Source organism: Lotus japonicus, chromosome 6 (genome assembly GCF_012489685.1).
Source record: "Lotus japonicus ecotype B-129 chromosome 6, LjGifu_v1.2".
NCBI classification, from domain to species: Eukaryota; Viridiplantae; Streptophyta; class Magnoliopsida; order Fabales; family Fabaceae; genus Lotus; species Lotus japonicus.
Window position 1 is genome coordinate 59,541,344 of NC_080046.1, and position 139,105 is coordinate 59,680,448.

Consider the following 139,105-nt stretch of genomic DNA (forward strand, 5'->3'; position numbering starts at 1 on the left):
AATTATTATAATATCATTAAAAACCATTAAATGTCAAAATAATGTAGTAGTTATTTTTAAAAAGTGTCACAATTGACTTTTGTTAATTATTCTAATTTCATTAATAACTATTAAATGTAATATTAATGCATTAATTATTTTCAAAAATATGAAATTATTTAATATTTAAATTACTAGTGTTTTTTTACCCGTGCGATGCACGGGGAATACGTATGTCGTATGTCGTAGATAATTAAAAAATATTAATATGTGTATCTTAGGTTAAACTAATATTCTGACCACTATACGTTTACTATATTATTAATTAAAAGCATATTTAAGCCCAAAGTTATCTTTCCAATGTAAAAAAAAAAAGCCCAAAGTTATTTTTGTTTTTCTATCTTTTGAAATTCCCTGCTCGGGTCATATATAACAACATCAACCAGCAAATCTATTTTCGCAAATAATATGATTGAAATTTTCAAAAAAAAAAAATATGATTGAAATTAGTTTACTTGGGCCTTCAGAGACTCTAAGGCGTCCATTTTCTCCTGTCCTATTAATTTTTTTTTCTACCATTGATGTTACATGCATTTGATGATGATCTAGTATGTAGTGTTACTAGTAGTGCATCAATTGGTTTACCCATTATTTAATTAATATAAACTTTTTATTTTGTCACAAGAGAAAAATTAACAGGAAAAATAAACTAGCTAATTACATCTAAATACAACGATGCATAAACAAAAACTCTCGTATTTCTCCAACGCCACGTCCACCACATAGCTGCAACACCCAAATTAAGTGCTATTTCTGTGAGAAAGGACATCTACAAACCAGGTTTTAAAATCAATTTGCACAGCAGGGGATGGCAGGACAGCTCTAAAAGTGCTCCATATAGCAGCAATTTCACTAATAATATCTGGAGGTAAAACCGTGTAGAGACCCTCAAAATTCCATGCTCCCCCTCGCCATAAACTGGCCACTTGTAGCTGTGTATCCGAAATGTGGACGAAGGGCACACGCTCACATAATCGTCACGTCCCTAACCAATCTGCATACCAAAGAGATGAACTTCCATTACCTAACTTAGAACTGAGGTTTAAAACCAACTGCAATATGATCTTTGGCCCGAATAATGCTTTGCCAGACATAAGAATTCCCTCTCTTATATGTCCCATGCAATATCCCCTGTGAGTTTAGGTACTTTTGAGACAAAGCTTTAGGTGCATATAATTTCAAACTTGGAATTTTTAATCAATAGTAGGCCCTGCCCATGTTTGATAATCAAATGATGTGTGTATTAATTAATCAATACTCAATAGTAGGTCCTGCCCATCTCCAGTAATGGTTACAATTGTCCGAGCCTCTAACTCAGTCTCCAACAAATTGCACTCTAGGAGCTTTAGTTCTGACTAGTCCTCAAAACTGGCTATTGACTTTTGAGGCTGCCAATTCTGAAACTGTGGAGAGGTTGGAGCTATCACCAAGACTAAGCAGTGATAACAAAAACAGGTCCAAAAGTTTGCATTATTTTCCTGAACATATTGTGATTCCAAGTCATAAAACAAGAATGCTTGCTGCTGAAGGGGTAAGAAGCAACATTGAAAAGGGATAAATAAGAGAAAGGCTTTGGCAAAGAGGCTAGAATCCCATCAAACATTGCTAGTCTTAGAGAATGGCTCCCTCCAGATGGAATAAATTCTCTTGGATCCTATGTCACCCCAAAATTTGGAAGCTATTCTGTAAGGACCATTAGGAATTCAAATGAATCCAATGAGGACTCTACATTTAGTCCAGAGCTGGAATCTGCCTTTGAACAGTGCATGCAAAACCTTGACTCTATAGTTGATAAGCATGAATTGAATAAGTAACTATATTTAGTAAAATTATGTTAAAACACTAATCATTTATAATCTAAGCATAAATGGACAAATTATTATATAAGGATGGAAAGCTAAGAGAAAAAGCTACAATTCTTATGTTGCACTTGAGTCATGTTGTGTTCGGCCTCTAGCTTGAGTTGAAGTGGATCTTGCGCTGCTGTCTGATACTGCAATGAGCTCTTGAACAATGCTGCTTTTGAAGGGGATAGCTTGAGTTGTAGCCTCCAAATTGGATGAGGTTTGAATGAATGAAAAATTAACTTAACGGGCTACAACTTTCATGAAGAACTCAAGTGAAGGTCCTCACGGTCTCGTGTGCTAGTCCGAAGCTAATTGTCGTTATTGCACAATAATTCCTCACATAACTGAATGTAACTTTGTTATTTTAACTCAGAATCGAGTCTAGTCAAAAGCCACTTACTTCTATTGGGAACTCGGCCCTTGAAAGTTGAAACATAGAATAAGGACAAAGGAAACTTGGAGGACAAGCTGACCTTCTATTATAAATACTAGTGTGATAGCTTAGGACTTCGCAGCTTCTACCTCAACTTCTATTACTACTTCATCTTATTTTATTTTTCTTTGTTTTCACATGAGTTACTAAACTCCTTAGTGAATCTTAGTTTAATTTTCTTTTGTATGCATACATGAGGTTTTGTTCTTAATGCTATATTTTACCTTGTTAATGAATTTGATTTATGTTTCCTTACTCTGAGCTTTTGTGTGCTTTTGAGTTCTTACTAGTTGGGTTTGAATCATACTTTGTTCACATGAGAGACGTTTATCTCTAGCACTGATTGGCTGCTAGCTAGTTTTGGAGATTCTATGAAATACGATTGTCTAGTATTGTGTAGTAGAGAATCACAAACTTCCAGCTCACAATTGTGGTTGTGCGCAAGGAAGATTTGCTGCAATTGAATGATTAATACCGAAAGATTGACTATATTCAATTGATTTCTAAATCCTTTTTACATACCGCAATTGTCAACCAATTAACCCCCTTTGTTAATTGTTTTCATTGTTACTCTGTTATATTTTCAGTTTTTGTTTACACTTAACCTGCAATTGCATTAGATTAAGGGAAACTTTTACTTTGAAAGTTAATATTTGCACAGGGGAATGCATAACTGCCCTGCCTGCATATTAAGTATTGGGATAACCATTATCACACTATGCTCATGTCCTAATCCTTTTGAACTGATCTAGTTATGATATTCTACTGTTAATTTTCTTAATTGCCACCGTTGTTCAGCATCTTTCTACCTTTAAGTAAGGGTAGATAAATTATTTTGTAATCTCAATCACACCTTGTTATTTAAATTTTGTTTAATTTTAATTAAAAATTCTTTTATGTAAAGAAATAATTATACTTTGATAAGCATGAATTGAATATCTAACTATATTTAGTTTTCAAATTATGTGATAAAACTCATCAATTTTAATCTAAGTATTAATGGACATATTATTATAACTAGACACCTTAATATGTGAAGTTTGTTAGGCATAACCCTTTCAAGCACCAAAGAAGCTTAATGAATTAGCAACCGACAATAGAGTCACCAACAAATTAGTGAAGCTAAAGAACCACCAATATTAATCAACACTTGCATAATTAATCATAAATTCAGAAGTACATATTGCCAATGGAGGAGCTTAATCTTAACATGGTGACACTAGACTTTGTACATAACCAATGACATCCGACCAAATTTTGTTGTCAGGAAGTTGAACATATTTCACACTGTTATCTCTTACAGTGTACATGATAACATCAAGATTTTCCTTTTGTATGAGCAACAGGATGTCACCGTCTTCACTCAAGCACATCAGTGGACGACACCTAAAGCCAACACATCTGAGATGTTCATAATTGACACTCACCAATCGAGTCCAAGACTCTTGAACTCCATACTCTCTCATTTTCCACACAACAAAATGAGTTCCCTTTTGGTCATTAAAAAGACACAAACAATTGTCCAGAACCCCAAGGCATGCCCTAAGGTTAGGAAGCTGACTAGTACTCTCATTAGTACCGTCAGGCAACGACAAAGAACTATATGCCTCCTTACACATGTCAAATGAAACAATCACAAACTTCTGGTGACATTTCAGCTCGTTAAGTGCTAACCAATTTATACAGCCACCCACAAAATGTCCATTAAGTTCCTTTAACGAAAAGGGGAAACCAGGGTCGTTCAAAATCTTTCTCCAACAACTATCAGTACCTATGCAATGAACCATTGTCTCCAATTTTGGCTCTCTACGGTTGTAATAATAATTTGAAAGCACCACCACCTTGCAAAGAGGAAATAATAAAATTAAACCAAAAGGATCATGTATCTGTGTTGGGTAATGAAAATTATGTAATCTTTAAACTTTCATTTCATTACTCAAATTAAATTCACTTATCTTGTACCCTAATTTCCTCTCTATGATCAAAATAGTCTTCAATTCAAGGTAATTTGAAGTGGGAATTGACTTGACCGAAAGAAACATCATATTCATATTAAAGACTAAACTTGTATTTCAAAGATTGGATTTGACATTGAATTTTAACTCACCTTGTAAGTGTCACGTGAGTCATCATACCCGAACCCAAAGTTCACGCTGTCGGCATCGTTACAAAAGGTTGGTGACTTGTTGGACCTTAAGCGCGTGGTCGGGTTCCAAAGTCGGACCCAGAACTCACCCATGATGTCAAGATCACAAAAGCCCTGCAAACAGACCAAACCATTACATGAGCCAGCGACGAGGTAATTTTCCTTCAAGGTGTAACGCCCATCTTCATCGATCGCGGGTGATGACTCTTTAAGCAAATGACGCACAGGGCACGAAATGGCGTAAGGTTCATCATATTCCAAGTAGGGAAAGGAAGACTCTAGTAAGGTGAGCAGAATGTGTTGGTGCTTGTTTTTTGGCGATCTCTTCAAGTGTAGTGTCATGAAGTCTCTGTCTTCGGAGATGAGTGATTTCCATGACTTTGAAACACGCCTTAATTGCATGAGGGTCTCCACGGGAAGCCATGACAAGATTTCTATCAGGAGTTCGAAAGGAAGAACAGGTACAAGGTCAACAATTGCCATGGTTGTGAGAAGAAAATTTATTGAATCAAAGAGACTCACAAATTATGTGCCCAATGAATTTGAATTTTTCGATATACGAAACCCTAATATTTACGTTCCACTTTGGATACCCAACCTTCTTGATTTTATAGTATCCTCAGTTTCCTTTTCTTATTCATTAAACTATATCTATGTATATAAGTAAAATTGACTTGACATATTCATTAGTAACAAAATTAATTAGTTATTAATAAATTTTTATATATGATTCATTATATTACATAATAATTGTAAAAAAATTAATTTGTAATATATATAATTTTAATTCTTAATCACAAATTGGGAAAAAAAATAATAACAATAATAACAGATATAGTAAAATTGACTTGACATTTGAATTAATAAAATAATATTTAGTTATTAATAATCTTCAATATTATTCATTCAATTAACTACTAATTGTAAAAAAATTCAATTTCTCATATTTAGAATTAAATAATAATTCTATTTTATTATTAATCATTAATCACTACTTGAGGAAAACTTTCAAAAAATAATAATACCACTACTTGAATATTTTTTACATTAATAACAATATGAATTAGGTAATAATAACATTTTTATATTAATTACTAATTGTGAGAATTTTCAATTCTCATATATAAAATAAATATAAATATTATTTAATTTTAATTATTAATCACATTTTAAGGAACTTTTAAAGAATAAAATAAAACAAATTATTATTTTGTACATATAAAATATACTAAGTATTAAAATTGACTTCACCTATACATTAATAACAATATTAATTAGTCATTATAATAACTACTAATTCTATAAGTGTCAATTTCTGAACATATTTAAAAGTAACTATGATTAAGATTTGAAAGAATATTAATATTATTTTAATTATTAATGACAACTTGAGAAAAAATTTAAGAATAATAATAAGTAAAGTCAAATTGAATTCAAATTTAAACTAATAAAAATATTATTTAGATAATAATAATATTCTATATTTTTCATTCAATTAATTAATAATTGTAAAAAAATTCAATTTCTCATATTTAGAATTAAATAATAATAATATTTTAATTTTTTTCATTAATCACTATTTGAGATTTTTTAAATAATAATAATAAAAATAAGTTAAATTGAATTGACTTTAAAATTAATAACAATATGAATTAGATGTTAATAATACTTTATCTTAATTACTAATTTTGTCAATTTTCAATTCTCATAATAAAAATAAATATTAATATTATTTAAATTTAATTATTACTCACATTTTCAGGAATTTAAGTTGACATGACCTCCACATTAATGAAAATATTAATAATCTTTTATATTAATTTTGAATGTAAGACTTTTAAATTTCTCATATTTAAAGTTAAGTATTAACATTATTTAATTTATTATTGTTAATCATCATATCTTGAAGAATTTATTGTTTTAATAATAATAATAATAAGTGAAATTGACTTGACCTTTACATTTATAACAAATATTGATTAGTTATTAATAATCTTTTTTAGTAATTACTCATTGTAAAACTTTTCAATTTCAAATAGATTATGCATAAACAAAATTCAGATATTTTAATATTAAGATTATATGTATGAGGAGGGATCCGCAAGGGGTGGCACAAGTGGTGAATGCGCATTTTTTTAAAGGATTTCACCTAGGCTTCTGGCCTGGGTTCGATCCCCTCTGAGGTAAAAAATAATACCTTTGTGGCCAGGGACATCACTACTGTATGCCGAGCCAGATTAGTCACGTGGGGCCCCTTTCCCCCGTGGAGACTGGTGGCCAAAGAACAAAAAAAAAAAATGGAGTACTAATTAAAATTACTCCAAATCCTCGCCCTTTAATGCATTAAAAAAGCTTTAGGGGGGCGTTTGTTAGAAAGGTATCTTGAAACTAGGGTTGTCCATAGGTCGGATTCGGTCGGCCTTTGGTTTTTGTCGGTTGAAAATCACCAAATCACCGGAACCGCCACCGTCTGATCACACCCTTCGGTAGCTTGGGTTATGGTTTGACGGATCACAGATTCATCGGTCGGACCTGTCGGTTAACACAACAGAAGGAAATAAAAAAAACAAGAGATGAAGAAGAAAGAAAGTAGAAGAAACCAAAGATAAATCTTTAACAGAATTTTTTTCATTACAAAGCTTTGATTCAAATATATAATAACAACCAAATAATATTACATATGAAAAAATTTCAACAAAATTTAAAAAACTTCAGCATAAGCCATGGAGGTTGACGAAAACACGTTAATGAGGTGAGGAGTGTCGCTGTCAACGAGTTCAAAGGCGAAGAACAACATATCGGAACATGCGACAATAGTTTCCTTCGGTTTGAGACAAGAGATGAGGCGGCATCGACGGCGGCGAATTGAAAGGATGCGATGATGGTGGGGTGCGGAGATGGAAAGGAAGAGATAATGGTGAGAAAGGATAGGACTTAGACAGAGTAGTGAGAAGAGAAGAGGAGACTCTGGTACGGTTAAGGTTTGTTGGAAGAGAGGAGAGATAGTGTCTGTCCACACTGATCCAGTTTCGGATCGAGCCGGATAAGTGTGGGCATGCCTACTTGAAACATTCCCTGGAATGTGAGGTTGGAAATGTAACATTTCCATATTTGGTACAAATTTTTGTGCAAAACAACATCAACTGGCAAATCAATTTTTGCGGATCATGTGAACTGGAGTTAGATCACTTGGGCCTTGAAGGGCTCTAGGGGTCCATTCTCTGCTGTCTTATTAATTCATTTTTTTCTACCATTGATGTAACATGCATTTGATGATGATGTAGTATGCAATTTTACTAGTAGAGCATCTATTGGGTTGCCCATTATTTAATACAAACTCTAGGTACATATAATTTCAAACTTGGAATATTTAATCAATAGTGGGACCTTCCCATGTTTGATAAAAGTCTAAACCATCTCCAAAAGTCTAAACCTCCATATTCAAAAAAAAGAAGACCAAGACAAGACACAGTCAGAACTAGAACTGAAGATCAGCAAGTTGTACATTTAATTCCAGTTAAGCCAAGTAAGTTGAGATATATAACACATGAGCACATTCTTGTATCTTTTTTTCATACCACTTGATTTTTTGGTGCATATGATTAATTTATTCTTAGCCTTTTTGTACGAATTGAACATTTTGAGCAAAAACTGGATAGAAAATGAGATTGTTTATGCAGCTAACTTTGAGCACCGTGCTGCTAACATAAGTTTATAAATGGAAAAGGTAGAAAGTAGGTAGCATCAGAGCACTTTTTAGACCTTAACTAAAGAATGATCATAACTGATTCTCTTTCTTTGTGTATGTGATTCCAAATTCACAAACCACTCCAAGATTTCAAATTATCAATTTGAGATCCGGCTCCACTTGAGTTAGTAAACTATCAAGTAACAAAGATGTACCATGGTGTAAGGCTGGATTTTGCTTCTAAACTCTAAAGTATAGCTGAAAAGTGAAAACTCATGCTGGATTCTGTTTTCAACTCAAGTTTCTTGTTCAGGTTCATAGCCAAAGGCCAAAAGCCTTTAAGTATTCTGCTTTAGAGTAAAACCACTCTGTGACCCCAGTTCTGTATGGTTTGCAGGAGTGGACTTAAAGAATGGTCACCAACTACAGGTAAAAATTTGCCATTAATCCTCTAGACTAAAGTTTACTTATTTTCTGCTTGTATACTTATATTCATTATCTAAATATATGTCATCAAAACAAATCAGATGCCATGTTTCCTAGCAATTTATTTCCAATTTGTGAATCCCAGATTTCTAAGTGCATGTTTGGAAACTCTATAATTAATTCTAAAGTCAAAATCAATTCCAGGGATAAGCTTTTCTGAGTAGCTTGTAGGTGACATAATTGATTTTATAGAAAAATAAGTTGATCCAAACATGTTATACGTCAACATCCATATCTTACTAGTGTTCTGCGAGGCTTGATGCTTATATCCCATCTCATCATTGACATGTGTGCAGTGTGCATTAGCTAATTACCATGGGGTGCATTTCTTCAAAGGAAATAATTGCCAGATCAATCAGTTTCCATGAAGAGAGAAAGCATAGATCACATAGAACTGTAAACGGCATTCCATTGCTAGAAGATTTTATCATCTCCGCAATCGGCAGTGGCAAGTACCTAACACTTGTCCGCGCTGCTAACTCAGTCTCCAACAAGCTGAACTCTAGGAGCTATAGTGCAAACAAGTCCTCAAAACCTGCTATTGAGTCTGCCAGTTCTGAAACTGTGGAGAAGTTGGAGCTATCAGCAAAACTAGGCCAAGTAAAAGGGAAACAATTTGAAAGTGATAACAGAAACAGGTCCAAAAGTTGGCATTATTTTCTTGAGCATATTGAGCACTCTCTTGCTCAGGAGAATTTATCTGGTTTTGAAGATAACATGACTTGAGCTCCAAGGGTGCTGTAGGTAGCAGGAGTTTCCACACAGTGGAGGAATATGATGGTATAGTTAATAAAATTTGGTTGAACAAGTCCAATAGAGTTCAGCAACGTGGGTTTAATGAAGAAGATGATTCGGGAGGCAACATGGACATTCAGGTATCTAAATTTATATCTAATACAAAATCATCATACTGAGGAAAAGGAATTTTTTTTTAAACCACGAGTGTCCTGCTCGGGAGCCAACATGGACATTCAGGTATCTAAATTTATATCGAATAGAAACTCATCGTATTGAGCATAAGGATTTTTCTTTTTTAACCATGAGTATACTGCACTGAGGCAACCATGTTCAAGTTGGATAGTAACCACTGTTTAACGTAGTTTTATTCACATGTACTCGAGTATTCACATGTCCTCAAATCTGACATATCTGTATTCAAGGAAATGCAACCAGAAAGCAATGAAGTTACTCCAAGTCCTAAAAGGCACATTCCAAGTTCAGGTATAAAAAATGAGGAAGTGATTGCAAGTCATAAAACAAGAGTGCTTGCTGCTCAAGGCGTAAGAAGCACCATTGAGAAGGGAAATAAGAGAAAGGCTTTAGCAAAGAGGCTAGAATCACTTAAAATCCCATCCACCATTGAATCTCCAGCCATTGCTAGTCTAAGAGAATGGCTCCCTGCAGATGGAATATATTCTTCGGGATCCTATGTCACCCCAAAATTTGGCAGCTATTCTCTAATGAACACTAGGATTGCAAATGAATCCAGTCAGGAATCTATATTTAGCCCAGAGCTGGTATCTGCCTTTGAACAGTGCATGCAAAATCTTGATGCAGAGGAAGAAAAGATTCTGAAACAAATTTTAGAGAATGTGGAGGAAGAAAGTGATGAAAGAATTCAACCACAAGAAAGAACTCATGTCCTCAACCAGGCAGGCATAACAGGTTAAATCCATACTTGAAGTTGAAGGTTAGTGTTGCTAGTATACTATTTAAGTTCTTAATGTGGATTCATTTTATTTATAAGAAAAGAGGAATAGAAAATGAAAAATGTTCTATAAAGTTGAAGGAGCAGCTTAGTTATCAGTGGCAGAACACTGAAGAGACCCAATATATTAATGAATAGTTCAAAACAATGATCAAAAGCAAAGAGTTAGAGTGCAACTTGCTGGTGTGTATAACCCTTTTATATGAGTTCGCAAGCTTGCCAGAATATACTGTTATACTGAGTTTGTTTATTGCACAACCTTTACTCAATTTTTAAGTTCTTAGCAAACTTTTCATGCTTGCCTTTCGTTCAGATTTGAGCTCCGGAATATGCCAATTCTGTCTTATCTGTCATGTAAGTTTCAATTATCTTAGAGAATTGATAGTTTGCAAAATCAGCACAGACAAAACAGCAAAAGAATAATGCAATACCAGAGTGAAACATGAAAGTAAAATTACTTGGAATGGGACCGATTGAAAATACCAAAAATAACAGTCACTTTCAGCAATTGTGGTTGACAGCTACATGAAAATAAAAGAAAATGCATGAGGTAAGTCATAAGTGAGCTGCCTGGGTCAGTCAAGGAGGAAACAATAACCTTAATATTTTATTTTTGAGAACAAAAGATAGCTATTATTAATAGAAGAATCTATGAGAACAACCCTCTCATAGTGGGCAAGATAGGTAATAAAGGGCTTACAAATGTAAATAAAAACCCTACATGGCCAGCCTCATTAAAACCTCTCAAGGGAAAACCCAGTGGGAAAAAAACCCAAGAGAGGAAAAAGAGTGCTGGACCAAAAGCTAACAGCAGCAAGAGCCTAAACCAACAGACAAAACCAGCAAAACAGATAAAGTATAGTACATGAGATACGGGTTCTAGCACACTTATAAGGATTCTCTAAAATAGATAAGGTCTCTTGTAAATTCAGCTCCCCTTTTGGCCAATCTGTCTGCTTCAGAATTTGCTTCCCTATAAATATGATTTACCTTCAGACATTTCACTTCTGCCAACCATAGGTCAATTTGATTTAAGGCGTTAATCAGTTTCCACGGTCTATTGCTTCTGTTGTTTACCCAACCTTAATCTTAATAAGGCGAAACTAGACTTTGTACATAACCATGGGCACACAACCAATGTTTGTTGTCTGGAAGTTGAACATATTTCACACTATTATCTCTCAGATTATACATGGTAACATCCCAATTCTTTTTTCTGAAGAGCAATAGGATGTCACCATCTTCACCTAGGAAAATCAGCGGCCACAAGTGATGAAGCATATCATCAGCATGAAGATGTTCATAGCTGACACTCATTACTCGAGTCCAAGACTCACGAACTCCGTACTCTCTCATTTGCCACACATCAAAATGAGTTCCTTTACGGTCTTGAAAAAGGCACAGACAATTTCCCAAAACACTAAGATTTGTGTTAACATCACTAATATCCTTAGGCAATGACAATGCTCTATATGTCTCTTTACACATGTCAAATGAAAGAATCACCAACGCCATCCGCTCGATATACGGAAGGTGTTGATCAGGCTGATTCAACTCGTCAACTGCTAACCAATTAAGACAGCCACCCGCAAACTGTCCATAGTTTCCCTTTAGCGAAAGTTCCAAACCAGGTTTGCTCGATATCGTTCTCCAACCGCTATCACCCATACAATAAACCATTGTCTCCCCCCATTGATGCTCTCCGGAAGACTCTGCAATCCCCACCACCTTACAAAGAGGAAATAAATAATAAAACTAATCAAAAGGATAAAAATCATAAAATCATGTTATTATAGGATTAAAATGAATATTTCATATAACAGATTAAAATAAAATAATTTTGAACTCACCTTGTAAGTGTCACGTGAATGATCATAGCCAAATCCAAAACTCACGGTTCTGAAATTGTAGATGGTAATGGTTGGTGACTTGTTGGACCACAAGTGCGTGGCCGGGTTCCAAAGCCGGACCCAGAACGTGTCACTGAGACAAGCAATATAACACGGAATGTTGTGAAAACAGACCAAGCCATTACATGAGCCAGCTACGAAGTATTTACCCTTCAAACTGCACCACCCGTCTTCTTCGTCGATAATGGACGATGGATCCTCGACCAAACGACGCAAGGGGCACGGAATGTGGCAGTGGTCCTGTTCTTCCTCATAGTGGACGGGAGGACCGCTAGTGTCCCGTAGGGTGAGGAGTACGTGCTTGTTTCTGGCCGATCTGTGCAGGTGCAATTTTTCGAACGATTTGTCATCAGAGATGAGTGATTTCCATGATTTGCAAACGCACTTGAATTGCATCAGGGTTTTCACCGGAAGCCATGATAAGATTTCTACCTGAATTTCCCATGGGAGAATGGGATCAAACTCACCAGGTTTCATGGTTAGAGAAACCCTAATTTGGATTCACGTTCCCCTTTGGATTCACGATTTTATAGATCACGCTGTCTCCTTTTTTTTTTTGGTATGATCTTCTCTGTTGAAAAAAAATTGGAGTGTGTTAAATTGGTCCATTTAATATTGATTTTATTTATTAATGTGTATTTGATAATTAAAGAAGTAAGATAAAACTAAATTAATTGTTTGACTTGACCAACTTGACACTTTTGATAAGATCCATCCGCTTTTCTTATCCATTAAGATATTAATTTAATTAAAATACATAACTTGTGTTTTATTTTACAATAATTAAAATACATAATTAGTATAATTAAAAAGACTTTATTTTAATGGTAGAAAAGTCATAATTGTTTTTTATTAATTATTATAATATCATTAAAAACCATTAAATGTCAAAATAATGTAGTAGTTATTTTTAAAAAGTGTCACAATTGACTTTTGTTAATTATTCTAATTTCATTAATAACTATTAAATGTAATATTAATGCATTAATTATTTTCAAAAATATGAAATTATTTAATATTTAAATTACTAGTGTTTTTTTACCCGTGCGATGCACGGGGAATACGTATGTCGTATGTCGTAGATAATTAAAAAATATTAATATGTGTATCTTAGGTTAAACTAATTTCTGACCACTATACGTTTATTATATTATTAATTAAAAGCATATTTAAGCCCAAAGTTATCTTTCCAATGTAAAAAAAAAAAGCCCAAAGTTATTTTTGTTTTTCTATCTTTTGAAATTCCCTGCTCGGGTCATATATAACAACATCAACCAGCAAATCTATTTTCGCAAATAATATGATTGAAATTTTCAAAAAAAAAAATATGATTGAAATTAGTTTACTTGGGCCTTCAGAGACTCTAAGGCGTCCATTTTCTCCTGTCCTATTAATTTTTTTTTCTACCATTGATGTTACATGCATTTGATGATGATCTAGTATGTAGTGTTACTAGTAGTGCATCAATTGGTTTACCCATTATTTAATTAATATAAACTTTTTATTTTGTCACAAGAGAAAAATTAACAGGAAAAATAAACTAGCTAATTACATCTAAATACAACGATGCATAAACAAAAACTCTCGTATTTCTCCAACGCCACGTCCACCACATAGCTGCAACACCCAAATTAAGTGCTATTTCTGTGAGAAAGGACATCTACAAACCAGGTTTTAAAATCAATTTGCACAGCAGGGGATGGCAGGACAGCTCTAAAAGTGCTCCATATAGCAGCAATTTCACTAATAATATCTGGAGGTAAAACCGTGTAGAGACCCTCAAAATTCCATGCTCCCCCTCGCCATAAACTGGCCACTTGTAGCTGTGTATCCGAAATGTGGACGAAGGGCACACGCTCACATAATCGTCACGTCCCTAACCAATCTGCATACCAAAGAGATGAACTTCCATTACCTAACTTAGAACTGAGGTTTAAAACCAACTGCAATATGATCTTTGGCCCGAATAATGCTTTGCCAGACATAAGAATTCCCTCTCTTATATGTCCCATGCAATATCCCCTGTGAGTTTAGGTACTTTTGAGACAAAGCTTTAGGTGCATATAATTTCAAACTTGGAATTTTTAATCAATAGTAGGTCCTGCCCATGTTTGATAATCAAATGATGTGTGTATTAATTAATCAATACTCAATAGTAGGTCCTGCCCATCTCCAGTAATGGTTACAATTGTCCGAGCCTCTAACTCAGTCTCCAACAAATTGCACTCTAGGAGCTTTAGTTCTGACTAGTCCTCAAAACTGGCTATTGACTTTTGAGGCTGCCAATTCTGAAACTGTGGAGAGGTTGGAGCTATCACCAAGACTAAGCGTGATAACAAAAACAGGTCCAAAAGTTTGCATTATTTTCCTGAACATATTGTGATTCCAAGTCATAAAACAAGAATGCTTGCTGCTGAAGGGGTAAGAAGCAACATTGAAAAGGGATAAATAAGAGAAAGGCTTTGGCAAAGAGGCTAGAATCCCATCAAACATTGCTAGTCTTAGAGAATGGCTCCCTCCAGATGGAATAAATTCTCTTGGATCCTATGTCACCCCAAAATTTGGAAGCTATTCTGTAAGGACCATTAGGAATTCAAATGAATCCAATGAGGACTCTACATTTAGTCCAGAGCTGGAATCTGCCTTTGAACAGTGCATGCAAAACCTTGACTCTATAGTTGATAAGCATGAATTGAATAAGTAACTATATTTAGTAAAATTATGTTAAAACACTAATCATTTATAATCTAAGCATAAATGGACAAATTATTATATAAGGATGGAAAGCTAAGAGAAAAAGCTACAATTCTTATGTTGCACTTGAGTCATGTTGTGTTCGGCCTCTAGCTTGAGTTGAAGTGGATCTTGCGCTGTGTCTGATACTGCAATGAGCTCTTGAACAATGCTGCTTTTGAAGGGGATAGCTTGAGTTGTAGCCTCCAAATTGGATGAGGTTTGAATGAATGAAAAATTAACTTAACGGGCTACAACTTTCATGAAGAACTCAAGTGAAGGTCCTCACGGTCTCGTGTGCTAGTCCGAAGCTAATTGTCGTTATTGCACAATAATTCCTCACATAACTGAATGTAACTTTGTTATTTTAACTCAGAATCGAGTCTAGTCAAAAGCCACTTACTTCTATTGGGAACTCGGCCCTTGAAAGTTGAAACATAGAATAAGGACAAAGGAAACTTGGAGGACAAGCTGACCTTCTATTATAAATACTAGTGTGATAGCTTAGGACTTCGCAGCTTCTACCTCAACTTCTATTACTACTTCATCTTATTTTATTTTTCTTTGTTTTCACATGAGTTACTAAACTCCTTAGTGAATCTTAGTTTAATTTTCTTTTGTATGCATACATGAGGTTTTGTTCTTAATGCTATATTTTACCTTGTTAATGAATTTGATTTATGTTTCCTTACTCTGAGCTTTTGTGTGCTTTTGAGTTCTTACTAGTTGGGTTTGAATCATACTTTGTTCACATGAGAGACGTTTATCTCTAGCACTGATTGGCTGCTAGCTAGTTTTGGAGATTCTATGAAATACGATTGTCTAGTATTGTGTAGTAGAGAATCACAAACTTCCAGCTCACAATTGTGGTTGTGCGCAAGGAAGATTTGCTGCAATTGAATGATTAATACCGAAAGATTGACTATATTCAATTGATTTCTAAATCCTTTTTACATACCGCAATTGTCAACCAATTAACCCCCTTTGTTAATTGTTTTCATTGTTACTCTGTTATATTTTCAGTTTTTGTTTACACTTAACCTGCAATTGCATTAGATTAAGGGAAACTTTTACTTTGAAAGTTAATATTTGCACAGGGGAATGCATAACTGCCCTGCCTGCATATTAAGTATTGGGATAACCATTATCACACTATGCTCATGTCCTAATCCTTTTGAACTGATCTAGTTATGATATTCTACTGTTAATTTTCTTAATTGCCACCGTTGTTCAGCATCTTTCTACCTTTAAGTAAGGGTAGATAAATTATTTTGTAATCTCAATCACACCTTGTTATTTAAATTTTGTTTAATTTTAATTAAAAATTCTTTTATGTAAAGAAATAATTATACTTTGATAAGCATGAATTGAATATCTAACTATATTTAGTTTTCAAATTATGTGATAAAACTCATCAATTTTAATCTAAGTATTAATGGACATATTATTATAACTAGACACCTTAATCTGTGAAGTTTGTTAGGCATAACCCTTTCAAGCACCAAAGAAGCTTAATGAATTAGCAACCGACAATAGAGTCACCAACAAATTAGTGAAGCTAAAGAACCACCAATATTAATCAACACTTGCATAATTAATCATAAATTCAGAAGTACATATTGCCAATGGAGGAGCTTAATCTTAACATGGTGACACTAGACTTTGTACATAACCAATGACATCCGACCAAATTTTGTTGTCAGGAAGTTGAACATATTTCACACTGTTATCTCTTACAGTGTACATGATAACATCAAGATTTTCCTTTTGTATGAGCAACAGGATGTCACCGTCTTCACTCAAGCACATCAGTGGACGACACCTAAAGCCAACACATCTGAGATGTTCATAATTGACACTCACCAATCGAGTCCAAGACTCTTGAACTCCATACTCTCTCATTTTCCACACAACAAAATGAGTTCCCTTTTGGTCATTAAAAAGACACAAACAATTGTCCAGAACCCCAAGGCATGCCCTAAGGTTAGGAAGCTGACTAGTACTCTCATTAGTACCGTCAGGCAACGACAAAGAACTATATGCCTCCTTACACATGTCAAATGAAACAATCACAAACTTCTGGTGACATTTCAGCTCGTTAAGTGCTAACCAATTTATACAGCCACCCACAAAATGTCCATTAAGTTCCTTTAACGAAAAGGGGAAACCAGGGTCGTTCAAAATCTTTCTCCAACAACTATCAGTACCTATGCAATGAACCATTGTCTCCAATTTTGGCTCTCTACGGTTGTAATAATAATTTGAAAGCACCACCACCTTGCAAAGAGGAAATAATAAAATTAAACCAAAAGGATCATGTATCTGTGTTGGGTAATGAAAATTATGTAATCTTTAAACTTTCATTTCATTACTCAAATTAAATTCACTTATCTTGTACCCTAATTTCCTCTCTATGATCAAAATAGTCTTCAATTCAAGGTAATTTGAAGTGGGAATTGACTTGACCGAAAGAAACATCATATTCATATTAAAGACTAAACTTGTATTTCAAAGATTGGATTTGACATTGAATTTTAACTCACCTTGTAAGTGTCACGTGAGTCATCATACCCGAACCCAAAGTTCACGCTGTCGGCATCGTTACAAAAGGTTGGTGACTTGTTGGACCTTAAGCGCGTGGTCGGGTTCCAAAGTCGGACCCAGAACTCACCCATGATGTCAAGATCACAAAAGCCCTGCAAACAGACCAAACCATTACATGAGCCAGCGACGAGGTAATTTTCCTTCAAGGTGTAACGCCCATCTTCATCGATCGCGGGTGATGACTCTTTAAGCAAATGACGCACAGGGCACGAAATGGCGTAAGGTTCATCATATTCCAAGTAGGGAAAGGAAGACTCTAGTAAGGTGAGCAGAATGTGTTGGTGCTTGTTTTTTGGCGATCTCTTCAAGTGTAGTGTCATGAAGTCTCTGTCTTCGGAGATGAGTGATTTCCATGACTTTGAAACACGCCTTAATTGCATGAGGGTCTCCACGGGAAGCCATGACAAGATTTCTATCAGGAGTTCGAAAGGAAGAACAGGTACAAGGTCAACAATTGCCATGGTTGTGAGAAGAAAATTTATTGAATCAAAGAGACTCACAAATTATGTGCCCAATGAATTTGAATTTTTCGATATACGAAACCCTAATATTTACGTTCCACTTTGGATACCCAACCTTCTTGATTTTATAGTATCCTCAGTTTCCTTTTCTTATTCATTAAACTATATCTATGTATATAAGTAAAATTGACTTGACATATTCATTAGTAACAAAATTAATTAGTTATTAATAAATTTTTATATATGATTCATTATATTACATAATAATTGTAAAAAAATTAATTTGTAATATATATAATTTTAATTCTTAATCACAAATTGGGAAAAAAAATAATAACAATAATAACAGATATAGTAAAATTGACTTGACATTTGAATTAATAAAATAATATTTAGTTATTAATAATCTTCAATATTATTCATTCAATTAACTACTAATTGTAAAAAAATTCAATTTCTCATATTTAGAATTAAATAATAATTCTATTTTATTATTAATCATTAATCACTACTTGAGGAAAACTTTCAAAAAATAATAATACCACTACTTGAATATTTTTTACATTAATAACAATATGAATTAGGTAATAATAACATTTTTATATTAATTACTAATTGTGAGAATTTTCAATTCTCATATATAAAATAAATATAAATATTATTTAATTTTAATTATTAATCACATTTTAAGGAACTTTTAAAGAATAAAATAAAACAAATTATTATTTTGTACATATAAAATATACTAAGTATTAAAATTGACTTCACCTATACATTAATAACAATATTAATTAGTCATTATAATAACTACTAATTCTATAAGTGTCAATTTCTGAACATATTTAAAAGTAACTATGATTAAGATTTGAAAGAATATTAATATTATTTTAATTATTAATGACAACTTGAGAAAAAATTTAAGAATAATAATAAGTAAAGTCAAATTGAATTCAAATTTAAACTAATAAAAATATTATTTAGATAATAATAATATTCTATATTTTTCATTCAATTAATTAATAATTGTAAAAAAATTCAATTTCTCATATTTAGAATTAAATAATAATAATATTTTAATTTTTTTCATTAATCACTATTTGAGATTTTTTAAATAATAATAATAAAAATAAGTTAAATTGAATTGACTTTAAAATTAATAACAATATGAATTAGATGTTAATAATACTTTATCTTAATTACTAATTTTGTCAATTTTCAATTCTCATAATAAAAATAAATATTAATATTATTTAAATTTAATTATTACTCACATTTTCAGGAATTTAAGTTGACATGACCTCCACATTAATGAAAATATTAATAATCTTTTATATTAATTTTGAATGTAAGACTTTTAAATTTCTCATATTTAAAGTTAAGTATTAACATTATTTAATTTATTATTGTTAATCATCATATCTTGAAGAATTTATTGTTTTAATAATAATAATAATAAGTGAAATTGACTTGACCTTTACATTTATAACAAATATTGATTAGTTATTAATAATCTTTTTTAGTAATTACTCATTGTAAAACTTTTCAATTTCAAATAGATTATGCATAAACAAAATTCAGATATTTTAATATTAAGATTATATGTATGAGGAGGGATCCGCAAGGGGTGGCACAAGTGGTGAATGCGCATTTTCTTAAAGGATTTCACCTAGGCTTCTGGCCTGGGTTCGATCCCCTCTGAGGTAAAAAATAATACCTTTGTGGCCAGGGACATCACTACTGTATGCCGAGCCAGATTAGTCACGTGGGGCCCCTTTCCCCCGTGGAGACTGGTGGCCAAAGAACAAAAAAAAAAAAATGGAGTACTAATTAAAATTACTCCAAATCCTCGCCCTTTAATGCATTAAAAAAGCTTTAGGGGGGCGTTTGTTAGAAAGGTATCTTGAAACTAGGGTTGTCCATAGGTCGGATTCGGTCGGCCTTTGGTTTTTGTCGGTTGAAAATCACCAAATCACCGGAACCGCCACCGTCTGATCACACCCTTCGGTAGCTTGGGTTATGGTTTGACGGATCACAGATTCATCGGTCGGACCTGTCGGTTAACACAACAGAAGGAAATAAAAAAAACAAGAGATGAAGAAGAAAGAAAGTAGAAGAAACCAAAGATAAATCTTTAACAGAATTTTTTTCATTACAAAGCTTTGATTCAAATATATAATAACAACCAAATAATATTACATATGAAAAAATTTCAACAAAATTTAAAAAACTTCAGCATAAGCCATGGAGGTTGACGAAAACACGTTAATGAGGTGAGGAGTGTCGCTGTCAACGAGTTCAAAGGCGAAGAACAACATATCGGAACATGCGACAATAGTTTCCTTCGGTTTGAGACAAGAGATGAGGCGGCATCGACGGCGGCGAATTGAAAGGATGCGATGATGGTGGGGTGCGGAGATGGAAAGGAAGAGATAATGGTGAGAAAGGATAGGACTTAGACAGAGTAGTGAGAAGAGAAGAGGAGACTCTGGTACGGTTAAGGTTTGTTGGAAGAGAGGAGAGATAGTGTCTGTCCACACTGATCCAGTTTCGGATCGAGCCGGATAAGTGTGGGCATGCCTACTTGAAACATTCCCTGGAATGTGAGGTTGGAAATGTAACATTTCCATATTTGGTACAAATTTTTGTGCAAAACAACATCAACTGGCAAATCAATTTTTGCGGATCATGTGAACTGGAGTTAGATCACTTGGGCCTTGAAGGGCTCTAGGGGTCCATTCTCTGCTGTCTTATTAATTCATTTTTTTCTACCATTGATGTAACATGCATTTGATGATGATGTAGTATGCAATTTTACTAGTAGAGCATCTATTGGGTTGCCCATTATTTAATACAAACTCTAGGTACATATAATTTCAAACTTGGAATATTTAATCAATAGTGGGACCTTCCCATGTTTGATAAAAGTCTAAACCATCTCCAAAAGTCTAAACCTCCATATTCAAAAAAAAGAAGACCAAGACAAGACACAGTCAGAACTAGAACTGAAGATCAGCAAGTTGTACATTTAATTCCAGTTAAGCCAAGTAAGTTGAGATATATAACACATGAGCACATTCTTGTATCTTTTTTTCATACCACTTGATTTTTTGGTGCATATGATTAATTTATTCTTAGCCTTTTTGTACGAATTGAACATTTTGAGCAAAAACTGGATAGAAAATGAGATTGTTTATGCAGCTAACTTTGAGCACCGTGCTGCTAACATAAGTTTATAAATGGAAAAGGTAGAAAGTAGGTAGCATCAGAGCACTTTTTAGACCTTAACTAAAGAATGATCATAACTGATTCTCTTTCTTTGTGTATGTGATTCCAAATTCACAAACCACTCCAAGATTTCAAATTATCAATTTGAGATCCGGCTCCACTTGAGTTAGTAAACTATCAAGTAACAAAGATGTACCATGGTGTAAGGCTGGATTTTGCTTCTAAACTCTAAAGTATAGCTGAAAAGTGAAAACTCATGCTGGATTCTGTTTTCAACTCAAGTTTCTTGTTCAGGTTCATAGCCAAAGGCCAAAAGCCTTTAAGTATTCTGCTTTAGAGTAAAACCACTCTGTGACCCCAGTTCTGTATGGTTTGCAGGAGTGGACTTAAAGAATGGTCACCAACTACAGGTAAAAATTTGCCATTAATCCTCTAGACTAAAGTTTACTTATTTTCTGCTTGTATACTTATATTCATTATCTAAATATATGTCATCAAAACAAATCAGATGCCATGTTTCCTAGCAATTTATTTCCAATTTGTGAATCCCAGATTTCTAAGTGCATGTTTGGAAACTCTATAATTAATTCTAAAGTCAAAATCAATTCCAGGGATAAGCTTTTCTGAGTAGCTTGTAGGTGACATAATTGATTTTATAGAAAAATAAGTTGATCCAAACATGTTATACGTCAACATCCATATCTTACTAGTGTTCTGCGAGGCTTGATGCTTATATCCCATCTCATCATTGACATGTGTGCAGTGTGCATTAGCTAATTACCATGGGGTGCATTTCTTCAAAGGAAATAATTGCCAGATCAATCAGTTTCCATGAAGAGAGAAAGCATAGATCACATAGAACTGTAAACGGCATTCCATTGCTAGAAGATTTTATCATCTCCGCAATCGGCAGTGGCAAGTACCTAACACTTGTCCGCGCTGCTAACTCAGTCTCCAACAAGCTGAACTCTAGGAGCTATAGTGCAAACAAGTCCTCAAAACCTGCTATTGAGTCTGCCAGTTCTGAAACTGTGGAGAAGTTGGAGCTATCAGCAAAACTAGGCCAAGTAAAAGGGAAACAATTTGAAAGTGATAACAGAAACAGGTCCAAAAGTTGGCATTATTTTCTTGAGCATATTGAGCACTCTCTTGCTCAGGAGAATTTATCTGGTTTTGAAGATAACATGACTTGAGCTCCAAGGGTGCTGTAGGTAGCAGGAGTTTCCACACAGTGGAGGAATATGATGGTATAGTTAATAAAATTTGGTTGAACAAGTCCAATAGAGTTCAGCAACGTGGGTTTAATGAAGAAGATGATTCGGGAGGCAACATGGACATTCAGGTATCTAAATTTATATCTAATACAAAATCATCATACTGAGGAAAAGGAATTTTTTTTTAAACCACGAGTGTCCTGCTCGGGAGCCAACATGGACATTCAGGTATCTAAATTTATATCGAATAGAAACTCATCGTATTGAGCATAAGGATTTTTCTTTTTTAACCATGAGTATACTGCACTGAGGCAACCATGTTCAAGTTGGATAGTAACCACTGTTTAACGTAGTTTTATTCACATGTACTCGAGTATTCACATGTCCTCAAATCTGACATATCTGTATTCAAGGAAATGCAACCAGAAAGCAATGAAGTTACTCCAAGTCCTAAAAGGCACATTCCAAGTTCAGGTATAAAAAATGAGGAAGTGATTGCAAGTCATAAAACAAGAGTGCTTGCTGCTCAAGGCGTAAGAAGCACCATTGAGAAGGGAAATAAGAGAAAGGCTTTAGCAAAGAGGCTAGAATCACTTAAAATCCCATCCACCATTGAATCTCCAGCCATTGCTAGTCTAAGAGAATGGCTCCCTGCAGATGGAATATATTCTTCGGGATCCTATGTCACCCCAAAATTTGGCAGCTATTCTCTAATGAACACTAGGATTGCAAATGAATCCAGTCAGGAATCTATATTTAGCCCAGAGCTGGTATCTGCCTTTGAACAGTGCATGCAAAATCTTGATGCAGAGGAAGAAAAGATTCTGAAACAAATTTTAGAGAATGTGGAGGAAGAAAGTGATGAAAGAATTCAACCACAAGAAAGAACTCATGTCCTCAACCAGGCAGGCATAACAGGTTAAATCCATACTTGAAGTTGAAGGTTAGTGTTGCTAGTATACTATTTAAGTTCTTAATGTGGATTCATTTTATTTATAAGAAAAGAGGAATAGAAAATGAAAAATGTTCTATAAAGTTGAAGGAGCAGCTTAGTTATCAGTGGCAGAACACTGAAGAGACCCAATATATTAATGAATAGTTCAAAACAATGATCAAAAGCAAAGAGTTAGAGTGCAACTTGCTGGTGTGTATAACCCTTTTATATGAGTTCGCAAGCTTGCCAGAATATACTGTTATACTGAGTTTGTTTATTGCACAACCTTTACTCAATTTTTAAGTTCTTAGCAAACTTTTCATGCTTGCCTTTCGTTCAGATTTGAGCTCCGGAATATGCCAATTCTGTCTTATCTGTCATGTAAGTTTCAATTATCTTAGAGAATTGATAGTTTGCAAAATCAGCACAGACAAAACAGCAAAAGAATAATGCAATACCAGAGTGAAACATGAAAGTAAAATTACTTGGAATGGGACCGATTGAAAATACCAAAAATAACAGTCACTTTCAGCAATTGTGGTTGACAGCTACATGAAAATAAAAGAAAATGCATGAGGTAAGTCATAAGTGAGCTGCCTGGGTCAGTCAAGGAGGAAACAATAACCTTAATATTTTATTTTTGAGAACAAAAGATAGCTATTATTAATAGAAGAATCTATGAGAACAACCCTCTCATAGTGGGCAAGATAGGTAATAAAGGGCTTACAAATGTAAATAAAAACCCTACATGGCCAGCCTCATTAAAACCTCTCAAGGGAAAACCCAGTGGGAAAAAAACCCAAGAGAGGAAAAAGAGTGCTGGACCAAAAGCTAACAGCAGCAAGAGCCTAAACCAACAGACAAAACCAGCAAAACAGATAAAGTATAGTACATGAGATACGGGTTCTAGCACACTTATAAGGATTCTCTAAAATAGATAAGGTCTCTTGTAAATTCAGCTCCCCTTTTGGCCAATCTGTCTGCTTCAGAATTTGCTTCCCTATAAATATGATTTACCTTCAGACATTTCACTTCTGCCAACCATAGGTCAATTTGATTTAAGGCGTTAATCAGTTTCCACGGTCTATTGCTTCTGTTGTTTACCCAACCTTAATCTTAATAAGGCGAAACTAGACTTTGTACATAACCATGGGCACACAACCAATGTTTGTTGTCTGGAAGTTGAACATATTTCACACTATTATCTCTCAGATTATACATGGTAACATCCCAATTCTTTTTTCTGAAGAGCAATAGGATGTCACCATCTTCACCTAGGAAAATCAGCGGCCACAAGTGATGAAGCATATCATCAGCATGAAGATGTTCATAGCTGACACTCATTACTCGAGTCCAAGACTCACGAACTCCGTACTCTCTCATTTGCCACACATCAAAATGAGTTCCTTTACGGTCTTGAAAAAGGCACAGACAATTTCCCAAAACACTAAGATTTGTGTTAACATCACTAATATCCTTAGGCAATGACAATGCTCTATATGTCTCTTTACACATGTCAAATGAAAGAATCACCAACGCCATCCGCTCGATATACGGAAGGTGTTGATCAGGCTGATTCAACTCGTCAACTGCTAACCAATTAAGACAGCCACCCGCAAACTGTCCATAGTTTCCCCCCCGTAGGTAAAGTCTGAGACTAGGTTTACTTGAAATCTCTCTCAAACATCTATCACCCATACAATAAACCACTGTCGCCCATTTCCCCTCTCCGAACCAATAATCCAAAATTCCCACCACCTTATAAGTGTCACGTGAATCATCATAGCCGAATCCAAAGCACATGCGATCGTCCATTGTAAAGGTTGGTGACTTTTTAGACCACAAGCGCGTGGCCGGGTTCCAGAAACGGAACCGGCACCTTCCTGGGAAGTTATCATAATCCCAAGTGTAGCGAAAACAGACCAAGCTGTTACATGAGTCAAGGACGTAGTACTTGCCCTTCAAATTGCACCACCGGTCTTCATTGATCATGGATGACGGATCCTCAACCAAACGACGCACCGGGCACGGAACGAGGCAAAGGTCCTGGTCTTCTTCTTCGTAGGAGGGAGGGCTGCTAGTGTCCAGTAGGGTGAGGAGTACGTGCTTGTTTCTGGCCGATCTGTGCAGGTGCAGTTTTTCGAACGATTTGTCATCAGAGATGAGTGATTTCCATGATTTGCAAACGCACCTGAATTGCATCAGGGTTTTCACCGGAAGCCACGACAAGATTTCTACTTGAATTTCCCATAGGAGAATGGGTTCAAACTCACCAGGTTCTGTACCTGCTTTCATGGTTAGAGAAACCCTAATTTTCACGTCCCCCTTTGGATTCTCAAGCTTCCCCACCCCGCGATTTTATAGTACACTCTGTTTCCTCTTCTTTTTTTTTTGTTGGTATGATCTTCTCTTTATATTAGAATAAAAATGGAGTGTGTTAAATTGGGCCGTTAAATTGCTCCATTGATATTTTTTAAGTTAAATTTTTTTTTTTGATTATTTTGGTACATCATTTAACATTGATTTATGTGTATTTAATAATTAAAAAATGAGAGAAAATTAAATTAATGTTTTTGTTTTTGTTTTTTATAGGATTCATTCCCGCTTTTCTTATATCCATTAAGATATTAATTTAATTAAAATACATAATTAGTATAAATTTACACAAACCAACTAAATCTATCTTGAATCAATTATTATTTTTTTAAACGAAAATGTAAGATTATCATTAATCAGATTCAATTACTCTTAATTATTTTTTGTTATTTCAATTTTGATGTTAAAATTTTCAAACAAGGTGAACACTAGGAGTAGGAGTGGGAATAGGCTGGGCGAGCCTAGGTAGACTTTGCGTAAATAGGCCTAACCTGTTTAAAAATCTTAAGGCTTGAGCCTGACTTGTGACCTGTCAAAGGCTTTTTTTCGAGTCTAGCCTGGCCTTCTCGAAAGTCTGGCTTGACCTGGTAGCCTATTTAAATGCTTGTTTCACAACAAGAGTTTTACGTTTGATAACAAACTTATTTGTACATAAGCAATCAAACTTATAAGCTAATAAGTTAAATTATACTAAAATAATTTTTTCAACAATCAGACTCATAATTATAAGCTACTATATAGAGATGAAACTAAACGAGAGATTATGTTGGTTTTTTAGAGTTGGAGAGTCAGTTTAAAATCACACTTCATATTAAGGTACTTAAATACGTTATATATATATATTTCTAAATAGACTTGTAACTTTGAGTCATCATATAGGTCAATTTGCTTAAATATATAAAAATGTCAATAAATATATAATATCAAGATATTATGATAAATTTCTAATATATAGACATCATCAATGGTAAAACATATTTATTTATACTAATCATATTTACAATATACCAGAAAATACTAATTATTTTTACTTAAATAGGCTAAATATTGTATTATTGGGGGCATAAGGGATGCCCCAACCCATAATACAAAGATAGAGACACTAAAACAAAAAATTATTTCAGCCAGTAAATGTTACAATGCTAGCTATCTCAGAAACAATTTCGGTCCCTTCTAAATAATATAACATATATGAGGCTACTGGAGCTCCAACTAAACGAAAGAGAATGCACCATCAAATACTAATAAATGAAAGGACAAAATTTGCTTCTGCATAGCCAACACGCACTGGACCTTCAATTATCTTTCAAATAACAGGTCACAAGACTCCAACAAAATTGCCAGGGGAGCAAATTCTCACAAGCTCCACACCACCAAGCATCTAGCAATGCGTAATAGAGCAGAGGGCGAAACAGAGCTTCACGGTAACAAGCAAAAGCAGGGTCGTAACCAAGTGGCATCTACAAGCAAACTAATGCCTTCTAAACATATTATAAAGATTCCAGGCATACCAATGGATTTGAGGTCCATTCAAAGAAAGAGAATAGGAAGCCTTTCACCTTTGAATTTAGCCACATCCATGACTTGTATTGGATCCTTTCCAAGGCGTTTGACAGTACCAGCTCCTCACCTTTAAAGATCAAACTGTTTATGATACAGTAGCCAACCAAATGAAACCCAACCCTTCCATCTTATCCTTTCCACAGTGAATTCCCAAACATTGCAGAAAATGCATGTTACCTTCCTGCGGCAATTTTGAAGATAAACATGACTTGAGCTCCAAGGGTGCTGTAGGTAGCAGGAATTTTCACAGTGGAGGAGTACGAGGGTATAGTTAATAAAATTGCGGCTAGCCCAGGTTACTTCTGTTACTTATTATTTATGGGATCCCTGTTGGCCCCCTTTGGTCTGAAATAGCCATACGCACTCCGGAGGTAGAGCCCCATAATCCTATCTTTGGTTGAACAGCAACGTGGGTTTAATGATGAAGATGATTCGGGAGCCAACATGGACATGCAGGTATCTAATACAAACTCATCATACTGAGGACAAGGTTTTTTTTTAAACCACTAGTATCCAGCACTAAGGCAACCATGTTCGAGTCGGGTAGTATTAGAAATTAGGAGGCCTATACTCAACCACAAAAGCTAGCTCAAGAGTTGAGGTTTGCACTACCCTTATAAAGCTTATCTTGGCTCTATCTCTAGCCAATGTGGGACTTCTAACACACCCCCTCACGTCCAGGATTGAACAGACTGGAACGTGGAATTAACAACGGGTGGCCCAATAATGGGAGGTCTCCACAACAAATGGGTCTAGGATAGGCTCTGATACCATATTAGAAATTAGGAGGCCTATACTCAACCACAAAAGCTAGCTCAAGAGTTGAGGTTTGCACTACCCTTATAAAGCTTATCTTGGCTCTATCTCTAGCTAATGTGGGACTTCTAACAGGTAGTAACCATTGTTTAACGTAGTTGTAGTCCCAGGTACTCGAATCTGCCATATCATTAATCAAGGAAATCCAAGTCCTAAAAGCCACATTCCAAGTTCAGTTATAAAAAACATGAGGAATTGATTGCAGGTCATAAAATAAGAGTGCTTGCTGCTCATGGGGTAAGAAGCACCATTGAGAAAGGAAATAAGAGAAAGGCTTTAGCAAAAGAGGCTAGAATCACTTAAAATCCCATCCAACATTGACTCTCCAGCAATTGCTAGTCTAAGAGAATGGCTCCCTGCAGATGGAATGAACACTAGGATTGCAATTGAATCCAGTGAGGACTCTATATTTAGCCCAGAGCTGCTATCTACCTTTGAACATTGCATGCAAAATCTGGATGCTGAGGAAGAAAAGATTCTGAAACAAATTTTAGAGAATGTAGAGGAAGAAAGTTTTTCTTTTTTATCAGCTAAATAATAATATTAATATAAAGGACGTACTAGGTGTACTACAAAACCTTATATGTACAAAGGTGAAAGAAATAAGAGAGAGGGATAAACAAGAGCTTAGCAAACTTTTCATGCTTGCCTTTCGTTCAGATTTGAGCTCCGAAATATGCCAATTCTGTCTTATCTGTCATGTAAGTTTCAATTATCTTAGAGAATTGATGGTTTGCAAAATCAGCACAGACAAAACAGCAAAAGAATAATGCAATACCAGAGTGAAACATGAAAGTAAAATTACTTGGAATGGGACCGATTGAAAATACCAAAAATAACAGTCACTTTCAGCAATTGTGGTTGACAGCTACATGAAAATAAAAGAAAATGCATGAGGTAAGTCATAAGTGAGCTGCCTGGGTCAGTCAAGGAGGAAACAATAACCTTAATATTTTATTTTTGAGAACAAAAGATAGCTATTATTAATAGAAGAATCTATGAGAACAACCCTCTCATAGTGGGCAAGATAGGTAATAAAGGGCTTACATATGTAAATAAAAACCCTACATGGCCAGCCTCATTAAAACCTCTCAAGGGAAAACCCAGTGGGAAAAAAACCCAAGAGAGGAAAAAGAGTGCTGGACCAAAAGCTAACAGCAGCAAGAGCCTAAACCAACAGACAAAACCAGCAAAACAGATAAAGTATAGTACATGAGATACGGGTTCTAGCACACTTATAAGGATTCTCTAAAATAGATAAGGCCTCTTGTAAATTCAGCTCCCCTTTTGGCCAATCTGTCTGCTTCAGAATTTGCTTCCCTATAAATATGATTTACCTTCAGACATTTCACTTCTGCCAACCATAGGTCAATTTGATTTAAGGCGTTAATCAGTTTCCACGGTCTATTGCTTCTGTTGTTTACCCAACCTTAATCTTAATAAGGCGAAACTAGACTTTGTACATAACCATGGGCACACAACCAATGTTTGTTGTCTGGAAGTTGAACATATTTCACACTATTATCTCTCATATTATACATGGTAACATCCCAATTCTTTTTTCTGAAGAGCAATAGGATGTCACCATCTTCACCTAGGAAAATCAGCGGCCACAAGTGATGAAGCATAAGCATATCATCAGCATGAAGATGTTCATAGCTGACACTCATTACTCGAGTCCAAGACTCTCAAACTCCGTACTCTCTCATTTGCCACACATCAAAATGGGTTCTTTTACTGTCTTGAGAAAGGCACAGACAATTTCCCAAAACACTAAGGTTTGTATTAACAACACTAGTATCCTCAGGCAATGACAAAGATCTATACGTCTCTTTACGCATGTCAAATGAAAGAATCACCAATGCCTGCCGCTCAATATACGGAAGGTTTTGATTAGGCTGATTCAACTCGTCAACTGCTAACCAATTAAGACAGCCACCCGCAAACTGTCCCCATTTTCCCCGTATCCAAAGTCTGAAACTAGGTTTACTTGAAATCTCTCTCAAACATCTATCACCCATACAATAAACCATTGTCGCCCATTTGCCCCCTCCGAACCAATAATCCAAAATTCCCACCACCTTATAAGTGTCACGTGAATCATCATAGCCGAATCCATAGCTCATGTAATCGGTCATGTTAAGGGTTGGTGTCTTTTTAGACCACAAGCGCATGGCCGGGTTCCAGAACCGGAACCGGCCCCTGCGCGCGAAATCATGATCATGATAACCCCAAGTGTAGCGATAACAGACCAAGCCGTTACATGAACCAAGTACGTAGTACTTGCCCTTCAAGTTGCAGCACCCATCTTCATCGATCATGAATGATCGATCCTCAACCAAACGACGCACCGGGCACGGAACGAGGCAGAGGTCCTCATTATCATCGTAGCAAGGAGGGCCGCCAGTTTTGAGTAGGGTGTGGAGTACGTGCTTGTTTTTTGCTGATCTGTGCATGTGCAATTTTTCGAACGATTTGTCATCAGAGATGAGTGATTTCCATGATTTGCAAACGCATCTAAATTGCATCAGGGTCTTCACCGGAACCCACGACAAGATTTCTATCTGAATTTCCCATGGGAGAATGGAATCAAACTCACCAGGTTCGATACTGGGTTTCATGGTTAGAGAAACCCTAATTTTCACGTTCCCCTTGGTTGAGATTCTCAAGCTTCCCCCGATTTTATAGTACAACCTGTTTCCTTTTTTTTCCGGATGATCTTTTTCTTTTTTTGAAAGAATTGGAGTGAGTTAAATTGGTCATTTAATATTGATTTGTTTTTTATTTGTATTTGATAATTAAAGAAATAAGAGGGTCCAAAAAAAAAAATTTAATGACACTCTCAAATTTTTTTTGATAGTGTCCATACCCGCTTTTCTTATCTATTGAGATATTAATTTAATTAAAATACATTATTAGTATAAATGCACACAACCTCAATTATTATTTTTTCATTTGTAAAAAAAAAAACTCAATTATTTTTTGTTAAGTTCAATTTTGATGTTAAAATTTTGAATTTGATATTTATGTAAAACTTATTTACACATAAATGAAATGTGATTTTTTTTTTGAAACTGGATAATATATTAAGAAAAATCAAGTTGTCATAGAGGGTATTACATATGCATGAATTAAAGACTCCAACTCCGACGGAACCTCCTCAATCCAAACTGAGTTATGAAATTTTGAGGAATCTTAGCCAAGTGATCGGCTACAGAATTGTCGGTACGACGTACAAAAGAAAAACTAAAGTGCAAAAACGATGAGACCAAGTCTCTACAATCACTAATGACAAAAAATAAATAGGAATCACCACCCTTTGCCTTCATCCAAGTATCAAAAAGCTGTAACAATCCGTTTCATGGCACACTGTTTGGAATCCAAGATCCTTGGCCAAAGAGAGCGACCAACGTAAAGTTAAAGCCTCTGCAATAATTAGTGAGTCGTGTCCTCTAGCATTGCGCGAAAGATACTAGTTTGAACTTTGGCCTCATACCACAAATTATTATTTTTGTACATTTTTCAGTTGCCTCATTGGTAGGGAAAAGTGTCTGGTTTCTACTGTACCATATATCTGCTGAGTTAAGAGTAAGAAACTGGCCCATAATCAATTTTGCAGGTGCTGCAAAATGAAGAAGTGCCATTTTTGCAAAAATAAAATTAAGAAATAAGAGAAAATAAAATTAACCTTTTGACCAAAAATAAAAAAATTAATTGTTTGACCAACTTTGACACTCTCAAATTTTTTTTGATAGGGTCCATACCCGCTTTTCTTATCCATTAGTTCTTAATTTTTAGTACTATTCATTCGGTCTCACAATATCATTATATTAATATTTTTATTTTCATATAACTCTGATTTAAATTTAAATGTTAATTCAATACTTAAATTAAATGAATGTGAGAAAAAAATTAACTTTTTATGCTAAGAATTTAAAAAGTAAAACTTCTTATATAAGAACATAGTTTTTATTTATTTTTAAGAAATAAAAACTTCATGTCATCCCCTGTAGTGGTTAAGAACTCAGTTTTTAGTTCTTAACTAAAAAATAAGAACTAATAATCTTGCATTGGAGATGCTCTAAGAACTAGCATTGAAGATGCTCTTAGTGAATCTTAGTTTAATTTTCTTTTGTACGCATACACGAGGTTTTGTTTTTAATGCTATATTTCACCTTGTTAATGAATTTGATTTATGTTTCTTTACGCTGAGCTTTTGTGTGCTTTTGAGTTCTTACTAGTTGGGTTTGAATCATACTTTGTTCTTAAAAATTTATTAAAGAGGGTTCTAAATCAGTGTAAGAGACGTTTAATAGCACTGATTGGCTGCTAGTTTTGGAGATTCTATGAACTACGATTGTCTAGTATTGTGTAGTAGAGAATCACAAACTTCCGGCTCACGATTGTGGAAGTTGAATATATCTTGTGCGCAAGGAAGATTTGCTGCAATTGAATGATTAATACCGAAAGATTTACTTTATCTGTTACTCTGTTATGTTTTCCGTTTCGGTTTACTCTTAAGTTTTACTCCCCCGTTCCAGAAAGTTTTTTTGTTTTTTACCTTCTTTCAATATTCCAAAATGTTTGTTGTTTTAGAAAGTCAATGCATTTTTTGCTAATTTTTTCCACCTATATACACCCTCATTTAATACAACTAGTGATTATACCCGTGCGATGCACGGGCTCTAAATCATTAATTTCGTTGAAACAATTGCGATTAATTTAATCCAACAACGGTTCATTATTTATTATCATTTTGCCTAATTGAATGTTCGATTTTATCAATAATTTGTATGGATAAAATATAATGAAAACATTTGTGTATATGTTAATATATATATATATATATGTGTGTGTGTGTGTTGTGATATAATTAAACCATTAAAATTCATAGTAAAATTCGTATGATAATTAAGGTAGACACTTCTCGTTTACATGGGTAAGAGGAGCAAATATTAAGGAATACACATTGTGTATTTCACACAAAACTACGGCCTCTATCCTATTAATAATGAAGTTGTTACATCTTTGTAGATAATACCAGTTTAATATAGGTGCTATATGAAAATGACAAAAACACCAAAGATTGTGAGGCTTACAAAAGTTTAAATGCATTAAAATGAAATCACGTAATTTGAATTAGATTATATGGTATGTGTGTCTTGAATTGAATAGGTTTGCAGTGCCTTTTGGAGGGTTTTTTAGAGGTGCTCCTGGATAGATTCACCATTATTCATGAACATTAAAAAGTGCACAAATTTTCTAAACTTCAAGCATTCACTGCATTTCAACCTATAGCATAATCTCACTCTAAATCTGATACATTCAATAAACGGGTTAGCCTTTCTGCAATCTTTTCTGTCTCTAGAGAAGAAACAAAATAATGAAGAAACAATTCTGCAAAGAATCTGCAAACAATGAAGAAACAAAATAAGAATTCTTTATAAAGAAGTTTGAAATATGTGTTTTGAAGTTGAAGATAGGTTCACTGACCTTTATGTTTTTCAAGGAAAGAGTTGTTTGCCTCAAACAGAGTTTTCTCATGCAGCTGACTGAAATAAAAGAAATAAACAAATGAAGTTAAAATTCTACCATAACCATAAAATGAATAAAAGAATCCTAGATACCTAAAAATATAGAGAAAGGGTAAAAACAACAGCATTAGGTACCTAATAGTTGAGCGCTCAGCTTCTAAAACACTCCATATCAGTTTCTCGCTTTCAGACATAGGAGTACTCATGGATCTCACTTGATGAAAAAAATTTATCTGCAACATATGAACTGAAATAAATACCTGCAGAAAGAGGGTTTTCCCTCCATGTTTGTGTGATGCCACAAGAATAAAGAGGAAAATATGTCCTCAAAGTAACAATAAATGAATAACAGAGCAGGAGCACATAGTGCCAAATCCAAGTGTATGCTAAAATGAAACGACATCAAATACTGAAAAGTGAAAAGGCTTAATAAGATAATAAACAATATGTTTATATTATACCTTGAATTGTAATCTTGTTTGCCAAAGAGAATATCTGCATAATTCTTAGCAGAAACATAGAAGTTGGGTCCATTGACTCTGAGGCTCCCAAAAATAGATATGTTATATAAGAGTGAAACTGGTGTTCTAGCTCCAGTTATACCTACACATAGAGGAGAACATCAAGGATACAAATGATAAGTAACCTAAGTAGACATACAACATACATTTCAAGAATGAAACTGAAATAATTTAAACATAAGAATTTACTTATAGAATTCTGTCTTTTTTGTTCTATTAACATGCTAAATATTACCTAGATACTTTCATTAAAAAAAGTTAAGTGACAGTTGATATTTACACCAACAAATTCTCATCAAGAGCAATTGTGTCCCAAAACAAACCTTCCCGGAAGCTCACAGCCAATTTAACACCACATACAGTGACATATAGGATGAAATCTATTAAGACTAAGTAAAATCCCATAGATGGAAGTGAGTATAGGAAACATTCCTTAAAAAGAGAACACAATATGTATATATTAAAAGTAAAAAAGAATCACTCACCAATGTATAGGAAGCCAAATAGTAACATAACTCACAACTGTTTCAAAATGTATCCTATATCCCATAACCTATATAGAATCACCCTTGAAAATAATTTCATGTACATTACTTACACATTTATAATGTAGAAGCTTCTGATCTTGAACATTTTAGGAATATTTAAATCCACAGTCAACCATCTTAGATATGTGGTTCCTCTTTCATTTAGATGCTCATTCATGGCTTATAAAAAAAAATGCTCATTCATGACTTCTATATAGGTTACAGGATTTGCACAAACAAATACCACTTAGTCAGTTACTCAAAAACAATGCTTGCACAATGGCTTTTAAGATAAGAAAGGAAGGACTTCCAGATGTGTTAGTATAAAAGCCACTTTGAGATCAAGTAGAAGGAACAACAGAGAGTTCCAAGCAACCTTTCCATTCTTCTCCTGGCTTTAAGGTGATTGGTTTTCAAACTGCAGCACCATTCACACATAGCAGCTGCTTCTACTCTTCATCCCCTAAATTTACCACTGACTTGGATTTTTTCTCCTGCGGATTCCAAACAACTATGAAACACCAAAGTTAATTTGGATGGTTAGTTTTACTAATTATAGTACTTGATTTGAGTTGCAAGTGTTGCCTATAGAGAACTTACCAAGAAGTCCTTCCTTTCTTATCATAAATGTTCGCTTCCTTTCATGATCTAAGACAGCTACCACATTGTATGAACCAAGATATACCCGATCCACCTTAAATTAATATGAGAAAGATAAGGTTTTAGCTTTATGACTCAGTCCATAAGATTTTACCTTTCCGAGTTATGTGTTTCGATACTAATTAAGTGCAGCATGAATGAACTTCCAGTCCAGTTTTTTTCTTGAAGTAGGTGTGAATGTTCAATTACATTGATGCAAATGGATTAAACACACCTTAGACCTTGACTGAGTAACTGAACTCAGGTAGCACCAGAAAGAAAAAAAGTATATGAACTTATTAAGGGTACGCATATAACTTGAGTGAAAACATCACCAATTGCCTTACTTACCTCTGATTGAAATGTCAAAGAATCCCCTTGTTCTGTGAAGCGTTCCTTCTGGAAAACAGAACCTTTTGTGCATTTCTAAATCCTATCACTTTTAAAGACCCATATTCTCTATCTCTAACTCAAATATGACACTCTTTGATTATCTTAAATATTTAGAGTTTTCTACCAAGATCTAAAATGTCAATATGCATGGTGATTGGTGAAAATGACCATAATGGTAACCGGTAGTAAGAATCAAGGAGAAAACTTCTATTTTATCCATTAAATTATAAAATATAAAACACAGGCAAAAGAGAATAACAATGGTTACTGAAGTTGAAGGCACTAAAATTTAACCTGCAATAACTTCTCCCCATGTGGATCAGGATTCACAGGTTTTACATGCCGTTTTCTAGACTTGGATACCTCACTGGCACTTAACTCTTCATTCTTTTCCTATGCCCCCTGAAAACAAAATAAAACAATAGGATGAATGAATGCCCTTCCTGCACCAAGTTCAAACGAAGCTATAGAAATGAGTACAATACTTTCTTAGCTCTTGCTTCTGCCTTTCTTTGTTTTTGTCTCATTTTCTTTTTTTGAGAAGGAAGTAACTTTGACATCTCCTCATCTACTTTGACACCATCACCACTCACCAGCAAAGAGAAGCACATGATAGGAAGCAGTAAGCTTTCCAAACCAGCACACTCTAGCCATCCTTTTTTTTAAAGAGTATAAATATCATTAGATTTATTTGAGATTAAGCCTTTGCCAAAGTAATAATAAATACAAAAAAATTACTCATTAAGAGTTTATGATGTGTAAAGCATGCATCTGTATATGATAGAAATCAATTTGCATGGCCAATGCACACAACGTTTCCAGCAAAAACCCAAACATGACATTATCACTCTTGATGAGTAATTATAGTAGCATGAACAAAAAAGCCCAACTGTGAAACAATAGATTGAGGATATCAAACAGCCAGCTAACATAGTTCAAGGCAGCATACCTTATATTTCCATATGTTTCAGAAAAGAACACAACCAATCTAGCGAGTTTTCCATTGAGCTGCTCATTTTGAGTGAAGAGTGGTGAATGAAAACACGATCTGATCCTGAAAGGAAAAAAAAGAAACACAGTTGACAAATTGAATTTCAGTAAAGCAAACTATCGAACATGTTGTGTGCACAATCTTAATTAGAATGAAACATTGTGAGAACTAATTGTAACCTGTGAAAGAGACAGAGAATCAGCCACATAACATTGAAGAAAAACGGCTGAGGTGCTTTAACCACTCAACTTCGTTCCTCTTCTCGCCGCCGCCGCCAGGTTAATCAAAAGCATCAGGGCCTACGATGATCCGGAATAAAATCAGGAAGCGGTTTTGGTTAGTCATCTTCCTGATTCCCTCTCTGAAGCTTGAATCGGGAAGATGATTTGGTAGAGAGAGAAAAATCTAAGGCTATGCATCTATGCAATTTGGAGAAATTTTGGATGCGTTTGAGAAAAGGTTGAGCGGAGATTCTTTGGTCATGGTGGTGGTGGTGGTGGTGGTGGTGGTGTTGTAAGCAAAGGGAATTAGATACATACTCATATGAGTATCTATTACTATTGGAGCACATATTCAATTTCAACATGACAAAGATGAGTATGTGAGAATAGATACTCTACACTAGACTTAAAAAATCAGCTTGTATTTATTACAAGCACTTAAAATTAATTAAAATAAAAATAAATAATAAAATATACAAATGTGATGTTGATGATGGGATCCACTATAGAAAATTTTAAGAGTTGTTGGGTTGGAGTAAAAAGTTAGTAAAATGGTGTAGATGATGTGTCATTATAGGAAATTGTAAAAAATGAAGTGTAGATATTTTAGTGAGTATGATGGATGTAGATGCTCTATGTATAATTTAATAATTGCACATTATACTAGTAAAATTAAATAAGGGCAATCTAATTAAATTATACTATTAATAATTGATTTCTTACTCTTTCTTTATGTGTCACAATCTTAAACTACAAACTTTCTGAAACGGAGCGAGTAACGCAATTAATCTTTCACCAAGTCCTTATGAGTTCAAAGTTGGTGTCTTGAGTCTTGACATCTTGTACTATATTTATTCACCCGCACTTGCAACAATGTGATTGTCAAAAACCCCACTGCTGGAATCTCTGAAAATAACCCCATTGACATTATAGGGAAGGGAATTATGAATAACAACGTTTAAGGTGGCTTATGACTAAATTAGTTTCAACTCACAATTTATCAAATGTTCTTTGGAATTGCTAATTAATATATATATATATATTAAAAAATATTAAAGACTTCCTGCAAAACCTTGTGCCTTTTTCTTTTTGATTAATCTGTTTTGTATACTAGTTGTGCAAATAAGAAAAAGAGTAATGATGCATTCACACCTCACTTTCTTTTCTATCTCATTTTTTTTTTCCTTTGCATTTTTTATCACACATCACATATCATATCACATATTTCTCTAATTTCTCTTCACATTTAAACAAGGTGAAGGTAAAAATGGTATGTAAACTCAACATTATTATAAGAAAAAGAGTAAAAAAAATGACTATTGAATACTCAGATGAAACCTGCAGTTGCATTAGATTAATGGAAACTTGTACTTTGAAAGTTGATATTTGCACAGGGGAATGCATAGCTGCCTGCATATTATGTATTGGGATAACCATTATCACACTATGCTCATGTCCTAATCCTTTTGAACTGATCTAGTTATGATTTTTCACTGCTAATTTTCTTAATTGCCACCGTTGTTCAGCCTCTTTCTTTTTTTTTTAGAAAGTGAGAATATATATTAATAAATCAAGGTCTGATAGCATGCCTCTCGAAACGAAAAGCCAAACACGACTGATCTACTACAGAAAAAAGAGAAAATCATCAAAAAGACCTAGACAAAAAGCCCTAGACAAAAAGACCCCAACAGACAAAAGAAAACAATCCTAACGGCCCGGCAAAAACCGCTATACAACAACAAAGGCCAAATAGGAATCAAAACCCTAGGCCAAAACCCCAAAACCATAAGCAAGATCTAACCAAAGAACCAAACACCAATACAAAGAACCAAACCCACTAAGAACCTCCATATAATCTCGGATGGTTAGCTTTTAGATGATCAGCGTAGCTCCGAATGACTTCTTCATCAGTCCCTTTAAAAACAACACCAACCTGTTTGGCAATTATCAAATCTCTTTTGGCTCTCGTCATAACACCAACTGACCTTGACGCCTCAGGAAGAATTAGCGATGACTCCAAAGCAAGAATCTCAGGCACAGATGTCCCCGAGTTCAAATCAGCAAAAGCTCGAGCAACCTTCTTCTGCTTACCTCTTGAGAGAAGTTTCTTAGGTCGGCCTCTTCCCCGACACACCACCCCCTCAGCAACTCTCGAAGGCCCTTCCTCCACACCCACATCATCTGAAGGACCTTGGGAAAGAACATAAATAGGCAGCGTCTCCTGGAAAAGAGGATTATGATGCGAGAGTATCATCCCATCGGGAAACTCACCAGAAAAAGGAATGATCCCTGAGCTGATAGCATCACCAATAACAGAATCTCTAGAGGCATTAAGGGGTTGTAAAAAGAAGTTCTCGTCGTCAACCGAAGAAACCCCACCCCTAACACCTACTTCCGTAAAACCCCCACGACCACAGCTTGATGACAAGATTTCCGGAAACAAATCAACAACAAGGGTAAATAAATTATTTTGTAATCTCAATCACACCTTGTTTTCTTTTAGAAAGCAGAATTTTATTCCATAAGGAAAAAGGATTACAAACAAGCACAGGACTTGGTAGTTCAAGAAGACCAAGGCCAAGAAACAAAAGAGCAAATAAAGCTAATAACAATAGCTAAGAAGAAAGAAAACAGCTACAGAAATAAAAGTGAAATTATTTAATTTTTGTATTTTAATTAAAATTTATTTTATGCAAAGAAATAATTATACTTTTATAAGCATGAATTGAATATCTAACTATATTTAGTTTTAAAATTATGTGATAAAACTAATCAATTTTAATCTAAGTATTAATGGACGTATTATTATAACTAGACACCTTAATTTGTGAAGTTTGTTAGGCATGACCCTTTCAAGTACCAAAGAAGCTTAATGAATTAGCAACCAACAATGTCATCAACAAATTAGTGAAGCTAAAGAACCACCAATATTAATCACCACTTGCATAATTAATCATAAATTCAGAAGAACATATTGCCATGGGGGAGCATAATGTTAACATGGTGAAACTAGACTTTGTACATAACCAATGGCATCCGACCAAATTGTGTTGTCAGGAAGTTGAACATATTTCACACTGTTATCTCTTAAATTGTACATGATAACATCAAGATTTCCCTTTTGTATGAGCAACAGGATGTCACCGTCTTCACTCAAGCACATCAGTGGTCGATAGTGCATAAAGCCAACACATCCGAGATGCTCATAACTGACACTCACCAATCGAGTCCAGGACTCTTGAACTCCATACACTCTCATTTGCCACACAACAAAATGGGTTCTCTTTTGATCATGAAAAAGACACAGACAATTGTCTAGAACCCCAAGGTATGCCCCAAGGTTAGGCAGCCGACTAGTACCCTCATTAGTACCATCAGGCAACGACAAAGAACTATATGCCTCCTTACCCATGTCAAATGAAACAATCACAAACTTCTTGGTACATTTCAGCTCGTTAAGTGCTAACCAATTTATACAGCCACCCACAAAATGTCCATCAAGTTGCTTTAATGAAAATGGGAAACCAGGGTCATTCAAAACCTTTCTCCAACAACTATCAGTACCTATGGAATGAACCATTGTCTCAAATTTCCGCTCTCTACGATTGCAATAATAATCTGAAAGCACCACCACCTTGCAAAGAGGAAATAATAAAATTAATCCCAAATGATTATGTATCCGTGTTGAGTAATGAAAATTATGTAATCTTAAAATTTTGATTTCATTGCTCAAATTAAATTTTCTTATCTTGTACACTAATTTCCTCTCTATGATCAAATTAGTCTTCAAGGTAGTCTTCAAAGGTAATTTAAGTGGAAATTGACTTGACCGGAAGAAACATCATATTCATATTGAAGACTAAACTTGTATTCTTAAAGATTGGATTGGACATTGAATTTTAACTCACCTTATAAGTGTCACGTAAATCATCATACCCGAACCCAAAGTGCAGGCTGTCAGCATCGTTACAAAAGGTTGGTGACTTGTTGGACCTCAAGCGCATGGACGGGTTCCAAAGTCGGACCCAAAACTCACCCATGATGTCAAGATCACAAAAGCCCCGCAAACATACCAAACCATTACATGAGCCAATGACGAGGTACTTTTCCTTCAAGGTGTAACGCCCATCTTCATCAATCGTGGGTGACGACTCGTGAAGCAAATGACGCACGGGGCACGAAATGGCGTAAGGTTCAGCATATTCCAAGTAGGGAGGGGCGGGTTCTTGTAAGGTGAGGAGAAGGTGCTTGTGCTTGTTTTCGGGCGATCTCTTCAGGTGAAGTTTCATGAAGTCTTTGTCTTCGGAGATCAGTGATTTCCATGACTTTGAAACACACCTTAATTGCATGAGGGTCTCCACAGGAAGCCATGATAAGATTTCTATGAGGAGTTCTAAAGGAAGAATGGGAACAAGGTCAACGGTTTCCATGGTTGTGAGAAGAAAACTCACTAAATTAAAGAGACTCACAAATTATGCTCTCAATGAATTTGATTTTTTTGATATACAAAACTCTAATATTCATGTTCCACTTTGGATACCTAACCTTCCCGATTTTTATAGTACCCTCAGTTTCATTTTCTTATTCATTAATCTATATCTATGTATATAAATAAAATTAACTTGACATATCCAATAGTAACAATAATAATTAGTTATTAATGAAATTTGTATATGATTAGTTATATTACATAATAATTACCAAAAATTTAATTTATCATATTTAAAAATAATAACAAATAAGGTAAAATTGAATTAACATTTAAATTAATAAAAATATTATTTAATTATTAATAATATTCTATATTATTCATTCAATTAATTACTAATTGTGAAAATTTCCAATTTCTCATATTTAGAACTAAATAATATTATTTTAATTGTTATCATTAATCACAACTTGATGAATTGTTTTAATAATAATAATAATAAAAGTAAAATGGAGTTGACTTTTACATTAATAACAATATGAATTAGACATTAATTATATTTTATCTTAATTACTAATTGTGACAATTTCCAATTCTCATATATTATTAAAATTTATTTATTAATCACATTTTAAGGAATTTTTAAAATATTAAATAAAACTGATTACTATTTTTTACATATAAAATATACTAAGTATTAAAATTGACTTGACCTAAACATTAATATTTTTTAGAAAGCAAAATGATGTATTATTCACAGCTTTGAGAACAATATTAATTAGTCATTATAGTAATTACTAATTCTATAAGGTAAATTTCAAAAATAATAATAAATAAGGTAAAATTGAATTATTATTTAAATTTATAAAAATAATATTTAATTATTAATAATATTCTATATTATTCATTCAATTAATTAGTAATTGTTAAAATTTTCAATTTCTCATATTTAGAATTAAATAATATTATTTTAAATGTAATCATTAATCACAACGTGATGAATTTTTTTAATAACAATAATAATAATAATAAATTTAATATTGAGATGACTTTTACATTAATAACAATATGAATTAGACATTAATGATATTTTATCTTAATTACTAATTGTGACAATTTCCAATTCTCATATATTATTAAAATTTAATTATGAATCATATTTTAAGGAACTTTTAAAATATTAAAAAAAATTACAATTTTTTACATATAAAATATACAAAGTATTAAAATTGACTTGACCTAAACATTAATTAATAACAATATTAGTTAGTCATTATAGTAATTGCTAAATCTATAAGTTTCAATTTCTGAAAATATTTAATAGTAAATATTATTACTATTTTAAAATAGATATTAATATTATTTTAGTTATAATTATTAATCAAAACTTGAGAAAAAAATTTAAAATAACTATAAGTAAAGTAAAATTGAATTGACATTTAAATTAATAAATATATTATTTAATTTTTTTTTACAACATAAAACTTTATTGAATTAAAAACCAGCATGAGAACAACCCTCTCATGACAATGGGAAAATTGTAACATACCAAAACAAAAAACCCCCTTAGAAGAACACCTTAGAGATTATGCCTCATTAAAACCTTACTAGAAAAAACTCAATTGGGATAAAAACCTAGTGAGGAAAAAGAGTACATAAATCATATTATTCATTTAATTAATTACTAATTGTAAAACTTTTCAATTTCTCATATTCAAAATTAAATAATAATATTATTTTAATGGTAATCATCTCAAAGAGGGAGAAACTTATATTGCCATGGGAACGAAAGTTATTTCCCACGAACCCTTCCTTCCGCAATATATTTATATATTTTTATTTTTCACTTAAATAATTTTAAAAAACATACATAAGAATGATATATAGAAACCAAACATATTTTTTATTTTACCCAAAAATATTTTTGTTTGTAATGAGATTCCTTGGAACTTCATTCGTGGGAATATTTTTGTATAATTGTGTTATATTATACAGGTCTTGACTTCTCTCTAAAATCCACATCACCAACTTTATGCAAAGAAATGACTCTATAGTTGATAAGCATGAATTGAATAAGTAACTATATTTAGTTTTAAAGTTATGTTAAAACACTAATCATTTATAATCTAAGCATTAATGGACAAATTATTATAACTAGACTTTAATATGTGAAGTTTGTTAGGCAGAACCCTTTCAAGCACCAAAGAAGCTTAATGAATTAGCAACCTCCAAGGTAAAGACCCACTCACAGTAATCACCAATTGCATAATTCAACATAAGTTTAAAAGAACAAATTGTAAGGAGCAGCTTAATCTTAATAAGGTGAAACTAGACTTTCTACATAACCATAGATATTCAACCAACGTCGTTTGTTGTTGGGAAGTTGAACATGTTTCACACTATTATCTCTTGCATTATACATGATAGCATCAAAACCCCTATATTTTAAGAGCATTAGGATGTCATCATCTTCACACAAGCACATAAATGACACATGACGCACATAGCCATCACATTGAAGATGTTCATAACTGACACTCAACAATCGAGTCCAAGACTCTCTAACTCCATACTCTCTCATTTGCCACACAACAAAATCGGTTTTCTTATAGTTTTGAAAAAGGCACAGGCAATTCCCCAAAATCCCAAGGTCTGTCGGTGTCTCATCTTGAGACATCGCACTAGTACCCTCAGGCAATGAAAAAGACTTATATGCCTCCTTACTCATGTCAAATGAAACAATCACCAACTACTTGAGCCTATCATGGTTGTGGTTGGGATAATTTGACAAATCAACTGCTAACCAATAAACACAGGCACCAAAAAACTGTCTGTTGCTTTGCATTATTGAAAATCGGAAACCAGGGTTACTTGAAATCTTTCTCCCATAACTATCACCCGTGCAATAAATCGTTATCTCCAAATTATTATAAAAATTTGATAACCCCACCACCTTACATAAAGAAAATAATAAAATTAACCGAAAAGGATCATATTTGCGTATTGAATAATGAAAATTGTGTGCCCTTTGAAATTAAAACTGACTTATTTGTAGGCTAATTTCTTGTTTATTTTTTATGATTAAATTGAATTTTTAACTTACCTTATAAGTGTCACTTGAATCATCATAGCCAAATCCAAAGCCCGCGATGATGGCGTGGATACCAACTATTGGTGAGCTCTCCGACCACAAGCCTGTGGCTGGATTCCAGAGCTGGAACACGGTGGTACAAACACGATGGCTGAGAAAACAGACCAAGCCATTACATAGGCCAACGACCACAGACATGGCCTCCGAACTGAGGCACCCCCCATCATCAATCATGGACGACGGGTCCTCGAACAAAGGACGCATTGGGCGCGAAATGAAAATGATGTCAGCGGGGCCATAGGCAGAGACGGCGGCAATGAAGTCAGCGAAGCGGTGGGCAGAGGTGGCTTTTCTTAAGATGAAGAGTACGTGCTTGTTTTTGGGCGATCTCTTCAGGTGTAGTTTCACGAAGTCTTTGTCTTTAGTTAGTGATTTCCATAACTTGCAAACGCATTTAAATCGCATGAGGGTCTTCACCGGAAGCCACATTAAGATTTCTATCACGAGTTCCGAAGGAACGTGAACAAGGTCAGCAGGTTTGGTAAGGGTTTTCATGGTTGTGAGTGAGAAGAAACCCGACTGAAGCAACGAGACTCAACCCTATTCCTAATATTCACACACACCTTAGGATACTCAACCTTCCCGGTTTTATAGTACACTCTGATTCCTTTTCTTATCCATTGATATATAAATTGAATTAAGAATAAATGCACACATTCAATTAAATCTATTTGTACCAAAAAAAATTAAATCTATTTTTTGAAATGATAACCGGTATCTCACTGCTAATAATCGTGAGACTAATCTTTCATTCGTTGTAGCGCATTAAGCGGTAATTATTTTTATTATAATTTAAAAATGATGTGATAAATTATGAAATTTAATTTTTTTAGCCTAGAGTATCCACTGTTAATAGCAATGACTACTTATTTCACGCGGGTATTGACACTAAGTAGAAAATAGCTAGGCACGAAATGCGCTTCATTCCTTGAGGGGATGATCAAACTACAACTTCATGATTAAAGGACGAGATGAGCTAACCACCACGCCACATGTGGTTTAATTTTATATTTATGTTAAACTTAATTACACCCATGAATATCGTATATAATTAGTAAGATCAATAATTATTTACTAAAGAAACTATACTTATGATAAAGATTTTATATTTAAAGTACAACATCTTGATATAATCTTGTTTAAGTCAGGTAGAACTACTATAAGCGGCAAAATTCTCTCTACTAAATATTCAACTGTATTCATAGAAACTTGAACTTGAAACCTTTGCCATCAAGCAAATGCAACCAAAAAGCAATGAAGTTACTCCAAGTCCTAAAAGCCACATTCCTAGTTCAGGTAGTAAAAATGAGGAAGTGGTTCCATTTCATAAAACCAGAGTACTTGCTGCTCAAGGGGGAAGCACCATTGAGAAGGAAAATAAGAGAAAGGCTTTAGCAAAGAGGCAAGAATCACTTAGAATCCCATCCAACATTGCCATTGCTAGTCTTACAGAATTGCTCCGTGCAGATGGATTATACTCTCCTGGATCCTATGTCACCCCAAAATTTGGAAACTATTCTCTAAACATTAGAAATGCAAATGAATCCAGTGAGGCACCACAAAAAAAAAACAGCAGTTAGTGACGGTTTTGGGAGCAATTTGCGGCAGTTTAAACTACCGTAAAATCTATGTTGAGTGGCTAGAGCGCCGAGTACGAGCGTCGGAGGGCGTCTGCTGCGGTTTTGGCCAACCATTAGAATAAATGTCGTCGAGTGTATACTTCATTTTGCCTCTATTCTACTGCGGTTCCAACCGTCATGAGATGCTAAAATGTATTTTTCACCCCTTTTACGGCTACAAAATTCGCTAATAAAATACATTGAATTCCAAAATAAAAATTCATCAAAATTTTTGATAAATAATAATTTATGTCAAATGAAATTAATTGCTTAACTAAAAACTTAGTTTAGCTTAATTTTAATGCAACTAAATTTATACTAGTCTTGGAATAAATAGGTTAGTGATGACTATTCACTAAAAATATGTTAATAATATTGTATCATCACCATTGATTCTTTCCGCCTCTAGTTAAAAATCGGTTGCCTTTGATTGCACGCAATCTGCGGTGGAAAGAAAAAGCGCCGCAATAACCGCCTCGATGTTACATTTTGCGGCGGTACTGCCACAAAATGTCCACCTCCAAGTGCCATTTTCCTTAGTGAGGATTGTCTATTTAGCCCAAAGATGATATCTTCCTTTGAACAGTGTATGCAAAACCTTGAAGCAATGAAGAAAAGATTCTGAAACGAACTTTAGAGACTGTGGAGGAAGAAAGCGATGAAGGAATTCAGCCCCAAGAAAGAACTCGTGTACTCAACCAGGCATAAAAGGCAATATCCACAATTGAAGGTTAGTGTTGTTAATATATGGTCGTAAACTCGTAATGTGGATTCATAAAAGAAGGGGAATAGAAAAAGAGAAATGTTTTATAAAGTTGAAGGAGCAGTTCAGTTATCAGTGACATGAGACTCAAGAGATCCAGTATGTTAATTAGTAGTTCAAACAATGATGTTAGGAGGCAACTTGCAGAAGATAAAGAGATATGTATGTTAATTAATATATAGTTCAAACAATGTTTTAGTGCTTTGTTTGGAAACTTTTCATGCTTGCCTTGCTTTCAGATATGAGCTCCAGAATATGCCAATTCTGGCTTGTCTGTCATTTGTAAGTTTCAATTATCTTTGAGAATTAATGGTATGCAAAATCAATACAGACAAAACTGCAAAAAAAATAATACAATACCAGAGTGAAACATGAAAGTAAAATTACTTGGAATAGGACCGACTGAAAATACCAAAAATAAAAGTCACTTTCAGCAATTGTCATTAATAGCTAAACGAAAATAAGAGATGATTCATGAGGTAGGTAGGTTATAACTGAGCAGCTTGTGTCACTGTCAGTCAAGGAGGAAACAATAACCTTGATCTTAATATGGTTAAACTAGACTTTGTACATAACTATTGGCATTCAACCAACGTTTGTTGTCGGGAAGTTGAATATGTTTCTCACTATTATCTCTTAGATTATATAAAATAACATCTCGATTTTGATTTTCGAAGAGCATTAAGATGTCACCATCTTCAGACAAGCACATCAGCGGCAGCGGATAAAACATATAGACATCACATTGAAGATGTTCATAACTGAGAGTGACCAATCGAGTCCAAGACTCACGAACTCCGTACTCTCTCATTTGCCACACATCAAAATGGATTCTTTTACAGTCTTGAAAAAGGCACAGACAATTCTCAAAAACACTAAGTTCTATCTCAATGTTAGACACCTCACTAATAACCTCAGGCAATGACAAAGAGCTATAGGTCTCTTTACGCATGTCAAATGAAACAATCACAAACCGCTCAAGATCGGTATGATGGTTCTGATGATTACAGTGATGATTCGAGTCGTCATATGCTAACCAATTAAGACAGCCACCCACAAACTGCCCATAATTTTGCTTTAGCGAAAGTCGAAAACCAGGGTCGCCCTGGATATTTCTCCAACAACTATCACCCATGCAATAAACCATTGTCACCAATTTCCACCCTCTCCAACAAAAATAATCCGAAAGCCCCACCACCTTGCAACGAGGAAATTATAAACTTAACTCAAAAGGACAAAATTATGTTTTTTGTGTTCTCTATTTTTTATGCTTAAAATGAATTTGTGTTTGATAACATATTAAAATGAACTTTTTTAACTCACCTTATAAGTATCACGCAAATCATCATAGTCGAATCCAAAGCTCACGCGGTTGTCGATATCAAAGGTTGGTGACTTGTTGGACCACAAGCGTGTGATCGGATTCCAGAGCCGGACCCAGAACTCACCTGTGCGAAAATTACTGTCAATGAGGTGAAAACAGACTAAGTCGTTACATGAGCCAACGATGTTGTACTCGCCCTTCAAAGTGCAGCTCCCTTCTTCGTCGATCATGAAGGACGGATCCTCGACAAATCGACGCACGGGGCACATAATGAGGTAGTGGTCCTCGTCTTCCACATCGTAGTCGGGCTCTCGTAGGGTGACGAGTACGTGCTTGTTTTTTGCCGATATGTGCAGGTGTAATTTTTCAAACGCTTTGTCATTAGAGATGAGTGATTTCCATGATTTACAAACACACCTAAATTGCATGAGAGTCTTAACCAGAAGCCATGACAAGATTTCTACCAGGAGTTCCCATAGGAGGACGGGGACAAACTCAGCCGTTTTCATGGTTATGAGAAGAAGAAAAGGACTGAATCAAATACTCACAAAAAAAAAACATTATATAACCCAATGTTTTTTGATGTACAAAATCCGAAACCCTAATATTCACGCTAGATACTCAACCTTCCAATTTTACAGTACTTAGATTTCCTTGACCATTAAGAGCTAGATCAAATGTTTTTTTTTTATCCTGTCAAAAAAAAAGTTTTTTTTATCTAATTCAATTATAATGTGATAAAATTACTTTCAAAAAAAATTATAATGTGATAAAATTATGAAATTCAATTTAATCTTTGCAAATAATTATCATATAATTAATAAGATTTGTAAAACGCATCTTACATTTTTAATCTTTTTAAATTAATTTAATCATGACAAATGGAATGATGGTAAAACATAATTAGATGTGTGATCAGTAAAATTTATATATAAATCTTTTTTTTAGTAAAAGTGGTAGCATTCAGAGAGACACTATAAAGTGATGGAGTGTTAATGACCTATTAGGGATTTTCGGGTAGGGAGGATTGTCTCCTCATGATTACCTCTGTGGAAATTAACCAACAGAGACATACTCTAATGGTATGTTGGAGCGCCGAAGGATCTTGAGTATGTATGTCCACCACCAACTTGAGATTTTTGTCCGCCCAAGTATTCGAATCTACAACCTTAATATTGTGAAATAGATAGTGGATCGGAGGTGACAACGCTATATAGGTTGGAACCGGCGGAGCTTGACATACTGAACATGACATACATCTCCTTGAACATTACTTTTTAGTTCTGTGAAAAATTGTGGAACCGATGAAAATATAACGGAACGAAGGCAAAAATTAATAACTATAATTTATATTTGAAATATTTTAGTTATATAATAATAATAAAATACTAAAACTAAATTATACACGTACATATTATTATAAGTTAATATTAATTAATTACACAATTCTCATTTGTTTAACTATATTGACAATTTAAAACATAACAGTATGACATTACTAACATTACTCTAAAGAAGACTAATTTACTAACATTACTAAGAATAACATATTCCTATAAAAAATATTAAAAAAAAAATTGACATTTTAAAATCTTATACTACATGGCAAAGGCAGAAAGTAAGGCATCAGAGCACTACTTTTTAGACCTTGACTAAAGAATAATCATAACTGATTCTTTTTCTGTGTATGTAAGTTACAAACCACTTCCAGATTTTTTTAACAACAAAAGCAATTTATAAGAAAGATAGCGATGAGAACAAAATCTCTCTCTGCTATGACCTATGATACTTCCAATACAAGTATACAACCCATCATAACAACCAGTATAGATAAGCCAAAACAGGACCCTAGCTGTGAAGCTACTTCCACTGATACAATAGAACTAATCCAACAATGTAAAATGACAAAGGGGTCTCTCACCACCAACATTCGACCAGGCCAGTGTATAATTTTAGTTTTATAAGTGTATGTTTGAAAGCTCTTTTACAGTTAATTTTAAAGTCAAAATCAATTTTGAGAATGAGCTTTTGCGAGTAGTTTTTGAGTGACAGAATTGATTCTGAAAGAAAAATAACTTGATCCAAACTTTGCTAGAAGTCAACATCCAATATCTTTAGTGTCCTGCAAGGCTAGTTGCTTCTATCTCTCTCTTCTCACCACTATCATGTGTGCAGCAGTGTGCATTAGTTAATTGCCATGGGATGCATTTCTTCAATCAGTTTTCATGAAGAGAGAAAGCAGAGAACAGAAACAATTTGATAGTGATGACAAAAACAGGTCCAAAAGTGCATTTGGTGCTTGTGTCTACAAAGCAAGCTATGGTGATACTTCTATCTCAATTGGTTATTTGAGTCAAGATGTTCACCAAACATGACCAACTCTTCCAATGAAGGTTTCTTGGAACCTCATCATTGACATCAAACATCATCACCAGACAACTTCACTCCCTTGGAAATTTATCAACAACAGGCCTTTAAGGTGGCTTATGATGTTTTACAAAATGGTGGCTGCCAGCCAGCAACCACTGATACTTGTTCCCTGACTAAATTAGTCTCAACTCACGAATCTGGGGCTGGATACAATTTATCAAATGTTGTTTGCAATAGCAAATATATATGTACAGTGTATATATGCTGTAATAAATATTAAAGACCATATCACTTGCATAATTCAACACAAATTTAAAAGAACACATTGTCAAGAGGAGTTTAATCTTAAAAAGGTGAAACTAGACTTTCTACATAAACAATGACATCCCCCCACATTTTTTTGGGGGGAAGTTGAACAAATTTGACACTATTATCTTTTAGATTATACATGACACCATCAAATTCGAAATCTTTTACAAGCATTAGGATGCCACCATCTTCCCACAAGCACATCAGCGGCTTAAGGGCATTATTATATACATTGAAGATGGTTATAACTTACACTCACCAATCGAGTTCAAGACTCTCCAACTCCATACTTTCTCATTTGCCACACAACTAAATTGGTTGTCTGTTCTTGAAAAAGGCACAAGCAATTCCCCAAAACCCCAATGTATTCAACCTCAATGTATTCAACCTCACTAAGGCCTTCAGGCACAGAGAAAGACCTATATATCTCCTTATGCATGTCAAAGGAAAGAATCACCATCTGCTGGATAGAAACCAAGTTCTGGTTATGGTTGGGAGACTTCGACTTGAATGCTAACCAATTAACACAGTCACCCACAAATTGTGCATCAGTGTTCTTTAGCGATAGTGGAAAATCAGGGTAGCTAAAAATCTTTCTCCAACAACTATCACCTATACAATAAACATTTGTCTCCAATTTACTAGTACAATCATAATTCGAAAGCGCCACCACCTTGCATAGAGGAAGTTAAAGGGTCAAATAATGTGTGCGTTGAATAATGAAAATTATGTAGCCTTTAAATTAATTTGCATTTCATTTCTCAAATTAAACTGACTTATTCGTACCATCATAAACACAACGGTGGCTAAAACAGACCAAGCCGTTACATGAGCCAACCATGCGGTACTTGACCTCCAATGGGATGCACCTGTGTTCAGCCATGAACGACGGATCCTCGAGCAAACGATCCATTCCACTGACGTCGCCGAATAAAAAGGAGATGAGTACGTACGTGATTGTTTTTGGACGATCTCTCCAGGTGCAGTTTTGAGAATGCTTTGTTGTTAGAGATTAGCGATTTCCATGACTTAAATTTCATGAGGGTCTTCACAGGAAGCCGCCACAAGATTTCCATCAGGAGTTCCCATGAGAGAATGGGAACAAACTCACCAGGTACAGCTAGGGTACTGGTTTTCATGGTTATGCTCACAAAATAAACAAATTCATGATCACAAATCTTATGTTATCAATCGATATATACACGAAAAAGTCCTCATATTCACGTTCCACTTTCTACGCTCCACACCTTCCCGATTTTATAGTAAAACACTGTTTCCTTTGTTTTTTGAGGTCCTTTACTATAAATGTACAATATCAAGTATCAACTACCCACTCTGTCAAAAAAAAAAAAAGTATCAACTACCCACCAGTGGTAGAAAGCTTGAAATTTTCATAAAATCGAATCTTGAAAAATTCATTTGTAGAGACGATCGCAAAACATTTGTATTTTGAATAAGTTAAAACCGGTTTAAAGACAAAAGAAAAATTATAAATACATACATGTCGAGATAAATCTATTTATGGGGGTTCTTTCAAAAAACAAATCTATCTATGTGGGTTTAAAAAAAATCTATGTGAATTTATTTTTATCTGAATTTAATTATAACTAGTATTGCACTCATGTACGGATGGAATAAGGGCACGAATAAATAAATAAAACCATAAATTAAACACAAATATAAATTAGTGAATTACCAAGTGTTATCAAATGTTGGCAAAAAAAAAAACACAATCATTGTTGTTAAACACACTTTCGTCATCATCAATCATAAGAAACTTTTTTTTTTTGAAAGAATCAATCATAAGAATTTTGAAATCTTGTGTTTATAACTCTTGCAAGTGCCACATATAATTGACCATGGTCTCATAATAAAAGTAGCTCCAATTGTATAAAATAGGTTAATACAATTAAATTAAGACTGATTTTGATTAGGAAAAGTATTAAGCATAAATACAAGTAGCTCCAATTGTATAAAATAGGTTAATACAATTAAATTAAGACTGGTTTCGATTAGGAAAAGTATTAAGCATAAATAATTTATTTTGCTTATTTTCAAATGAAATTTTTTACCTTGATACTTATCTTTGACAATTAAATTTTCATAAGGTAACCCATATACTACTACAATCATAAATTATATCTCTAGTGGTAAGGCAAGTTTAAAAATAATCAAGGAAGACCTTTCCGAACCAGTTTGCCTTTTATTTTCCAGTTTCCATTCTCAATGGCAATGCAAACAAGGTCATGGTGGTTTCTACTATCCACCCAATTGGCAATCATCGTTAGATAGAAAAGAGGGTATTGAGAACCAGATTGAAAATTCCATTACACTGAACCAGCTTAACAAGTTGATCTTCTAGCATATTGAATCATTACTTTTTTATCATTAACATCCAAAGGATAAGATTCATGATTCACAGGTAAACCATGTATTACGATCATTCACTCTGCCCTTTAGAACCCACAAAATGGAATACTAATATAAAGATTTGAATCAGTCAAGAGTGCAACTTAGAAAATAAGGTGTAGAATCATAACCTATGATAAAAAAAATTGTCAAAGATTGTAACTTTAATATCTTTACAATTTATTATATACATGCACATATTTTACCACAATGATAATGGATTTTTTCTTCAAGAATTATCCTTGTACTCATCTTCTAAAGTGCATACCCTTACTTTAGAGCACCCAAGAAGAAGAAGAAACCTTCCTCTCACTCCTTCTCTGTTTCATTCTTCAATATAATACAGGGATGCCCAAGGTAAATGCATTTATTCATTCCCGGTATCATCCAACCAAAGAGAAGACACAGAGATATCCAGCAGGAGTCTCTCTACCTACAGCATAAAGCACAAGTTACAAAAAGGTAGATGAACAAAATGCATGCATAGGTCAGCTACAAAAAAATTCTTCACTTTCTTCCATTACTAGCATTAGAAGATTATTAAAAAAATATTGGCAGAATGTAACTTAAGATGAAGATGCAGAACAAACAATTGTAACACCCTCATGCCATGTTATACACTGTATGATGAGTCCTAAAAACTAGAAAAGGACATTAGCTGTAGGTACTTACAAGCTGTAGGTTACCGATTTACAAGTAGTCGAGATACATATTGTTTCTGCGCCGATTGAGCTGAAGAAGGCTTCCATAGGTGCGATCCCAAACACCAATAAAAAGTGATTCTGTGTCAGGGCTAAAAGATACACCAGAGATCTCCCCAAAAAAATCAATCTCCTGCTCCTTCTCAAACCCATGCTTTGCATCATATACATGCACAAAGTCAGCTGGCTCAGCCATTGCCATGAACTGTCCATCAGATGAGAACCGTATCGAGCGTATAGCTCCAAGGTTTCCCTTAAGAACAGCAACAGACTTCGACAAGTTTCGAACATCCCAAACGCGACATGTTTTGTCTTGGTTCCCAGTGGCAAAAATACGGCCCTCAGGATGCCATGCAGATGCAAATGAATAATCCAAGTGTCCGCATAAAAATCCCATAGTCTACAAAGACAGCAAAAATTATAATTAGATATTCATAGCTCTTAACAACTTGGCACTTTCACCTGCACCCTCATCTCATTCTAAACTGCCCTCTTTAAAGAAATATACAAGCAGGAATTTGTAACACAGACAGAATGACCATGCCAACCTTTCCAGTTTGAGAATCCACCAGTATCGATTCTGGGTTGTCTCCAACAATTGCAATTAGTTTCCCATCAGGGCTCAATGAAGTATGCTGCAGAAAGAAAGGGCACAAATTCAGATATCAATGCGATTCACAAGTAGATATTCATATCATATCATCCAATACTAGTAGTGGGCACCCGCAATGCAAATGCAGAGAGAAAATAAGGAATATATATATATAGACATTGATCGGGACTGGAATTATACACTAGATAAGATAAATTTGAAGGAGAATTTCTAATTTACAAATGAAAACTATTCTGTCCAGTAACAGATGAATTGAGCAGAAAAGATAGGAAAATGTAGTAAAGGAGAGACATTAAGAGCTGAATTCACAGACTCTGCCCTCTGTGGCCTAGGCCGCCAAAACACTCTCCAAAATTCCTTCTTTACTCACTCACATCATTGCATAATTTCCCTCTTCAATTTCATGTGGGCGCTGTTACACTCTCCCTCCTTCATTCCCACCTAACTCATACAACATTCGTCCCTCTCCACTCATACACATGTACTCCCTTGGTCCACCCTTCTCCAGTCCATTCATTTTTCATTATTCCCTCTTACATAAATGTTCAAGGCTCGGCAGACGCACTTATTCTCAACTTTCTACTTTTTAAACTTTAACCATAAGCTGTAACCTACACATTATGCTCCTATTTTGTATTTGTAAGGAGTTTCTAAAATATAGATGTGTGTGAAAGTTATTAAGGGCCTATTTGGTTTGAGAAAATTATTTCTATTTTCAATTTTAATTACAAAAATACGACAATGATTATACATTACGTGAAAACAGGAAAAATGAAAGATGGTATTTTGCAATTAATAGTGAAAAATGAAAATAAAAATAAAAATAATCTCAAACTAATTAGACCCTCAAATTTCCTCCTTTTATACTTTAAAGATAACAGCACTAAGGTTTTAAGAAAGATGATTGACAGAAAGTGAAGGATTCTCATTTCAATAGTCATTATATGATTCTTTAGTTGGCTATCTAATTCAGAACTTCACCCTTCCAAGTTTTCAACACATACAGGGAGTTCTGCCCCAATTAATCGAGAAAGGATATTCAAAATTAAACAGTTGGCCAGCCAGTCAGTACGTAAAAGAAGTACATAGTCAAAATCATCAAAAAAATAATGCAAATATAGAACACTAAATTTCTGTAAAATCTTCAGAGACAAACTCAACCTCAAGTGAGTCAAGTTCACATAAAGCCAACTCTTTTATAAAAAAATATTAAAGTCAGCTTTAAAAATTTCAATTCCCAAAAAATCAATAAAGCCCAGCAACTAAAATGCTTTAGTCACAAAATGATAAACTAAATCTTAGCAAGAACCAAAACGAAAATGCAGGTAAAATGTATCTACTAAGCATAATTAAAATCACATTGGAATCAAGAATTTGTTCTTTGCAACCTGGATTTTATTCTTCACCTTCAATCTCCCTCTACTCATTCCACTGTAATCCTAAAGTAGTCTAAACTAGCAAAGCATGCTAACATGCTAATTCTAGATTTGCCAAAAATCTTGGATTCAGTACTAGCAATAATGCTAATGTATTTTTCAGACATGGAAAACCAAGTAGAGGTACTTACATTTACTGGCCAAGGAAAGCTGAAATGCTTTGAAAGCTGAAATCTCTCCATATCAAAGTCTCTAACAACACAGTCATTGTTTGAAGCCATGAAATGAACAGCTCCACTGACAGATCAATTGATTGTTAGTAAGCAGCCACACTAAAGCATTGCGACCAATGATTGAAACCATCATTTCAACAATTCGAGACCAGAAAAAAAATCAATTAAAGGAAGAGAACAATAGAGAAAAAGAGAAGAAAGACCTGGGATTGTCATAAATCTCAACAGCATTAGTAATTGCATTGTCCTCATAAGTAGTTCGGGAACAAAAGCTAACCCCGGGTCTATCTAAGTACTGCAAGACATCACATATATCATCAATCAACAGAAAAATATTGAACCAATACCTTAATTTAGAAGATCAAAGATAAATAAACAAAATAAAGATAGGCAGATTGTTCCCATTTTTAATCATATATCAATTAATCATATCAAAAAATAAGCTGCATACACTAATTTGTGCAACAAAAGCAGGAAAAATGGTAATATTATATATGATGTATCTCAATGTCCATGATACATGGAAAAGTGAAGCTGTAGCTTAAGTGCATTATAAGTAACAAATAAAAAAAAATAAGAAAACTAGAAGTAAAAATGACGTACCTTGCAAATAAGTTCCCCTTGAAAGCCTCCAGCAATTAACAAGTTATCTCGTACAGCCAGTGTACTTATTTGTGTCTGTGTGAAACCCTCCAAGAGGCTTCCTGGGTGTTTCTGTAAGCAACATACATTTGGTAACTCAGATGTGTTTTCTATTTGATACTTTCAAATCCAAAACAGTGCAAAAATTATTACCTCACACGGAGTTACATGCCCTGATACATTCAAGACTTCAGATCTTTTAGAATTTAATGAAGACCAGTGAACAATTGAGTAATGTGAAACAAGATATACATCATGCTTTGATGTCGACCAAACCAAGTTCCTCAACTGAAAATGATAAATTAAAGGCTTCACATTAATGTTACTTAAATTATTGGCAATAATCGTATAATTGAAATTCAGAAGGAAATTGAAAAACATAAACACATATCCCCACATAACCAAAAAAAAAACATTATCAGATATCACAAGGTATACATGCAGGCACAAGGCTTTCCAAAAAAGACAAGATAATATGAGTGTAGACCAAGCAAATCTTTATCACATCCTCGCATGATTCAAAGAAAACAATTACTAAAACAACATACTTGGAAATGAAGTATTGTTGACTTCACAGATCTAGTGTTCTGCCAAAAATCATAATACATTCCACCCTTATCTGTGGGTGTGCATTCCTGTAGACAAGTAGAAAAAAAGTATAGGGTCAAAAGATATCCTCAGAATCATTACTAAAGTGCCTCCAAACTTTAAGCAAGACAAAGTTACCTTCTCTGACAGTTCCCCTGATTGGGGTATATTTTCATAATTCTTGTACTGCTCTAGTCTAGTTTGTCTATATTTTTCACGACTAATACTCAGTCTATCCCAAGGTATACCTTGAATATCCTTTCCCCTCCTAGCTTCAGCAGCAGTGGTATCTGTTATTCTGTTTTCCTGTAACAAGGAGCACAAAGCCCCCACCCCAAGAAAAAGTGTGAACAGATGGAAATATCATGTCAATGGTTGTAAGGTAGTAAATATTAATCATGCGAACTTAAGTCAATCTATGAATATGGAGACAAACCGTAACACAGAAACAATACATATGCAACAAAAAATACACACACACACACACAAGTGGCATAACACGTTCAAAAAGGGCTTCACAGTGAGAATGAACAACATCACACCAAAATGAAATTCTCAAATTCATATGATAACCAACGCTTTGCTTATGACTCGAAAACAAACCAGAGGGTCATATTCATCATCTTCATCATCATCTGAATCCGATTCACCATATCCTCTGCCACGGAAATACACATCATCTTCTACTTCCGCCATTTCATTTTCATCTGCAGCATACTCCATTTCATCCCCATTGAACTGAGACATGTTTCCTGGTGCCACTCAGCTGCCAATCCTCAATATCTAGTTCATCAAGGAATGGACTTATATTAGCTTCTTAAATCCATTGATTGAATGAAAATAAACATCAAAAAACCCATGATCTAGAAATTCAGTGTAAAGAATACCAAATTCATAAACATCAAATTCTGTATGACCTATAAATTATTGATACTAATGTTTCAACTTTCAATTTCACATGAATGGCACTTGTAGAAATTTAGCACTAAATAGAATTTTAACCTAACCCTAAAATCAAAAAAAATCCTTTATTTTATTAAATTAATTATTAATTTAAAATTCCCATCTCCTCTAATTTAGGTTTTACACCTAAACGACAATGGCTAAGCCTAAACCAGCAAAGCTTGAGAGCAAGCAACATGGCATCAAATAGGGCAATTCCCAATTGCCCCAAAAAATGAATTCGAACATCGACATACATTAACAGCAAAAATTCACAGCTTGTTACACTAGAATCTGAAATCAAAACGATGATTGATGAAAAGGGATAATTGAATTGAATTAAGAAATTGGAATTGATTGCAGGAAATGATGAAAAGGGGTTAATGGGTTTCAGAAAAACCTAACCTTTTTTTTTGGGGGGGTTCGCGAAGCTGCTGCAACTTGTGGTTGAGGGTTTGTTGGATCTTGCTGATAAAGACCCCAATATAATCTTCTATTTATACAAATGAGCCACCTTTGCCAATATATATATAAAAAAAAAATTAATGAGATTTATATAAAAGTGATTTTTTTAATACAATTTTGTTGTCCAAGAAATTGAATTCAATTTTGGAACAATTTTAGCTATTTTTGAAAAAAAATACATTAGCTTTTAACTTAAGAAATGTGTTAACATTTGTATATTTTCGTTTTCGTTAATCTCATGTTTTCATTGTTGTTACCGCCAACGTTGTCCAACATTTTCAATTGTTCTCGTGTCGACTGGTACCCTTTACCACTATTGTCATCATTGCTCACTATTCACTATTGTTGGACTCCTTTTACCATTATAATCTCAACCAACACCTTGCACCCCGACCTACCATCCTACACTATTGTTGTCGTGTGAATGTGATGCCCTCGTCTATTGAGCACCCGCCATTATGACCATTGTTGATAATTTCTTTCACTGCCCTAGCGTGACACCATCTATCACAATAATCACTTCCTCCTTCTATCGCCGCCATCACCAGATGTCATCCATAATCATTGTTGCTACCTAACTCTCCATCACTACCCTAACGACCACCTTATATCGCCATCACTCCCTTCGACATCTCTAGCACCACTGTTGCAACACAAGTGCCACTCAGCCACCCTAAAGTCACCATTGCGCGTTTGTTTCATACATTATCTTCGTTGTTGCCACCGTCAAACGTCGTCGACCACATCAACATGCACCATTCACTCTAACCATTGCCACTTGCAGCTACTTGACACCCTTATAAAATAGATATACTATTTTAACATCTACACATTTATTTCCAAAACAATTACATCCCTGAAACTTTGAAAAATTAATTCTAAGACAAATCATTTTATCTAAACTTGTGCAATAACGATTACACACTTACTAGCAAGATAAACCACTTTATCCATACTTATACAAGTATTGCCTCACATGTTGAATTCATTTTACAGTAAATTGAGTGAGTTCGGTTTTGGTCACTACCACATTTGAGACCACAAGTCGCTTATAAAGATACTTATAGATCACTCACTAACACAATCCTCTAGCGAGAGTTGAGGAGACACAAATTTCTAAAGAAAAGTGATTCGTTCATACCAAATCAACTCAACAAACCTCATTTATCAAAGTTAGATTTCTCTTGATTTGAGTATATTGTGTGGTTTAAAAGGGGATGAAAGAAAGAAAGAAAAAGAACAGAGCACAATGGAAGGGTATATATACATAAAACACACACAACACTGAAGACAAGAACAGTATCTGAAATTGTTGTGAGCCTTAACATGAATGTGTGTATGTCTGACATGCACTCTGCTATCTGCACCACCTCCATTTCACCTCACCATCATCTTCGCCGGAGCACCGTTCGGAACCCTAGCCAATTTCGCGCCAAATCTTCCCTGCTAATTCAGAAACAGGACACCCAAGTCGCAGATCCCTTCTCAGATTCCGTCTCTCGCCGCCTCATTCTGCTTCGCCATGCTCAGAGTTCATGGGGAAACCCTTCTCTCCGCGGTAAGCCTTCAATTTGGGAATTTCTGCATTTACCCTTTTGAACGTTTTCATGTAAAGTCTCGAACTTTACTGTGTTTGGAACGTTCCCATTTGAGGAATTGGAATGGAAACTGTGGATTTTTGCTTTGTGTGATTTTTAAGGTTTAAGTGGAAAATGGTTTTTTTTTTTGTGTGCAGACCATGACAGGCCTCTGAGTAAGTCAGGGAAAGAGGATGCTATGAAAGTTTCTAGTAAGCTTCAACAATTGGGTTGGATTCCTGAGCTTATCTTGTGTAGGTTAGGACTTGGGAATTCTGTGTTTATTGTTTGTTCTGTGAATCTGTGATATTGAATTGGGTTAACTGTTTTTGATGACTCATTCTTTGAGGTTATGTGTTTGGTTTCTGTTGTTGTAGTGATGCGACGCGGACTAAGGAGACACTCAAGATAATGCAGGAGGAAGTTCAGGAACTGTTAGAAGCTGAGGTTCATTTTGTTTCTAGTTTCTATTCAATTGCAGCCATGGATGGTCAAACAGCAGATCACCTTCAAAAGATTATTTGTAAATATTCAAGGGATGACATACTTACTATCATGTGAGTATCTATCAATTCTAGTCTTTTAAGTTGGTTTCTAATTTTTTTCCTTTTGTCTCTGTGTGAAGGTGGGAGGTCGAACTTGAATGTGTCTTTTAGTTCTTCCGTGCTAGTACACAAGAAACCTATGGAAACAAAAATAATGTAGCTAGTGCTATATTTGCAGATTGATTTTGCTGCAATTGATAAAAAAGATGTTCTGGTCAAATATGGAAAACCAGTGAAGTCACATTTCGTAGTTCCAGTTTTTCGCACCCTATTTGTTTTGAACTTTTTGAGATATTGTTTGAGCTTTCTCAACACCTTGAATTGAAATTCATATTTTTTAACTTAATTGTTAGTTGAATCTTGCCTGAAGATCACCCTATAAGGCAAGTATTTGAATCTTAATCATGTGGGTGGTATACAGGTGCATGGGACATAATAGGGGGTGGGAAGAGGCAGCCTCAATGTTTTCTGGGGCCTCTGTGGAACTGAAGACATGCAATGCCGCACTGCTTGAGACTGCTGGGAAATCTTGGGATGAGGTTTCATTTTATTTCCTTGCACTACTGCATGAAGTGATATTCTCTTTCAAGTCAATTCACTGTCTCTCATTGTATACTGTGTGCTGTATGTTAATGATCACCTCTGTTTATACTTGTATCAGTTGTATGAGATTCAATTATTCTGCTACCATAGTCACCAGGGATCACACTGAAATTTTTGGACTTAAGCATGTTTGGAAGAGATTATTTATACATAAATAATTGTTTTTTTCTTTTCTTTTCAAAAGCTCTAAGAGAAAGTTGTAAAAAAAGAAAAGCTTTTTTGACTGCAAAGTTAATCCAAATATGCCCTTATCCAAATATGATGAAAGACATTTTTTTGTTTGATTCTTTTAATCTTTTCTCTTCTAGAATAGATTGTTCATATTAGAGCAGTAATAAAGCCATTTTTTACCTTCACCTAATTCCTTAAGCCTTGTGGAGAGTTAGCCTTGACGCTTGAAATGCTAATGTCCATTAAGTCTAGCTTTTATGTTTTATATGATTAAGCATCCTTTATTGTTCATAAAATCTGTTTTGAATATTTAGTGGGGGAAACATGTAATTTTTTTATCATCTTTTTGACAGCTTATATTTTCTTTTCAGTATTATGTGACTCTCTTGATGATTAGTAGTTTGGAAAATAAGTAACAAAATTATATTAGCAACATTAATGCTATAAAGGTCTGGGAATCACCTTATGGTAGTAGTAGTTTCCTACTCATTACACACTAGTACTGGCATGTGGTTTGGTGGAACTGTATTGCAACTTCCTTGTAAAACGGTTAGTTCTGGTAACGGAAGGCATGGCAGGGAATACATTTTGCTCATGTTCATCATTCTATCACCCTCTATCTGATAAAACTGCAAGCCTAGATGTTTTATGTTTAAAACCTTTAGTTCCAGTAACGGAAGGCATGGCTGGGAATACATTTTGCTCATGGTCATCATTCTATTGCCCTCTATCTGATAAAACTGCAAGCCTAGATGTATTATGTTTTAAACCCTATAAGAGTAACCCTAGACAGTTTGCCATTGCTTCCATGAAGTTGCTTCTTAAACTAGTAGCTTACTTGACACTTACCCCAAAAAAGGGAATTCATAAGACTTAACTGACAAACAATATTTTTATGACTAAATTATGTTCACATCATGCTTACCTTTTAAATTGAGCTCTTAAAAGGAAACTAACACGGAAAAATATCACATTGTGTCATTATCTTGACAAAAAATTTGATGTTAAAATGTTCCAACAATACATTATACGCTAGTCTTAACCCTAATATCTAGGTCTACTGGAATTTTCTTCTTTTTTTTTTGGTCAACACTGGGATTTTCTATCTTCTGCATGATTATCCACAAAAGCATTACTTTTAAATGCTAGAGCAGTGGCTTTGAATAATTTGCACGATTGTTTGGAAGTTTGTGTCATCATTATACACTCTTTCCCTCTCCCTCCCACCACATAAAAGTTCTCCAAAATGGACTAGGAAACACTCGCCTAGATAGGTTTAACCTTTCAGTTTTTACTTTTACTCAGAATATAAATTGAAAAAGATTTATCTGAGAAGATGTGTATCTAACACAATATCTTACAGGCATTTGCTGCAGCAGGATTTGGTGGGTGGAAGCTTCAGGGCATAGTAAAACCACGTAGCTAGTTAGTTGAAATTTTCCGTGCTGGGTGTACTTACAAATAGATGGTTAAAAGAGAATGTTGGAAGCATCATTGCTTTGTTTAGTGATTCAAAACGCCTCAGTTAGGTGGTTAAGGCTACCGAGCTGATGATTTTGGAAAGTATACTACAGGGAAGACAGAAAATGATTCAAAAGGCCTTTTAGTTAGATTTGTTTAATTTGGCAGCTATGAATTGTTTCCATGGAGATTCAAGATGAAGCATTGCTGAGTTTAATGTACAGGATCTCAACCCTTCACTTCCAGCTTAGTGTAGAGCATAGATGTTCATTGAAGTGAACTCATGCTGCTGAGTGGTTGCTGATTGGTACAGATCTTCAGGTTTCCAAAGAAAAAAAAGATACATGCTTCTGTAAATCATGTGGATAAGTATTACATGTTGCTTTTACTCCCCTTACCTTCCTCCTCCTTGGTCATAAAGACTGAAATTCTATTTCAAAATCCCACAATGGTATTGATTAAGGGTTATGAGCAATCTACAAAAGTGCAAAATATTACATTTTGCTTCCAAAATCAATTCATAATGAGAAATTTATTATTTGAAAACTGGCCTCGTGTTTCAACAATTCAACTAATTGGATAGCTTCATTTCCCATATCAACGCTTTATGTGGTTGAGCGTATTGGTGGTGGTGGTGGAATGTTTTAGGTAGTATGGTGATAATATAGGGTGATGAGCTGTTGCAGAGGTGGAGCTAAAAGTTACGGTAGCAATGGAAGGTCCCATGGAGGGCGGTGGAGGTAGAGGATGTGCGGAGGGCGCCATGCAAGCGAACATGATGAAGAAGGAGAAGTGACGTAGGAGAATTAGGACTAAGTTCCAGAAGGGGCAAAGGAACAGCCGAACAAAGGAACGTGAGGGAGGTTTCAAAACGTGCAAGGGAACATTAGGAAAGGCACGTGAGTGATTTAATCTGATTCATTTATTTAAATCTAATAACTGAAAATCATTCTTACAATTCTCACATAAAATTGATTTTTCTCATATGAAACGTCCCCTATATATATTAAATTTTATTTTGGTAATTACACCTTTTAAATAAAAGATATCTATGTAATCTTATTTTAGAAAAAATACTTTCTCATAAACAATAAACATGTCCAAAAAATATTATTTCACATTCAACTCACTTAATCATAATTAATTTTACAAAAATCAATGTAATTCAAAATTAATTTTTGGCAGCTATGTACGCACTTACAATTTTTAAATTATGTACACTATATCTCAAATTAAATATTGAATTGGTTACTTACTTTAAGTTATGCCTCTACAAACCTTTACGCAGTTAAAGCTTAATACAGCAAATATTGATTGGATAGAAAAACATCTCTATGCAAAGTTGTTAACTTTGAGTCGAATCAATGGTACAGAATCTCATATACAAAAATGGGTATAGACTATGGAATCTGAAATGAATGTAACTAAAAAAAACAGAATAACAGGAACAGCACATGTTCATAAATTCTTAGGAACAAACAAAAACAGAAAGAAAGATCCAGTCTGGTGTTGTGTGTGTCTGTCCTGGATCTTCTCCTTCCTTTGCTTGTTTCCTGTCTCCTATGATTTCTCCGACTCAGTAGAATCCAAAGGACAAACAACCAACAATAACAAACTCTCTTCATTCAATTCCTTTTCAGCTTTGCCTACTCTTCTTCAGACAAGCATTTTGTTTCTGCTTCTGGGGTCGTATTCCTCATACCCTTTTCTCCATTCGGGTAAAGTTGGTTTCTTTTCATTATTCTTTTTCTATTTCCATGGTTTCTTCCTCCTCTTGTTGCCAAAATCATATTCAGAGGGCATGCACATTGTCATTCATGAAAGATGTCAATGTGGCACCTAACAAGGAATTATTGTCCCTTTTTTTTCTTGCCTGCCCCACATTGTTGTTTTTATTAGTTTTGCCATTTCCTACATTTTTTTTTTCCTTTATTGTTTCTCATTTGGAACTATTTCATGGGATATATGTGTTCTATGTAACCCAAGCTTGAAATTGTTTTACCTTGAATGAAGTTGCTACAACATTGTTTCCCTGCCTTTACTTTAACTTTTCTTAAAATTTGCTACAATATTGTTTCTCTTTTCTTACTTTAACTTTGCTACAATATTGTTTTGGCAAAATTTTGGGGGCATTTGGATCTGGAAATGCTTTTACTTTATTGTTCTGTGTATGTGTGTGATTTGGAACCAGCTAGCTCTAGCTTCCTTTTACATGCGAAAAGCTCTTGGTATCTTGGATTGACACTGTAATTGATTCAAAATGTCACCTTCTTAGTAGCCAGGTGTTGTTGTTTCTTTCAGGAATAGGGCATTAAAAGATTGTGTTGGAAATGGTTGCCCTTAATTAATATCTTCCTATCCTGGGAAGATTTGAGATTAAGGTGCTGCTCGAGGGGTTTCATTTGTTTTGAGAGATGAGGGAGAAAAGACTTTGAGCTTCTCAGGGACTTTGCTCGACTTGTAATCACATGAGGCGGAACTCATATGAGCTTCATCTAGAAGCAAGATGATTGAGCAATTCGTCAATTTCATTATTCGGCCTCCCAGGTATTACATTTTTCTGTACTGGCTGGGGGTTTGGCCCTAGTTTATTTGCATTCCCAACTTGAAAATTAAGTAGCTTTTGAGCGGTATTATATTCTTCATTTGATTTTATTGAAATTCACTTTACCTTGTATTGTGTTCAACTGAACATGCCTCAATCATCTTAGAAGAACTAACCATGGACTTAAAGTACTTCTGTTTCTGAAAATTGTTTTCCTGTACTCAACTAAGCTAATAACTAAGTGCCCCTATATCCATTGCTCAATCTTGGTTATCCTTTGTATGTTAATTGAGTTACAGTTTCCGGTTACCTACTTTATCATATACACAGGGCTGAGTATAATCCAGATCAGTATCTATGGGAACGAGAATTCACCCTTGCAGGAAGAAAATACCAAAGGCAGGATTTGGAGGCAAGTATGGACATTTTTTTTAGATGCAATTATACTGTCCAATTGTAGAAGTTATTTCATGATTACAATTTACAGCAGTTTGCTGAAAAGTGGATTGTCTTCCTTTTTGTAAAACCTTGCAGCTCAAGAATGCAAGAGGCTATACCTTGCAGTGTAGTCATTATCTCCCTTCACCTTTCCCTGGAGATGTTCCTCTTCCATGTGTTGTATATTGCCATGGAAATAGGTATGTCAATTTTAATGGACGCTTCTATTGCTGTTCAGTAGAGCTTCTGTATGATTCGAGTTACAATCATAAATATCAGTTTTTAAGATTCTAGATTTTCAGAATGACACCTCCATTCTGTTATTCTCTCTTTTGATACGTGTGTATATGAACAATGATGCAGTGGATGTAGGGCGGATGCCAATGAAGCAGCTGCTATTCTTCTTCCATTGAATATTACTGTTTTTACTCTTGACTTCTCGGGTTCAGGCTTATCTGATGGAGACCATGTTAGCCTTGGTTGGCATGAAGTAAATATCCTCTTATGCATATACTTATTTCTTTAATTAATTTCTGGCATTGAATCTTTTGTGCATCTAAGTAAGTTTCCTCTTCAGTTTCTGCATAGTATATCTTGTATGAACTAACAATGTAACACATTTATAAACTTGCATGCTTATTTGTTTAATTTTCTCAAGTTTAATATTTCCTCTTTCTTTTGCACATGTACTTATGTATGAGAAACTCCTTTGTGTGGCAGAAAGATGATCTCAAGATGGTGGTGTCGTATTTAAGAAGCAACAAACAAGTAACACGTATAAGTCTCTGGGGACGATCAATGGGTGCTGTTACTAGGTATTAATCCTTCCAACCAACTAGTTTGATTGTTATTGCTTTTAGTACGAGTTTATGTTCTAGTTTTATATACTTATTATATGCTGTTGCTAATTGTACATAAACAAAAAAGGGTGAAAAAGGCTCCTCAATGAAAGGAGATAACTTTTCCTTTTTAATTTGAGACTTTTGAAGAGAAGAGAAAAATAACTCGCACACATGTATACTTTTGAATAGATGAGATAGAATTTAAAAATTTATATGGCCCCAAATATGCCTCTAAACCTAAGTATTCAACTCTGGGTGTTTAAGTATCCCTCATCTGTTCCATATACATGTAATAATAAGCCACCTGTATATGAGACTCTCTTGGTTTAATTGACTTCTCAATCTGCTTTTGAATACTGTAGCCTTCTTTATGGAGCTGAAGACCCTTCTATTGCTGGAATGGTGTTGGATAGTGCCTTTTCAAACTTATATGATTTGATGATGGAGCTCGTAGATGTCTATGAAATTCGACTTCCAAAGTTCACAGTATTCTCTCTCTCTCTCTCTCTCTCTCTCTATATATATATATATATATATATATATATATATGTATATGTAGGACTTTTCCACCCTCCCCTTTGTAATAAATGCGGAATTTAAAAAGAAAGTAGGATCTCTGATTCTTGCTATGGTTCCCTCACTACTTTCTTGTAGTTTATAAGAACCTGTGTTGCACCATATCTTCTGCAGGTGGTGCTTAATCAATCTGAAAATTTTCAGGTTGTAAAAGATTTAGTTATTGCATTGCTATAAATACGTCATGTTGGATGCTGTTTAGTTGTGTTACTGGTAGTGGTTAAGTGGTTCTAATTTTTTGTTTACTTTACTAACATTTTACATATGTGTTCATTCATTCATTGCCAATCTAGGATAGCTGACACATGATTTTGCTTTTACACTGTTCTAGCTTTGTACTAGCCACTAGGTAGTTCTTCTTGCAGGCCAGGCAGAAATATTTTTTTCATTTCGGGTGAAAAATCCTTGTCTACTTGCATTGACGTTGAAAATTGATTACCCTGTTCAATAGGCTTTAGCGAGGTTCTTTTGATTTATAGATATATTTTATTGGGTAATCTGAGCATTGGACACCATAGTTCATCTTATTTATTTATTTTTTTGTTAAAATGGGAAAAGGAATCCCGGAGAATGAAGAATCAGTTATTCTTCATCATTAAGGTTAGATTTAAATAAGATCTTACTCATGTTTTAGGGTTCTTACCTTTTAGGATCCCTTTTTTATTTGGGAATTTTTAATTATGAAAGTTAGAGATTTATTATCGTTTTTTGGCACTAATCAGTAATTAATATTCTTGAGAATAAGGGGAGGTGAGGGGAGGGAGGGATTAACTGGTTACATTAATTAATAATGCTGGTTGATGGAGTTATTGACAGGGACAAAAGCAATAGGATGGGGAAAATATGGAGGGTGTACACTAGACGAAACAAACAGGACAGTTAGTAGTTAGGAGGGAAGTTCGACAGTTAGAATGGTGGTTAGGGGAAGCTATTAAATAGTCAAATTGTAGAAGGAAGATGCATCCTCTGGGAGAATTTGTTTGTACCTAGCTACTGCTTGGTGTAAAGGGGAAACCCTTTAGATGAGTTCTACTCCTTGAACAATACTCATCAATTAAAGAAATCATTCTTCCTTTCTAATTATTTGGATATTTCAAACTTTGGTTAATAAATCTGAGATTTTGCTGTATTTGGTCTACAATTAGGTTAAAATGGCCGTACAATACATGCGCCGGGTTATTCTGAAGAAGGCGAAGTTTGATATTATGAACCTGAACTGTTTGCTGGTATGGATTTATTGATTTCATTATGCAGTTTGTTTTTCTTTTAATTTGTGATAGAAAAATGCCGCTCAAGCTTAACGTAAAAGTTACTCTTATTGCACCTTGAAATCTTATTGCACATTTGGATTTAGTTAATTATAGGATAATTTCTTCTTTTTTTTTCGAAATATTCTCATAGGAAGAATTTGATGAGAGATTCTGAAAAAAATGAGGTTAATCCAAACACAAACTTAGTATGATAACATTGTTAGTAATATAATATAAAAACACTCATGTATCTCCACCCACCAGCTAAACTTTTTGGATTGTTGTTTCATGATACGGTATCAGAGCTCTATGACTAATTGGTCTAGAGTTCGACCCTAACGAAGTATTCCTGTTATTTGCTAAACAATATTGCTAACTGGGTTATTTCCTTTCCATGATTTTCTTAGATTAATAACTTAAAAACTTACAGGTTGCACCGAAGACATCCATTCCTGTTTTATTTGGACATGGTAATGATGACGAATTCGTTCAGCCTCACCACTCTGATCTCATATCTGAATCATATGCGGTATACTTTCAAACCTTTAAGCAAATGCAGTTTTAGTAATTTGCAGTTTTGCACATTCTTGACATAAGCAAAACATCTAACCAAGTCTCTAAATTTGTGTAGGGAGATAAAAGTATCATAAAATTTAATGGTGATCACAACTCCTCTCGACCACAGTTCTTTTTTGATTCTGTTTCCATTTTCTTCTACAATGTCCTCCGACCTCCTAAGGTTCCTAGAGCTTTTAAGCTTGAGAATTATTACAACTTGGGGAGTTTAAAAGTTGGTTCTGCTGGGAACAAGGTAATTAGCATTTAGAATTCTGTCTTGATTTCCTATTTGAGTAAGTACAGTCTAAGTAACTTGGGGAGTATACTTATCCCAATGACCACTGCCACTGTTCAATATTGATGATTCATATGATTCCACTAAAATGCCATCTTCGCTTTAAGAGAAGCTGGATCTACAAGAGATAGACCTGAATTTATACTTTATACCCAGATTGTAGTTTCTGAACTCAAAGAATAGCGCATCAGCAAGCTTTAAGTGACAATAATATATCAACATAATGGAAAAAAAGCAACTGCCTGAAACCTGTAAAACAAATTTAAGATGTTACCTTCCATTTCACTTTTATTAATGCAATATATTTATGTAGATGTGCATATGTTCATTTGATTCAGCTTTTATTATGTGGGTGTTATTTTAAATTCTTAATAACAGACACTAATTTTCTCTTGCTTTCATGGCAGAATGTATTATATAAGGTACTCTCTAGTCTACAGTCTGCAACTTCTGATGCTTCAAGTTCATCTTCTGCTCATCCTAGCAGTTCAAATTTGACCACTGCATCAGTTACTGAACTCCTTTCAAAAGTTGCTCCTGTGACTGCTGCAGTATGATGGCTCTTCCATCTCTCAATGTTATTTTCTTCTAAAACCTTGGTTCTGTTTAATTCATTAGTTGCTTGTAATGCAGGAGCCGAATAGAGTAGAAGTAACACGTGGCAATGACGATGAGCCTGCAGATGTAAAGGTGATTTTATCAAGTACCGTCTCTGAATTTAAAAGATTGTTCATGACTTTTAAAATCTCTAGATTGCGCACTTGGAGATAAGTTAAATTACCTACTCTTACAAAACTTTTACGCATGTCAGTCATTTTTATTAAGTTTTGGGCCATTTATGATGTCTTGGCTGGCACAAAGTCTTGAACTGGACAAAACCAGCATTGTTGTCATTTGGAGTCTGATAGGTACCTGAAAGAACAGAGGAAATGAAGAAGAAACCTATGTAGTATTAGCTGTATAGTTTTGAATAATCTGGTCACAGGTCCAGGGTATAGTACTATAGTTAACTAACAACTTCAATATATTCACACCCTTCTCTCTCTCTCTCTCTTCCATCCCATTTTCACCCACTTCCTCTACCTATCTCTCTCTTCTTTTCACATGACATCACTCATCATATCTCTCACTTCTCTCTCTTTCTCTCTTCTATTCATATCGCTGTCTAAAGGTGGAGTGGTTTTTGGTGTGAATAAAACATTTTCCATTAACTAAATACATAAACAGCAAGAAAATGAGCAATTCAAGAGGCTCCTTTCTCCCAAGTCCAATCCAAATTCCGCCACACCTCACTCCTTGCTTATACTCTCACTCTCGTTATCCCCGACCCACTTGCTTTCCCTACTACCTTTGCCAGCTAGGAAGTTAATTAGTCCTCTCCTCCTTCTCCCTCTCTCTATCTGTTTCTATCTATCTATCTCTATCTATCTCAGCTATGATCAGGTGCATCGCACCTTATAGGCTGATCCGGTGCATCAAGTGTATCATGCTTCTTAACCTCTTTTCATTAACCTTAGTGATTCTGGGTTTGGTCTAGGGGCCTGTTGAGATTAGAATGAGATCATATGTGATTTGATTTTAGGAAATTAGGATCATACATCAGTCATGAGACTAATGCCTCATGATCACACCATCTAGATGTGTTTTATAAAATGTTAATACTGTATTATAGAAATTCAATACTTAAATAAGCATTATTATTTGTTGAGCACACAGTATGCATCTTCATTTACAAGGACCATAAACCTAAGTTGAGGAAAACAATTTCAGTCTATTCTGTACAAGTGGTGTTTAACTTTTTGACTGAGTAATTTTTGTACTACAACAAAGCTTTTTTCCACTATGTAGGGTTGGCTACATCGATCGAGCAGCTCTTTGTGTAATTGTTATATTTCATAAAAAAAATCGAAATGGTAAAGCCTATAAAATGTCTTATGCTGACCTGCTTCAGCGTATACATGCAGCTGCGTTTTTTTGTTTCTTAAGATTTTTGTTTACTAGAAGTAGTTTTTGCATAGTAATTGTTTGCTATCAGCTGCATAACTGCATTAGTGATTTAAACATGTCCTGAAAATGACTTTTAATGATTCTACAGGATGAGCAAAATTGTGTAACTGAAGATTATTTCTCATTTAGTGGCTCAACTAGAGAAAGCTGGGGCAGATGTTCTTCTTTAGGTCTCTGTGATGAAGAATCTTATCCAGATTTCAGGGATGATGATAATGGTTCTGAGGTCTCTCTCTCTCTCTCTCTCTCTCTCTCTCTCTCTCTCTCTCCACATGCACACACTGCCCATAATCTTTTATCTATTGCTTTGTTGAAGATACTAAGACCTAACATGAAGTACTGCTAATGTGATAATAAGTTGATATATATGCTTTCTGTGTTTCTCATGCTTAACCCTAAACCCTAAACCATGATATTTTCCGTTAATTTTCATAAACTGACATAGATGTTTAATGCTTCATGTGCATATGATATCAAACTACTGTCAAGGTATTTGTGACACCTCGGGGAAGTATGAAAGAATCATCGTCAGACCCAAAAGAAGATGGAAAGAATCAAAAGAAGAAGAAAGCTGAAAAAGTTTTAAAGAAGCTTAAATCCGAAAGATTCGAGAAGTTCGAGTCCCTCAGTCGACGCCTGCGGCTTTGCATTTTGAAAGGATCTGCTCATAGAAGAAACCAGTCCTCTTGATTTCTATTGTCACTGTGATATAGTTTATCGATCTAACTGCATTTGTTCTTATAACATCAATGTAATTATACTACATTACTGCTTTTAGCCAGTTCAATTATGCTTGTTTGTAGGAAATTTCCAATATACTCATGTGCAAAATATTAGTTTCTCTGTCAGGCTCAGCATTCACCAGTGCCACGAATGTGACTCATCACTCACCTTGCTGCCTGGTGTTGCTATATCCACACTGGGGACTTATTGTGCTTTGTTATGTTGTGTGGCTGGATAGAGTTACTTGATACCAAACACTAAGCATTTGAGACATCGGGTAATGTTAAAGGTCCCAGATATAGGCAAACAAATTTTTGTGAAGGAAAGGACAATCATTAGAGTTAGGTGAAAGCCCGACTTAAGTTGATATTAAAATTTATCCTAGATTTGGTGTGTTATTGGACCACCCATAATGGGTCACTTGCAGAAATTTTGAAGTTCAAGAATGAGTCTACTCAGTAGTTATCCTATTAAAAAAAAGACAATCTAGCCTGTGGCAATTTCTAGAGAAATTGGCCAAATTAATCCAGTTTTGCAGACATTTCATCATTGGCATGAGTTTCTATAACATCAAGTTTGGAATCTTCATATTCTAGATGTCCGATTCTGAGCGTCAGATGTGTTAAATAAATACCCATATCTCTTGTCTCAAACAAAATCTTATAAAAGGTAGAAAAATCGTCATCAAATTCCAAAGAGACTCAATTAATTCCTTTTTCTTTTCTCGAATTTCAAACCCATTGTAATGGATGATGTGACAAACTCAAATTGAAGCAAGTGGCATAAATGCTTGTATTCACATTGCCATTGTAATTTATGCAAATATTTCACCTTTGATATAGTCTGAAGGAAATGTTATGTTACTAGAGTCCAAGAACATGTGATTCCTAATAACTTACACAATCCCATTCCACAGGTGGCACCATCACCACAAAACTCAGCTCAGAAAACGAACAGATGAAAAGATGCTTTCTATTAACCCAATTAAAATAAGTTCTCTAAAAGTAATAAGAAGCTCAATGTTTAAGTCAAGTATTGAACTGAAAACTAAAAACCTTGGGAATAATCTATGAAGAGCAGGTTCCTTCATCTACTAAGAAATACATATAGCACAAACTAAAAGGAAGATAGAATCAGTCCTAGTGCATAACCTACACATCACACCAAATCACAGATTGCTACCACCAATCTTCTCCAATTCCTCACTTCTGGTAGATATACCCAAAGAAGAATCAAAGTGCTCTTGAGTAAGGAAAACAGTGGTTGGTTGCTGGTATGATGGCATGCTTGACTCGAGTATCTGATGTGGAAGCACAATGTCTGGTTTAGAATATGCTCCATCCATGCTTACTCGTTGCTTCTTCGCTGATCTCTCCTCTTTCGGGCTGTCAGCAGGGGAACCGACATGGCAAGCGGAATCTGGTGTCATTGGTTCATGGTGAGATGAAAAAGATTCAATTGAAAGACTCTTCGCCGGAGCATGTTGTTTGGCAGCTTTTTCTGGGTCTGGGGTTGCAGGGTCAGTCTTGTTATCAGGCTCTCGGCACACATCTGCAGGTGCCTCTGAAAAAACCCCGCTGAGCCGCTGTTGCTCTTCAATTATCTTTTTCAAGTATTTACCCTGGGCTTCTATCCTTAATTGTAGCTGCCTCTGCACCTGTTCCACATTGAAAAGTAATTACAAGAGAGAAACTACAAAGGAGGATACATGTTCTATTAACACAATAGAAATTACAATTCACAATTCTGTCGATTCTGACTTTTCTTGATTCAAAATTGAGAAACTATAAAAGATGATGCATGTTTTATTTGTATTTATAAACAAGATAGGAATTCTTTTGGAATGCCATAAGTCAAAGGAATTTAGATAGGTCATGAATATTCCTCTACAGTCATGGTTCTGTGACAAGAGTATACAACTTTCAGAAATTGGAAAACAATTGCTTAGTGACCAGTGTGCTCATCATCTTGTTAAAACAAAGTTTCTTTCTACCACGTAACTTATGTAAGAATTAGTTTAATTTACTACTCTTCAGATACACATCATGTTGACATGGCCCTGCAAATGCATTCATGCAAATCTATATTCTTCCCCCTTTATTTAAAAGCTTGCATTTGAAAATCTTTGAAGTATACAACGTATATTCAAGTGAAATTCCAAAGCAACAAAGGTTTGGGCTATTAAAGCAGAGGTTATTACTGAGACTTTCAATTGGTATCAACATTACCCATTTAAGTCTCATCATAAGATATACATCTTTGGATGATGAAACCTAGACTTTAGCATTGATTTTATGATAATACCAATTTACTGAATTTAGATTAATATCATCGTTTCATCTCAAAATCTCACATGATTAAATGTAATAGAAATCAGAAACAGTACAATCGGCTAGTACAATATAGTCATTGGATCAGTTCAACAAGGAAAATGTACCTCCAATTGTTCATGTAGTCGCTTCTGGACCTCCATTTGAAGCTTTAGTGCTTCTGTAATCTGCATCCCACTGAAGACAGACAAGCCGACAAGTAACTTAAACTATTCATATCCAGAACTCATCAAACAATCTTTGGATACAAAAAACTTTTTTTTCTCAATAACAGTTTTGATGCATTGAGCGCATCAAAAAAATCTATATTGTTAACACTAGGGTAAATATGACTCGAGGATGTTAAAAGCATATGAGAAGGTTGAAGCCTAGAGAACTATAAAATATTTTGATCATAAGTTTCCATCAACTTGTATAAAAATAAAAACCAGCATGCAAGAAGGGAAGCTATACTCACGATGAACCATCTAGATTGGAAAGCATATCCCCTGTTTCTTTCTTATCAGCTTTTTTTCCTTCTATGAACAATTAAAAAGTTATCAACAAACAGATCAAATCAAAGTGAATTGAATAAGTTTATTGGAAATCAATAAACCCTAAATATTATATAAACATTTCAAAAAATGAAAACCAGATAGACATACCATCAGAAGAGGAGTCAGGCAGATATTTTGCTAGTCGGTATTTCTGGATGAAACAGAAAAGTAGAATGAATAAATACTAATGAATGAGAGAATAATGGACTTCAAGTTAAGAGGCCCTAAATTTCAGATTACCTGTAAGTGACTTTTGACATGATAAATGGTTAAGCCTTGTACACCCATAACTCTGAGGACACCTTTGGGTGTGGCACCTAGGCAAAAGGATAGAGATTGAAAGTTGAAACACTTTTATGCTAAGTCTTGGAATCATGTGTAAAAGCTTGATAATTTCTTCATACAACATCACATATAGTCGAGACATAAGTATTAGCTAACGTGCAACTGATACAATTTTGCATGAAAATAAGGACCCATGCACATACACTGAAGAGAGAGAGAGAGAGAGAGAGATTGCAAATAATTAAAATTTTCCAAGTGATTTAAAATTTATAAGCTGACAAATCTGTAAGAAATGTACAATTGATGAGAACAGGGCACGCTCTTCTTTTCTTTTATCTTCTAAACAACCTAGCATTCTCATTTTACTGAATAATTAGTTGGGGTGAGAGAAGAAGAAGAAATATTTGCAGTTAACAAAAGTAAGGGGGAAGAAATACTCACGATCAGGCCCACCAAGTTGAGCCACAGCATCGACAAAGCGTTCATGTAGTTCATGTGTCCACCGCAAACGTTGTTTTGAAGTGAGATTAGAGTTGTTGCTAAGACTGTTTCCACCATTGCCAGGATCCATTGTGCTGTCACCACAATCTATGTGCTGACCATGAACTAATGAATTGCTTCCAATTAAAGTTGAACTAGGAACATTTTGAATTTTTGGATGATACATTTGTCATTATCTGACAGAAAACGAAATAAAAGTGAACATCATATATTATGGAAATTATTACTAACATCTCGAACCTAACTGCATATTAGAAGAGGTTGATGAAGAAATGCGGGAATAACCATACACAAGGACAATACACATGAACATATAGGTTCGTTGAGATAAGAATACATTTAAGGGCAATTTCCTTGAACTTTCCTAGTTCCAAAACTGCTACAGTTATTTAAGAATTAGAAAATTAGCATATTTTGATTCCAACTCCTAATCCACGTTGGTTCAACTCAAATTTTGATCAAACATGTACACTATACAGGTCTCCCTTGATCAACTTTCCAGATTACCATTAACAACATTTCCATTTGGTACTCTCAATACAAACCTCAACAAACTTTTTTTACATTTTTGTTTAATAATCGCAATATTTGGGAGCACTCGGGTACAGAAACTTTACGGAATGGCATTTAGCTTCCAAAGACCTAAGACCTAAGGCCTATTACAATAAGGTCCTTTTGAAGTACTTTACAATTTTCTGCAAATAGGACTCGACGAAGACATAACTTAACTTTAATGCAGTGCCATAGAAAGTTGAATTGAATTTCATATCCAAACACATGATCAAGGACTAGCAAGTACCAGCAAGAATTTTGGACTCGAATATTTCCCTACACAGTAGCAAAGAATCTATAACAGCCCCCCGCAAATACTATTCAACTTCTGCAATGACTAAATAACCATTTGTACTATTGCAGAATACATACTAATATTGCTAGAAATGGAGAATACACGAAAAAAGAAGCCGAAACAATTTACGCAAATCACCCTTTCCCTAGCAAAGTAGCCCCAAATTTGGTTGATTTTCCCTTGTACTTAGTAATCACAATTTCACAAAGACTCATTCGCCTGATGGAACAAGTGACATGGTCAAATTAAGAAACAGTGTTAGAAGTTGAATTTTTTTTCATAACATTAATGCCTAACATCAGGTAACACCCTCAATTTATGCTTCAATCCTTCAAACAATGAAATAATTGTAATAAACCAACCACTTAACATAAAAAAGAAAAAAAATAAACTAGTAGTAGCACTTGGGGTTCTAGACCCACAACACAAAAACCCTCCAGTGACCACAGAATTTAAAAACTTTACATCTTTCAGAATAATGCCCCATGTTCCAGAACAAAGCATGAAACTTTCTATATGGGGTAAGCAGAAAAGTTGAAGTAAAATCCTAAAAACACAAACTTGAGGCTAAGGCAGAGTTAAAAGCATCATTGAGCTGAAGATGAAATGAAAGAAACCAAAAGGGTCGCCAAAAATTCAAAAGAAGAAGGGAAAGGGAAAGAAAACAAAACAAAAGCACAAGCTAGAGAGGGAGGGAGAAAGAGAGAAGCAGAGGAATAGAGAGAGTGCTTGAAAACTGAAAATTGAGAAGAAGAAGAAAGGAGAAGAGAAACACGTACCCAGATCTACGACATCCAACGAACACATACAAATTTTCGGCCCCTCCTATTTCGGAGCTGTGCACTGCTCTGCTCTCTCTCTCTCTCTCTCTCTCTCTCTCTCTCTCTCTCCCTATACAGTGATGCCCTCAAATAAAATTAATATTCTTTTTTTAATTTTTGTGTTGCTACATTTTTTTAACCAATATATAACTATATAACCAAAAGTTATAAGACTAATCATGGGTCCAAAACATAGAACTAGGGTATGATAATAAATCATCTACCAATTTTAACTTCTAAAAATGATGTATGGTTGGTGTATGAAAAGGAATAAAATCTATCAAGTTTGTTTTGGGGATCTTTCATGATTCTGGGTGTGTAGAGAGGGGCTTATTGCCTCTCCTTCCTTTGCCGTGAAAACCTCTAGAACTAGATGTAAGCCCAAAATAGCTGTTAAAGGTGGAAATTAAAAAAAAGGCCATGAAGCGAGACTAGAGAGTTGAGACAATGGTAGTCGGTGATGCGAAGCCAGCCGGGAGAGAGTTGATGTTGTTGCCGGTGGAGTTGTCGGAGTTGTGTGGTGTTCTAGCTATAGGGCAAGAAGTGTTATCCTGATGGGGAAACATTTAGGCATGGTTTACGACTACACCGATGATGTTGCCCTCTTTCAGGTTGCTGATCAGATCAATGCACGCAGTTCTCCTTAGGAAAGTTTGGGGTTTGGGTGTTCCTTTGGTTTTTCGGGGTCTTAGAGGGTGGTTGGTTTTTGCCTCGGGGTTTTGTCTATAAGCTTTGGGCGTTTTTGGCTTTTTTCTCGATCCTTTTTTGGTTTGTTGTTCTTTCTTCTTAGGTTGGGTTGTTTCCGACGTTGCTAGTTTTTGGACCCCTTATCAGGAGGGTTGTACATCATGACATTCACCTCATTTGTATAATTATGCTTTAGAAAAAGAAAAAAAAACCCTTTAAATTTTAAAATTAATTTGACAAATAAAAACACATTTTTTTTACATCAGAAAGATAAATTACTTTCTTCAATGATTGATTCCCTGGACTTCCCCAACCTCAACCCATACGTCCACTAGTTCTTACTACTTGAGCTATCACTCGGAACAATAAAAACACATTTTAAAAGCATTGATAAATTAAAAACTTTCAAACCTAATTAATTATATAAAGATAATTATATTTTTTATGGAGTAATTTAGCTATGAGTCTTGGTAGTTAGTGACTTAAAGACATTGATTAATTAATAAAAATATCAAACTTTTGACAAGTTTTTAAAAAAAACTTTTGACAAGTAATAACAGCATTTTAATGTATTAATAATTTCAAAAGCTATACTTTGAAAAACTCTTTTTTAGTTTTTGACTACACTACTAGTTAACATTAATTACCTTGGTATTTATTGGAATAAAAAGTAGTAGTCCCTGGAGAGTGGAGACTATTCTTCCCATCAAGTTCAACCGATCTATCGTCTTTCATTCATCATTCAAGTATTCAACAAATTTAAAGTGTTTGTTTACACTGAATTTCTGGTTCATGCCCACTATTGACTTATTTTCCTTTTCTCTGCTACAATAATTAAGTATGAGTTTTCTAAAACAACAAATTTTTTACAAAAATTAAAGAGTGACTAAAACAATAGTTTTTGTGGAACGGAGAGTATTATCTTATCTCTTACAATACCCTAATGCAAAGATTATGATTCAAGCTTTCAATGGTTTATAGTTTACTTATGTGAATGTGAGTTGTCATCATTATCTCAATTTAAACATGAAGCATGCATGTATCAAAATAAAATAAAATAAACATGAAGCGTGCATTTTAAATTAAATACATCCCACCTTAATTTATGTTCGTTCAAATCAATTACCTCTATGGCCTATGCTCTATTCGATGTATCTTTTTGCCAAAAAAGATACTCCATTTTAATTATGTATTTAGTTTAAATTATGTATTTAATTTACGGGGTTATCTAAATGACCCTAGGTAAAAAATGGGTTATATCACCCAAGCCTAAGTGGTCCAATGATATTATTACATATGTCATTAAAAAATTTCAACTCATGTTACATGTGTTATTATAGAATCCAACTCATTTCATTTTTTTTCATCAAATTCATTTTATTAAATAATTTATTTATACTTGAACCTTTCAATTAAGAAAACCTACTAAGAAACCTCTTTTCCAAAAAAAAAATTAAGAACTCTAATTCCCAATTTTGAATGTCTGTTTCAATTTAGGAACAAAAGTCCCATTGATAATCACCGGAAATTTCAGGTTGAATTATTGTAATAACAATATTTCAAGTTGGTTGTTTTATTCGCCGTCGACTTTTCATGTGAATCCATGTCAAGTTAATCAGATATATGAATTATGCATCTTGTTGTTTTACACCTTCACCACATTTTGTGCCAGATATGCATGCATGTTTTTGCTTCTTAAGAACAACTTGTAACTTTTTTTTTTGATTATAACTTGTAACTTTATTATTCTTGCATTTTCCGCTTTAGTGATTATCAATGGTGGGAACGGTGAGATTTTTATACTAAATTGAAACAGAATATTCAAAATTGGAGATTAGGGTTCTTGATTTTTTTTTTTAAGAAAAAGAGGTTCTTTGTGTAATTTATTCTAATTGATGGGTTCAAAGTATAAATAAATTATTTAATAAATTAATTTGAAGAATAAAATGAATAATGAAATGAGTTGGATTCTATGATGACACATGTAATATGGGTTGGATTTTTTTTAAAGACAAATGTAATAATTACATTGAAATACCTAGACTTTGGTGATTTAACCCATTTTTGACCTAGGATCATTTAGACAACCCCTTAATTTACATTCATTTTTGCTGATGAGTATTTTCCATATCCAACCTGAACAGTCAAAGAATGTCATGAATGCATGTACTCTGCGAAATCCAAATTCCTAACAAGCTAAATTGTTTCTCGTGATTTTATGCACAGCCACAAACTAACAATTAACTAAGAGAATACCTCTGTTCAAATATTCTTATTATAGGAACATGCATATATACACTATCTTATTATTTCTCATGCATTATCTTTCATGACAATGAAGAATATATCAAGTTATACACAACAATCAAAAAAGAAAAGAATAGAAAGGGATGAAAAGAAAATGAAGAAAAGGTAAAATAAAATAAAAGAAACAATCAAATATTGTGTTTCTTTGGCTTAATTGGTACCACTTACTAATTAAAGAATTGGAGAGAGGAGAGTCAAGAGTAGCTTACCCGGTGAGATATAGAAGGAGATAGAGTTTCAAATCACCTTCGAGCTATGTAGTTTCTGAGTTTAATGTGGTCTTCCTTTTCTTTGTTCTTGTAATATTGGTTTTTATTGTTTTGTTTTGTTTTTTATTGATGTAATTAGTTAAGTGTGAGTGACATCCCAAGTAAATGAACAAGTATAATCTAATGGTGCTAGTAGCGAAGATGACACATAGTGTCGCCTAGTAATCAACTAACATGGAATCTTTCATGTAATATTCCAGATGCTTTCTATTAAAACTCATCATTGATATAAAATCATTTTCATATTGCATTAATTTTGGTGCTATCCATTTACATTCTCATACCATCTTCTTTTAGTATTTTTTCGCACTTATAATTGCATAATGTATAATTAGTATTATGCACTCTATGTCTGCACTCTGCAGTATGTAATTGGTTCCCAGAAACATAAGTGCAATAGATTTGGATGATAAAAGAATGGTGTGAGAATAGTAACAAAATTAATTTCATTTTCATATATACTACACCCTCCGATCACTATTATAAGCAAAAGTTAGCTTTTTAGATTCATTCAATAAATGATGTATGTGGTCATTAAAATGGTCACATACATCATTTATTGAATGAATCTAAAAGCAAACTTTTACTTATAATAGTGACCAGCGAGTGTATGTTGTAATTTTCTTTATGACGCAATCTCTTGTTTTTTCTAACAAACACAAGGTTTTCTTTATGCTATGATAATATATTCTGAATTTTCATGCTAAATTAAATTGATATTAATTTTTCACCAACTAGTTGATGGTATTTCATCTAGTTGAAAGATTTCATTATAGAAGGAAGGTGGTGTGAATGAGAAAAATGCTAAATATTTACATAAGTCTATTCACATTGCACTTAAATAATATCTAAACACATATATTAATAAAACTTCATTCACGTTAAACTAAACTGATATTCAAACACGCATGAAAAATAAAAATGTTGGAGGCAATTGATGTTGAGAAGGATGCAGGCCATTGATGTTATCAAGCCTTGGTGCCAAGCTGACGCAAAAACCAAGTGAATAATGGCCCTCCATGTGTCTCACAAATATGTATTTATTTGTCCATAGCAAATTTAAACTGTCCTAGTACTAGTAGTTATATAGTTATATTGGTTCTAAAATGGTCCCATTTTGAAGAATACATGTGATGATTAATATTCTCAATTTTAAATCACAATATTGAACACCTCTGGCTGTTCAATTCCACCCTTGTGACATTTTACCTGCCACTAGCATCATGCAACCAATGACAGAAATTCTACATTTCAATCCAAAGTTGCAAATTTCATTTTATTTGACTTGCAGGCCAAGACTATGGACCCAACATGTGCCATGTGATATATTAATTTGGTGCTAAAGCATAATTATAAAGCCTGTAAACATCAGATACACTAAACAAGAATGGACGTGTGGACCATTGACAGTTTCACACCTAGAACACATGACTTGGAGTGAAACAAAAATTATTATTATTTTGTTTGAACATATATCTTGCACCGGAGGCCATCATATTTGAGACAAGAACATCCACGAATTCAGAGTGCTGCAATTAGGAGATCCAATTGAGATATATGTGCACTTAAAATAAGCCTATTTGAATCGAAGCCGTCTAATTAAGATCAATTGGTCACGCACCCGTGAATTAAGTGAATGCAAGATCCTCTGACCGCATGGAATCTGGATATCATGGCGGGGCAAGCTCTCATAGCCAGTTAAGTCAAACAAGTTAAAAATATTTTTTATTGATTGGATCTCCTATATCCTGTGATCCAAATATCAATGGTTTAAAATAATTGTTGAAATATAAGTTGTTGGCCAAATATTGGCTTTTGCAAGTTCAACGCTTCTGAAAGGGTTCAAGAGTTTCCCTAAGATGACTCTACTACTATATTGAAGCAAGAGAGAAGACCGCTCTATTCAGAATGATGCAATAAGCAATAAAAAATCCATAATAATAATCACCAAAACAAACTTCTTTTTTGTATAGTCAAAGATAGCTTTTTGGTTTTTGCAATGTTTTAAACCCCATAGTTAATTTAAATATACAAAATGGCTAAAATTGATTCCCCCTTTGTTCCCATTAACTTAAAACTTACAAGTCATGAAGAGACCATAGTTCAAGTACCTATATGAAAAGGAAAGAAGCTCAATGGTGCCTCTAATTATGAGAGAATGCACCATCAATTTGAGAATTACCATCAACCCTTACATGCCATACCTAGATATTCCATGAGAATTACCATGGGCTAGATTGATGGCTTGAGTTTTCATCTTAGCTTCACTCCAGATCAAAGGTGCTGCAAAAGAATCCATTCCCAGCATCCTTCTTCTCCCCTCACTTGGAGATCCTTCTAAGACCAATCCCCCAGAACTCTCATGTGAGGTTAAACAACTTTCAGTTGAACAATCAGCTCTTTGGGATGGGAGATTGTGAGGTCTTTCTTCTTCGGGAACACTCACTCCAGCCGCCTCAGTCGACGGCAAGGAGTAAAAACCAGGATGATCAACCAAGGAACCTCTTGGTGCTTTACTTCCAATTCCTTGAAACTTTTGGTTATCAGTGTCTGTAACTGTAGCGCTAATAAATTGATCAGCCAGCATCTTGCAAGCTCTTTCAACCATGGCCATGTATCTCCGCTCCGCTTCCTGGCGAATCTGCAAGTGCTTCTCGGCCTGCAGTGTGATATTTTTTTAAATCAGCACATATTATCTAGTAATCATTCCAATAGAATCTTTTAATAATGTCACAAAACAGAAGTAACAAGCACCAACTTGTTTCAACAACACTTGTTAGGAAAATATGGTAAAATAATCACCAAAGCTATATAGGGTACACAACTTGCACTACGGAAATGAAATATACCTCCACTTGCAAATGTAGTTTACTTTGCACTTCCATCTGTGCTCTTAATGCCTCCTTGATTTCATAACCCCTAGACATAAAATTAATAACCCCCTCAATTAGGTAAGTCAAAACCACTGAAACATTTGCAAGAAGAAGATAAGTCTTTGTTAAATGAAAATCCTTACTCGTTTGTATCAGATGTTGGCAACTTTGGAGAAGGGTTATCAGAACCAGGGCTTTCTAAAAGATATGAACCTGATATACCTTCCATAAATTTTTAAATTGTTAGATGAAGCCAATAAAAAAACAAAAAGTTTAGTTAAAATTACAATTTAGGAGGTCCTGGCAAAATTCTTTCCAATTTAAGAACGACAATCCATAGTAAAAAAAGAATGGTTAATCATTGTTCAAATTCAAAGAGCAACTAATGTGTTAACCGTAAATGGTCTTTATCCAGTTTTCTAATATCAGGCTAATATGCTCCCCCAATGGGAACTGTATCAAAATATAACCTAAGCAGCAGTTGTGCCATTATGGAATGGTTCATAAGTTATACAGATTAAAATTCCAGGTGGACATAGCCCGTCCGGATACGGGTTTATTGGAGCTTATCTACTAGAAAATGCACAAATAAGCTCCAATAAATGCTCTTTGGTTTGCATCCAAACGGATACTTATTCTCTGGGGAAAGGCGAAAGACGCCACAGAACAAATTGGACAAAACAAAATCAGATGACGGGACCATGATTGGAAAGTCCACAAAGGGGAATGACAACCATACCATCTTTGCATCCCTCACTAAAATCTTTCCCTGATTGCTTACCAAGTCTGTATTTCTGCAATACAGCAAGAAAAGGTTTCAATTTCATTGCAAAGTTTAAAATTGGGCAGGGTATTATTAAAGAATGGAATAGACCTGAAGATGGCTCTTCAAATGAAACAGAGTTAAACCCTTGACATTCATGGTCCGCATGATAGCTTTCGGTGTAGCTTCTGCAGATAACATCCAGAACCTAGTCAGAAAATGATATTGCTGATAGTTTACGCATGAAAATTTCAACGGGAGCTAGATGAGCAGTAGAAAGTAAGCTTCAATAGCTACTGTGCATACAAGAAAAAGTCAAGCTAGGTATCGTTCATAAAGCTCAACAGAAAAGAAGGCCAAATAATAATATATTGAGACAAAATTATTTCAGCTTTGACAGCTTATAGATTCATGGAAAAGCATCCTGCTGTGTTAGAATTCCCATAAAAACAAGAAAACAGCATGTAGTTTGGGCTGAGGGTGAAATAGATAAATCATAATATCACACACCATTCTTTGAAACCCTACATGCCACTGGCATAACTGTACATAAGGATGCCAGCTCTAAGATACCAATTTCTTATGCTTTATAAATATTATATACTTCAATATAATATTGATTTAAATATTATATACTTCAAAAAAAAACTAATACCACCAATTGACCATGGTTAAACTAATAAACTGTGAACTGAATGACTTATCATTTTAAAGATAGGTCAAGTTTTAATGAAATGTATAGAAGAAAACTTCAATTTTTTGTAAAAACCACATGTTTATAATAGTAGTAGTTTAATTTTAAAACTATAATAGGATTTGAAAAAGGTAAACTACCAATCCAACCTTCAAAAGATTTTTGGAAACCAATTTGGTTGTTGAAATTTAAAAAAAAAATGGTATGGTCAAATTGATCCTGAAATGATCATTGTTTGTTATGGTCAAATGATGTCAATTTACTCCCAATAACTTTTGAACTATTTTGATGTCAAAATTTCATTTGAGAATATAATTGAACTGTTTTGACAAAAAAAAAGAGTAACATAACTGATGAAGAGCAAAAACAAAAACAGAGGAATTACTGTAAAAAACACAGATTAGGATAAACTAAATTATGGGCATAGCAGTAAAAGTAAAACTGAACAAAATTAGAAAACATAAACAACTAGCAGCGATGCATTGATATAATAATATATATGGAAGAAAACAAAAAGGAGAACAACTACACAAACAACACCATTTGCTGGCATTAATGTACCTAAAGTCCCAAATGAGGTTTAATAAGAAAATTAAGCTCCATAAAAAATAATGGCTGCTATGATTGCCATTGCATCTTGCAGTACTCCAAGACATGAGAGCAAGGATGCACAATGCATAGATACAATATGAGTATCGGGTACATATATGCTATTGCACTTTGTAGCCTCAAGACACAACGGCGGTAATGCACAAATATGATGTGAATATAAAAAATGATACCTAATGCAGATACAAAAAATATAAAATTATACAGGATATGATATATGGGTTTAATAACAATACTATGAAAGTGCCAATAAATTTTCCATAGACATCCAATTAAATTTCACCATTTTGCCACATCATAATTAAATTAAAATTTAAAAAAGACAAAAAGGTAAAATGGAGAAATGTAATTGGACGTCTATGTAAATTTCTTTACACTGTCAATGCATACTTATTAAAATCATGATATATCTAGGATATGTAATAAAAGGATTCATAAAACATAATAAACATAAAATTGCAAATCTAAAAATTCAAACTAAGAACATACTTATTAGACATTACTTCATAAATCTACTATGGGGGTTTCAGTTGGATGATGTGGGTTTTATTTTCGAAATAAAACTATCACTAGAGGAAATTACAATTACTCAACAAACATAATTGTAAAGAAGAAAAGATTTGGCTTGGATATTTCACAAATAAGTATTGGTGAAGTATCCAACGCAGTTGGTATCAAATATGTTTCCGATTACAAATTTACAATACATGAAGCAAATACAACTATTTTTGCTTCCTACAGCAGTAAAGCTCTCCACCAAAGCTTCATTCTGCTGCTATAGGTAACGGCTGCTACAGCACCAATTGAAAACCCTGTAAGAAAATCCCTACAATTTATATGTAATCAATTTTAATGAGTTACGCCCAGTAATTTCAAAAATACCCCTTTCATCATTTCAAAAGTCATTAATATACTTAACTTAACAATAACTAAGCAAACTCAATTTTAAATCAACTATGTTCCAATTTCAATTTTCTTAATGTCCATCCTTTTAAAAAAGGTCCACAAAAATCTAAATAAGGTTCCATCGTGAAAGTGCAGTGGAATTATATAACAAAAACTCTAAAACCAAAGAAAAAAAAAATTAGATACATATTATAGGTTTTATCCCATTCGAAAGGCTCCAAAACTAAATAGTGGCAGCTTAACCGCTTGGCCAAATGAAGATAATTTTGCACAAAGATCCTAACACCAAGACTGCTTCCACGCCGTATTTGACACCCGACACTCTCATCAAATTCCTAACTTTATTGCACTAATTGCGTCTACGTACCTGTACAATACTTTCTAATACTAGCAATTCAACGAGTTTCAACCTCTCAATATCAAGCGAAAAACTGAAAAAGGAACCAAGCAGGTATACTTCGGCCACAGTTTATGACACAACGGCTGGAAACAATAATCACTTGCTTTGTTTTCCTAAGGGAAGCAACTTCCCCTTCGTATCACAGAAAGATTCAACTAAAGAATCTAAAAGAGTTGGCATCCCTGCCATTGCCCTGCTCCCTCACGAATATCAAATCAAATCATCCAGCAAATAAATCATAAACCTGCCTAGTCAACAATAAAAAGATTCAGCACATCAACAAATGAGAGGCGTAAGGTTCAATGATGGACTCTTTAAAATTCTTCAATAGAATTTGTGTGGGGTTGGGTAAGCGTTATTGCAATAAATGCTTATGAGCTAATTTGATAAACTTATTAAAATAGGTTATGGATAAACATAAGTTGTTATTCATAAGCTAATCTGAACAACTTACAAAAATAAGCTCTTTTGAGCTTATGGGTAGGCTATAAGCTATTTACATACGCTCTCCCAAGTCTCAAACACTTGCATACTCACTTAAATTATAATTATAAGATAAACTCAAATAAACTCTTCCAGACGGGACCTTCATATTGTGTGATCAAACTCAGAACCCACTGATAATGGCCTTAAGTCAAAATTGTCATTCAGAAGTCAAACAAACAAACATTTTCTCGCTACTTGCCTGCTCAGGAAAGCATTCTCCATCTACATTGTCAAAATAAATTCTACTCATTGCATCTTGCAGCCCATATACCAAAATTCAAACAATTGCTTAAACACAAAAGTCAAAACAAAACACATGCATACCAAGCAAAGACCAATTGCTCTTGTGAAACAAAACTAATTCCATAGATAAAGATCATCACAATATTCAAGAAAGAAAAATGATTGAGAGAGTGACTTACTACTAGGACCTCCAAGCTGGGTGACAGCATCAACAAATCGTTCATGGAGGTCCTGAGTCCAACGAAGGCGAGGTTTTGGATCAGCAGTCAAAACAAGACAAGGGTCACCCTTGTGGTTAGGGACACCCCCACCGTCATGGCCAATCATCCCTTCATGGGGGTGTATGAGCCTCGGATACATCCTTCTTCTTCTTCTGCTGCTGCTTCAATGGAGAAGAAAAACAAGAGAAAACCCAAGAAGCCCAGAAGCTAAAGATGAAAACTTTAGAATCAGGGTAGGGTGAAGATGAAAAAAGGAGCAAGCTTTGGGGGGAAAGCGCACCGTACGAAAGAAAACTGAATCTGGGTGTGACGAAGGCACGGCTTTCGGGGATCTTGTCCCTTTCTGTTCTTTTTGATGAAGAAAGGAGAAAGATAAAAGACCAAATTTTTAAGGGTGTTGTGTCTCTTATTATTGCTGTCTCTCTCTGTCTACATCACTGTGTCCTTTCTTCTTAACCTGCAAATGGATGTAGATTGTGTGTGAGGTGAGGTGAAGAAAGCAAAAGGGTAGAGATGGGAGAGATTCACATGATATGATACACTCAACAGCACTGCCACTGCTGCCAATGTATTGTTTCATATCAATTCACCACTTTTTCTCTTCTTTTTGTTTTTTAACATCTCTTTTTCTTTTTCCAAATTATGGTCTTGGTTTGCACTTTGCAGCTTGGGTTGTTGTGGAAAATATATGAAAAAATGATGGTAAATTATCATGGAATGATGTATTGTGGGATGGTCAGCTTCAACTTCTCTATCGTAAGACATTTATGCTATCAGATAAACTCAAGTAAACTCTTTCAAAAGGGCGTAAATACATTCTAACTGTTAGAAATCATAAGTTAGAACCACACAACACCACAAAACCTTAGGCTTAAGGCAATAGGTGTGTGTGTTCTTTATTATATATGCACTTGTGCACTTGCTAATCTTGGCAATGTGAGACTTCTTTGAGTTACCACTTCATTCCAAAAAAAAAGAAGCAAAAATGGCAGTCCCATTTGCGCAAGCCAAGACCTCAGACTCAGACGAAGGAGCACAAGTCCGACGACCACTGCTGTTCCCGCTAGAGTGCAAGGCACATGCAAAAAAAAATGGAGTCCCAATTGAGAGGGAGTAATAGAGATAATGAAGTGGTAACTCAAAGAAGTCCCGCATTGCCAAGATTAGCAAGTGCACAAGTGCATAAATAATAAAGAACACACACCCATTGCCTTAAGCCTAAGGTTTTGTGGTGTTGTGTGGTTCTAACTTAAGATTTCTAACACTAACCCAAGTTCATTCAATCCACAACTCATCGGGTTTCTTTGAGTTTATCGATGGTTTTAGGTTAAAAAATAAAACGGTCAAAATTTAGCGTTCGATGAATGACAAACATAATTCTTCTCATGATCACTCCTATTAGAAATACATTTCATGCAGAAACTGTCAACATCTTTCTGATATATGTTAGTGGTGTATTTAACAACTGCAAGTGTTTTGTGAAAGTTAAAACCACTACTAACACATATATTGGTTAGTCTAACTCAATTTATATCTGTTTACATGTGATTATTGAAATTAGAGTAAAATACACTCAGCCCCTCAAGATTTGTTAGAATTACACTCCACTCTATTTTTATCTAAAATCTACACCCCACCCCATTTTATATAGAGGCAAATTTAGTGACGAAAAATATTCTTCATTAATAATTAGTTATTATTTAAATTGTTAATCAATAATTTCAAAAAATATTTTCAATATAATCCAATAAATTAAAAAATGAAAACATCACAGTCCTCTCATTCTCTCAATCGCATTCTTCATCTGTAAATTCACAATGTAAATTCTGCAATAGCACACCTGACCGGTTGACAAACCATATCTCGAACATAGTGAAACATGCTTGTATTTTCATTTTTTGTAATAATCCATTTTTAATCAATATATCTCTTTATACCTCAAATTTTCAAAATTGGATTGTAGACCCAAAAAGCAACACAAATGAGTGAAGAAAATAGAGAAACAAAATTAAGAAACATGAAGTGGATCGGAGGTTATTAGAACCCAACGATGCGGTGGAGCACCGTTTTTAACAAAATCCAACAACATCTTAAACCAACAGAGCTTTGGCTCACAACTTAAATGGGTAAAGTTCACAAGAAGTAGTTGAACAAGCGGCTTTGGGGATGTGCGATTCACGTTCTGGGGTTCAGGTTGCAACAAAACTTTGAGGCATGGTGGTGCCATGGGGTTTCACATTCTGGGACGGTGACCGCCGTGTTAAAGGGAGCAAAGGCTTGGTGGTGACCGTTTGTGGCGAGAAATATGATTTGGAGATAGATGAGACGTGGACTTAACACACATAGTGGATATTTTTTTTAAATTTAATTCAGTAAAGTTATTTTCATAAATTAATGTATGATAGAGTATATGCATTAAATTTATTTAAATTTTAACTAATTAGTAATTATTTTTTATTAGTGACGAATTTGTTTTCGTCACTAAAGTTTGCCTTTATAAAAAATGGGGTGGAGTGTAGATTTTAAAAAAGAATGGGGTGGAGTGTCATTCTTACAAACCTTGAGGGGGTGAGTGTATTTTACTCTTGAAATTATAATTGGTGTATGAGTTTAACTACTATATTAAGTAAAATAGTTACACAACTGTCTAATTAGAATTCATTAATTTACCATATCATTATTAAATTTAAATGTAAAAATATTAAAAATCAAAATGTTGTAATTGGATATATATGTAAAACTCTTTATATTTTTATGTTTACCTTCAATTAGCATAGATTCCTAGATAAGGAAAGTGAAAATCACAATTTATAATGAGAAAAAACGTGAATGGATTGAATAGAAAGCACTTTTACATTTAACGTGGTCTTTACAATTCAACTTACCTTTTTAAAATGTTACAATAAAATCCCTTGATCACTATTCAACTTAAAAGTCCAAAATTCCATTTCTTGATATTCACATATCAAATTAATTTATAATAATCTTCCCATCAAAATTCACTAATCACATTTAAAGTGGATCGACGCAGTGATTTAGTTCTATGTCTCTTAAGTAATTAATTGAGTGTTGAATTTTACACATTTGTGAATAAAAAAACTCATTAGTTAACCATCTACTACTTAATGAACTAATATATAACGAGTGATTAATCTTATATTTACTCCTATGGAATACTTTTACTTTAAAAAAATAGTAGTCACAATATTTAGCCAATAATATATTATATTTTTTGGAGAGTCATGTCATCAAATGCCTTTCTATGAGTAAATCAATTGAACTTAAAAGAATGTGATAAAAAGACATTTTTATTTAATTTTATTATTTTTTTGTTACATTTAATTTCATTATTTGATGTGACACATTATTTAAATCTGATCAATTAATGGTGAAAAAATATTTTAAATTTTGCATAAAAAACATAGCATTATTATATTTATCCCTTTTGAAAGCTCATTACAATATTTAATGGATAAAACAAAACCATTAAGTGGCAGTTCACATAAAAAATTGATATTTAAAATACAAAATCGGTGATTTTTGGAGGCCAGATAACTAGTAACGATTAAAATATTCAAGTTTGTTGGATTCCTATAACTAATAACAAGTTGGTATAATTGTTTATGGGAAAAACATTAGAACACGACTAAATGGCCTATAAGTTTTTCAGATATAAAATGATTTTCATTTCAATCAACACATTGCTACCTACAGAAGGCAAAGAGTCATAGACTCATAGCTGAACTAAAATATGAACTTATGCAATTATTATGTATGGTTGAGTCAAACAATTGTTTTTTCCTCTATACATGTGCATTCACTAATCATTGTGAATGGTATTACAAAAATAATTCCAATCAATTCCCTTATAAATGATATATTAATTATGACTTGGGTATTTTTCCAGAAATGTGTCTTGCTCTTGCATGGGTAAAAAATTACAAAAAATGACAAAAAAAACACAAAATTTTCCGACCTGCCGGATTCGAACCAGCGACCTAAGGATGGCCATTTGGTATGTTTACCAACTACAGTCCTCCGCTCTACCAACTGAGCTAAGGTCGGTTTTGATGTCTGTGGCTCACAAACATTAATTTATTTGTAACTTGTTCCATATTATGGAACATGGACTGGAATTTATGTTCTTTTGGAAATAAATAATTTCTATCAATTTTCAAACGAGAGAAGTTTCTATAACAAAGATTTTTGAAGCAGAGAAAAAGGCCTCAATTGACCTGATTAATGCATTCACCATATATTCTCATAATAATAAAAATAATTCCATATACCAGTCAACGTGCGGTTGTTCTAACTTAAGTCGAAATATTGGGTTCAAGTCGAAATATTGGGTTCGTTATCCGTTCTTAAAAAAAAGATCAATACGAAAAAGTTACTTCACACTTGTTTTTTGTTAAGAGTGAATGCTTTTGGACAGAGCTCTCTCTACCAAGTTTTAACACAATTGTATTTACAAAAGCTCGAACCTGAGACATATGCTTAAGCTAGAACAATCACACATAAATTAATTTATGCCTTTGGTTGTGTTAAGATTTATACTGAATATGTTCGTTTAGGACTGAAAACTTGATTAATGGTAGATTAAACCACAATTAACCTTTACTATTACAAATTTTTGGTGTATGAAAAAACAATCTTGTGTATTCATTCAGGCCTAACTAAAAAAATAGGTGGGTATATAGGGGAGAAAACAGAATAGCTTCACAGGAATACATCGGTTCCATATAAATAAATAAAAAATAGTTGCAATTTCAAAGTCTATAACCATGCAAGTGCTTGGCCCACCTTCTAGCCATGTAAGGATCATGGAAATCCCAGCTCTCAACACTGCTACTCCTACCACCTGCAGTGCTCATCATATCCCTCACACTCTCTTCTCCACTTTCTGCAACATCACCACCACTTTTATGTTCTCCAACACCAACAACAGTTTCCCCTGTCCTTCTAACACACTCATCAATTTCACCTTCAATGTAGCTAAATTCAACATACACGTGAGTAGTGCAGCCACCTAGGTCTAATAGAATCCTTCTCTCTTCTCCACCTCTTATCTCTCCAATTCTTATGACTCTGCCACTTCCGGCTTCCTCCCCGGCCCCGCATATTCTCAGTTGCACTTCCCTAACAATGCCTCCCAGCATCTTCCCCAAGAACTCCTCAAACTCTTGCATAACAAACCCGCTGGAAGTTCCGAAGCCGAATCCCACATGAAATCTGTGGATAGGTGTGGATGGAAGTTCCATGCTTGTGGCATGGTATGGTCTAGTAGGATTGTCTGATAAGTGCAGGATGCATGACTCAGGGTTCTTGTGCACGCGGTCTTCGAGTATCTTGATCCCTTTCTTCAATCCTTCAACTGGATCAGCTTGCCCCATGTAGAACAAACGGTCTATGACTTGAAGCGCAGTGCGCTTCCCGTATGATGTCATGCGTTTTAAGGGGAAGACACGGGCGGCTGCCGAGGAGTATGTGACTATGGCCAAGCGGTCGACTTGCCTGAGGGAGAAAACCACAAGAGCCATGGCTTGTTTGAGAAGCCTTAGGTGTGGTCCATTGGGGCTAGCGACTAAGACCAAGTCGGTCGGGCGTTCATGTGTCAGTTTTACTGAGAGGTAAGCTCTGTTGGAGGAGGGGCATGTGATGTAAGGTGATTGCATTGGTGGTGGGGAATGTAATAGTGATGAGGAGCTGCAAGTTAAAGGGTGGAGGGATAGATGACAAGGACATGAGGCGTGCTTGGTTACTTGCAAAGCTGGATGGAAACTAGCTGGTGCATTTGGTGGAATTGGTACAAGGGAGAAGCATAGCTTGGGACTGTGAGGTGTGTCATCAGGCTCCACAGGGTCATCATCGTCATAGCGCGCCGTGCGCAGAAGAGAGCGGCGATGGACACGGAAGGTGGCAATGGAATCATCGAGGATTCGCAGGATTGGATCACTTTGGTTACTAGAAGTGAAAGAACCACAAAGACTGCTGTTTAGGTTGCGAGGAAGCTGGGTCCAATGGGCGCGGCAAATGGGGCAAGTGACACTGCCGTGGCGGACATTGGAAGAGATGCAGGCGAAATGGAATGCATGAGAGCACTGGGCAGTGAATATAGCTTGGCCTGGACTGCTTCCCTTGCTGTGGTAACTCAGAGGATCTAAACAAATTGCACACAAGTTCTGCAAAACAAGATAAAGAAAGAGGAGTCAAAAGAACAGATTCATGATCAGAAAGAAAAAACACAGCTATAAAGTGACTAGACACTGAGATTTGATTCTGGAATAAAATCTGTAAAATTAATAAGTTTTACTACCAGAATTCGGACATCAATTCGTTACTTAGCTTGTTTGTTAGGGGGCTTTTAGATGTATGTACTTAGCTAACTATGCACAGTAGCTAGAGAAGAAAAGGACAAGTCCATATTTTCGGTGTGATATCTCACACACTTTAATAATTTTTATTTTTCAGAATAGCAATACATTGGAAGGAAAAGCAAAGTATTGAGGCTTTAAGAGTTTACTAGAACAAGCATTTTTAATGAAAAATAAGTGGCATACGGATGGTTGGATCAACTTCTCTATCATAAGAATCGATTCTGAAACCTAGAAGCCACTCACATAAGCTTCTCCCCATAATTGATTCTGACTTCAGAATCAATTGTAGAAGAGTTTCCAAACATGCAATAAAACTAGATGAAGATAGGAAAATTCCTACATGTAATCCTTCATCAATAGACATGTGTAAGTACCACTTCAAGCCCTTGCAGAGGCTAGTGTTTATTATGCCGAAAATCATACAGAAATGCATGATTAATCAATCTTCTCTCACTTTTAACCAATTGATTGAAGTAGGGGAAAATACAGTGAAACTTTATGGTAGTTAAAATAAAAAAGAGATTCCACACTCAAGTGAAAACAGATTTTGTGCACCATAAAAATTCACTCCCTTCATCAAGAAGCTATTGGGCTTGCATATTGGCCAGTGAGGTTTTCACAACAATAGAAAGAAAGTATGATCATGCTTGATGTGGCAGGTGAAACTTCCCTGGTGGGGTCTGCATTAATAATGAATATATTCTTGGCCTCACTTATAACCATGTGCTGGGGTCTTCACATGCTAGTATCCTCTATTGCTGTTCTAAATAAATTTCAGTACCACAATAAATGCTTTAAAGCTGTGCTGCCAATTCACAGCCTGAGAAAATTGGTAAAGCAAAAGGATTGTTTAAAAAAGAAAATTTAAGCACCACATAAAAAATTTCAAGCCAAAAAAATAAAGAAGTTCTATGAGGTCCAACTTTGAGGTCCATTGGATTCCAATGTATTAGAAAATAAGCAAAGATAGAAAATCCTAGAAAGAATTAAGTGCCATAAATAATGTGAGAATAGCTCAGAGACAGAGAAACTATTTAGCAGGGATATGAGGTGTGGTAGAAGTTGAAAAGTGTCTTTAATCCTAAACTAATGAATATCTTAACATTAATACATCACTAGGTTACCTCTGAGGAAGGTAAATAATTACTAATTTACCAAAACAAATTAGCCTGGGGGTGGTGGTTTAAGGAACTTCAAGACAATTACCTTACTTTGAAGCTCATTGTGGTAGATGTTAGTAGGGGTACTAGAATCAATTTCTTCTATTACCTCAGATGAGGAATTTTTTGTTGTTGATGGAGACACAAATGGGGAATTTGAGATCTGAAAACATGCAAATAACCAAAGGTATATGTCAAACTCTTTTGTTTCAAACCTTCATACAGAAAAAGAACTCTCTCAATAACAATGACATTGATAAACAGAACAATTTCAGAGCTAGTCCAACTCACCTACTCAACCCTATCACCAAATGTATCATTAGAGAAGAAAAAATGAGAATGGGAAATCAAAGACCAAACATGGATTAACAAAATCAATTCCAAAATTTCACATTTTTCAGTGTTTTCAACAATATGAATGAAGTGGTTCATCAATACATGAAATCCTCAAGGCAATTTGGCAGAAGCCCATTTCAAAATGCAGATAAAGTTTGCATCTTTTTCCAAAATGCTAAGAACCCAGATAAGAAAGAAGAGGGAAAGTTAGTGGGTTGTGTTTACATACAGTAGCAGATAGACTACAAGAGTTATCAATGGAAACTGGATCCACCAGAGCTTTTCTCCTAGAGAGTGCTCCACATGCATATGCTGCTGCCACAGCTACCTTCCTTGCTGCTTCTCTAAGCTTTGAAGCTCCTCTTCTTCCTCCTCCTCCTTCACCCATTCTCTATCAGTTTTCTCTTCTGTGTGGTCAAATTTCACAGTGTGATCCTCTGAGCCTGAATGGCTTTTGTTTGGTGTTTGTGTCACAGATGAGAGAGAGAGAGAGAGAGAGGGAGGGGCAAAGAGACAAAGAGGTCTGGAGAATTCAGCAAGGACCAGCTTCTGGTTGCTATTACTTTTTTAAGGCACTATTATTGTTGTTGTGTTCTTTTCTTCCTTCATCAACACCTTGCATTGCACACTCTCTTATATAACACAACAAGTACACATTTGCCTTCAACTTCTTCAAAGCACTATCACCAATATATATATATATATATATTATTATATATGTGTAGCTGCTGAGCCCACACTTGCCAATGAAAGACTGTGAAGAACTCCCTTTTTGTTATTGTTTCTTTTTTCACCCTCTCACCTTTCAAACTAATAGGCCAGCCCAATTTGCATTTGGTACTTGCTTGCTTGCTCTAATTACAAAGGTAGAGGGTTTGAAATTTTGCTTTATGGTTTTAGGTGAGGGGTAATGATTCTTTTCATGTAGTACATTTCTAAGAGTTTCAGTAACTTAATTAATTTAAAATAAGTTTTTTAATTGATGGCTTATTGAAAAAAGTGTGACACTCATTATAAAAGCAGTATTGTATTTGTTAAAAGATTATTAGCATTGGATAGATTTCAATTTGCAAATAATAAGTTTTAAAACATTTAGAATCCTACTCGCATAAATTTCTCATTATAATGTAGAAGGATTATCAAATATATGTTTGGTTTCATATTTTTGATAATATTTTGAGTGTTTGGATGTGTTAATTTTTTTTCAACTAATTTTGATAAAGCGACAAATCCTAATTTTTATGGTAAACATATGTTTCACAATTGAATTTCATAACATTAGTAAATTTTTTCATAACTATTTAAACATAAGTTATATTACTTTTAACTCACATTTACATAACTAATTTTACCATAATCAATTCTATCTCGAGTCAATTCTGATTACATTAATCCAAACACGCACTAAATGGATTCTATTGCCTCCTCTTGTGAATTGTGAGTAATCTTTCCATTGGAATCAGACTAAGGCCGATTTTAATTAGTCTATACTCTATAGCATCAAGAAATGGTTGTGGAAATTGATGAAAGAGCATGAAATGAGGAAGACTGAGAGGGGAGAAGTACTAATGTGGCACTTTCCAAAGAAAATGATAATATGGGACCATCCCACGACCCACTCAACCTGATTCTCAACCATTAGTTGCTCACAGCAATAAATAGTGAGATCCCTCCCTCCACTAGGGCCACACTTTTTTTTCATCCATTTTTCTTCAGCTATCTTTCACATTTGTTTATTAAAAAAAATACTAACAATGTTGAAATTTTTATTATGTGTGCATCAAGTGTGATATGCATTATGCAATGGGCGCTGGGGAAACATAATGACAATTTATGAGATGAGTTCAATGATGATAAGTTTCCATTAGATTTTAAGCATTCCAACCCCACCTTCCACACATGGATCGGGTCCACTAGGTTATGGCATAGATGCACATTTCTTTTCTTCTTTTTCACTTTCAAACATTGTAGCTGCAAAATCTTGCTACCATTTTTAGCTTGCATTAGTTACATTCACTTTGGCACCAAGGACACATTAGTGCATGAATGGAGAAGTAAGATTTTGATGCTGACGAGTGCAATGTGAACTGACTTTTATTTAGTTCAAGAGTTTTGATCACTTCTCTCAAAATGAACGTTTTATTCATGTGTACAAATGTCAATGAGTATCCAACCATAGTGTAGATATACCATGAGTTTAATAAAAATCTAAATATAAACTGAATGATCTAGTTTGATGGTATGATTGACAACCAAAGCATGAGAGAAGGAGAAAAAGGGGGTAAATGGGGGCAAAAACAAAGTGAAAAAAGAAATGAGTCAAAGAGGTGGAGAAAATAGCCGTTGTATTTGAATTTGAAAGGTTCAGCATTGAGTCCATGATAACTTCCATACTTTGGTTTTTTTTCCCACTTTTAGCTTGTTGATAAACAAATTAAAGAGCCATGTTATTTGCAACCCAAAGCAGAGAGAGAGTGAGAGACTCATGGGTTGGCGCTAAAATGCTTTTCTTGCACTGGTTGTATTCCACTTGTCTTCTTCATAAACGCATTACCTAACTTGGACTACCTTATAAAACTCTTTTTTCTTTTTTAATCCTTGTCCTTACTCATTTTATAGATGATACATGCATACATGATCTCATGTTTTGGTTTTTAGGTTTGATATCAAATGAACTCCCTGCAGTGTGTTTGGTTATATTTGGTAAACCATTTAGTGCCAAAATCACTTCAAACCAAAAGCAAAATTAGGCGATATGTTTGGATAATGTTGCTTAGAATGACAATTCTCTCTTTCAGATACCAAAATTAAAATCACATTTCCACAGACTTTGAACACGAATGAGAAAAATCTGGGCATCGAGTTTATCGTTGTTTTAAACACGCCAATGAGCTCACAAATACACCCTAGAATGTTAGGTATACTTTTATTCCTTCTAAAATCACTTCTCGTATCACAAAAGTTACTTACTGCAATAACTTCTCCCATAATCAACTCTCTGTCGTGAAATTCTATGGTGCTTCTAAACACATAATATTTAGCTTGTGTGACAGACATGCCTAAGTGTTTGTCTATGAAGTGTAAGCTAAACTCAGTTCTCTCATTGGTGAAAAGTTTGGATTAATTCACATTGGTATTCAAATTTTATCAATAGTAGTAATTTCTAATTTGGTTATGAACCTGAAGTTAATTGTATTTTCAAACCATGGGTCAGCTCAATCCTTAAATTCAGACATTGTAAATGGGATTTTAATTTTATATAATTTGATTAGTTAATGAGACATTTGTGACAGCTAGTTCATGTGTTTTATTTAAATGAGGAACTTAACTTCTTCTTGTGGACAGAATTTTAATTAGGGACCTCCAAAGTAAATCATGCAGAATGTGTCATTTAATTTACTGGTATGATTTTTAGCTTTTCTATATTTTGAATTGCAATGAGAAAAAAGACAAGGTAAAATTTATCTGATCATATAAAAGCAAATTGTGAGTAAAAAAAGAGAAGAGGACTTTAAAGGGGATTATTCTGTAGTAGTAGTAGCTTCTTATCTGCTTTTGTAGGCTTGTTGCTTTCTTTTCCTTCACTTGGATCTGAAAAGGGATTATTGTCCCATTGATAATTGAGTAGGCATTCTTTGAACAAACCTTCCCTATGTGACCACCAAATGCTCTTTCTCCTTTTTCCCCTTCCAAATTCTCTTTTCAGTGTCCCAAAATATCAAAACAAGAAGAGAAAAAAAAGGGAGACCCAAATTAGGTGTTTAGATTCAAGTTTAAATCTGCCATAATCACTTCTTCCCCACAAAAATTATCACAACTAGCTTCTTTTCAGAATCACTTCTTCTCCAACATGAAAACATACCATGTTTCCAAGTACACTATAAGTTGTGTGGAAACCTACATGGTAGTGCATATTTGGATATTCTTCTACAATTGATCTAATGTCAAAATCAGTTATGGAAAGAAGCTCCGGTGAGTAGCTTATGAGTTTTATAATTAATTCTGAGAAAAAGAAACTGAAACAAACATGTTAATAGTGTGTGCTTCGGTAGATTTTCACATTTGGGAAAAAAGTGATTTTGATAGTAGGAACATCAGAACATGCACAAAAACATCTATATTACAAAACAAAGTTGAAAGATAACTAACAGTACTATCCAAATTCAACTGCACAACATTTTGTAAGAATGAGGTTCCTGCATAAGAAAAAAAATCTAGCCAACCATTATGAAGGGTTTGGATCATGATATTCACCGAACTAGGCATACTAATACACTGGATCACGATTGAAGAAATCAATTGGGAAATCACAATTTGTGAAGATGATTGTGACAAGCATGAACATATCCTATGAATTTAGCAAGTTTTTGTCCATTTTAACGTTATCTAATTCTCTTCTGCTGCCTACAAATTGTTTGAAATTAGGTAACGATGCTTACCTTCAGATGCTTCAATCTAGACATATAACATGCAGACAAATGATAAAAAGACAATAATTTCCAAGTTATATATGAAGTGTCCTGGGTTATCAATCACTGAGCTTGAAAGTGCTATTTTTTGTTCATCGGCCAGCAAATATCCCATATAGTACATATAATATTGCACAATGTATAATTATATTAAAATATATGATTTAATTGATAAAGACTATTCTAACACAAATAATTTTGATTTGTTAATTATTAGTCTAATGAGTGAATTTTAATGATAAACTGTAAATAATGTTTATGAAAAAACTTAAACATTGATTATAAAATATCAAAAACAAAAAAAGTTTAATTTCACTTTTAGTCCCTCTACTTTAGTGATTTTATGATTCTCTCTGTCCAATATTTAATTTAAAGTAGGGAGATCAAAATTGAAAAATCACTAAATTAGAGGGACTAAAATTGTGAAAATAAAGTAGAGGGAGCAAAATCACTAAATCAGTAGAACAAAATGGACCAAAATAATTGAATCACTAATCAACATGGACCTAAAGTATAATCAAACAATTATTTTTTTGTTTGACCATAAGTATCCTTCATAAGAGACAATATTTTTCGAGATAGGAGCTTTCACATTCATCTGGCTAGCTCTTCAGGTTTTCCCATTCAAAATGCTCAAAGCAAGACTTTACTTGAGGGAAACAATGCATGTTTGGATACATAAACACATTGAATCCAAATCATGGTGGACAAAAGCAAATTCCTTTAGTTTTTGTGGCTGCCCACTGTGATTTTTGCTTGGTTTTCTAACGTGTATCCAAACATGCACTCAAACGTGTAACATTTGAACCAACCAATAGTTGGTAAATTACTAATAATATTTGCAGTATGAAAGTGAGGAGTTAAAAATACAAAAAGATGATAAGTCAAGAAGAATACTTAAAACTTGGCGATATGTCATAATATTAGTGTGAAGTCATGAAGATAAACTAGCATAGAAACTCCACATCTAATAAGCTATTTTGGTAAATTTATAATAGATAAATAGTTTGGATAGTTTTCTTCAAAGCAAGTTGCCCCAGTAAAGGAAGAAAACGATGGATGAAGCAAAGGAAAATAATAAGAGTAGTGAGAGCTCAGGGAATCTCTCTTTTTGTGAATGACATATGAGAAAGCTGTTGGTGAACCTTGCTTCTCAAAAGAAGGTAAAGGGGAAAGGTTCCTTGTGTCTGCATAAACTTGCTGCTAGCTAACCTACAAAAAGGAAACGTGTCTCATTGCTTGTTCAAATAGTTAAATATATATGACCTGGTCAAATCCATGTTCTATAAGGGATTTGAACTTGGATTATATGCATTATGATGAGGTTATTATCTCTCTAATCTTATTCCAACATGTTGCAGTCTCTATCCGTACCTTGTTTCTCTAGTCATGAATAGTCCTTCCTTAATACAAGAGCCTGATTTCCTGGTGGTTGTTAAGAAGTCAAGAGGCCAAGCTTTGGCATTTTCTAATTGTTTGAGCTACTCACTTTCATAGTCTATTAATCATAATGTGACTGGATTTCATGGTCACTTCTGAATATTTTCTTTCCCATGTGGACCACACATAAAAAAGAAAAAGGCATACCTGCAGCTTTTAAAAATCCCATGATTAGAACAGCCGGATAAATCATTACTTGTTTGAATTTGATTTGGACTTTGGAGCTGAACAGTAAGCAACATTTTCACTTTAAACCTTTCCAGTTCCCTCTTCTGTGCTTGTGTCCACTCCTGCTCATTCAGTCATTCGATTGCAAGAAACATAAAGTAATTATTTTAAGTTAAACTTTGCATCCTTGTAACCGGTAAATGAAGTAAATTTCTTTTTGTCATATATAACTCTGGTTAGTGTTAAATTAATTGTGAAAAGTATCTATTAACAATGAGTTCTCTGGTGTATAACCCGTTTCCCTCATCAAAGGTTGAAGACTCTGTTGCAAAAATCCGTAAATTTCCTCAACCTGGGGATGAGATCTTTCCCCAACAAAAAACAAATGATTTTTTCCTTTTACTTGTATTTGACTAAATCCTGAAATTTTCTTCACATTCTTCTCCTTCATTCTTTTCCTTACTTGTGCAAACTCATCCCATTGCTCTTCTGCCGCATATGCATTGGATAGTAGCACATACCCCCCTGAACTAGTCGGCTCTAAACTTAATAGCTTCTGGCCAATTGAATTTGCTACTTTAATATTCCCATGTAGCTTGCAGGCACCAAGCAATGCTACAAGAACAGCTTCATCGATCTCAGAAGGAGGGATAGTTGATACTACATCCATTGCTTCATTCACAAGTCCTGCTCGACCTAGCATATCTACAAGGCAGGAATAGTGCTCAACCTTGAGATTTAAATTATAGGCACCCTTGATTGAGTCAAACACTCTTCTACCTTGGTTGACAAGACTAGCATGACTACATGCTGATAAGAGTCCCACAAAGGTGATCTCATCTGGTTTAGTTCCTGATGTTACCATGCGAGCAAATACCTGTAATGCATGGTGACCATGTCCATGATTTGCATAGGCTACAATCATTGCAGTCCATGACACTACATCTTTTGATTTTAGAAGCTCAAAAACAAGCATGGCAGAGCAAAGATCCCCACTTTTGGAATACAGAGTAATAAGAGCATTTGTTACCCAAGTGTTTTGCTCAAACCCGAGATGGATGACCATTGCATGAGCTTGCATGATCTCCACCATGCCATCACAGGAGGTGATGATGCTAGTCATAGTGGTTACACAGGGTCTAAAGCAAGATCTCAGCATCAAAATAAAGAGCCTTAAGGCTTCCCCTGCTTCACCATTCCTTACATAACCATCAATTATTGTGTTCCAAATCCCAACATTTTTCTCCGGCACCAAGTTGAAAAGCTCAAGAGCTTCACCAAGGAGCTTCTCATCAACATATGCAGTGATCATTGCAGACCAAGCTGCCATGTCTTTAAAAGGCATGATATCAAAATACTTCCTTGCAACCTCAACCATCTTGTTCTGAGCCAAACCCGAAACCATAGCCGTCCATGAAACATGATTCCTATCCGGCATTGTTTCAAACAAATGTATAGCCTCATCCACTCTATTGGCACTCAGACAACCTGAGATCATGACGTTCCACGAACGAACATTTCTTTCAGGCATTTCAAGGAAGAGCTTATAACCCTCACTGAATTGACCATTGTCAAGATATGACTTCACCATAGCTGTCCAAGCAATGGTGTTCTTTTCAGGCATGAGATCAAAGAACCTGCGAGCATGATCGACCAATCCATTCTGAGCAAAACCAGAAACCATGGTAGTCCAAGTCACCACACTTCTCTCAGACATTTGATCAAATAACTGCAAAGCCTCCTCAGTTCTCCCACACCTGAAATACCCAGAAATCAAACTGGTCCAAGAGAACGCATTTCTCTCAGTCATATTATCAAACACCTCGCGTGCATTATCCAAGCGACCAGCTTTAGCATACCCATCAACCATTGCGGACTGAGCAACAACATCTCTCTCGGACATTGCCTTGAATATCGTTTCAGCCCCGTGTACGTCCTTGTTCTTCAGATAAACGGCGATCATGGAGTTGTAGGAAACAGCATCTCGTTGAGGCATTTCATCGAACAGCTTCCTTGCTTCTTTGAGCTTTCCGCGGCGACCCAGAATAGTTATCTCGACGTTACGTTTGCGGAGTGACCAATCGTGTGAAATGGAAATTGAAGCCGTGAAATTCCTCAGGAAACGAAAAATGGGCTGACATTGCGAAAACACGCGGCGGCGATGGTGGTAACAGACACCCATCTTCATCACTAGAGTCTTTAAAACTAAGGCTAAATAACCCTCCAAAGTCTCCATTAAATTGTTTATATAAGTTTCCCAAATTTTATAAGTAAACTCCCAAATTAAGTCAGAAATTAATTCACATTCACATAAATCACACTGACCTAAAAAATTGAAATCAGGATTCAAACAAGATGTATGTTAATTTTGACGTTGGTGCAAACTTAAACATTATCAACAGAAAAGTTAGAATTTGATATGATAGTGGCATAAATCTAAATGTACACAAAGGTTTTCAAGTTTAAGAAAAAAAATTTCATGAGAAATATTATTAATAGCGTACTTGATTTTGCCATTTACACATAATTCAAGGTGCTTACTCAATACCTATGTTGCACGGATACGCAATACCTATGTTGCACGGATACGGGTACGGTATCGGTACCGGGTACCGGTACGGGTACGAAGTACGATATTTTTTGAAAAAACAAGATACGGGTATGCCTGTTATATATATATAAATAGAAATAAAATGTTTTCTACCACAATATTATTAATTAAAAATATCAAATCTCCTTATGTACAATACTCGTATTTCTTGCCAATACTCATATCAAATACCAACATAAAAGTCATCAGAACGATGGATTCAATGGTGGCATGATGGGAGGAAGAAGAACGTGAGCGACTCTCTCTCTTCATTCTTCATAACAGCCGTATGTTAGAAAGAGTGAAACGTAAATTAGGTTTTGGTCTTTTGAATAAATTGAGAATAAATTTTTTAATTTTCAAAATTACATAAAAAACTACAAAACAACATAGTTTTGAACATTTTTTATTTTAAAAAAAAAAAACTTATTCGACGTACCTACGATGTACCCAAAACGTACCCACGACGTACCCAATTTTTTTTGTTTGGCGATACTTTTGGGTACGTACCAGATACGTACCCACGACGTACCCACTGCGTACCCGGTACCGGGTACTCTGCCAATTTTGGAGTACCGGTGCAACATAGCTCAATCCTAAAACAACTTCATAGTTTCATATTGACTTTTTGTACTGTGTCATGCATGCATTCACATATTGATTAGGAGCCTGTGGTAGTGAGCCTAATAGAAATAACTAGACAAATTTCACAAAGACCCTTCAAGGCATTGTTCACGTCAGCAAGGAGAACATCATGACCAGGTATTGCTTTGCTAGCATGCTGACAATCATCAGCACCATGAGAAGCAACACGAACATAACCAGGCAAGAAAGAGTAAGATCGAGACTTCAAGTCCTTGAAAGCTCGTTCAAATTCAAACACAGCCTTTTCATAATCCCTAGCACACTTTTGAAGATCCCAAGTTGGATACTTTACGAGCAGGGCATGTAAGTAGTCTCTGGTGTCTGTGGCATTGGTGTGTGCCAATCTAAATGCAATAGTGGTCAGACCAAAGATATCTGCCTCTGGAGTGTGTGGGTCAGAATAAAGAGTCTCAACGCATAATGAGTAGTTTGAGGTTTTGGCACACACTTGATCCACCAATGGTGTTACATTGTTTCTAGGAGAAGCAGTTGTGGGATAAACAAAGAGCAAGATGGGCAGAACAAAGCAGCAAAAGAGGCATAAAGGATTATAGTTGATCATATTGCTCCTCTCTTATTAGAAGAAATTATGCTTTGTGTATTTCTTTTATCATGTGACATTCTTTCATTATATACAAGATTATCATATTACAAATAATCAAGGAAGGTCAACTAGACTACTATGACCATCATTATGAGTTACGACCAAGAATATTATGTTACCAAATAATTTTTTGGTTACAAAAAAATATGAACCAATCGACCATATGTTAATATTATGACTTTAAAAAAAAAAATTGGCTATCCTATCCTATCTTATCCTATATTATATACTATTTTCGAAACCAAAAAGTGGTAACTCCGACAAGTGCCACCCCCTCATTCTATATCTTTCTTCATACGATTTTTCTCTTGAACTATAATTAGTAGGTAGATGATGTCATATTTATATTTTCTGTTTTTTTTTGTAATTTAAATATTAAATGATTTCATATTTTCGAAAATAATTATTGTATTAATATTGCATTTAATAGTTTTATTGACATAAGAATAATAAGCAAAAGTCAATTGTGACTTTTTTCAAAATTAACTATTGTATTAATTTGACATTTAATGGTTTTTAATGACAGTAGAACAACTAAAAAAGTCAATTGTTACTTTTTTCGAAGATAACTACTGTATTTATTTGACATTTAATGGTTTTCAATGATATTAAAATAATTAATAAAATTCAATTAGGACTTTTCTACCAATATTATGTCACTTGATATAAAGGAAGAGTTTATTCGCAATATTTTATTAATATTGTATAAATTTAGTGTAATTTAATCACTTAATATTAAAAATACTTTTTACTATAAATATTATAAAAAAACTATGTTGAGACTTCTAAATAATATTTTTGGTGTATTAAATTGCTCGTATTAGAGGTTTCTTTGTGTAAATAATTAATACTGAAATTTAGTAATTGATATTTAATAATTTGCATTGAATTAATTTCAAAAACTTTGGTTGGAACCTATTATGTTGATTTGGGTTCCCTGTAATAGAGATTATTGTTGTGGTTTCGGTTGTGAAGGGGCTAATTTAACATATATCATGTTGTAAGCATTGATACTCAGTTGGGGAATATTGTTCTCGAGGAGATATTATGTTTTTTAATTGATATATGCTTAACATAAACATGATATTTAACTTTAATACTTGATATATTTGTTATAAGTAAATAATAGTAATACGTTTTATTTGTTATGATTAATAATTAAAATTATAATAATTTTAATTTATATATATATAATTAGAAATTTTTAAAATTAGTGATGAATATAAAAAATTATTATTAACTATCTATTATTCTTATTGTTATTAATGTAAAGGTAGTCAATTTCAATTATTATTATTCTTTAAAAAATCACCTCAAGTTGTAATTAATAACTACATTTCATTTATCAAAAAAATAATAATTACATTTCAAGTAATTTTAACATTTAATTTTAAATATGAGAAGGAAAGTCAATTGTGACTTTTTTCGAAAATAACTATTGTATTAATTTGACATTTAATGGTTTTTAATGACATTAGACTAATTAATAATTAATATATTAATATTGCATTTAATAGTTTTAATGACATTAGAATAATTAACAAAAATTAATTGTGACTTTTTTCGAAGATAACTACTGTACTAATTTGACATTTAATGGTTTTTAATGACATTAAAATAATTAATAAAAGTCAATTGTGACTTTTCTACTATTAAAATGTATGTTGATAAAGTTTTTTTAATGATTATTGTAACGCTCAATTTCTCAACTGAGAAATCACATTAGTAATCTGTGAAGTCTAAGGACTATGTTGCAATTCCTAAAACACAAGGGCATTTTTTTTTTGAAAACAAACTAAACACTTCATCGCCACAACGAGAAACACCTGTCACTTGTTTGATAAAACACTTCAATCATAGGGTTGGAAACATAACATAACCTTAATTAAACAGCTTGTTCCCGACATAATCATAGAGTAGTTCACAACATCATAAACAAGATTCAAAAATAAGTACGCACACTTAGACAGTGGCGAAAGCAATGTTTTAATAACAGAGTTTTCAGATGGAGAAGGAGACTCAAACATAGTCTACAAAAAGAGAAGCAAGTTGCTTCTTCCACCTTTACTCCACCGCCTACAATCCTTATCTCCAACTCGAACATAACTAAGCTTCTGTGGAACAATCTCCATAGCCTAATAGCGTTAAGCACCCAAACAACAAGTAGCAAAACAGAAAGAATTAACTCACATAAAAGAGAAAACATGCTATTCGAATTTAATTACATGGTAATAAACTTATCAATTTAGCTCAAGGTAGATGACAACTAGAATTAAATCAACAACATAGAATCAAATCGGATTTAAATAAAATCAATGTTAGTGCCTATAATGCGACTATATGTTGCTACCAATATGGATCGATCAATAACGTCTCGCAAGACAGGATGATCACGTGGGACAATCACTACCATATCGCCACTTAGCGCCTCAAAGGACGGGACAATCACGTGGGACAATCACCACCACATTGTCACTTTAGGACGCTTCGAAAGATGGAACGATCATATGTATCATTCTAGGTTGTTTACGAAAATTAATCATATATTCCCACTTCAACTAAGAGTCTAAGACCCACATGTGTTATTGTTATAATTGCTCTGTGTCAATCTGGGTTGTTTACGAAAAGAATGAAGGAGAAGAATTTGAAGAAAATTTCAAGAGTTGGTCAAATACAAGTAAAAGGAAAAACTCATGTGTTTTTTGTTGGGGAAAGATCTCATCCCCAGGTTGAGGAAATTTACGGATTGTTGCAACAGAGTCATCAACTTTTGATGAGGGAAACGAGTTATACACCAGAGAACTTATTATTATACAATAATAAATTTCACCGTGCAACGAAAATGGTAAATTTTTTAATTTTGTATAGTTCTATGTTGATTTCGACGTTAATGCAAACTAAAATATTATCAATGGAAAAGTTTAAGATTTGATATGTTAGCAACAGACATCTAAACGCACACGTAGTTCATGAGAAAAATTATTTATCGTGTACTTGATTTCGTGATTTGCACACAATCAAGGTGCTTATTCAATACTAAAAAAAACTTGGTAGTTTCGTATTGATATTCTAGACTGTCTCATGTATTCACATGTTGATTAGAAGCCTATGGTGGTAAACAATTTAGAAATGACTACACAAATTTCACAAAGGCCCTTCTTCAAGTCGTTGTTCACGGAGTGAAGGAGGGAATCATGTTCTCCTTTGAGAGCATGTTGACAATCGTCAGCACGATGAGAAGCAACACCAACAAAATCAGCCAAGTCATAGTAAGACTCAGAGTTCAAGTCATTGCAAGCTGTTTCAATTGCAGACACAACATTTTCATAATCACTAGCACACTTTTGAAGATCCTTGTTGTGATATTGGGTTTTTGAAGATGAATTCTTCTTGAGCAGGTTGTCTATGTAGTCTTTGGTGGCTGTGGCATTGCGTCGGTTGCATAACCGATGTTAGACTACTGGCGTTTTGTGTTATTACTGGCCGTGTCAAACCCCAGGAAACTACGACCGCGCGAAAATGATTTCATTCCCTCCTTTGTTTCGCACTCATTATCCTTTCTGATCTAACATGAAGGTTTGTGAGAAACAATGGGAATGATGTAAATTTGTGGAATCGGTTCTTTCAGCGTCGCCAACCGATTCCTGGCAATGATGTAATTGTGGAAATCAGCAGTAGAATCGTTGAATCGTTGCTCTGCTTGGTTGGATCAGTGTAATTGTCAAACCAGAGGTAGAATTAATAACTAATGAAGATTGAGGTGGGAAGAAGTGGGACTGATATGCTAACTGATGAAGTATGCAAGTTACTTGCTCCATGGTAATCACAATTGAGCTGATATGTATTTTGCTTGCTTCTGGACCTGAATTTTTTTTGCTTATTTCTGTTATGTTTTAAACTGATTATGTTGTTCAAAGTGAATTGGCTATAAATGAAGGTTTTTATAACTCACTACAAGAACAAGTTGGAGCTGTTTTATAGTTAAGGTATTGCTTAACCCCTGAGACAGTGCTCCTCAAGAGATGCTTGTGTAGATAAAAAGAACTTATTTTTGTTGATTGATTAATGCAAGAACTTGGTAAATATTTTCTAGTTCTGGCACCTTAGGTAATATGCCAGCTGGAAGCTTAGTCTATACAATTTGTATGCTTTGTATTCTGAAGTTGAATCTTGTGTTCACTGATGTTATCTATTTCTTAAGTTGATACAATAAAAAAAATTTGCTTTCATCTTAGATTAGTAGAAGTTGAACGATATGATGAGTATGATTTGCAATTTATCTTGTTATAATATTTCACTAGAAGACTCTTGTTATATATCTTGTTCATTATGTGGAGGGTGTAATGTTCATAATGATTGAGACAACTGCATCTTGTAGTGTAATAATTGAAATATTATGGATTTGTGTAGTGGCTACTTCACCACTTTAGAAATTTTTGTTAAATGATTGTCAAGGTCTTTTTTGTTTAGCCAAATCTATTTTGCATTGATTATTCAGTTAAATGATTTTGAGTGGTTTTCACTGATCAGGCAATCATCAAGTGACTGGGAGGCTACTCGAATTGAAGCTATACACTGGATATCAACTATTTTAAACAAACATCGTACTGAGGTGAATTGGTTTCAACTATTATTTTGTCATTTTTTGAGACCCCTGTAAATCTGTAGAGTTTAGTTTATCTGCTTTCTTAGTATAGCCAATGGAGTTATGTGTGGAAACCAGCTGTTGTTTATGCTCGGAGTCATACTAGGTTTTTGGTTAAGGTATTCTATGAGTTGGAGCTGTAGTTCTATTGGTGATTGATGAATGCTACTTGACTGCAACCAGCAAAAATGTTATACTAGGTTTTTCTATTGTATATTGTTTCAGCTTATGCTTACTTATAACTTATTTTCAGCTTATGATTATTTTATTAATAAGCTCTGGTGAACATGTGCCATAAATTGTATATTGTTTCACTAGCATGTGCATAGCCAACATCTCCCAACCTCAAGTATGAAAGTTATTCAAAGACTTGTGCCCTGATTGCTGTTTGGTAGTTTATGTGTGCAAGTTACTCAAGAAGTGCAGAATAAATCCCATAATTGAATGTAATATGTTAATTACCTACTGAAAGTTCATCCTCTCGTGCAGGAGTTCCCGAGTAGTACCAATTTCCAGGCGTCATTGTCTCACATGTTTATGTTCAACTTTAGCTTTGATCAGTGAAATTTTAGATTTGTTCATCTGTTTTACTTCTTCATTTTTATTCTTTCTGGTAGAGATTGTGTCCAATTCAGAGAACTCCAGTGGCATTGTCTAATATTGTTTCTTCTGGTCTGAAGGGTAAGAGCTCAGTAGTAAACTTTCCTAGTAAAGTTCAAATAACCTAATTTAGGCGATTGATTCTATTACCATTTTGAACTTTTAAGGGTATATAAGAATTTTGATATCTTGAAAACGTCACAGCCTAGCTTTGAGAAACTTTACTTTTTGTTTGTCCTTCAACCAATGCATATGTTATGCTTTGATTTTAAAGTGGAAGATTGAGTTGACTCATATTGTTGGATGAGAACTTTTTCCCCTGTACTGAGAAATTGTTTGAAAGACTTGAACTATGAACTTCTACTCACGTTTTCAGTAACACTTCATTTGCATTTTCCGATACTCCAAAAACCCTTTGGTGGAATCTGTAATAGGCGTGCCACCTGGCAATGCACATGATATGGCTGATTTAACAACAAAGAGAGAGATACCAGAGTTGGTTACAACAAATCAAAAGCACGTGGGATTGAGGAGAGGAAATAGGAAAAAGATAGCTAACAGAAGGTTTAGGGACTATGTGTGAGGGGAATATTAAAAGGGAAGAGAATTGAAGGGTAAGGGTAAGAAATAGGTGGCTTATGTGATTCTTCTCTCTGAATATTCTCTCTGTCTCATCTATCTCGTTTCTTCTTCTTTTCTCAATTTTATATACCTGATTGTACCAATTTCTCATACTTGAGAACTGACCAATTATTAAAAATATATCAGATAGCTTCAATTCTGTCTCCGTTCACTGGGTAACCATTTCATTGGTGCTTTCATCACAACATGGCAGAGAACACACGCCTCAAGGAGCTTCAAGCTGAGGTCAAAAGGAATGCTGATTTGGTTGAGAAAAATTACACCGATCTGCAATCAAAAATCGACACGATGCAGGAGGCCACTGATGCGAAGTTCAAGCAGATCACTGAAGCATTGGCCACTTTGTTGCAGCGCCAAACGCATTCCCCAGGTTCTCAACATGTTGGTTCGAGCTTTCAGAAACCTCCGTTTCAGGTGCGATCGGTTAAGCTAGATTTTCCTCGTTTTGATGGGAAGAATGTGCGGGACTGGATTTTTAGGGCAGAACAATTTTTCGATTATTATGACACCCCTGATCATGATCGATTGACAATTGCATCGGTGCATCTTGACCAAGAGGTGATTCCATGGTTCCAGATGCTTCACCGTGCAAATCCCTTTCAGACATGGGATGCTTTTACTGCTGCTCTTGAGCTCGATTTTGGTCCTTCTGTGTATGAATGTCCCCGATCTATTTTGTTTAAGCTTATGCAAACAGGTACTGTGGGTGAGTATTATTTGGAATTCACTGCATTAGCTAACCGTGTCGATGGGTTGAGCTCTGATGCATTGTTGGACTGTTTTCTTAGTGGTCTTAATGAAGATATTTGCAGGGATGTACGAGCTATGTCTCCCACTCATTTGGCCAAAGCTGTGGCATTAGCCAAGCTGTTTGAAGAACGGTATCAACCAAGTAGCAAACCAAAATTCTCCATTCCCCACTCCAAAATCTCCCACACAAACTTTCCATACCAGAAACCTACTTCCACTGTAACCAAAATTGAGGTCCCTAACACTAATTCCAAAGCTAACCTCCCACCATTATTACCAACACCTGCTACTAAACCTTTACACCACAACCACCCTAATCGGAAAGTTAAATATATTTCCCCAGCGGAAATGGAACTTAGGAGGGAGAAAGGATTGTGTTATTGGTGTGATGACAAATTCTCATTCAATCACAAGTGCCCTAACAAGTACCTCATGTTGTTACAACTTTCTGATGATAATGATTTGGACGAAGAGACCAACCAGCCTGATATATCTAATGTTTCGGATGAATTACCACCCGGGGATCATCACCTCTCACTAAATGCAATGCGAGGCTCCACTGGGGTGGGCACCATTCGATTTACTGGCCAAATTGGTAATATCTCAGTACAAATTTTAGTGGATGGCGGAAGCTCTGACAGTTTTCTGCAACCCAGAATTGCAAAGTTTCTCAAGTTGCCTATTGAGCCCAAGCCTAGTTTCAAGGTTTTGGTGGGCAATGGCCAACACATGGAAACAGAAGGCTGGATTAGCAACTTGAAGGTTTCCATTCAGGGACAAGACTTGCTTGTTCCGATATATGTACTGCCAGTTTTACGGAGCTGACTTGATTTTGGGGGCCTCGTGGCTCGCAACGTTAGGACCTCATGTGGCTGATTATGCCGCTTTGTTTCTCCGTTTTTTTCACCAGGGAAAATTTGTTACCTTGCAGGGAGAGGCTTCCAATCCTCCTACTCATGCCCACTTTCACCAACTCAAACGCTTACAGGAAACTAGTGCAATTTCCGAGAGTTTTGCTGTCTGCCTACAGATGTTGATATTCTCCCTTCATTACCTGTGGATATTGATCCAGCGCTAGCACAGTTGTTGCATACATATCGTGTGGTCTTCCAAACCCCGACGGGTCTACCTCCTGATCGTGACCAGAATCATGCTATTCCTTTGCTTCCTGATGCCAAGCCTGTCAAAGTGCGGCCATATAGGTATCCTCATAGTCAGAAAGAGCAAATCGACAAGATGGTCCAAGACATGTTGGATCAAGGTATTATTCAACCTAGCACTAGCCCTTTTTCTTCTCCTGTTGTATTGGTTAAAAAGAAAGATGGTCAATGGAGGTTTTGTACTGACTATCGTGCTTTAAATGCCATCACTATTAAGGACAGCTTTCCTATGCCAACAGTGGATGAGTTATTGGATGAATTATATGGTGCTAAATATTTCTCTAAACTTGATCTTCGATCCGATTACCATCAAATTTTAGTCCAGCAGGAAGATCGCTATAAGACCGCTTTTCGGACGCATCATGGTCATTACGAGTGGCTTGTTATGCCATTCGGCCTCACTAATGCACCAACCACTTTTCAATGTTTGATGAACACAATTTTTGGGAAGGAGTTACGAAAATTTGTGCTTGTCTTCTTCGACGACATTCTTGTTTATAGCCCTTCTTGGACTGCTCACTTGTGCCATTTGGAGTCAGTTTTGCAAACACTACAACAACATGTCTTATTTGCTAAACTTTCAAAGTGTTCTTTTGGATTACTTGAGGTGGAATACCTGGGGCATACAGTTTCGGGTAATGGCGTGGCCATGGAAACTGGCAAAATTCAAGCTGTGTTAGAGTGGCCACAACCTATGTCAGTCAAACAATTACGGGGCTTTCTTGGTTTAACTGGTTATTACCGTCGATTTATTAAATCATATGCCATGATTGCAGGTCCCTTAACTGATCTGTTGAAGAAAGACTCATTTTGTTGGACGACAGCTGCTGACCAAGCTTTCATGAAACTGAAACAGGTAATTACTTCCTCCCCTGTATTGGCCTTACCGAATTTTACTCAACCTTTTGTTCTTGAAACCGATGCTTCTGGGATTGGCATTGGGGCAGTGTTAAGTCAAAATGGCCACCCCATTGCGTATTTCTCCAAGAAATTGGCTCCCCGGATGCAAAAGCAATCTGCATACACCAGAGAGTTTCTTGCTATCACATCAGCATTGGCAAAATTCCGACATTATTTGTTAGGACACAAATTTATCATCCGAACTGATCAAAAGAGTTTGAGGAATCTTTTGGATCAATCACTCCAAACTCCGGAGCAGCAAGCTTGGTTGCATAAGTTCGTTGGGTATGATTTTCAGATTGAGTACAAGCCTGGTAAAGATAATATTGCTGCTGATGCATTATCCCGAGTGTTCCTTATGGCTTGGTCTGAACCACAATTTCACTTGATAGATGACTTGAAACAGGAACTTTTGCAAGATGAACATTTCCAATCCATCATCTCAGAGTGCCTCAATGCGCCTCGAATGGGGTCTCCATACACTATCAAAGGGGGTCTCTTATATTGGAAAGGACGATTGGTGTTACCTTCCAAGAGTCCGCTTATTCAACAAGTGCTAGGGGAATATCATAGTTCCCCACTTGGTGGTCACTCCGGCATTGCGCTTACAGTGGCTCGCATTTCTGCCCAATTTTTTTGGCCTAATCTCCGTGATGATGTCAGGAAATTCGTCACCACTTGCACCATCTGTCAACAGGCAAAAACTGAACATACTTTACCTGCTGGGTTCTTACAACCACTGCCAATTCCTGCTCAGGTATGGGATGATGTTGCTATGGACTTTATAACTGGGTTACCTAACTCTCATGGTTTCACTGTTATCATGGTAGTGATTGATCGATTGACTAAATATAGTCATTTTATTGCCATGAAATCTGATTATTCGAGTAAAAGTGTGGCTGAAGCTTTTATGTTGCATATAGTTAAGTTGCATGGGGTTCCAAAGTCAATTGTTTCAGATAGAGATAAGGTTTTCACAAGTGATTTATGGAACCACCTTTTCAAGTTACAAGGTACGACATTGGCAATGAGTTCTGCGTATCATCCTCAAACGGATGGACAATCTGAGGCTCTTAACAAATGCTTGGAAATGTACTTGCGTTGTTTTACATTTGATAATCCAAAGACCTGGGCGAAGTTGCTGGTTTGGGCAGAATTCTGGTATAATACCTCCTTTCACACTAGTTTGGGCATGACTCCTTTTCAGGCATTGTATGGTCGGGAACCCCCAGCTTTATTGCGCTACTCTGTCAACTCTCAGGATCCTCCAAACATACAGGAATTACTAGGAAACAGAGAACTGCTACTAACGACATTGAAAAGCAATTTACTTAAGGCCCAAACTGTTATGAAAATTCAGGCCGACAAAAAGAGACAGGACCGACAATTTGAGGTTGGGGATGCGGTGTTGGTTAAACTACAGCCATATAGACAACACTGAGCAGCTCTCAGGAAGAACAATAAATTATCCTTGCGCTATTTTGGTCCTTTCACTGTGCTGCGCAGAATTGGGGCTGTGGCATATAAGTTGCAGCTACCTGATCACGCTAAAATACACCCGGTGTTTCATGTATCCCAACTCAAACCATTTCGTGGAGCTGCTGCAGAGGCATACATTCCACTTCCTCTCCACACATCTGAGTTAGGACCAATTTTGTGGCCAACTGCTGTGCTTGACAGTAGAATAATTGTCCAAGGTTCTACTTTAGTTCCTCAAGTCTTGATTCAATGGGAAGGGTGCAGTCCTGCGGAGGCAACATGGGAAGTTGCTGCTGAATTACAAGCTAGTTACCCACATTTTAACCTTGCGGACAAGGTTCATTTTAAAGGGGACGGCAATGTAATAGGCGTGCCACCTGGCAATGCACATGATATGGCTGATTTAACAACAAAGAGAGAGATACCAGAGTTGGTTACAACAAATCAAAAGCACGTGGGATTGAGGAGAGGAAATAGGAAAAAGATAGCTAACAGAAGGTTTAGGGACTATGTGTGAGGGGAATATTAAAAGGGAAGAGAATTGAAGGGTAAGGGTAAGAAATAGGTGGCTTATGTGATTCTTCTCTCTGAATATTCTCTCTGTCTCATCTATCTCGTTTCTTCTTCTTTTCTCAATTTTATATACCTGATTGTACCAATTTCTCATACTTGAGAAGTGACCAATTATTAAAAATATATCAGATAGTTTCAATTCTGTCTCCGTTCACTGGGTAACCATTTCAGAATCCTACTGAGAAGAATCAAAGTAAGGTCTTCCTTTCTTTACACAACATCCATAAAGGCAACAAACCCTAATGAAATTGAAAGTGTTTTTAATATTGAAGAAGTAATTTATATTCCTCATTTAAGTGGTGTTCAATCCACTACATAATTTTTTTTTATCAGTAAAATGAATTAATGCAATAAAAGGAAGTACAAGGGGTACTTCAATCTCATTTACAAGTGACAAAAGAGAAACCAAACAAAAGAACAGAGCTAGATGCTAGTTACAGATGATATAAACATTAAAGAAAACTAGTGACTCTAATTTCCGTCAGCTTGTTGACCAGGCACCACCAACAGAGCAAATAGTCAATTACAAGGCTGCACATATGAATGGAAATATCCCAGTGCAGTGATAACAGCATCACGCTCAATCTGTCATTATCCACGAATATGGATTCACTTCCTTATTTCTAATAATGTAATGAGAAGTTTTCCCAGGTTTGAGGGACTTTAAACAAAGGCTAAATGACCCTCCATGTCTCTATTAAATTGTATTTATATGTTTCCCTACTTTTATAAACTCTCAAATAAAGTCCTTAAGAAATTAATTCACATTCATACTAACTTATAAAATTGGAATTAAGTTTCAAATAATGTTTATGTTGATTTTGACGTTGGTGTAAACTTAAATATTATTAACAGAAAAGTTAAGATTTGATATGTTAGCAACTGAAACCTAAACGCACACATAGAATTTCAAGTTTGAGAAAAAAGTGTTCATGAGAAAATTTATTAATAGCATATTTGATTTTGCAATTTGCACGTAATTCAAGACACGCGCTTATTCAATCCTAAAGCTTCGTAGGATTAGAAGCCTATGGTGTTGAACAATTTAGAAATAACTACACAAATTTCACAAAGACCCTTCAAGTCATTGTTCATGGAGTTAAGGAGGGAATCATGTTTTCCTTTGAGAGCATGTTGACAGTCATCAGCACGATGAGAAGCAACACCAACATAATCAGCCAAGTCATAGTAAGACTCAGAGTTCAAGTCATCGCAAGCTGCTCCAATTGCAGACACAGCCTTTTTATAATCACTAGCACACTTTTGAAGATCCTTGTGATATTGGGATTTTGAAGTTGAATTCTTCTTGAGCAGGTTGTCTATGTAGTCTTTGGTGGCTGTGGCATTGAGGTATGCCAAATGAAATGCAACAGCGGCTAGTCCAAAGCGATCTGCGTCTCGAGTGTGTGGGTCAGAATAAAGAGTCTCAGTGCAGAATGAGTAGTTTGAAGTGTTGGCACACACTTGATCCACCAATGGTGTTGCATTGTTTCTAGAAGAAGCATTTGTGGGATAAACGAAGAGAAAGATGGGCAGAACAAAACAGCAAAGGAAGCATAGAGGATTATAGTTGATCATATTGCTCCTCTCTTGTTAGAAGAAATTATGCTTTGTGTATTTCTTCATTAGGTGACATTCTTTCGTAATATACAAGAGTATCATATTACAATAAGGACGGTCAACAAGACTTCATGACCAAGAATATTATGTTACCTAGTACAGTATATAGACTATTATGACTTTTATTTTTGAACTTGGCTATTATGACTAAGACTAAGAATATTATGTCACGTTAACAACATAACATTAAATAGCCAATTGCACACACTAATATAGGGAAATTGTGCAGATTGAATTTTGAATTTCAATCTTTTGGAATTGCCAAAGCAAAGTAGTACACGCCCTTCATTAATATTTTTTGATTTTTGTTTCTCCGCACTCCATTTTGATATTGGTTGTTTTATCTTTTTTTTTCTCTGTTTTTCATGCAGGGTTGAATTCAACTATTGCAATAACTATAACTGACCACAAGACATTCAAGAATAAATTACTCAGAGGGTTTTAATTAGAAAATCCTACTTCCTCCCTTCTTATTTAACTGTCTGGGGAGAGAAGAAACACACATATTAAGGAGTGCAATTAATTTTGTTGGTTTTCATAAAAGTAGTATTTATTTTTCATTTTTGCCCTTTAGATTGCATTTTATCTTTCTTCATTTATTGTTCTGATAAGGGTATTAGTTGTAAAAATATCATTTAATGCGCTCTTGAAATACTAAATGGACAGTTAAATAGGAACAAATTATTTTTCTCAAACTAGACAGATAATTAGGAACGGAGGGAGTATTGAGCTACTGCCTACCTCTTCAATGTGGATTACTAAAACAATGTGGTTATGATTAAGCAGCTTGCTGAAAAATTGAGCGTACCAAACAAGCCGTTAGAGTTGACAACTATCTATTACGGCAAATTTATTTATTATGTTTATATATCTTTTAAATGCCTTCCAAGAATAATAACACAATCGGGAATTTTTTTTTTTGAGTGAAGTACACTCACCCCTCTCAAGGTTTGTTAAAATTACACTCCACCCCATTTTTGTCTAAAATCTACACCCTACCCCATTTTATATAGATGCAAATTTAGTGACGAAAAATATTCTTCATTAATAATTAGTTATTATTTAAATTGTTAATCAATAATTTCAAAAAATATTTTCAATATAATCCAATAAATTTAAAAATGAAAACATCACAGTCCTCCTCATTCTCTCAATCGCGGTCTTCCTCCGTAAATTCACAATGCGAATTCTGCAATAGCACACCCGACCGGTTTACAAACCATATCTCGAATATAGGGAAACATGCTTGTGTTTTCATATTTGGTAATAATTCAATTTTAATCAAAATAATCTCTTTATACCTCAAATTTTGAAAATTGGATTGTAGACCCAAAAAGCAAGATAAATGGGTGAAGAAAATAGAGAAACAAAATTAAGAAATATGAAGTGGATCGGAGGTTATTAGAACCCAACGATGCGGTGGAGCACCGTTTTTAACAAAATCCAACGACATCTTAGACCAATAGAGCGTTCGCTCGCAACTTAAAGGGGGTGAAGTTCACAAGAAGTAGTTGAACAGGTAGCTTTGGGAATGTGCGATTCACGTTCTGTGGTTCAGGTCGCAACAAAACTTTGATGCATGGTGGTGCCATGGGGTTTCACATTCTGGGACAGTGGCCGTCGTGTTAAAGGGAGCAAAGGCTTGGTGGTGACCGTTTGTGGTTAGAAATATGATTTGGAGACAGATGGGACGTGGACTTAACAGACAGAGTGGATTGTTTTTTTAAATTTAATTCAGTAAAATTATTTTCATAAATTAATGTATGATAGTGTATATGCATTAAACTTATTTAAATTTTAACTAATTAGTAATTATTTTTTATTAGTGACGAATTTGTTTTCATCACTAAATTTTGCCTTTATAAAAAATGGGGTGGAGTGTAGATTTAAAAAAAGAATGGGGTGGAGTGTCATTCTTGCAAATCTTGAGGGGGGTGAGTGTATTTTACTCTTTTTTTTTTGAACCATAACGGGAAACTACTATAACTATTTTTTTCGGATTGGGATCCTCTCCAGCCCAAAATTCTCTACGGCTCATTTATAGCCATAGATCAAAATAATTAATGGTTGAGATGTGTTGAGGTGAAAAAAAGTAATTTAAACACTAAATTTTTTTAAATGTGATATACACTGCTGGACCCTCCAGCAGCTGGAGAGGATCCAAATCTATTTTTTTCCCATGAAATCTAACTAAAAAAAACTAAAAACATGTGATTATCATAAAAAATTTAAATATCTTTAACAAAAATCCAACAATGTTATAATTTGTTTTATAACTGACAAGAAAAACATCTACAAAACAATAATTCCCCTCTCACAGTCACACAGCGGGAGAAAAACACCTACATTATTTTGCATTAAAAACAAAAAACAAACAAATCATCAGCTGTTATTTATCAAATATACGACAATCTGTTAGAATCAGAGGATATTTTTTCTGAAAAAAATTTGCGTGATCTTTTTACGTTTGAAAAGGAATTTTTTTTTTGAAATCAAAGCTCATTCAATTAAGAAGAAGTAGGAGGCACTGAGGCCAGTAAATCAGATTGGACAATGCCAATAAGCTGAGAAGGGACGTTTGAAAAGGAATTTGAAATCACTCCTAACTTTTTTTTGGTTACAAATCACTCCTAACCTAATCAGATGTAAAATTTAAATGTAACAAAAAAAAACCTAAAAATTTAAATTTGTAAAGATATGTATATTTATAGTGGTGGTTAGTCACAGGAAAGAATGGTGTAAAAGGGTTTAGATTCCACTCTGTAAGGGTGAGGGCTAACATACGAGAAAACAAAGAGGGAGAGACTGACACAATTTCTACAACAGTGATCAAGCATGGCGAAAAAAAAAGTGAAAAGCGGTTGGTCGGATATGCTACCAGAATTGTTGGATCTGGTTCTAAATAAGTTAGTCCTGATGGACTACCTTAAGTGTCGACAAGTGTGTCGGTCCTGGAGAAACATAGTTAATGATGCAATCAAGAACAAATGTCCCTTTGTTCCTCAACTCCCATCCCTGTTGTTGCTTCCACCAGCTTTTGATTGCAACGAAAACCTTTTCACCCTTATGGACATCACACAGTACAACCATATTAATCAACAATTCATGATCCCACCTCAAGCTTGGGAAGGTGATTCTGTATTTGTTCTGTTAGAAGAAGATGGCTGGTTGATGTTCGAAGACAATCATCAGGTGTTGTGGATTTTCAATCCAGTGTCTCAAGAAACGTATAAGCTCCCACAAATACCACTATTGCACATTGAAGATCAAAACCCCCCCTCCATTATTCCTATTACTATTAGATTTGCTTTATTCTCTTCTCAAAGCTTGTTGGTGGTGATATGTTTTTCTTATGTTGATGATAAAGATGGATTGATCTCACAACTCATATTTTGCACGGTCGACAATGACAAGTCATGGACTAGCATTGATAAAAATGAGACTCGTTTTGAGTTTACGGAGATGGTGCTTCTTGGATGGAAATTGTATGCTATGAACGCAGATACTATGACTATTTTCAATCTCAAAGACCCCAATGTCATTACAACTGAAAAGTTGGTTATGCCGTTACCAAAGGTGGAAGTTGATGAAGATGGTGGAGAAAGTGTAGTATGCAGTCTAGCAAGAGATTCTACATGTGGGCAAGTGTTGCTAGTTTTTTTTAAAACCAAGGGCCTTGAGGAAGTAGACATTCCCATCTTCAAGTTGGACATGAGTAGCCGAAAATGGATAAAGCTAGATAATTTGAATGGTCGTGCCTTGTTTTTGGATTGTGGAAGGGCTCAAGTTATTTCCACCGCAAACTTTAATGTTCCACCAGAGTTTATCCGAAGAAAAGACAATTGTATATTTTTCTCAATTTATTTAGACGACATGAACCCTTATATTGGGGTCTACTTTTTAAAGGAAAAAACATCTGAGCTATTAAATGTCAATTTCCCCTCTTCAATAACCTCATGCCGAGCTTTGTGGTTTACTCCTTGTCCTTGGTAGAATACTTGGTTCTCAAAATAATGTGGTTTATGATGAGTTTCTTAACATTCCCAGTAGAATATCTATTTGAAAAAAAGATTTATTGACAAACCATGTTGTATATTTGATTTCAAATACGCTTGCAAGCTGGGGTCTCCTTTGCAAGTTTGGAGTAGGTCACATTCTTTTGTGTATGCATTGCTGTTTTTGAATGCAGTTAATTAGTTGTTTTCTTTTGTTAATTTTCCTCTTATAACAAAAAAAAATACGCTTTCTCAACTTTTTTTGATCTGTACTTATTTTACATGGACATGGTTATGTAGACGGATACCAATTGAAATTGATTATGTTAATGATTAACAGTAATTTGGAACTGCAAATTATTATTATTTGGGTGTTAAATTTCTCACCTACACCACCTCATTTCCCACCATTCCTAAACATAATAAATCTCAATCAAAATAAACCCCTTTAGGCTTTACCTTTCCCTCTTTCCCCTTCACTCTCACTCGTCACCTCATTCTCACTCTCTCCATCATCAATCTTCATCACTTGAAATTGAAATCCAGTCACATTTTCCTTCCTTCAAAGTCAGCTCCTAAACTAACAAAACACTAAAGCACAACCTCCTGATTGAAAAATCAAATCACAATGCAAGTAGAACCCTTTTGATGTAAATAAAAAGTCAAAATATATTGTTTTATAATTTTGGGTTTTAAATCATATGTAAATCAAGAGAAGTCAAAATATATTTATATTTTTACATTTTGGGTTTTAAATTTCAGAAGGTTAAAAAACATTTTCCTATTTGTATTACGAGAATTGAAAAACTCGAAAACCTTTTCACAAACTTAACACTCGTTTTCAAAATCCCAAAAATAACTTGCAAATACATTCCGGGTTAAGATCCCATAAACAAATGGTGAAATTTATGTTCCGGATTTTAATCCTCGGAACAGTAAAACATTTCGGATTTTCAGAACTCGAAATTTAACTTTTCTGACCGCAATATTGTATTTTACTACTTTAAAGTGGGGTGGAAAATTAAGTGTTAGAAGTGGGAAGTTGAACTCCCAGATTATTTCATATGTAGAAAATTATGGTGATCTTCAGTACACTTTTGATGAATCCATTAAAGGCATTAGCAGCTTCAGCAGCAGTAAATTGTGGTCACTAGAGCTCAATTTTTTTCTCAAATGTGATGACTGATATCTAATCTAATCCCTCCTCACAATTGTATAACATGTTTGCAAGTGCACTTTCGTGATCAAACTGTTATTGAATTTGACTTCAAAGTAAGCGACTCACTTTAGAAAATAAAGTAAGTTATCACAGCAATTGATTGAAATATCAACCATCAAGCTATAACATAACTGCAATGTAAAACACATTATTGTGTTTTTTAAATTGTCTTGAATTTTTTAATGAATGGTTACGATATCTTACTTACTACTATGACCTTGTCTAGTTTTTGACTCCCCATTATATGCAAGTGCCATTTTGCTCCCCTGTAAGCTTTTCTATCCAAGATGCCTTGAAGAAAAATAAAATTGACAGCTTAAAAAATTGATGAGAATATGATGAAAATGGGTCCCTCCATCCATAAAACAAAACTCATTAAGAAATAAAATGGGTTCCACCACCACGTGATCACAAAACAACATACCAGTTGTTTCACTGATTTATTATCATATCTGTTCTATGCAATTCATGTCCTATTAGGTATGGGACCCTGCAAAATTATGGTATGCACATGATGATGCATCTTCCACTCCAACTTACATCCATCTTCATCTTCTTTATATTCAATTCACAAGCATGCACTTTTCAACCATCTTTCTTTTCTGTTCTACCACAGTTGCACTTTTTTTTGTCTAGTGCAATTTGCAACATTTCTTGACTATTACCTTACCTACCCTACCTGTAACTTAAAAGTGCCAGATCAGAAACCATCTGATACTTGAAAAGTGAAGAGGTACAACCCTCCCCACCCAACCAAACCAAGCCTTTGTCGGTGGAGCACCCTATGATGATATTGAACAACTTGCTTCAATTTACCACTTTTCTTACAAGAAGGCAACAAGGATTTTAAAGTTGTAGACAAGTAAAAAGTTTTGGATATTGAGAGTATCAAAATCCATTTGAAGTGAAATGTTAATCAGATTAAGAGCTCGTACGGATACAGGTTTATTGAAGCTTATCTACTAGAAAATGCAATAAATAAGCTCCAATAAGTGTTCTTTGGTTTGCATCCAAACGAGTACTAAGTTGATTGCCACATGTCAAACAGAAAAAGGAAACAGAAGAGATTTATGATAAAATTGATAGATTACAAAAGGTATAGTTACATATAGTAAAAGAATATCAATCTAGTAAGTGTCATACAAGCTAAATACTATTGAAGTGTTTCAAACTTAAAATAAAACATTTACAAGAAAGAAAGGGTAGAAGGAAGAAGAGTGTGTTATGAGACAGGAAACAGGAGAAGGGGGAAAGGCACAATCTATATTCTAAAACACGGCTAAAAACAGAAAAACTAGCCTCTTCATTTCATTTACAACTTTCAAGTACAGTTAGCATCTCTCAACTTTAGCTCTGAATCTTCAATGTGCTAATCCAAAGAATACCAATATAAAAGAGGAACACGTATACAAAAAAAGAATTGTAAAGCTTTTATAAAACAGAAGCCCTACACATAAGGAATTTCAGACCTAAGAGGTGCATCACTACTTTGGATGATGCCAGGAAAACTTCAATGATCATATGTATCAAGAATACCAATCTATGGATTTATGTTGCATTCTCGCATATAGGCGTGATCATAGTTAACATACTTGACCCAGTAACTTCGAAACTTGGGAATACTTATCTCAAGCCACGGCTTCAGGTTCCCGTTGTAGTGTATAACAGCAGACCGCTCAATATCTTTTTGGTTGACATTGGTGTTGTAGCCAAGACCCAAGACATGCCATGAACGGTTCAGTGGGAAAGTGCGTTTCCAGAATGTTATCAGACCTGGTGGCAGTGTACCTAACTTCCACAGTTGTCTATCATGATTCTGCATTTCAGTTTAATTATTGGAAAAAGAATCAGTTCACATTCAACTAAGAAAGAAACAAGACATTTCAAAGAGAGGGGAATGAACATGTTAAGAAGATAGTTTAAAAACTATTAATGAACATGCCAAAGCGCGCACAAAATTTACATGTAACAATTAACACCTTTTATACATATCAATTGCCAAAATGCTGATTAAATATCAGCTGGATCTTACTTGCAATCAATTATTCACACAAAATTAAAGGGCTTAATTGTACGTTTAGCCACTCTATTCCAATAGCTTTATGGATTCTACACCTTAAAAATCATTGTTTATTTAAAATTGATCCATAACTCCCAATTATTTATTTGCCGAGAAAATAAGGATATAAGATTTTTTCGGAGCAATGCTGATGAAAGGACTTAATTGTGGAAATTAAAATAGTCACTAATGTTAAATATAATCAATGTGAGTAACTATCAATCATATGGGATACGTGCTGAAAAGTAAATGAAGGTGCACCACTTACCAGATTCTGCCAGTTGTGGTACACCTGTGTGATGTTTTGCCTCTTCCATTCCACTAAATCAAATACATTCATACCATATGCCCACCCACAAGCACGTGGGTCAAAGTTCTTTGCAATAAGAGGATTTGAGAAGTTTAGATAGCGATCAAATCGGTGGAAACTTGCTCCACAAGTTTCTACAGCACCATTTACGTTGCCTTTCAAATCCACTGACCAAAGACCAGTCAAATCCTTCTGCACAACTATATCATCATCCAAGAACAGCACTTTATTGAGCTTTGGAAAGATCTCAGGAAGGTAGAATCGGAGGTGGTTCAAGATAGACAAATATTTTGGATTCCGAAACTTCAGGTTTGAATCAGAAGTTGCTCGATGAGCCTTGAAGTAATAATCTATCATAGCTGGGGAAGCCAGTTGCTTAAGCACAGGACTGTAACTTGAATTCAACCATGTGAAGTCTTCAATGTTCTGAACTTGAATGGTTGCCTTGCCTGGTGGGTTCACCAAAAACCACATCCTCATAGCCGCATAATTGAGCCTATCAGTAACGATGTGAAAAACATGATTTGATGCATCCTGCAAATTCATTGGAACAATATTGGTATAAGCAAAGTTATGTCAATAGGAAAATTACCATTGGCGTTATATTGAAACTTATAGTTGCTTTTTCTTATTCAATTCTTTAATAAATGGGACCAAAAATGAAAAAGAAGCATTTTTTGTTAGCCATGATATGACAGATAAAGTGTAGTTACATCATGGTACAGCGATACTAAATTATCCTTGATGTTGGAATCCAAGGAAAAATCAAGTGGATTTCAGAGTGGAATTTTTTTACCTTAGCATTGAAAACAGTTGAGTTCACAACAACAGCGGTTGCCAATGTGTTGTCTGAAAATATAGCATAATGATATAGTTGTGGATCTTCTAACTTCTCTTGATTGGGAAACTGTTGCTGAGATGAATTCAATTTATAATACTCAGTTGTAAGGCGCAAAGGAAGACAATGAAGACCTTTGGGCAGCGTTTTTGCTGTCAATTGTGTTAAGAACAACGTCTGCTTCTTGAGTACATGAACCTGCTCCTCTGTTGAATGGATCATAGCCCGAAGCTTCTTCACAACAGTAGCACAATCATCTTGAATTTGCTTTCCTTTCATCAGTGTTTCCTCCATTGCCTTCATTTTTTCATTTGCACTGGCATAAGTACAAATATAGATTAATGCTTAACAAATTGCTTCTCAATGAAGAAATTGAGCCTTTCACCATGTTTATATGCAGCAACAAGAGAAACTCAAAGATGAAAGAACAAACTTCATAGTAATAATAGGAAAACACGAGGATAGATAACAGCATTCTTAAAGGTGAACTTACTTCCTAGGTAAATCAGAATCTTTGCTTGCATCCCCAAGTGTTCGTGAAACTTCTTTTACCCGTAAACGAAGCTCCCGAGTGAGATGGGGGTTGCTTTTTACGACGGGAAGGGAAAGAAAGACCTTTGCTTGGATGAGCTGATCTTTTAGTTGCTGCAACTGAGCATCTGAGGGCACTTGGTCTTTCTGCTTATAAGTTCCAGATGATACAGGTAATTTCCTGTTTGTTTTGCTAGAAGTTACTGTTGCTTGTTGTTTCTCCAGCTTGGTAGCCTGAAAAAAGATGAACCGAATTTGAAACAGAAAAATATATAGATATACCCTAAGTTTTCTTTCTTCAAATTAATGCAGTTTTCTGAAAACTAGGGTTGGAAAAATGTAGTAATGAGTGTTGACAGGAAGCACCATAATAGCAGCTCACTTGTTCTCTACCCTTGATTGAAATAACTCTTATTTGTTTTGATCTTTCTCCGACACAAACTCATTTTCAATATACTACAAACTCATGATATTGTTGTAGATGGCCTTGCACAAGATTGCAGAACACACAAATTTGTTTCATGTCCTTTATTAAACTGCACACAGTCTAGTTTAAGATCTCTACATCATAGAGAAACAAGTTTGTATATATTTGTTTATTTGTTTATCCAAGTACAAATCTGCCAATTTCTGCGTGCAATTAAAAATGAATTATGTCAACACTATCAGCAAACACAGTCAGACCTTAAATTTAAGCTCTGATAAGATGACCAAATTCAAGCACCAGTAGTCCTGAGTATACAAGATATTATATTTGATAGATGATGGATAGCCCACCATAAACATGCATTCATTTATCCTTGTTTAGGACTTCCATAGGCATGCAACAGCAATAGATACAAAATGAACAAAGAAACGGATAAAAATAATACGAAAATATATCACCTACCTTAGTTTGAGATTCCTGAGTAGAAGCATGAGTTGACTTAGCGAGTTTCCCATCACTGTCATCAACATCAATAGCATCTTCCCCATTTACATTTTCACCAGTTGCATCGGATTTCTCCAAGGTGCTTCCGCCTTGATTTCCTTGCTTAATTTCATCAGTCACCAGTTTGATGGGGTTCTCGTTTCGAGTTTGGTCCTCCTCAGCTGTGGTTGACAATAGTCTGGCAGAGACATGCTCCCTTGATTTCACCAATTGCAAGCCTAGAGGTCAACATTACAATGAGATTATATAACAATAGAAGACCCAAATCTTTCTAAACAGAACAGAAAGGCCAAAACAAGATACCTCTAGGAATTTTCTCTGGAATCGTTGAGTCCTCTGACTTATACACAACCCCAATAGGTTCCTTAATGGCAGTTAAAGTTTCCTATTTGCAAAATGAAACATTTCAGCACTAAGTCATAGAGTCTGAATATCACATATGTACCCCAAGATTCCAAGAAGGAAAATTTACCTGGGGTAGCAGATTCAAGTGGCTAGAGTCTGCAGCACTGAAAGCCTGATTCAACAACAACACAAAGAAATAAGATTCAGAAACTCAAAAATCTCTCTCACTCTTACCACAAGACAAAAAGAACTGAATCAGTATCACCACTTACAAAAGAAGAAACATCTTCAACAAACTCTTGTTTGGCTGCAGAATGCATTCAAAAAACCAATCCAAAGAAAGCAAAAATCATCAGCAAATGAATATCAAAAAACAAAGAACATTTGACACAAACAAAACTCACTGGAGGAGGAGGACTCAGAGGTGCCAATGCGATCAGTGTAGAGAAGAATTGGAGCAACAACAGTAACGCAAAGCAACAACAACACAATGTTTCTGACCGCCACCATTGAAGCCAGATCCTGTTTGTTTTCTCAGAAATTGAAGATGACCCACTTGATCTTTTTCTTGTGGGTGTGATGGGAATGGGAAACGAGAGAGAAAGAGAGAGGAAATCGGTTGTGGGTCGGAAACAGAGAAAGATGCGTTGTTTTGTGTGGTGTTTGGTGTGTGTGAATGAAATAGGAAGAAGAACAAGAAGAAACAAAGAGGACTCGTTCTTCAAAAACTGCAATCGTTGTTGTTTGTGTTAAAGCGCAGGTGATTTTCTTGTTCTGCAATCTGCAAACAGAGAGAGACTCAGAGAGAGAAGAGACAAGAGATGAAGACAAAGACGTGAAGAAGAAGAAGATAACAGAATCAAACAAAATTAAATAAAACAGAGAGACACTATTTTTATTTATATAACCACTTTTTCCAATTAATTAAGAAATTTCTTAAAGTAAATTTATAATATAATATTTGTATAAGCACTTACTAGTTTTTTTATATATATCCGTTACTCAGTCACCATTTGGATGCCGTCAAAATCGGGATTTAGTCACAGTTAAGGCTCGAACCCGAGAACTTTTATGGCACACTCAGTTTGTGTTGTCAATTGAGTTATCTCTTTTGGGTAAAACACTTACCAGTTACTAATGCATTATTAAGAAAATCTTGTAAATAAATTTTATAAATTTTTTTTATAAGCCTATTCTAACATTTATTCTTGGAATTTTGTTTCAACATTGATTAGAGGAATGTCAAATGGTTTAATTATGGCATAAATTAGTCAAAACAATGAATTTGTTTTAATAATTGTTGGTAAATTGAATGTGGCAAAGAGAGAAAACCGTGTTCACCGCGCGTGATTGCTGCTTCCTTCTCTGTTAATCAATCAAAAGGTGGTTGTGTTTTTGGTATTTGATATGTGAAATTTATATATCGAGTAAATTCTGATCTACTTCTACATGTATTGGGGAAAATCTCAAATTCAAAGTAATAGTATGATAAATAATTTTTTTTCCCAATGTATAGGATATTTACGATAACGTTTCTTAAATGCATGATTCAAAATTTGATAAGTTTCTTTTTGGAAGAAGTGATTTTAAGAGAGGAGAAAAAATATTCTGAAGAAATATAAAAATTCTAAAGATGCTATAAATATAAACATGCTTTTCTTGTTTCAAAAAAAAATTCTTTTCACATATTGTATAGACTATAGAAGCAGAGAAAACATTAATTGCATAAAAACATGTAAGCCCTTGGTGTAATTATTATTTTATTATTATTATTATTATTATTATTATTATTAAGTAGGGTCAGGCCAGTAAGAGTGGAACATGACACATTTGTCATCTAGGTCATATATTCTATTCTATATAAGGACAGAGGGGCATGCCTATTTTAATTTTTGTGGTAATGCTACATAGAGTTCTATTGAAGTTCTTACACTATCATACTATAATCTATTGATGAAGATAAAAACAACCCTTTGTTTTCTTATTTTTAATCAAGATAGCAGTACAGGCTTTTAGATACAATTAGAGAGTGTTTAGATTTAAATCTACCCTCTTTTTACAGGAAAATAATTTCTAAACCTACACATATAATATTGACATTCAATCAACGTATGTAGTTTCTAGCTTTAGCAATATATTAGCCAATTATTAAAAAAAATATTATTGTCGGCAGTTCATCATATCAAAACTTTCAACAACTCAATTTATCTACACACATTGTCCTTATTAAGCAGTAACAGTCATAACTACTTCGATCACTGAACTTTTTTAAAGATAGTATACATTTAGAAAATTATTTTTTTATTTCTTTTTTAACCTTTCTTGTGTAGCCGTTTTTATTTGTCTAATTAACTACCCGTTTACTAGCAAAATTTATAATTCTTTGTGAGATTGCAATGTCCCTTGTAACATGTATATTCTATAATACTCTCTCCATCAAGTGACGTTATGTAGATTATTTTTGTAAACCCTCGTCCTAATACTTTATCTTTACTTCTATGTCTCTTCTCTTTCTTGTTTTTTTGAAATGTATGTCTCTTCTCTTTATAAAGAAAAATATATAGTAAACCAGCATTTGGATCTTAATTTATTTGATACATTATTACATTATATTAGTCAGTAATGGGACTTTTACACTTTTCAACCTAACATTGCAGCAACATGTCACACATTAGTCATAAGGCTTTATTTACTTTAGTGGGTGTTTGGTATCACTTCATAAAATCAACCAGAAAATTACACTAAATAATAAATTACAATGTGTAATAAAGTGCTCACCTTTGGCAATTGATTAAAACCGTCTAATAGACAGTCTTAGTCGTGAGGCTAATTCTTCAGCTCACTATCATCTAAATCTACTGTTAATACATATTTGTACATGTGGATGTTATCTTATATCTTTTGCACCCTTAATGGTTATTATGTGTGGCTAGCTAAAACAAAATGTTTCCCCTAAAGATTTCTTCAATCTCGTTACTTTTCAAAAAAAATAAAACGAAATTCTAAAGTTAAAATGTAATTCTCTTGCAATTTTGTCTCTGAGATTTCCTTGCTCTTATATCTCTCTCATAAAATAGAAGAAAAAAACCAAATACATCCTTATCATCTTTTGCAACGAAGAGCGTGTCTGTCCATACTCCATACATTCCATGAAATCTATCTTCATTTCCTAAGTAGTTAAGCAGTATTTCCATTAATAGCAAATTCTTTTGAGAAGGATCGGTTGTTCATAGATATAAATATAATCACAACGACAGCAATCCCCACTTTATAAACAAGGTATAATGGCTTTCAACTTCAGAAATCATTATAGCAGCACACGTATGTCTCAAGAAGAGAAATGTTAACGATACACTCTTCATTTACACATACTTTTTAGCACCTACATTTTATTGATTTATTTTTCAAAAATCCATACATTTTTAGTCGTGTTACGTTTCTGTTCAAAAGTAGAAAAATACTAATAAAGAAGATTTCTTCAATCCTTTCTTTTAGTTTCATAAGTGTTTGTTACATTGAGAATAGGAAAATATGCTTTTTAAGTTCAGCTAACTAGAAATATGCTCTTAATACGTGACAGAAATGAATTACATTTTAAAAATAAGCAAACCACGGTATTTACAAGAAGAGTGTTTTAAAAAGTGTGTTGTTAGCACTCTAAAATAGTGTGTTTAGTTGTATATTTGAGTCTCGATATCACTTGTGGAAATAAATTACAAAGTGTAACTTTGAATTAATTATGTTTTGAATAGTGTGTTAATCGTCGATCTAAACATTATATAATTAAAAGTTGTGATAAACTAAACAATTTCTGCATTTGAGCATATCCAATTGTTTCGGCCGGCCCAAATAGTCACAAGGTCTAATTGGCTTGACCTGCAAGACATCACAAGGTTATTCAGAGATAATTGATATCTCGGAAGTCTTTCATTAAGACCTTTAGACTCAGATATGACGATCACCGTAGCTCGTAAGTCTTTCATTTAAACATATTTGGTTGTTCATTTATACCAAAATTGCTCATTTTGCTAATTTATTGTAATTCTATAACTTTGAGATTCTCTCTTTATGCTCTCATACTAACTTAAGCGTCAAAGTACATTTGCAGTACCTCAACCACCGTGTCAACATTGCTCCACTGTTCTATTGTTGTGTCAACATTACTCCGCCGTACCAAAAGATTCTTTAAGAACCATGCAGAGATAGAGAAAATCCACCAATCCAGATTCAAGAACCACACTACTCAAATAAATAAAAAGAATTAAATGGGGGAGACAAAATATTTTCAATTACACCTTCCTATTAATGTTAGATAGCCTTTCCCCCCTAGAACAGTCACTTACACTCATTTCAACCTCTAGCGACTCCACAGAGCTCCAACCTTATCTTATTCACGAAATTTCCTTTGTCTAAACTGCATGAAAAGTTAATCTCACTGGTGAACAGAATTTGCTTTCAATTTCCAGGATCATGCTTCACTACCATCAACTTGTTGTGTATTACATTACATGACATGGAGCTTCTAGGTTCCAATTTTAATATTTCATCAGGGATTATGGGGAGTAAATGGAACTAGATGCATTATTGAAAATCCTTCTAAGTCGGTTCAACAACCAATATTAATTTTAGGAAAATGCTTTCTTGAGTAGTTTCTGAGTGTTAATTTTAAAGAAAAATAAGCTAATTTAATTCTGCTTTAAGTTGATCCATTATACATCTAGGAAAGTATCAGGAATTACACATGTAAAGAAGATACATGTCCTACATAAAACAAGTAGTAAATGCAGAAGCAAATTGAATGCTGCATCAATACAAGTCCCATATTTTAATTGACTATAGCATACAGGTTCATCTAATTTTATTTAGACAATTGAAGACAAAGTATAACAAAATTTGTGATGGCTTCCCCAAGTAAAAAACCATGCTGAAGGGGGGGAAAGGAGTAGTACAAAAAAAAATCTAGGACTAGAATACTAATGGACACTAAACTCCAGTGTTGAGATATTCATCATTGATCTGAAGCCAAGATCAGTTATTAGGAAAAAGCTTATGTCAGAAGCTTCTCGATTTCAGAATTGATTTTTGATGAAAGAGAAGCTGATCCAAACATGCTTGAAGATTGTGGGTGGAAAACTATTAACATAACAAAAATACCACAATGTTGCTGTTTCTGTGATCAAATAGGCTTATTTAGCAGAGAGCTCCAAATGCAATCCACATCTTCTGCTTCCAGCTCCAACCCATTACCCTCAAATTGTTGCCCTACATCATCCTCCAAAAACTTGGCATCTTGAACATGAGAACTTGAAGCTTCTGGAATGTTACACAATCCACATTCCTCAAAGATATCAACACCACCATGATCATTTCTAGAGGAAGTGTGAGATTGCAAGAAATTGTCTTCAAAATCCAAGAACCAGTCATCTGAATTGGACATAACCCCACCATCTTTCAGCCAAGGGAAATCAAACACTCCCAGTGCAAAGTGGGAAGAATCCCAACCCTTGAAAAAACCATTCTCTTCCACTTCCTCCTCCTCCTTCTTCTTCATGAAGCTCATGCCATTCACATCTCTCTTCTTTGCATTGCTGTTGTTATTCTCAAAAGAAGAACCAATCTCATTCTCACCATCATCATCTTCTCTTGCTCTCTTCTTATTTCTCTGATCCTGCTCCATTTGTACACACACCCAGATGCAGTTTCTGCCAATGGAGGATCACAATCAAAAATCAAAATTTACTAATGGCAGTGAACAACAGAACCTTTTTTAATGTTTGTAAAAACAAAATGTTTAAGAAACAATTAATGCAATTTGCAGAATGATTATCTTATGATGATGATGAATTTATGATGATGATGAATTTATGATGATTGAAAGAGTAATGGATCATAGTTGGAAAGCACCTACCTAAGAGTCTTGAGGCAAAGGGACAGACAGGTAGGGACTTAGGTAGATATGTATATGTTGTTGTTGGTGGTAACGTAATCTAGAAATGGTGGTGAGTTTTATAAACACGCTAGGCTTTATTTTAAGGTAAAAACCGTATCACAACTAATATTTAACACACAGCTGCAGACACAATCAATCACACGTAACCATTTGTTTTCACCCTTCACCTGCTGTTATGGATATAACACCATCAATGTGATGTGAGATAGGAGTTAGTTCGTTCCTCTTTTTCAGGTTCTAATTTTGGTTAACGAAAAAACCACAAAGGTAAATAAACAAGGGGATTAGAGACTCTCCACTGCTAATCACGGATGGTGGTGATGTGTTGCAAGTTGCAACATAAACAACAATGCATGTTCATGGTTTTATGGTAATTTCAAGCGCGTGCAATACATTAGAAATATAATCATTCCTTAATATTTATATCATGGCGGGGGCTAATTCTCACAACAGTCTTTTTTCATTTTTTTTCATTTTTAGGACTCAAATCTGTGACGTAGCTTCAGGGAGCCAGACGTGTGCCACTTGAACTAACCATGTATCAAGGCTACCTGAGTTTCTGTTTTCCTTTTTTGAGTTGATTTACTTCATTCTTTTTTCTAACAAGAGGATTGTTAAAGGGTATGATTTTTTGAGCACCGATGGCTTCAGATTCTTGTAGTTTATATCTTGTAATTTATGTACATTTTAGAAACAAAACCCACTTGTCATTATTTAAATGGAGAACTTGATGAAAATGATGTAAGGATATTGGGGTCAATTTAATCACTCAAATGATCTATTAGGAGGTGAAAAAACAGCAAAATTACAACACTGGACAATAGAAATATATATAGATTTTATAGCTTGTAAGAAATTTCAAGAGGTTGGAAAGGAAAGAAAATTATTGTCTTTCTTTTGGTGTCTTGGGAAGTCAAATCTTCCTGTTTGCGGTTGTTACAGTTTAAAACAGACAAGTCCTCAATCTCAGGCCAGAGTCTAAAATGTGAACTGCACTCTGCAATCTAGCTGAAGTACTTAACATGAAATATAGGAAAAAAGACCTCAAATCCAAACCCAATTGCTAATTTAGCTACATTAATTGTAAAGTTTACATAACTTGGATGAGTCCCAAATCATTATCACGAACTGCAGATTTCCAAACATTCATAACTTGCATGAGTCCACATTCTCAACAATCAAGGAGCACAGAAACTTGACCAAGGCCTATCTTGCAGCTTGGAAATTCATGTGACGATGTTAACTTCTTCTTTTGAGTATGTCACACTTTTCCTTGTCCCTCAGATGAAGGCAATATCTCTAACCGCGAAGATTAAGACTGAGGAGGGGGACGGAAGAAGTGAAACTATTTCACACAAAACAGTTGTACTAAGGCAAGCAGGCAACTAAATGGAGTAGTTCACTCCATCCCCTCCAAACTGTCTAGAAATACGCTCATTTACAGCTTTATACAAGCCAAGGTTGATGATTCTCAACACTTTCTGCACAGATGATGAGATACGCTCATTTACAGCTCAATAAAATCGAGTTTACAACATGCATGAGAAGACGAATTGTGCTCGCTTCTGAAGGAGGGGCATTGGGTAAATTCCGGCGATGGCTAAGAGTCAGGGACACTTGATCCAGTATTGGCCTTACATGCTGTGCAATCCTTTGATCTGCTGGGTTTAAAGCAGCAGCCACATCTGTCATCCATGCCAATTTTTTGGGTGTCTCTTGATTGATGTCACAGGACAATTGTTGTAGAAGTGCTAGAAGTACTCCTTGGCTTAATGGCAGTGGCACCATTGTTAAGAGACCAGATAAATCAACCTGGTTATGAAATTAAATGTTAGCTACATTGACCTTGTCTAATATAACCTTGCAAACTCAACAAGAGAGAATATGTATTAACCAATAATATATCTGATTTGATCGTGTTTGGGATAAGTTTGAGTGATTATAGTGGGTTTATGAGATGTGATTTCACCCTTAAGTTAGACATGAAAGATGGACCCAAATATTGTAGGACCCGCAAATGAATTTCAAAATTAATATTGTGAACTTAACCCTTTAGTAAGGATACCAAGAAATTTACAATTTTACCATGGGCTAAAAATACAACAGATTAGTAAAGTTCCTCAAAATCACTGAAAAATTGGTTGAAATACACAGAATCAAGTTTTCCACTATCTACAGTTCAATTAAAAAGTTCCCCTTTCACTATCATTCGGAGTTTTGTGTAATTTTGATTATTAGCTCTTCATAAGCAGTAAAGCACCATAACATGAATTTCTTGGTTAAATTTAACTAAAGACAGAACAAATACCTGAGAACACACCCATGAAACTATTGAAACATCATTTCTATGAAGGGCTCCAGTAAATGCTTCCTCAAATTTTCCCTCACCAATTAACCTTGACAGTTCTTTGGTAGGATCCTCAGTCTGTCAAGGCACAAGTCATCTTACAGAATGAGATCTCAAAAGCACTGATCAGAAATTAGGAAGGGAATGACAAACAAACATACCATCTCATGCAAGCCATTATTGATTTGTGTCACGAAGGGATCTGCCGCTACTTTGGAGTTAGCTGCCATTTCTAACAGTTTACGTTGACCATCGGCCAATTGCCCACTCAATGTTTGTGTGATTGATGATGCTGAATTAATTGTATCCTGTAAAATCATAAAACCAACATATTGAGCGTTCAAACATGATAAATCAGACATTCAAGACTTCTGGATTAAGTTAAAGAGAGTAAGGCCTGGATTATATTCAGTATATGATACTGAATCAAGATTCAAGACTCCTGTAGATATTATATATATGCAGATGAAAATAGCCGACAATGAAGTGCAACTTGTAGCTCCACAATATATTTACTTGCAGAAAACCTTCCACTCGTTTATAAAATCATAATTTTTTGGTAAGAAAATGAACCATGATGGATCATGTGTTAAGTTTTTCCTTTAAAATTACACAATATGAGAAAAATCCTATTTCTAATTAATCATGCAATTTCAAAGGAACGAATGCTACCATATACTCCAAAATTATTTAAATTACATCATACTATCTGAGTATCTGACTAGTGCCCACTTAAGTTTATAAGTGTAACAATATCAATATCAATCAAAAAAACATAAAATGTAGTGTCTATAATGATAGAAAGGCAAGAAAGTCTCTGATGACAGGAAACACAACATTAAAGGTAGAAGTCATATTATCTATTTTCAAAACAAGTATCCTACACATACCCTCAAAGTGATGGCGAGTGGAGAATGAGTAGAATCATACTGCTGTTGAATAGCAGTAGTGTGCTTCAAAAGTCCATTCTGAAATGTGACGTCAATCTGTTCAAACATGGCTTTGCAAGACATCTCAAATGCAGGGATAACTGAAGCTTCCAAACAAGTCTTAAGTGATTCCTACAAAATATAAACACCAAAGAAATGATTAACCAAACGCCCCTACAACGGCAACGAACTCCAGACCATTTCAAAGCAAACATAAAAATAAACCCAAAATATGAATTAACTTGAATTGCACCACCATGCAATATAAATATAGATACCTAAAACTTAAGAATTACAAAACCACTTTTAAAATACAGGTTGTGAGAAATGGATAAAATTCACATTTTCAGGAAGCATGATTGAACATTTCCCACAAACAAAAATACAATAAATCTAAGTTTGAACATATTAAGCAAGCAAACTGAAGGCTCCAGCAAATTATAAAATGACAGAGTCTAATATTTGCCACCTGTTTGAAGGAACAGAATAAGATGGCCAGGCACTAAGCTTGTAAGAATAAAAGAGATTAGCGACAGCAAAACTAGAACAGAGAAATGGTCCACTTGAAGTCAGGTTCAACCTAAAATTGCATATAGAGTTATAGACACATCTCAGCTAGAGACACTTATGATGATATATCTTTAAGAGTACTGATTCATTCACACTTCACTTTCTCTTCCATCTCATTTCCACTGATCTTCTCTTCCTATATCTCTTTTTGTATCTCACTAGGTGTAGGTGTGTTTTCGAGTGTTAACGGAACATAATTTTATATTTAATAGTGGAAGAAAATATCAAATGAATGGTGAAACCAAACTGATGATACATCTATCAGATATTGATGAAAACAGCTAAAACTTTCAGTCTTTTGCTCTTTCACAAAAGTTCAGAAGACCTTATTTTCAATCACTACCTAGGAAATTCTCAAATTTGACTATATCTGCCTTATCTTAATAACATAACGCCCCACGTCCTCTGAAGCTGCAATGGTCCTCCAATACCCATTCTAAAATAAGTCTCATTAGTTGAAAGAAGGTTATAAAGACTTACTAAGACAACCTACATTGAATTATAACATTTGAGACGGATTTATGGTGTTAAGGTTAAAAAAATTCCATCCACCTTTTTAGGTACAATTTTAACCTGGAGCCTTTATCGTATAATTAAGAGATCAACATGAA

General features: G+C 34.7%; 22 protein-coding genes, 1 long non-coding RNA gene, 1 other non-coding gene and 2 pseudogenes across 43 annotated transcripts in view; 5 read left to right on the plus strand and 21 right to left on the minus strand.

Moving 5' to 3' along the window:
* Positions 1 to 3,524: 3,524 nt before the first annotated feature.
* Positions 3,525 to 4,948, minus strand: LOC130725671 (F-box/kelch-repeat protein At3g23880-like). Its single transcript, XM_057576879.1, has 2 exons — positions 4,427 to 4,948; positions 3,525 to 4,160 (listed from the first exon to the last, which is right to left on the minus strand). Exons 1-2 carry the CDS (start codon positions 4,946 to 4,948, stop codon positions 3,525 to 3,527), a joined length of 1,158 nt encoding a protein of 385 aa, XP_057432862.1.
* A 2,895-nt stretch (positions 4,949 to 7,843) lies between these two features.
* LOC130724222 (uncharacterized) lies at positions 7,844 to 10,635 on the plus strand. 5 transcript variants are annotated; one of them, XM_057575407.1, is made up of 4 exons: positions 7,844 to 7,991; positions 8,551 to 8,582; positions 8,936 to 9,514; positions 9,800 to 10,635. In XM_057575407.1, the coding sequence occupies exons 3-4, from the start codon at positions 9,503 to 9,505 to the stop codon at positions 10,307 to 10,309; spliced, it is 522 nt and encodes a 173-aa protein (XP_057431390.1). In that variant the 5' UTR covers positions 7,844 to 7,991; positions 8,551 to 8,582; positions 8,936 to 9,502; the 3' UTR covers positions 10,310 to 10,635. The 5 variants fall into 5 exon arrangements, with proteins under 5 accessions (XP_057431390.1, XP_057431391.1, XP_057431392.1 ...); XM_057575408.1 differs by having other exon boundaries at positions 7,914 to 7,991; positions 8,455 to 8,582; XM_057575409.1 differs by having other exon boundaries at positions 7,920 to 7,991; positions 8,467 to 8,582.
* An 801-nt stretch (positions 10,636 to 11,436) lies between these two features.
* On the minus strand, positions 11,437 to 11,862 carry LOC130725672 (F-box protein CPR1-like). Its single transcript, XM_057576880.1, has one exon. The coding sequence runs from the start codon at positions 11,860 to 11,862 to the stop codon at positions 11,437 to 11,439; it is 426 nt and encodes a 141-aa protein (XP_057432863.1).
* A 58-nt stretch (positions 11,863 to 11,920) lies between these two features.
* Positions 11,921 to 12,972, minus strand: LOC130724221 (F-box/kelch-repeat protein At3g23880-like; annotated as a pseudogene).
* Positions 12,973 to 16,631: 3,659 nt separating this feature from the next.
* Positions 16,632 to 18,055, minus strand: LOC130725673 (F-box/kelch-repeat protein At3g23880-like). Its single transcript, XM_057576881.1, has 2 exons — positions 17,534 to 18,055; positions 16,632 to 17,267 (listed from the first exon to the last, which is right to left on the minus strand). Exons 1-2 carry the CDS (start codon positions 18,053 to 18,055, stop codon positions 16,632 to 16,634), a joined length of 1,158 nt encoding a protein of 385 aa, XP_057432864.1.
* Positions 18,056 to 20,951: 2,896 nt separating this feature from the next.
* On the plus strand, positions 20,952 to 23,743 carry LOC130724372 (uncharacterized). Of its 5 annotated transcripts, none has more exons than XM_057575579.1 (4): positions 20,952 to 21,099; positions 21,659 to 21,690; positions 22,044 to 22,622; positions 22,908 to 23,743. In XM_057575579.1, the coding sequence occupies exons 3-4, from the start codon at positions 22,611 to 22,613 to the stop codon at positions 23,415 to 23,417; spliced, it is 522 nt and encodes a 173-aa protein (XP_057431562.1). In that variant the 5' UTR covers positions 20,952 to 21,099; positions 21,659 to 21,690; positions 22,044 to 22,610; the 3' UTR covers positions 23,418 to 23,743. The 5 variants fall into 5 exon arrangements, with proteins under 5 accessions (XP_057431562.1, XP_057431563.1, XP_057431564.1 ...); XM_057575580.1 differs by having other exon boundaries at positions 21,022 to 21,099; positions 21,563 to 21,690; XM_057575581.1 differs by having other exon boundaries at positions 21,028 to 21,099; positions 21,575 to 21,690.
* Positions 23,744 to 24,544: 801 nt separating this feature from the next.
* On the minus strand, positions 24,545 to 24,970 carry LOC130725674 (F-box protein CPR1-like). Its single transcript, XM_057576882.1, has one exon. The coding sequence runs from the start codon at positions 24,968 to 24,970 to the stop codon at positions 24,545 to 24,547; it is 426 nt and encodes a 141-aa protein (XP_057432865.1).
* LOC130724371 (F-box/kelch-repeat protein At3g23880-like) lies at positions 24,905 to 26,620 on the minus strand (annotated as a pseudogene).
* Positions 26,621 to 29,871: 3,251 nt separating this feature from the next.
* On the minus strand, positions 29,872 to 30,986 carry LOC130725675 (F-box/kelch-repeat protein At3g23880-like). Its single transcript, XM_057576883.1, has one exon. It carries the CDS (start codon positions 30,802 to 30,804, stop codon positions 29,872 to 29,874), a length of 933 nt encoding a protein of 310 aa, XP_057432866.1. The 5' UTR covers positions 30,805 to 30,986.
* Positions 30,987 to 33,293: 2,307 nt separating this feature from the next.
* LOC130724523 (uncharacterized) lies at positions 33,294 to 37,311 on the minus strand. 5 transcript variants are annotated; one of them, XR_009014563.1, is made up of 10 exons: positions 36,968 to 37,305; positions 36,747 to 36,851; positions 36,283 to 36,452; positions 36,092 to 36,199; positions 35,366 to 35,459; positions 35,142 to 35,259; positions 34,179 to 34,320; positions 33,853 to 33,950; positions 33,677 to 33,735; positions 33,294 to 33,591 (listed from the first exon to the last, which is right to left on the minus strand). It is a non-coding gene; the product is annotated as an uncharacterized LOC130724523 (long non-coding RNA). The 5 variants fall into 5 exon arrangements; XR_009014562.1 differs by having other exon boundaries at positions 35,142 to 35,276; XR_009014561.1 differs by having other exon boundaries at positions 35,142 to 35,459; positions 36,968 to 37,311.
* A 6,441-nt stretch (positions 37,312 to 43,752) lies between these two features.
* On the minus strand, positions 43,753 to 45,084 carry LOC130725676 (putative F-box protein At5g62660). The gene is made up of 2 exons (XM_057576884.1): positions 44,542 to 45,084; positions 43,753 to 44,157 (listed from the first exon to the last, which is right to left on the minus strand). Exons 1-2 carry the CDS (start codon positions 45,082 to 45,084, stop codon positions 43,753 to 43,755), a joined length of 948 nt encoding a protein of 315 aa, XP_057432867.1.
* Positions 45,085 to 47,524: 2,440 nt separating this feature from the next.
* Positions 47,525 to 48,804, minus strand: LOC130725678 (F-box/kelch-repeat protein At3g23880-like). The gene is made up of 2 exons (XM_057576885.1): positions 48,295 to 48,804; positions 47,525 to 48,169 (listed from the first exon to the last, which is right to left on the minus strand). The coding sequence occupies exons 1-2, from the start codon at positions 48,802 to 48,804 to the stop codon at positions 47,525 to 47,527; spliced, it is 1,155 nt and encodes a 384-aa protein (XP_057432868.1).
* Positions 48,805 to 53,429: 4,625 nt separating this feature from the next.
* On the minus strand, positions 53,430 to 58,968 carry LOC130723575 (uncharacterized WD repeat-containing protein C2A9.03-like). The gene is made up of 11 exons (XM_057574680.1): positions 58,884 to 58,968; positions 58,140 to 58,319; positions 57,675 to 57,842; positions 57,497 to 57,583; positions 57,102 to 57,236; positions 56,910 to 57,020; positions 56,510 to 56,601; positions 56,265 to 56,370; positions 54,633 to 54,719; positions 54,056 to 54,484; positions 53,430 to 53,816 (listed from the first exon to the last, which is right to left on the minus strand). Exons 2-10 carry the CDS (start codon positions 58,281 to 58,283, stop codon positions 54,074 to 54,076), a joined length of 1,341 nt encoding a protein of 446 aa, XP_057430663.1. The 5' UTR covers positions 58,284 to 58,319; positions 58,884 to 58,968; the 3' UTR covers positions 53,430 to 53,816; positions 54,056 to 54,073.
* A 1,196-nt stretch (positions 58,969 to 60,164) lies between these two features.
* Positions 60,165 to 63,749, plus strand: LOC130726379 (uncharacterized protein At3g52155, chloroplastic). Its single transcript, XM_057577640.1, has 5 exons — positions 60,165 to 60,501; positions 60,679 to 60,778; positions 60,898 to 61,077; positions 61,487 to 61,604; positions 63,203 to 63,749. The coding sequence occupies exons 1-5, from the start codon at positions 60,270 to 60,272 to the stop codon at positions 63,263 to 63,265; spliced, it is 693 nt and encodes a 230-aa protein (XP_057433623.1). The 5' UTR covers positions 60,165 to 60,269; the 3' UTR covers positions 63,266 to 63,749.
* A 962-nt stretch (positions 63,750 to 64,711) lies between these two features.
* Positions 64,712 to 72,701, plus strand: LOC130726300 (uncharacterized). The gene is made up of 14 exons (XM_057577542.1): positions 64,712 to 65,018; positions 65,602 to 65,847; positions 66,176 to 66,257; positions 66,380 to 66,483; positions 66,647 to 66,773; positions 67,004 to 67,098; positions 67,488 to 67,611; positions 68,847 to 68,927; positions 69,382 to 69,480; positions 69,583 to 69,762; positions 70,212 to 70,355; positions 70,438 to 70,494; positions 71,900 to 72,037; positions 72,301 to 72,701. Exons 2-14 carry the CDS (start codon positions 65,807 to 65,809, stop codon positions 72,499 to 72,501), a joined length of 1,473 nt encoding a protein of 490 aa, XP_057433525.1. The 5' UTR covers positions 64,712 to 65,018; positions 65,602 to 65,806; the 3' UTR covers positions 72,502 to 72,701.
* A 789-nt stretch (positions 72,702 to 73,490) lies between these two features.
* Positions 73,491 to 81,202, minus strand: LOC130724529 (myb family transcription factor PHL7-like). Of its 3 annotated transcripts, none has more exons than XM_057575770.1 (7): positions 81,058 to 81,202; positions 76,127 to 76,362; positions 75,641 to 75,717; positions 75,509 to 75,551; positions 75,322 to 75,382; positions 74,972 to 75,041; positions 73,491 to 74,191 (listed from the first exon to the last, which is right to left on the minus strand). In XM_057575770.1, exons 2-7 carry the CDS (start codon positions 76,350 to 76,352, stop codon positions 73,703 to 73,705), a joined length of 966 nt encoding a protein of 321 aa, XP_057431753.1. In that variant the 5' UTR covers positions 76,353 to 76,362; positions 81,058 to 81,202; the 3' UTR covers positions 73,491 to 73,702. The 3 variants fall into 3 exon arrangements, with proteins under 3 accessions (XP_057431753.1, XP_057431754.1, XP_057431752.1); XM_057575771.1 differs by lacking the exon at positions 81,058 to 81,202 and adding an exon at positions 77,813 to 77,977 and having other exon boundaries at positions 75,322 to 75,379; XM_057575769.1 differs by lacking the exon at positions 81,058 to 81,202 and adding an exon at positions 77,813 to 77,976.
* Positions 81,203 to 83,058: 1,856 nt separating this feature from the next.
* On the minus strand, positions 83,059 to 88,927 carry LOC130724530 (protein PHR1-LIKE 2-like). Of its 5 annotated transcripts, XM_057575774.1 has the most exons (7): positions 88,593 to 88,926; positions 88,271 to 88,519; positions 84,865 to 84,941; positions 84,730 to 84,784; positions 84,134 to 84,203; positions 83,967 to 84,036; positions 83,059 to 83,776 (listed from the first exon to the last, which is right to left on the minus strand). In XM_057575774.1, exons 2-7 carry the CDS (start codon positions 88,449 to 88,451, stop codon positions 83,309 to 83,311), a joined length of 921 nt encoding a protein of 306 aa, XP_057431757.1. In that variant the 5' UTR covers positions 88,452 to 88,519; positions 88,593 to 88,926; the 3' UTR covers positions 83,059 to 83,308. The 5 variants fall into 5 exon arrangements, with proteins under 5 accessions (XP_057431757.1, XP_057431759.1, XP_057431758.1 ...); XM_057575776.1 differs by having other exon boundaries at positions 84,772 to 84,784; positions 88,271 to 88,927; XM_057575775.1 differs by having other exon boundaries at positions 84,134 to 84,212; positions 84,772 to 84,784; positions 88,271 to 88,927.
* A 3,355-nt stretch (positions 88,928 to 92,282) lies between these two features.
* On the minus strand, positions 92,283 to 92,377 carry TRNAY-GUA (transfer RNA tyrosine (anticodon GUA)). Its single transcript has 2 exons — positions 92,341 to 92,377; positions 92,283 to 92,318 (listed from the first exon to the last, which is right to left on the minus strand). It is a non-coding gene; the product is annotated as a tRNA-Tyr (tRNA).
* A 523-nt stretch (positions 92,378 to 92,900) lies between these two features.
* On the minus strand, positions 92,901 to 96,900 carry LOC130722868 (E3 ubiquitin-protein ligase WAV3-like). 2 transcript variants are annotated; one of them, XM_057573725.1, is made up of 3 exons: positions 96,415 to 96,900; positions 95,896 to 96,012; positions 92,901 to 94,494 (listed from the first exon to the last, which is right to left on the minus strand). In XM_057573725.1, the coding sequence occupies exons 1-3, from the start codon at positions 96,571 to 96,573 to the stop codon at positions 93,082 to 93,084; spliced, it is 1,689 nt and encodes a 562-aa protein (XP_057429708.1). In that variant the 5' UTR covers positions 96,574 to 96,900; the 3' UTR covers positions 92,901 to 93,081. The 2 variants fall into 2 exon arrangements, with proteins under 2 accessions (XP_057429708.1, XP_057429709.1); XM_057573726.1 differs by lacking the exons at positions 95,896 to 96,012; positions 96,415 to 96,900 and adding an exon at positions 95,030 to 95,875.
* Positions 96,901 to 101,616: 4,716 nt separating this feature from the next.
* LOC130721969 (pentatricopeptide repeat-containing protein At4g02750-like) lies at positions 101,617 to 104,618 on the minus strand. The gene has a single exon (XM_057572558.1). The coding sequence runs from the start codon at positions 104,496 to 104,498 to the stop codon at positions 102,510 to 102,512; it is 1,989 nt and encodes a 662-aa protein (XP_057428541.1). The 5' UTR covers positions 104,499 to 104,618; the 3' UTR covers positions 101,617 to 102,509.
* An 895-nt stretch (positions 104,619 to 105,513) lies between these two features.
* LOC130725679 (pectinesterase inhibitor-like) lies at positions 105,514 to 106,059 on the minus strand. The gene has a single exon (XM_057576886.1). It carries the CDS (start codon positions 106,057 to 106,059, stop codon positions 105,514 to 105,516), a length of 546 nt encoding a protein of 181 aa, XP_057432869.1.
* An 11,811-nt stretch (positions 106,060 to 117,870) lies between these two features.
* On the minus strand, positions 117,871 to 118,428 carry LOC130725680 (pectinesterase inhibitor 8-like). The gene has a single exon (XM_057576887.1). It carries the CDS (start codon positions 118,426 to 118,428, stop codon positions 117,871 to 117,873), a length of 558 nt encoding a protein of 185 aa, XP_057432870.1.
* Positions 118,429 to 121,305: 2,877 nt separating this feature from the next.
* Positions 121,306 to 122,463, plus strand: LOC130725681 (putative F-box protein At4g22660). Its single transcript, XM_057576889.1, has one exon. The coding sequence runs from the start codon at positions 121,306 to 121,308 to the stop codon at positions 122,461 to 122,463; it is 1,158 nt and encodes a 385-aa protein (XP_057432872.1).
* A 2,505-nt stretch (positions 122,464 to 124,968) lies between these two features.
* LOC130723137 (probable galacturonosyltransferase 4) lies at positions 124,969 to 129,560 on the minus strand. Its single transcript, XM_057574095.1, has 9 exons — positions 129,103 to 129,560; positions 128,971 to 129,005; positions 128,826 to 128,870; positions 128,657 to 128,738; positions 128,312 to 128,571; positions 127,385 to 127,656; positions 126,850 to 127,207; positions 126,012 to 126,587; positions 124,969 to 125,500 (listed from the first exon to the last, which is right to left on the minus strand). Exons 1-9 carry the CDS (start codon positions 129,206 to 129,208, stop codon positions 125,225 to 125,227), a joined length of 2,010 nt encoding a protein of 669 aa, XP_057430078.1. The 5' UTR covers positions 129,209 to 129,560; the 3' UTR covers positions 124,969 to 125,224.
* A 3,822-nt stretch (positions 129,561 to 133,382) lies between these two features.
* On the minus strand, positions 133,383 to 134,743 carry LOC130723731 (uncharacterized). The gene is made up of 2 exons (XM_057574855.1): positions 134,607 to 134,743; positions 133,383 to 134,400 (listed from the first exon to the last, which is right to left on the minus strand). The coding sequence occupies exon 2, from the start codon at positions 134,373 to 134,375 to the stop codon at positions 133,875 to 133,877; it is 501 nt and encodes a 166-aa protein (XP_057430838.1). The 5' UTR covers positions 134,376 to 134,400; positions 134,607 to 134,743; the 3' UTR covers positions 133,383 to 133,874.
* A 771-nt stretch (positions 134,744 to 135,514) lies between these two features.
* LOC130723730 (enhancer of mRNA-decapping protein 4-like) overlaps positions 135,515 to 139,105 on the minus strand; it is a 10,405-nt gene continuing 6,814 nt past the window's right edge. Inside the window, exons 9-12 of the mRNA XM_057574853.1 lie at positions 137,886 to 138,056; positions 137,157 to 137,303; positions 136,957 to 137,073; positions 135,515 to 136,460 (exon numbers count right to left, since the gene is read on the minus strand). Of these exons, the coding sequence (XP_057430836.1) occupies positions 136,152 to 136,460; positions 136,957 to 137,073; positions 137,157 to 137,303; positions 137,886 to 138,056 (744 nt within the window). The 3' untranslated portion in view covers positions 135,515 to 136,151. The remainder of the gene's footprint in view (positions 136,461 to 136,956; positions 137,074 to 137,156; positions 137,304 to 137,885; positions 138,057 to 139,105) is intronic.

What these genes read in the sequence shown, in the direction of transcription:
- LOC130725671 (XM_057576879.1), bottom strand. Translation starts at nt 4,948, where the DNA reads ATGGCAATTGTTGACCTTGTACCTGTTCTTCCTTTCGAACTCCTGATA. An exon ending in ACTCACGTGACACTTACAAG is followed by an intron (nt 4,161 to 4,426) that starts GTGAGTTAAAAT and finishes CCTCTTTGCAAG; the next exon opens with GTGGTGGTGCTTTCAAATTA.
- LOC130725672 (XM_057576880.1), bottom strand. Translation starts at nt 11,862, where the DNA reads ATGGCGTTGGTGATTCTTTCATTTGACATGTGTAAAGAGACATATAGA.
- LOC130725673 (XM_057576881.1), bottom strand. Translation starts at nt 18,055, where the DNA reads ATGGCAATTGTTGACCTTGTACCTGTTCTTCCTTTCGAACTCCTGATA. An exon ending in ACTCACGTGACACTTACAAG is followed by an intron (nt 17,268 to 17,533) that starts GTGAGTTAAAAT and finishes CCTCTTTGCAAG; the next exon opens with GTGGTGGTGCTTTCAAATTA.
- LOC130725674 (XM_057576882.1), bottom strand. Translation starts at nt 24,970, where the DNA reads ATGGCGTTGGTGATTCTTTCATTTGACATGTGTAAAGAGACATATAGA.
- LOC130725675 (XM_057576883.1), bottom strand. Translation starts at nt 30,804, where the DNA reads ATGAAACCCAGTATCGAACCTGGTGAGTTTGATTCCATTCTCCCATGG.
- LOC130725676 (XM_057576884.1), bottom strand. Translation starts at nt 45,084, where the DNA reads ATGAAAACCCTTACCAAACCTGCTGACCTTGTTCACGTTCCTTCGGAA. An exon ending in ATTCAAGTGACACTTATAAG is followed by an intron (nt 44,158 to 44,541) that starts GTAAGTTAAAAA and finishes GACATGAGTAAG; the next exon opens with GAGGCATATAAGTCTTTTTC.
- LOC130725678 (XM_057576885.1), bottom strand. Translation starts at nt 48,804, where the DNA reads ATGAAAACGGCTGAGTTTGTCCCCGTCCTCCTATGGGAACTCCTGGTA. An exon ending in ATTTGCGTGATACTTATAAG is followed by an intron (nt 48,170 to 48,294) that starts GTGAGTTAAAAA and finishes CCTCGTTGCAAG; the next exon opens with GTGGTGGGGCTTTCGGATTA.
- LOC130723575 (XM_057574680.1), bottom strand. Translation starts at nt 58,283, where the DNA reads ATGTCTCAGTTCAATGGGGATGAAATGGAGTATGCTGCAGATGAAAAT. An exon ending in ATGATGAATATGACCCTCTG is followed by an intron (nt 57,843 to 58,139) that starts GTTTGTTTTCGA and finishes TCCTTGTTACAG; the next exon opens with GAAAACAGAATAACAGATAC. An exon ending in GGCATGTAACTCCGTGTGAG is followed by an intron (nt 57,021 to 57,101) that starts GTAATAATTTTT and finishes TGTTGCTTACAG; the next exon opens with AAACACCCAGGAAGCCTCTT.
- LOC130726379 (XM_057577640.1), top strand. Translation starts at nt 60,270, where the DNA reads ATGAATGTGTGTATGTCTGACATGCACTCTGCTATCTGCACCACCTCC. An exon ending in GGGAAACCCTTCTCTCCGCG is followed by an intron (nt 60,502 to 60,678) that starts GTAAGCCTTCAA and finishes TTTTGTGTGCAG; the next exon opens with ACCATGACAGGCCTCTGAGT. An exon ending in GATGACATACTTACTATCAT is followed by an intron (nt 61,078 to 61,486) that starts GTGAGTATCTAT and finishes GGTGGTATACAG; the next exon opens with GTGCATGGGACATAATAGGG.
- LOC130726300 (XM_057577542.1), top strand. Translation starts at nt 65,807, where the DNA reads ATGATTGAGCAATTCGTCAATTTCATTATTCGGCCTCCCAG. An exon ending in TCATATCTGAATCATATGCG is followed by an intron (nt 69,481 to 69,582) that starts GTATACTTTCAA and finishes AAATTTGTGTAG; the next exon opens with GGAGATAAAAGTATCATAAA. An exon ending in ATGAGCCTGCAGATGTAAAG is followed by an intron (nt 70,495 to 71,899) that starts GTGATTTTATCA and finishes ATGATTCTACAG; the next exon opens with GATGAGCAAAATTGTGTAAC.
- LOC130724529 (XM_057575770.1), bottom strand. Translation starts at nt 76,352, where the DNA reads ATGTATCATCCAAAAATTCAAAATGTTCCTAGTTCAACTTTAATTGGA. An exon ending in TCAACTTGGTGGGCCTGATC is followed by an intron (nt 75,718 to 76,126) that starts GTGAGTATTTCT and finishes CCTTTTGCCTAG; the next exon opens with GTGCCACACCCAAAGGTGTC. An exon ending in GACTACATGAACAATTGGAG is followed by an intron (nt 74,192 to 74,971) that starts GTACATTTTCCT and finishes AATGTGGAACAG; the next exon opens with GTGCAGAGGCAGCTACAATT.
- LOC130724530 (XM_057575772.1), bottom strand. Translation starts at nt 88,451, where the DNA reads ATGTATCCGAGGCTCATACACCCCCATGAAGGGATGATTGGCCATGAC. An exon ending in ATTTGAAGAGCCATCTTCAG is followed by an intron (nt 84,785 to 84,864) that starts GTCTATTCCATT and finishes GCTGTATTGCAG; the next exon opens with AAATACAGACTTGGTAAGCA. An exon ending in CCAACATCTGATACAAACGA is followed by an intron (nt 84,037 to 84,133) that starts GTAAGGATTTTC and finishes TTTTATGTCTAG; the next exon opens with GGGTTATGAAATCAAGGAGG.
- LOC130722868 (XM_057573725.1), bottom strand. Translation starts at nt 96,573, where the DNA reads ATGGGTGAAGGAGGAGGAGGAAGAAGAGGAGCTTCAAAGCTTAGAGAA. An exon ending in CTTGTAGTCTATCTGCTACT is followed by an intron (nt 96,013 to 96,414) that starts GTATGTAAACAC and finishes GCATGTTTTCAG; the next exon opens with ATCTCAAATTCCCCATTTGT. An exon ending in ACAATGAGCTTCAAAGTAAG is followed by an intron (nt 94,495 to 95,895) that starts GTAATTGTCTTG and finishes CTTGTTTTGCAG; the next exon opens with AACTTGTGTGCAATTTGTTT.
- LOC130721969 (XM_057572558.1), bottom strand. Translation starts at nt 104,498, where the DNA reads ATGGAGACTTTGGAGGGTTATTTAGCCTTAGTTTTAAAGACTCTAGTG.
- LOC130725679 (XM_057576886.1), bottom strand. Translation starts at nt 106,059, where the DNA reads ATGATCAACTATAATCCTTTATGCCTCTTTTGCTGCTTTGTTCTGCCC.
- LOC130725680 (XM_057576887.1), bottom strand. Translation starts at nt 118,428, where the DNA reads ATGATCAACTATAATCCTCTATGCTTCCTTTGCTGTTTTGTTCTGCCC.
- LOC130725681 (XM_057576889.1), top strand. Translation starts at nt 121,306, where the DNA reads ATGGCGAAAAAAAAAGTGAAAAGCGGTTGGTCGGATATGCTACCAGAA.
- LOC130723137 (XM_057574095.1), bottom strand. Translation starts at nt 129,208, where the DNA reads ATGGTGGCGGTCAGAAACATTGTGTTGTTGTTGCTTTGCGTTACTGTT. An exon ending in TTGAAGATGTTTCTTCTTTT is followed by an intron (nt 128,871 to 128,970) that starts GTAAGTGGTGAT and finishes TTGTTGAATCAG; the next exon opens with GCTTTCAGTGCTGCAGACTC. An exon ending in TCCAGAGAAAATTCCTAGAG is followed by an intron (nt 128,572 to 128,656) that starts GTATCTTGTTTT and finishes GTTGACCTCTAG; the next exon opens with GCTTGCAATTGGTGAAATCA.
- LOC130723731 (XM_057574855.1), bottom strand. Translation starts at nt 134,375, where the DNA reads ATGGAGCAGGATCAGAGAAATAAGAAGAGAGCAAGAGAAGATGATGAT.